General features: G+C 38.8%; 1 protein-coding gene across 3 annotated transcripts; it reads left to right on the plus strand.

The window, feature by feature from the left end:
* The first annotated feature begins 31,208 nt into the window (after nucleotides 1-31,208).
* mctp2 (multiple C2 domains, transmembrane 2) lies at nucleotides 31,209-120,041 on the plus strand. 3 transcript variants are annotated; one of them, XM_031899237.1, is made up of 25 exons: nucleotides 31,209-31,475; nucleotides 46,166-46,230; nucleotides 58,589-59,114; nucleotides 63,157-63,219; nucleotides 65,792-65,897; nucleotides 75,780-75,922; nucleotides 76,132-76,208; nucleotides 76,805-76,916; nucleotides 77,679-77,714; nucleotides 78,402-78,470; nucleotides 84,174-84,338; nucleotides 85,018-85,148; nucleotides 86,909-87,095; nucleotides 87,271-87,364; nucleotides 91,505-91,607; nucleotides 92,624-92,726; nucleotides 95,219-95,320; nucleotides 95,435-95,509; nucleotides 95,601-95,720; nucleotides 105,747-105,866; nucleotides 106,863-106,904; nucleotides 111,156-111,265; nucleotides 114,918-115,027; nucleotides 115,544-115,641; nucleotides 117,952-120,041. In XM_031899237.1, the coding sequence occupies exons 3-25, from the start codon at nucleotides 58,644-58,646 to the stop codon at nucleotides 118,012-118,014; spliced, it is 2,700 nt and encodes an 899-aa protein (XP_031755097.1). In that variant the 5' UTR covers nucleotides 31,209-31,475; nucleotides 46,166-46,230; nucleotides 58,589-58,643; the 3' UTR covers nucleotides 118,015-120,041. The 3 variants fall into 3 exon arrangements, with proteins under 3 accessions (XP_031755097.1, XP_031755096.1, XP_002933357.1); XM_031899236.1 differs by lacking the exon at nucleotides 46,166-46,230 and having other exon boundaries at nucleotides 31,210-31,475; XM_002933311.5 differs by lacking the exons at nucleotides 46,166-46,230; nucleotides 78,402-78,470 and having other exon boundaries at nucleotides 31,212-31,475.
* The last annotated feature ends 24,138 nt before the right edge of the window (nucleotides 120,042-144,179 follow it).

Consider the following 144,179-nt stretch of genomic DNA (forward strand, 5'->3'; position numbering starts at 1 on the left):
AAGGTAAGTAAAAAGAAGAGTGAGAAATCAATTCAGTTCTTGTCTATTGGGTCACCACCCCTTACCAAAGGTGGTATATATAGTCAATAATCATACATTTTAAAACGGCTAGTGTAGGATTTACTTGGAAGGGTTGAACCTGATGGACTCTTTTTTCAACCCTATGTAACTATGTAACTATATGTATACACAAAAGAAGAAAATAAATCCTCTGTTTCTTTTGATAGAGCAGCATTTCTGTAAGCGTTTATGGCTGTATTTACATAGACCTTTCTGATAAAACTTACTTAGTTTTTACCTTTCCTTCTCCTTTAAAGGGGGACCTGGCATGTGCCCTCAGCTGTGCAAGTACACGCTCTGACCCCACCTGGCCCCCTGATCAGCTACTACAAGTAAAGCAAGAGGTGGGTAAGTGGCAAATTTCAGTGCACTGGTATGGGGACTACCACCAACAGATGCCCACACTTTCTACAAATACTATATCTACTTGCTTTCTTCTTATTGTTTACTACAGGGGCCTTTCTTTTGGTCTGGGACTAGTTGGTGTGCCTGAGTATACCTTGTATACTGCTCATAAGCTGAACATGCCCTTCCCAAAGTAACATTGCCATCCTTAGGCCTGAACTCATGGACCTCGGTGCCACAGCATTGACTGCAATGTACTAATTTGTGTCCCTGAATTTTACAGCAAGGACTTTTGAAAAACATTTTGGCCGTAATGGGTCACATACGTACTTAGGTACATAGCTGTCTAGCTTGTGTAGAAAGACAATGTTTTGGTGCTTAGAGATAACTGCCAGAAAACCGTCACTGGTTCTCACTATGGGTAGGAAGCCCAGTGCCCCCACTAAGCTATAGAACCCAGGGGGCTAGTAAATTAATAAAAATGCTTCCTGAAATGGGCACTTGGTATCACCAAATACAGTAATAAAACTATTTTAATTGTTTGTCAATTCACAAGTGCTCTGATTTTCATTATTATCAAAATAGCCAATTATTGCTCTCATTGGCACCTCCAGGAACTTTTTTTCATGATTGTGTTGCTCTCCAAAAAGTTTTCCATTTGAATGTGGCTCACATGTGTAAAAGGTTGGGGATCCCTGATATAGACTATGGCAGTGTTCCCCAACCAGTGGCTCATGAGCAACATGTTGCTTGCCAACACCTTGAATGTTGCTCTCTGTGGCCTCAAAGTAGGTGCTTATTTTTTAATTTCTGGTAAGATGGCAAGTTCTGGTTGCATAAAAACCAAGTAGTATGCCAAACAGAGCCTTCTGTAGGCTGCCAGTCCACATAGGGGCTATTAAGTGGCCAATGATAGCTCTTATTGCTACCCCGAGGAACCTTTTTCATGTTTGTGTTGGTCCCCAACACTTTTTCCATTTAAATGTGGCTCACGGGTATAAATGGTGGGAGATCACTATGGTGTTATGGCTCTAATCTTTGATTTACACAGGAGCCATTACTACGCACACCGTCTGCACTGAAGGTTAGACAAACCAGCTTGCTTCCACTGAGTAAAGGAACAGTCATATAAATTACCTTGGAAAGTCTGCACTTTCATAATATTTAGGGTAGGAATAGAGAGTTTCTATGCTTTTCAGGGGCAGAGTAAGCACATGGGGTGATTCGACTGTTACTTCGGGAAAGGGGGGGTTAAATCTGGGTTACTTCAAATAATTCCAGGGTAGTTGACTTGTCTGTTATTGATAATTATATAAGTATGTAGAATTTTTAATTTTGGCAAAGAAGAGTGAGACATATAATGGGTCCCCAAGCTGTTTAGGATGAATCTTCTGTAATACAGTAAAAGAAGTACTTATAGTAGAAAAATGCAATTCCCAAAAAGCAGAATAATGAAATGTAAACCAATCTGTAGGTGGAATGGCTGATCCCCAAACTTTAATTTGGCTCCCCAGATCAAAAGGTTGAGAAACATGAGGCAAGACCAAAATGGTTTGACCTGATTTTGGCAGCGGCTATGCAGAAAATGTCTTTTGGGTAACTGTCATCTACTGCATCATTTGATTTGACAGAAATGATTTCTAAAAGCAGTGAGACATTTTCACATGCCCACAAAACAATATTGGAAACATCTGTTTGAATCTCACACTGTGCACATTGCTAATTAGCAATCAAAGTGAATTCCCAGGAGTTTTTACTGAAACAGTGGCCATGCATATAAAATGGCACATAAACTCAGTCAAGGTATGCATGGACACAAGCAAGATACTAAGTGAACATAGGTGGAAGAATGGTCAAAACACAACACAACATGTTTCAAGCAAAGCTCTTTTTTAAGTGATACAGAATGCAAAACCACATATGTCTTTTAACACAATACCCCAAGTTGCTGTGATTGGACAAGGCAACTGCTGGAGGAAAATTTGATAGCCGAGTCAAATCAGTTCATTTCAGTAGGCACTTTAACAGTATTCAAGTTATACTTAGTGATCCTTAGTGTACATTGACCAAAAGATATCCTTTGTTTGCAATTTTTCTGTACTAATATTAGCAGACAAATCTTTAATTTGTAGAAATCAGGGCTCATTTACAAAAATACTGTTCACAAAGACCACTGTTTTTAATTTCAAACACAGTTCAACTGCCTCCAGTGTAAGGGGGGAGAAGCAGCCAAAAGCCATAGATTTAAAGTTCTGCCTAAGGCTGCAACCTGGATGGTAAAACACTGTTTAAGGGCGGAGCCGGTAAGTCTCCCCCATTCCCCAGTGCCTGTTCCCATAAGGCTGATGCCAGACGTGGCGTTTTGACGCTGTGTATTTTCTCCGCCTAAAAACGCCGCACAACCCACACAGCCCCAGACTATGGCGTTTTTCAGCCTAGTACTGGTGATGTAGCAAAGTCCGTTTCCCATGGTGCTAATAGTGCAAAATAGTAAAAAACGCAGCGTATTTCCACAAGGTCTGGCAGCTGCCTTTGTGTATACATAGGAATAGGTTGCTGTGCAAATAACGGCGTATTTCGGCAAACGCATGAAAAGTCTGTGGTAACGCGTTTTCTAGCATATTTACGCATAGTGTGTTTTCCATCAAGACTGTTTAAGTTATTTCTATGGATGATGATATCATGCGTTTTCTCAGCCGCCGAGAGAATTAGAAAATACGCAGAGTAAAAACGCCATGTCTGGCATCAGCCTAACACATTGTTACCTCCGATCTACCCCATACTTTGATATTAACAATGCACACCCCTGAGATTCTTATCAGCACTTTAAAGACCCTTAGAGACCTACACCTAGGTGCCCATCTGACTGCACTATGCACCTAGTGCAGAATTTCAAGATGCCACGAGACCTGAGGAAGAAAGACCTGTTTTGCTCCCTGCCCTATCTCCAGCCTTCTGCAAGTGTTCGGCACATGGGTTTCTATCCCTCTCTAGTAATGTACCTTTAATTGCAAGCAGCCATCGAATACTTACTGAGCTAAAACTTAATCATAACATTTTTCACCAAAAAGGAATATGATATATCAAATTTGTCTGCCGTGAGGCCTAAAAATATATTATAGGTTAGAGTATCAGTGCAGCTGCAAACCTGCTAGGAACACTTTTGACTGGCTAAGTCACTTAAAACTACTTAGGACCACTTCTAAATCTGGCCCCATTCCACATGAGCAATTTGAAATATTCAATTTGTAATTAGTTTTAGACCCGCAACTGTGATTGCTGTGTATACACTGTGCTATGGATGTAGATTAACTCATTTTGCTAAGTGACCAGAACTTTGAATAGAGTGCTATATATTTTTAGTGTAAGCATTCCTTCATGCTAGTTATATGCTTCATATCAAATGAAACCACATCTGCTGATATAGATGGAAATGTACTTGCCTTTTTTACAGGACAAACACTTGAATTTACCATGTGAACTTTGTATATAAACTGTGAGGCTTTGCATGTTAACCTCATACCTCATAACAAGGCATATAATACATTCGCCAAGTATACGAACAGAGAGCAGATAAGGTCATACATTCTGCTTCTGCACTGGAAAGTTCAAATCCCTCTTGCCCATACAATCCTGATCTTAAAGGTTTTCTTTCTCTAAAACTAAACATGAGTTATGGCTGAACAGAACCAGGCTGTATTTGGGCAGGTAGGTCTGGCATTATAGAATTTGACCTCTGCAGGCTTCGTACTAAAAAAAATACAGATAGGGCATCTTTCTGCTACTACACTGAACTTTCCATTTGTAAAGCTGCAGCCCAATTTTATAGTTATTTCCAGAGGAATATTTTTTTATGATAGCATTCACAGAGAAGACTTCATTATACCATAAATTGAAGGTCAAACAAATAACATAAATAAAACCAGCTATGGCACCTTAACTCACCAGAGATTAATGAAAAATCCCTATCTCATTCCAAAACATAAATTAACTACACCTTGAATCAAACAACTACTGTATGGAAGATATCCATCCTTTACATGCAGTTGGATTCATATGTTTCCCTAGATCAAACCTCTATTTTAAAGGAGAAGTAAAGGTAAAAACTAAGTATGTTTTATCAGAACGGTCTATGTAAATACAGCCATAAGCACTCACAGAAAGGCTGCACTGAGTCCTCTATCAATAGAAACACAGGATTTCTTGTCTTCTTTTGTGAAAACATGTTCTTCGGTATCAGACTTCGGTATCAGACCTCTATTTTATGCGAGATGTACAGCCTTTGTTTTCAAATTTTCCTTCCGCTAATCCATCCTTTTTTTCCTACTTTGATACCTTTTGGTTTTTCTCCTCTCTACTTACCTTACCTATTATAAACCAAGCATTTCCTCCTGGCTGAGTTCCACACAGGCTGAAGAAGAAACCCGTCTGATCTTTCATTCACACTGGTTCTGGCTGGATGCTTTATAACTTCTGGTGGTCGAACCTGTGAAATTGTCTCCAAACCCTAACTTTCTCTGGGTACTGATCTTTTCCCAGATGTGCACTGGGGCTCCCAGCCAATCATGATGTCACAGGCAAAACAAGGGGAAGGGTTCTCTGATTCTCTATATAACCTTATACTGAATGCAAGTAACATGGCCTTTGCATAATTCAGAGATTTCTAGATAATAGATCCCATACCTGATCAACTGAGTGCATATATGTATAGTAATTGATCCACCTAAATAGAATACCCTATAGACTAAAGCTCACTTAACAGTTTAAAGCACCCGGGAGTGTTGCTCTGTTTGCTCTGAGAGACTATGTTTTTATCGTATAGCTTTTTTTTTATCTTTCTGTTCAGGCCTTCTCTTATTCATATTCTACATTGGCATCTAAACCACTACTTGGTCACTAGGTAAATTTAACCCTAGTAACATGACAGTTGCTTACTGTAATTTAAAACTTGAGAGCTGCTCAACTAGTTAATTCAAAAACACCAAAAAAGACCAAGCGCAAATTTGTATCACAAAGTAATGGGGAGATATTTTAACTATTTAAGTAAAATGATTCCCTTATTTAAGACTTTTTTTTTTTTTTTTTTTTTGCTTTGAGTAAAACTTCCATGTATGGTTTGGGAATAAAACCTCTGTAAAAATAATTGGTAACACTTCCATAATAGCACCACAAGATGGCATTTCTTTCTTTTAACATCCCAGACATGCATCATTCACTATGGCTAGTAGCACTGTGCCTCTGCATAATGTTAGAGTTATGGTACATATACTATACAATGTTGATAAGTTTCAGTACAAAATAAGATAAAGGCCAAAAAAGTCACACATACTTTATGTGATTAGAATGCAAATATTTTATAAAATGGGTAAATACTGAGAATGTATGAAATGAATGGTCAATAGCTTGTCATTAGTGGATCCAGGTGCTAGCAGTATACAAAGAAATATGCTACTTATGTCTATCAGTCTCTGTTCCAGTTGAGCTTGATATATGATATATATCACATTTACACACACCCCTGGGCCAGTTTTATTAGTTATCCTGCCTATAATTTGCTATGTCTCTAGGCAGAAGTGCAAGAGCATGATCCTTAGTACACAGACCTGCCCTGTCCTATGGTAACCCTACAGGGCCCTGCTGCAACCTACAAATGCCATAGAATAACATGCAAGTTAGGGAGCAGGAGTGGGGGTGCCTATATGTCTCCCCACTCCTTCCACTCATTAATACAACATTTGGACCCTAGCAACCAGATTGCTGCTGAAGTTCCAAACTGCTGAACAAAAAGCTACATCATTTAAAAACAACAAATAATTAAAAGTGAAGACCAATTGCAATTTGTCTCAGAATATCACTCTCTACATAGCTAAATGTTAAATAATTAATAGTTATTTATTAATAATGAGTTATTTTACGTTGTTGGCTAATTCTGTGCAAAGCACCGACAAGAGCATTTGTCATTAAATTATTGTAAAAAATTGTTTAGTGACAGTAGTAACTTTTACAGGACCAATTGTAAAATGTTTTTAGAGCCAGGTAGATGATTAAAGCTGAAAGAGACACAGAATTTACATAGTTACATAGTTACATAGTTACATAGGGTTGAAAAAAGACCTGTGTCCATCAAGTTCAACCCATCCAAGTAAATCCAGCACATCTAACCCACACCTACCAATCTATACACTCACATACATAAACTATAAATACAACCACTAGTACTAACTGTAGATATTAGTATCACAATAGCCTTGGATATTCTGATTGATCAAGAACTCATCCAGGCCCCTCTTAAAGGCATTAACAGAATCTGCCATTACCACATCACTAGGAAGGGCATTCCATTAACCTCACTGCCCTCACCGTGAAAAACCACCTACGCTGCTTCAAATGGAAACTCCTTTCCTCTAATCTAAAGGGGTGACCTCTGGTGCGTTGATTGTTTTTATGGGAAAAAAGAACATCCCCCAACTGCCTATAATCCCCTCTAATGTACTTGTACAGAGTAATCATGTCCCCTCGCAAGCGCCTCTTTTCCAGAGAAAACAACCCCAACCTCGACAGTCTAACCTCATAGTTTAAATCTTCCATCCCCTTAACCAGTTTAGTTGCACGTCTCTGCACTCTCTCCAGCTCATTAATATCCTTCTTAAGGACTGGAGCCCAAAACTGCACTGCATACTCAAGGTGAGGCCTTACCAGGGACCTATAAAGGGGCAAAATTATGTTCTCATCCCTTGAGTCAATGCCCTTTTTTATACAAGACAGCACTTTATTTGCTTTAGTAGCCACAGAATGACACTGCCTGGAATTAGACAACTTGTTATCAACAAAAACCCCTAGATCCTTCTCCATTAAGGATACCCCCAACACACTACCATTCAGTAGATAGTTTGCGTTTATATTATTTCTACCAAAGTGCATAACTTTGCACTTATCAACATTGAACCTCATTTTCCAGTTTGCTGCCCAGTTATCTAATTTTGTCAAATCGCTCTGCAAAGCGGCAGCATCCTGCATGGAACTTATAGTTTTGCACAATTTAGTGTCATCAGCAAAAATAGAAACAATACTGTCTATGCCCACCTCCAGGTCATTAATAAACAAGTTAAACAGCAAAGGACCAAGGACTGACCCCTGCGGTACTCCACTAACCACACTGGTCCAATTAGAAAATGTTCCATTTACAACCACTCTTTGTACTCTATCCTTCAGCCAGTTCTCTATCCAATTACAAATATTATGTTCTAGGCCAATATTCCTTAATTTGATCATTAACCTTTTGGTAAATTAATGCCGCATTTCATCATCAGTAGCAATGAAGGACAACATTAGACATCCCATTAGAAAGTCTGCTTAGCTGGTGCCCCAGCCACCCGTGTCCCCTACCCCCCCAGGGGCCCCCCTAACCCCCCCCGCAGGGCCCTCACCCTCCCTGAACGCATATAAATTGAACGCATCAGGAGAGGAACAGTCAGTAGGGGGAGCGCCGGCAAGGGTCGGACTGGGCCGCCAGGGCCCCCCAGGGCCGGGGCCCGCCAGGATTTTTCCGGGCCCAGTCCGACCCTGCAGCCACACATAAAATGTGCTCACAGACTGAGCAATGGGGACGTGATGCACAGAAATTTTCAGCACATCCCATCCCCAGTGCTCCGTATGCGAGCTACAAGAATGCGCATGCGCGATCGCGTGGGCGCCCAAAAATGAAATCCGCCCATGATCAGGCCTGCCATCTTTACTTTCTCTCCTTAGGAATCAGAACCTTATAATGTGTTGGTCATTAATCAGTCACTATATTTAAAGATTTAAAGGGATAACATGTGTAACACTTGTTTGGCTAGGATATGGCAAAACCCAGGCTAGTAATTGGTATAGAGCATGTGTCACATGCGACACTTAATACTTAGGAGTGGGCCTCCACTAAGTGGGAGATTTACTATGGAGTGAGGGTTTAGTTAAACTACAACTAGCTGAGGTAGTGTGGTGCAATAGATAGAAATGGACGCCAGAGGATTCTTATGGTAAACTATAATACAGGTTTATTGTCCAAGACAAGATAGAATAGTGCAAGCAGGGTATTATACTCACAGACACAGCAGATATAGATGGTCACAGTGGAGAATAGCAGTTGTGACCTTTATAGCCCAACATTGATGGATGTGTAGTGTTTTAGCTGAGAACCCGAGATGAATGCCCTTACTGGAATGGATTCCTTCCAGCCATCTATGGTTCAGGGGCAAAGTACTACCTGAATCCTGCGTCTTAACTGGTCCCTTCAGCAAGGCAAACAGAGCCGGGGTAGGCTAAACCTTTAACAACTCCTTTGATGGGGCTAATGGCTGCCCTTTCTAGCTAGACTGACTGTGCTCACCTCTCCTAGAGGGTGCTATTAAATAGAGCTGCTGTGCTTACTTGTTCTCGTTCACGGGGCCCTGTCCCCAACTTTCACTAGGGTATGAGGTCCCCTAGGGTACAAAATGGCTTCTGGGCCTATGTCCGGTCCAGGCTCAGTTGGAGCACTGCCCAGGACACAGCATGCAGCCAAAAGAGGAAGACACTCCCTCCTGCCAGACACTATATCAGTCTGCAGGGGGAGTGTACAACCTGACTAAACCTATTAGGGATAGTGTTTCAACTGTAACCTGAGTATAGAGGGCTCTGCCCAATAACAGTACAGATATGAAAGATAGGGATATGAAGCCATAGGGCACTTAACCCTATGGATCCCTACACATGTATTTAAATTACATCTCAATATCATATTAAAAGTTTGAACAGTAAAGTTTGCCCTCTACTGTTCACTTCAGATATTGTGCAAATTTCTCATTACACCCTCATTTGCTCTTTTATTGTTATTCTTTTTCTACAGTCTCAAAAGTTCCTTATTGCCTGTGTATATCCTATATGGTAAAGTCACTGGGTTTTTGGTGCAATAGAGAATTAAAAGGAAATTAGTCAGGAGATTATAATCCACCTTACTGCATAATTGCTGCGCTACTAGGGGTTCATATTTAAATAACATTAGTTAGTAGCATCAGGAAGAGTTCACTATATTTTCTGTAGTTTCCAGGGCTGGAACTAGGTGTAGGCAGATGAGGCACGTGCCTAGGGTGTAACAGTGGGCAAGGGATGCTGGGCACGTACCTCTTGTGCCTGCCCCAGCCAGGAGCATGTTCCCCACACCGCCTCTCCTCACCATGTGATCCCCCACCACCATGTCACTACTTGTACCTGCTCATTAGCGCGTGGGGAGGTGGCCAAGGCAGGCGGCTGTCTTGGCTCACCTCTGGTAGTTGTAAGAATATCTAGGACAGCAAATACATATTCACCCCAAATCTTATCCTAATTAACCTTCAAGCTGGGATTTCTGGTGCATCTACAAGAGCAAATATTTATTGTCCCCAATTTTCACTATAATCAAACAATTACATTTATATAATATTTAACAATTAACTTGTCATCAATTATCTTGTAACCTCCAATAGCCACTAAATGCTGAAAACAATTACAACCAAGAGTTGCCTGCCTGTTGTCATTCCTAGAGGTGCTGCTTTTCTCTGTAACTTACGCCCCTTCAACCGGACCCTTTCCATCACTTTGGCCCCAGGTCTAACCCCTGTTACCAGGGTCGGACTGGGGGGTGCAGGGCCCACCGGGGCTCCCGCCCCAGGGGCCCTGCAGGTGCACCAGCCGCGTCCCCTAACCCCCCCAGGGGCCCCCCTAACCCCCCCGAAGGGGAGGAACAGTCAAAGGTCAGACTGGGCCGCTGGGGCCCACCAGGGCCGGGGCCCACCGGGATTTTTCCCGGTGTCCCGGCGGCCCAGTCCGACCCTGCCTGTTACGCCCCCTACCACTTCAAACCCCATCCCTTCATACCCCAGGGAAGCCCCTCCCGCAGCAACTCCATTACCCCCTTGCTTTGGAGAGGGTGGGTGGCAGCTGTTCTGGGTAAAACTGAACACCCCTTCACTTCCTTCCTCCTTCACTACCTAACCCCTGGTGTCTATAGCAACCCAACAAACTACAACACCCATAATTCCTAACGTAAAACTTCTCCAGTTCCCTTTTAGCCCTGTCATGGCTCTGTCGTTCCTGAGTTCTTGGCTCACTCCCCATGGGCATTTTGGAAACTGATACCAGAAACAACATGCATGTGAGGCCAGCAGGGGCCAGCACACAACACTTTATATACCAAGTACTGGCACTGTACTGCAGGGTATGGAAAACCGGCAGATTGTTGCAGAGCCTTAAAGTATTTCACTGACATCTAAAGGCTACAAATATGCAGGATGTTTGGTAAATTGAATTCCAGTTTGAAATGAATGTATAAATGTAGTTTCATATTTGAACCACCATAGAGTTTTTTTTTATGTTCACAGTAAAGCAAACACAGATGGGAATAAGTGCTTGGGATACACCTCAGTACAAGTGCCAAGAATGCATTAATTCACATGTTCAGAGCCACAGCGCCGAGTAGCCTACAGTCTAAAGCTGGCCATACATGTTAAGATTTTTAAAAGATCTTTTTGTTATTGTAGGACCAAGCTTATCCTGAAACGATTGTTTAAAAGTATGATATCAACAAAAATGACTTGAATTTCAAGCATTATAATCTAGTTGAAGCTAGGAAAACTACCTGCTGGGTCCTGCAAACAATTGGTGAATAAGCAAATGTAATCGTAAATGTAAATGTAGTCGGACTGGCCCACCACAATACCAGGGAAACTCCTGGTGGCCCCAGGTGTGAGTGGGCCCTCCTGCTCACCCAACCATTTTCCTTGTATGCCTTTACCATGGTCATTTCTCATTTCTATATGAGAACAAAGAAAATAAATAAAAGGAAGAATAAATAATAATATGTATGGGGAAGTGATTAAGAGAATTAATAATGCAAGTGAACAGAGAAGGAAAAATTGCTTGGCGACTGGGCCCACAGTCTCTGGTGGGCCCCTGGCAACCCAGTCCGACACTGAATGTAATTGTTGACAGCGAAAATTATAACATCTACCCGATTAATTTTCTGACTGATGTCGGATGAAAGATCGCTATGATTGTTCATATTGTTGATCTTTTATTCTGCAAAAAGGAGGATCTGAGGATGATTGCACAGGTAAATAAGGAATGGAGGTAGCACTGTCTGTGGGGGATTAGAACATATAGTGGGATTCAGTGAAAAGGTGTGATTCAGTGAAAGTTAAATTCTCTTTCTAGAGAGGTAGGATCCTGGGAAATTTTCAGAATTGTTTGGATACATTTAGATTTTTTTCATCTATCTTGCACTTGAATCTACAGTAAAACATTGGAAGAGTCAATGTTCATCGTGGTCCAAGAGGAAAAGCAAGATAAGTGGGACATGACAGAAATAGAACAAAAGAGAGAAGGAAGTACGAGAGAAATCAAGAGGGTAATTTGAAATGAACATCAAGATGCTGCTCAGTAGTTTTGTTCCTTATAGTAATGGTTTATGCCAAACACATGTTTTACTTGTCTATTTATATATTAATCAAAACACCACAATTCAGATCTCAGTGTATTTCCTCAATTAAACTCAATGTATTTATTTATTTTTAAAACATCCATCATACCAGTTATAAAGCTTTTTAAAATGTCAGCTATCAGTCATATATTACCTGCCCTGTCTCTATGTCCCAAGCAAAAAGGTGCAGCAGGCAGTTACCGTTACTGATATGGGACCCCTTATCCAGAAACCCATTATCCAGAAAGTTCCAGATAATGGGAAGGTCATCCCCCACAGACTTCATTTTAATCAAATAATTCTAGTTTTAAAAACTAAGGTATAATTAATCCATATTGAGGCAAAACAATCCCATTGGGTTTAATGTTTAAATGATTTTTAGTAGACAAAGTATGGAGATCCAAATTACAGAAAGGTCCTTATCCAGAAAACCCCAAGTTCCGAGCATTCTGGATTCTGGTACTAGCAGTAAGCAACATAACTTCCACTGTAGTTCTCACTTATAAACTAAAGCAGTGGCCCTATGGGAGTAATATCACACCAAGCTAATAAGGCAAGCCCCAAACCCACATGTATGTGATAGCCTTTGAAAAGAATAACCACCAGTTCTTACTGTAACAAGGGGTTTACCTTGACATGGAAAGGGGGCTAAGTGACGTTATGATCATCAGTTTGTAAGCCAGAAGTTTATGCATTCTCCAGGCAAAGGATGCAAATTGGTCAATCTTTTTTTTTAAACTTGTAAAGAAGAAGATCTATGAAAAATGTAAGAAGACTTCAGTTTTTGTTTACATAAATACTAAAGGGGGATACAGAAACAGTAGTATAAAAACAATGTTTGAAGTGCCAATAAAAACTACTGTATTCTGTTACAGAATGAAAGGTTCAGGTATATGCACCATGATTCTGCATAGAAAACCCAAAGAAACCATTGTTCCTCATGTTGAGCAGTCTCCTTTTTTATGCCTTGAAGCTATATGGGTCAGGTCGGTGGCACTCCTGTTACAATTTATATTGGAATTTTAAATCATTTTGCAGGAATGGAGGCCAAATTTCCATGTGGTTGTTGCACCCCCAAACTAGTCCCTTTAACAGTGGTCTTATGTAGTGATGAGCGAATCTGTTCCGTTTCGCTTCGCCGGAAAATTCGCGAATCTTTGAAAAGATCCGCGAAACGGCGAAAAATTCGCGAAACGGCGAAAATGTCGTGCGACAAAAAAAATTGTCGCCCGCGGCTATTATTTTGTCGCGCGGCTCTTGTTTCGTCGCGCGCGGCTCTTGTTTCGTCGCGCGGCTCTTGTTTCGTCGCCCGCGGCTCTTGTTTCGTCGCGCGGCTCTTGATTCGTCGCCCGCGGCTCTTGTTTCGTCGCCCACAGCTATTATTTTGTCGCACGGCTATTGTTTCGTCGCGCGCAGCTCTTGTTTCATCGCGCGGCTCTTGTTTCGTCGCGCGCTATTGTTTTGTCGCCCGCGGCTATTGTTTTGTCGCCGGCGACAATTTTTGGACGTGCGGCGAATTTTTCCGCGGCAAAATTTTTCATCCATTTCGCGAAACAATCCGCCAATGGCGAAACGCGGAAATTCGCCGCGAATCCATGCCTGGCGAAACTTTTCGCCCATCACTAGTCTTATGTGTTAAAAATTTGCATTGGTAAAGTTCTCGCCTTTATATACAACTACAGTAGTGGAAGGATCGGCTTGAAATCAGGAAACACTTTTCCCAAAAAATGTCACCAAGCAGGGAGGTGCCAGTCTATAAAAATAAAGGGTAAATATTTAGGACTTCTATATAGGCTTTATGTTGATATGGTAGGGAGGCTTGGAAATTTTATTATCCTAATGCTGTAATTAAGCCCCCTGTTTTTGAAAATATATGCATTTGCAGTGAAAAAAATTTGGGGCTGAACAAATGTTCAGTCTCCTTTTTAAGAACAAAACAATAGCAATTGAGGCTTTGCAATCATAAAGATGGATCTTTATGATGTTCTTATGAAATTCTTGTTTAGAATGTGCTTAACCACAACAAGCTAGCATTGCAGCTTTGCCAACAGTAGTTTCAACATGATAGTCCCACACCTTGTGTCTCAACCCTTTCTCCTTGTAGATTGTAAGCTCTTTTGGGCAGGGCTCTCTTCACCTCTTGTATCGGTTATTGATTGCTTTATATGTTACTCTGTATGTCCAATGTATGAAACCCACCTATTGTACAGCGCTGCGGAATATGTTGGCGCTTTATAAATAAATGTTAACAATAATAATAATAGCTCCATAGGCATGCTAAAAAATCTCAGAGGGAGATGTTTACCTGCGGCTGCTAAAGAGATATGAGCAGATATCACAGAAGTTGGAATACAAGGGTGCTGTACTATAGTTGCATTGTAGGTACTGTACTATATATCCACAAAGACAGAGCTGTATAACTGCTGATGTAAAACAGAAGTGTACATCTTATGTCACAGAAAGACCTTAATACTCCAAAAAGTATGATCTGTTTAAGTCTAACCCTGTGCCTATTATAATTCACAAGTAGTGACAATGACATACTTAAGTAAATATGGTTGGTTAAATTGGGTCATGGGGGCAAAACTTATTTTTATAATGATCATGCTAACAGTGAGTTTTTGTGTATGTTTGTATGTGTGTGTGTGTGGGGGGGGGGCAGTTCTAATTTACAGATATGTGTCTTGGCCATCCCAGCCACACAAACACTTCAAAATATCTTAATCTGTTCATCTAGCAACACTTGGCAGTATCACTGGAGTCATCAGCAGCCTCATCCCCTGTATTGGGTAGGCAAAAAATAGGGGTCTAGACATACAAATATGTAAATGCTGGTGAGTGATCATTTTTGTGTTTGCTGTTATTTAGTAACATTTACAGACATTTTTATAAGTATAATTGCATTCTTGCACAATCTTGATGTTTGATGCATAGGAGTCTGACTCAGTTGAAAACAAAAAACAGTCCACTTTAAAAAGTCAATTACATTTCTGCTGCCCAGACCCAGACAAAAATAAGTTGTCAAGTGACATCCTGGTTGCGTGCTTTGTAATGAGATGTTTGTTCCTGCAACACATTAGATATCAGCCAAGTTCTCAGCCGCAGTCTCCTTTGTAGCAAGTTGCCAGGTACCTCCTATAAGATCACTGGGGGAATGTCTCCCAAACAGGTGATCCATATCTGAAGCTGGAATGGTTTAAACTGAATCAACCCTGCACAATATTATGACAACTGGACTCTGTGTGATTAAGGAAATGAGCTAGAAATGGTAACACTGATTTAAATATAGCAAATAACAATCAGGATACACAAATAGAAAAAATGTTCTTTCATTCGGCTAGCCATCCTGGGGGAAAAACATTGTCCTCAGAACTAATGGTTTCATTGCCTGGAAGCCTATTAACAATTACTACTTAGAAGACGGTATCATCAAAATATAAATGGTTTGTCATTGAATAACATATTATTATTATTATTATTATTAGGAAAAGGATCATCCAAAAAAAATTATAATTTTCTATAAACTGATACACATTGGTCTAAAAAAATTCTTCCATTTGAGATTTTATCTCAATCTTACCCCCTTCCCAAAAGAAGCACTTAGCACTTGGATGACATTATTATTGTCTTTTGTCCTTACAGCCAACTCAGTTGCCCACATTAGAGTGGGGGGGAAAAAATATAACTTTATTCTTACTTTATTATTATTTACTTTATTATTTACACTCTGAAGTTTTCTCTGGGGGGTTCTTAGAACACAGTTCTTTACTGGGAAAGGAATGGCTGCTTGTGAACTTAGGAGAGGTCAGACATGGTTGTTGGATAACAGTATGATAACCAAAGGCATGCTTGGAAGCACTGTGAAACCACTAGTAAATATTAAAGTATTTGTAAATAAGTTTGAGTCATTAGTCGGAAGCTATGGGGTGCAATGGGACAGATTTAAAATCGGTCTAGATCCTCTTAAAATAACTGCTGTGGCCACTGATGCTGAAATAATTTGTTTTCTGAACAAAGTCTGTTTGTACAAAAAACAAAGGTACATACATATATCTTCCTTGAACAAAGCCTGAATCCAAATTTTAGCTCTGGCACTGGACTATTTGAATAAGCCTGAAAGTTCCTTTTATGCCACACCTTACACAGCAATTACAGCAATGTTTAAAAGGGAAACCTTTTCTTACATAAAGTGCAGTATATTATTATTATTATTATTATTAATACTAATACTATTAAGTTCACACTTTCCTTCGGCTCATAGAGAAGTATTAGAATAGTTTGGAGATGTTTGATTACAGTAAATGCTTAAGTAATTAAAAACATCAGTTTTATAAAGAGTGGCCAACACTCAAAAAACAGTTGTGTATGAAGCAGAGAAAACCAGATGTATGAATCCCAGCAATACTTGGATTTGTAGATCATATGTACATAATAATAAGGGTCTAAAATGTACAGATTCACGTAAATCATATAAAAGGGACTGCTCTGATTGCATAAAGAATATTTTCCCCTCTGAGGCAAATTAGAGAGGCTTTAGAAGGGTTTTTTGCCTTCCTCTGAAAGGCAACTTTCATTGAAGTAAAAGAGGTTAAATTCAATCAACATGTTTCTTTTTCAATCTAAATTATTATGCTACTATGTTCAAATAATTGCTTTTTACCACAGGGCAAATGGTGCTGGTTTTTTAGGGGTGAATTTTTAGCTCTGAAAGAAATTTGTAATATAGCCGAGATCCTGAGCATTAACCAAAGCAAGTACTGAGTGATGTTTCATTTACCCAAAATTATACATGTAAAGTGACAAACAGTTCAATATGGGATTGATAGATTGAAAGAAGACTAAAGAAGGTCATGAATGATGTGTTAACCAACAAGAAACAAAAATGGAACCATGCAGATAGTTTGTCTTTTCCAGAACATGACAAAAGATGTTGACAAATTTGACGCACCCACAACTTTTTTCCCTCATTTGCCATTCATGTGAATCCATGTGTGGTGAAAAATTTCGCTTGAGCTTATGAAAAATCATGCCATTTTAGTGTTTTTCCTGGCATTCCAGCTAGATGCCTGATTGTGCAGCACTGAAGCATGACAAACTAGAGGCTGCAATAATGTGTTAGCATTCCAGGCTATGGTCTCACCAAAAGGTCCCAATATAACAACCATGGAGTTTCTTACCAGGCCTTACTACAGCTGATCAAAATTGACTAGTATGCAAACGGTTAAATAACTACCACATTTCAGACAGAAATCCGAATCAGCAGAGAAATTATTGGAATTCTACTGCAGTAGCAATGATTTCCCCCCACACAGTGGGGACATGTATATTCCAACTATTGCTGCTTTCTATAGTACAGTCAGGCAGGTGAAACAGCTATATAGTAATATAAACATACTCTATGCAAGGCTAACCATAACACAATCAGTTGCAATATCACTGAGGACTGCTTCTTTGTGTGCTCACCACAGAGCAACAACTCCAGGAAACATGCCGATCAATGACGTTTCTGCATCTTGCAGAACTGCATTTATGGGAGATGCATTTACATGAGCATGAAATTTGTCTCTGAAGCCCCGTATTAAACTTGTGGGAGCCAATGGATAGTGAATAGAGAAGCTGCCTAAATCTCTGCGGAAAGCAGAGCATGTTGGTGTAGATTTCGCCCCATGGAGGCAATCGGCAGGAACAAGAAATGGTACACAGCAAGAGAGCCAAACAAGGATGAAAAGTGATTATGACCGCACCTTCCTTTGAGCAAATACCACAATATCTCAGACATTCAGCCCATGTTAAGCCCAATCCAGTTCCGCAGGTTTATGCAAAGAATTTTTTTTTTTTAAGACACGTCAGCCAGTGCTGTAAAGCAAAAGTGACTCTGGTAAGTGCATATACACTGCCAAACATGAAATATTAGAGCCAAATACTAAAGAGAAGAAAAGAACAGGACCCCCATTAGGGACCTACAACCCAAACAGGGTTTATAAATATACAAAAATCTTTATTAATTCCTCTGCATAGAATGTATATATTAGATAAAAACACATCAATCATTAGTCAGACATCAAGCAGGGTCTTGTGTCCCAGCTCCAGTTCCATCTACTCACAAAGTATAGTCGCTGAGCATCAAAAAAAACATACATTAATAGTGGCTAGTGTTAGAAAACAATTTTTTTTTATGTTCGTAACGTAGAGCAAGTGTAACCTCAAAATCAAAAAAAATAAATGAAAACATATACCACAAGACCCATATCCAAGCTGAAATAAAACTGGAGCTTAAATAAACTGATCAGGCTAGATAGAAACCCTCAGCAAGTGTCACCATAATCATTGATAAGTGAATTAATAGAGTCCATCAAAAACAGCTAGCTAAATGCGCATTTCACCCGTTGCATAGGCACAATTATACTTGCAGTGCCCCTGAGGGAGTCTGTGAAATATCCCACAATGGACTGTATGGGAAATGTCAGTATAGAAGCTCATACATCTACCTGTTCTATGTTTCATTTGGTTGTGCCTCAGATACAATACTCAATAATCAGAAATAAGCTTTAACATTTTTATGCTCTGTAATGGCACCTACTACAGTGCCACACAAGTATATGTTTGCCATTAGATTTTTTTTAGCTTACTTTAATTTTATATTACATTACTGTAAGTTGAACAGGTTTTAGCTTATCTAAATGAATCAGACTGACTTGCACTGTCTGACACTACCATCACAGTGTAAACAGGTCTGTTAACCTGTTGGGTTTCAGAATATTTCCAAAACAAAAGGGAAGTTCCACTTAAAACTATATAGGGACATTGCTGGGAAACATTCCAATTCCCCAAACATTCAGCGTTGTTCTTCTAAGGAAAGTGTCACAGATTTCCAGATGTCCAGTATTGTTCTGGTTTTACTGTATTTAACAGAAATTTCTATTTCCTATAATGTACTGTAGTGTTCATTTACAAATACTCTGATTTTTTTTTCCGATTTGGATTTCTTAGCACTATATTTTTTTATATTTACTATGCCAAAAAAAGGGATAAAAAATACAATTCGCCAGCTAAAACTTTATTTTTTAAAAATAAAAAAAAGAAACAATTTGAGCCTGCTGACAGAAGGGCAGAAATCCAAATAACAGGCACTGGACTAGGCAGGCAGGGCCAGGGCAAGAGTTAATACATACAAAACAGTGGGCATCCAGAGTAGGGTATCAATTTTTGTTTTGAATATGGCTCTATTTTAAGCAGGGATGCAGGGAAAATGACAGCACAAGATAGAATATAAGTATAGTATCTGAGCCAAACACACCCTGACAATTGCCATTCACAGCAGTCCAGTGGTTACATTCATTACACTCAAGCCATCAAACAAGGATGTACTTTTCACCAGTATGGGGCTTAGGTGATGCGGTTCTTTTATCTAAGTATGGCACAAGCAACCTTTTCCCTTCCTCTAGTAAGCAAGTTAATAAATACTGTAACTGATTGTTTGCAGATTTGTAAGTTGACTACACAGTACCACAAAAATCCATATAACTCCCAAGTTGCTCCAGATGTCTTGTGCATTTTGGCCTTGTTTGCAGGCTTTCCACCCATGACTGTACCATGCACCCTTTGTGTCAGAGGGAACAATAAGTGGTGTCCTGCTCCAGAAATATAAAATGAGCATTATATTACTTATATACAAATGTCCTACTTTGACTTCTTAACTGCAAGAGTCTTCTAAAAAGCTTACTGTGGTACTCTCATTGGCCTAACTTACTGCCCCAGCAATCTATCCAGGGCTCATATGTCATTTTCAAAATGGGGATTTAAGTAAATCTCAAAGCAATTTTTTTGCAACCTGTTAAATTGTTCTTAATGGCATAAAGAAACAAAATCGTTAGTTATAATCAGTCTTTTTGGTCTTGGGAATCCAAAACTGTCCTATATACTGTAGGTTAAATAAAACTGTGAAATCTCTGACAATTCTTATTGGAAAAACACAACTGAGGTTTATCAACCAATATACTATGTTTCTCCATAAGGAAGGAAAGCTTTGTAGGTAAGTATTAAATACAGTATATACTGTACATCAACTTTTTTCCCATTTATTTTCATGTTGTTTTTTCCTTTTCACAGACTAGTGGAAATTTCCATCTCTGATTTTTTATAGACACAAAACTGACATCATATACATTGATATACAAGCTTTGAAAACCAGTGATGACGTCCTGGGTTCTATTCCAGCTAGCTGCAAGGGTTTATATGGTTCATTTACTTATTACACCCAACTTGCGCTTGGCCATAGTCAGTTAAGTATTTGTGTGCAGTGCTGTTCATGACACATTATAGATGTGTATTCATAATGTGCCCACATATTCTGCAGAACTGTACGATAGGTAGGTCTACATACATAGTACTGGCTGATACAAGAGGAAAAGAGTGCCCTGCTCATTACATAGTTACATAGTTAGTTACATAGTTACATAGGGTTGAAAAAAGACCAGTGTCCATCAAGTTCAACCCATCCAAGTAAACCCAGCACACCCAACCCACACCTACCAATCTATACACTCACATACATAAACTATAAATACAACCACTAGTACTAACTGTAGATATTAGTATCACAATAGCCTTGGATATTCTGATTGATCAAGAACTCATCCAGGCCCCTCTTAAAGGCATTAACAGAATCTGCCATTACCACATCACTAGGAAGGGCATTCCATAACCTCACTGCCCTCACCGTGAAAAACCACCTACGCTGCTTCAAATGGAAGCTCCTTTCCTCTAATCTAAAGGGGTGACATTAGAGCTTACGATCTAAAACTCTCCCAATTCACATTGTACACAAGTACAGTGTATTTTTATTAGCCCCAATAATATGTAGACAAAGGATGGTAATACACAACAATACAGGCTAGGGGACTGAAATTCAAGACTACTACCATCCTCACCCCTACAGTTCATGATAATTAACTCAAATATGAAATATGAAATTGTGGCAGTTGAGAATTTTTACTTAGGGGCACATTTGCTAAAACTCTAACATTTCTCATTTTCTTATTTTTAAAATGTGTATAAACTTATTTCTACTAACGTCTGACATTTACTTAAAAGTCCAAACTGAAATGTCTGTGTGGGGGATAAAGTTGCAAAACTGTGATTCTTTTTGAATTGCCTCACCAAAGCCTCTACTTTTTCAAATTTTTGCACAAAAATCGAAAACCTCTAAAGTTTCAAAGCAAAAGAATTATCCTCCAGGAAAGAGAAGGGACATCTGTCATTGACTTCTAAATGACCACGGCAAGTTTTAGTTGGCGAATTGTCGGATTCAGATTTTTAGCCATTTTGGCTCATAGTAAATCTCGAAAAATGTTAGACTTTTATTTCTGCGACCATTTGCAAATGGCCCCCATAATGTTAGAACATATGCTTTAGTGTGTTCATAACAGGGCTTGCTGTTATTGAACATACCATACATAGATTGGTAATTATAGGTTTGTGTGTGCTGGGTTTACTTGGAAGGGTTGAACTTGATGGACTCTGGTCTTTTTTCAACCCTATGTAACTATGTAACTATACCCTAATTCAATGCTGGAAAAACACAACTGAGGTTTATCAGCCAATATAATATGCTTCTCCATAAGGAAGGAAAGCTTTGTAACTTTGTATTTAAGTACTAAATATATACATCAACTTTTTTCCCCTTTATTTTCATGTTGTTTTTTCCTATTCACAGACTAGTGGAAATTTCCATCTCTGCCTAAGATGTTAAGGAGATGTCAGACAAGCATTGTGGTTTGAATCTACTGTTGTGACTCATATGTCACATGACATCCTTGATTATCATCCAGTTCCGAGCAACGTGTTTGAGCAAAGATCTTATATGTTATAATGAGTGGCAGAGGTACCTGGCACGGGCTATAAATGTGATGTTTTTAGATAATAGAATATTTTAAGAAGCACTCTGCATTACCAAACATTTATGCAGTTGAATAGTTCTCTAATAATATGGAAAGCTGCAATATCACTGGTAAGATACTCAGCCTGTGCTCAACACTGCCCAGGAAACCAGTACGGTCTGCAGGAAAATGAACCACATAAGCTCTGCCCCTTCAAAACTCCTATTTACATGTTTTGTGCTTTGTCAGAATACATTGTGTGTGTAGCCGTGCTCTGATTCTATGGGATAGCCAATTATCTTTCATTTTGTACCCTTCTGGCTTTTGAGTCAATCAATGTACACCACTTATCAAAGAAAAACAAAAAAGGGCCATTTAGTATGTCTGCAGAATGATCTTTTATCGACATAAAACTGACATCTTGTACATTGATATACAAACTTTGAAAATCAGTGATGAGGTCCTGGGTTCTATTCCAGCCAGCTGCAAGGAATTTATAAGGGCAATTTACTTGGCCCCCCAATTGCACCCCACTTGTGCTTGGCCATCGTCAGTTAAGTATTTGTGTGTGCAGTGCTGTTCATGACATCCTAGAAAGGGCATTGCACACACAAAATAAAAGTCTATACACTGAATTTTCAATGCATTTATATTACTAAGTAGGCAACCATTAGTGTACTTCTCTGTGAGTGATAGCTATATAATCACTATGACTGTTGCCTATAATAATTCTTCTCAATTACCAGCTCCACAGAGAGCAAGAGATTACAAGGAGCAATCATGCCCTTACACAAGCTCTGCTCCATGTGATACAATAAAGGCATTTAAGACATACAAGAAAAATGTAGCAGGTACAGCAAAGCCTTAAGCTTGTGAATTTCTTCTATTATTTCTTCTATTATTATTCCTTATATTCTCAACTTATATTTGTAATTAGCCAATGTCTATATGGAAGGTGAGGTTTATTAGCACTGTTGTGCTAAGTTCTAAGCTGTGTTCTGCTTAGCCCTGAGATTATTGTTCATCACTTTTCAAAATCAAAATGAAATATGTTGCCATGTAACCAAATAGAATAAAGGTGAGAGTTTTATGATAATAATGAAATTGTGAGGTTTGTGGATCTAGGACAATGGAAGCAGCTTAATAGTGCGATGCTGACAATGTACAAAGCTGACTGCTAAAGTTAAGGTCAGATATCATCAATGACCTTATGCTGTCAGACTTCCCATAAGTGTCGGGAAGAATAGACATTTATATCATGCAGACAGGATAAACACAGTAGTCACTTTGACTCAATTACATTTCCAGACTGAAGCTTTCTCCATCGCAGGAACTCACTATGCTTCTATCCTGCTCCTATATTGTTTGCACGTTACAGAAACTGTGGTATTTTTGGGTCATTAATGCTAAACCCAGTTATTTATATATGGTCATATTTCATGGTTGGCTTTTTATAATGTTGACGAGACCTCAGAGCTCAACACCTTACAAGGGGGTTGTTATAACCATATGAAATTTGCATTTTGCCACTGACTCTTACTTACTAATTACTGACTATTATGGTTAGTGACCCCCCATAGGAAAGCTGGAAAAAAGGGAAAAAGAAAGGCAAACAATTCAAACACTATAAACAATACACTGAACTGATGCTGAGAGCAGAACATTCAACAAAAAATAATAAAAGTTCTCTTAAAGGTTAACTACCATTTATTATGTGTCCTAGTTTGTTTCTCAAACAGGACACATAATAAAAATATATTATGAAAGGGTGCACTTAAATTTCTTATTTTTTCCAACACTGCATCGGGGGAATAAAAAGTCTAGCAACCCTAAGCAACCACTCATATATTTGCTTTCATACAAGTGAACAGTAAATTATACTTATTTTTGATTGGCTTGTTAAGGAAACTAGACCTACAGCTAACTTTGCGCTGTTTATTACATTACACCCTTTACTAATGAACTACTAATAAATCTTATTCATACTTAAGTGATTTAAGATTTCAGCAAAGTTCTGCTTTATGCATTTACAAAAAAATGCCCATAGTCTGGTTGATTCTTTAGGCGTAAGTATGCTAAGGCATCCCAGAAATACCATTTTCCATTGTTCTCAATAAATACTATGCCACAGATGCCATGACCTTTTGCTTCCACTATGTAATATGCAGTGGTTTAAAGTATTTATTGCCCTCACAGTATAATATGCTATAGATTCAAGTAGGTATTTATTTATTTTTGTAAAATAAGTCTGTATCCATTTCTCCCATTGTGCAATGTTCTCTATATGCCATGGTATATTAATATATCATACTGTTTTTATTATGTACAATATCATAGGATTTATGATATACAATATTGTACACTTTAAGGTGGGCATAGTTTTAAAAACTGTGAGCATGGTCAGTTTTGGTGGTATGCATCGTGATTACTCCTACTTCTGTGTTTCATAAGTAAAGGAACCCTGCAGAAAAAATGTAAAATAAAGAAGTGTTTAATTTCCAGAGTAATATTTTATATAGATAGATAGGTAGATAATTCATTGGACATTTTAGACCCAGCTTGAAGATGGCATATTTTTAGTGGCAAATAGACTCTCTCTCTAAATTGTTGTACAGGTATAGGATCCAGAATGCTTGGGACCTGCGGTTTTCTGGATAAGGGATCTTTTGGTAGTTTGGATCTCTATCATTAAATGATTTGGATCTCCATCATAAATGATTTTATCATGCCTGATAAAATCATTTAAACATGAAATAGACATAACAGGATTGTTTTGCCAAGACATGGATTCATGCATCCAGATAAGTGGTTTCAGGATAAGGCTTAAAAAATTAAAAAAATACAGATACATTTAAAAAGCCAACTACCTCCCCCAAATATACAATTTTAGTCATGGTGCTAAACTGCAGTTGTAGAATGTCGTGGATTTTAACTGACTGTTTTGTAAGTTGGTTACACAACATGCAGTGTTCAGGAAATTCCTAGTCATTTGAAGCTTTCTAAAACAGGATATAACCTATTATAAACAGTCAGTAATTACTGTTACCCTTAGTAAGTGAAGTGATTACTTGACTACTGGTAAAACACAATATATGATATCTAGAAAAAAGATCCATTGTTGTTTAGTCTGGCTAAACTATCATAGTTTAAAGGCAAAGACACATAGGGCAATAAGTTGCCACGACTTTTGCAACTAATTGGCACGCCCCAAATGGCATCTTCGCCTTGAGAACTACAGCTAATGAGAGTAAAATTTATTCCTCGGGGGTAAGGAGTACAGTTATTCCTCAGGGGAATAAAGTAAATTATGACTTGGGATTATAGAGTAAGTTATTTCTTAGGAGTATGGAGTAAGTTATTCCTTGAAGGTATGGAGTAAGTTATTATTCAGAAGGATGGAGTAAGTTATTCCTCAGGAGGATGTTGAAACCAGCTCATATATAAAATAAAGCATGTCTGTGTTTTTTCAGCTCTTATTTGATGGTGGGATTACACTCCAGGTAATTTGTGCAATTACATAAAACTGGAAACTCCCTTTAAAGGAGAAGGAAAGGTAAAAACTAAGTAAGCTTTATCAGAAAGGTCTATGTAAATACAGTCATAAGCACTCTCAGCTCTATCAAAACAAACACAGGATTAATTGTCTCCTTTTTTGTAAACATGTTCTTAGGGTATCTGACTTCCTCTCTCAGAAAAATACTTAATTCCTGGGGCCAGAGTCTGCACAGTTCTCTCCTCTTTACCTTCTCCTGTTCCCCCTCCCATAAAAATTCATAAAACTCACTCCCCCCACAATTAAGAATGTGGACAATCTTTATAGATTACATTTTTGTCTAACTATATTGAAAACATTTTTTGTTTTGAGTGCCATCTGTCTATTTTACACAGTTTTGTTTTTACACTGAACTGTTTCTTTAAAGGACATGTCAACCCCAAAAATAAGTTTTTGCTTAATAAAAGAAAACATAATTTTAAGCAACGTTCCAATGTGAATTTATTGAAAAATGTTAGTGTTTTAAAAGTTATTTATAAATATAATTGCTATTGAAAGCAGCATTTGCTGAACTCTTGGTTGTTACTTTTTAAACAATGTTGCAAAGGTCAGTCTCCTCCAGCAAGACAGGTCTGTCAGTCTGCTGCCTTGTGTTACACTGTTTCAAATTCCAGAGCCACCAGGGCAGAGAATAGATAAGGACATACAAACACTGCTTTTAGAAGCAGTTATATATTCAAATAGTCAAAAACCATTGCAAATTTGTAATGAATGTGTATTGCAAAGTTGCTTAGAATTTTTTCTTTTCTTAGGCCAAAAATAATATTGTGTGGTGACTTTTCCTTTAATATCGGTTAACTACTAATACATGAAACATAAGCAAATACCCTGCCGTCCGTCAGTAGCTAACATGTGTAGAGCACCCAACTGTTTGACTCAGCATACAAGTAGTAACTGAGTTACATGTTGGGGCATTGCAGGCATATTGATATTTATTATTTTGCAGCCATGTGAGAAGGAAATGCAATCTACTGTATGCCTGTCAGCACTAATTAGTGACAAAGTCACACTAAACCACATAGTAAATTGCATGGGAACATTGTTTAGCTTAGTCACTGTTACAGGTCCCACAAAATGCCATGCCTAGAAATTACACAGCTACTGTATGTCCCTGGCATTAGGCATTATGTATTAGTTTTTAAACCACAAAATATTATATCTTTTAATCACATTTTATTATGGTAGCTGATCAGATCACCTATACTGGAAAGCCTGGACTGAATGCTGTGCATGGTTCTTGTGACATTAGGCAAGTCATCCAAGCTACCCAACTCCTCTGGTGACATAAATTAGACATTTGGAACAATTTAGATGTACTAATATTTACATTTGATGGTGTAAAAATGTAGAGGTATATTTTTATTTACAAATACATTATCTTTATATGAAACTATACCCCCAGAATGAATACTTAAAGGAGAATGCATGTCAAAATTTAAAAAGCATACTGCCCAATAGTCCTCCTATTGTTTAGTAAAAACGCCACACTTTTGGCTCACCTAATCAAATATTTACTCAGTCACACTTACTTCACATTTTCTAGAACAGGCAGCCATCTCTAAAAAGGTATTCTCCCTTCCTTTCCCTCCTTGCTGCATACTGCACATGTGTTTCATTCCCTCCCCCCCTCCCCTCTGCCAGATCCGCTTCTGATTGGCTGGTGGGCATGTGTAGCTCAGAACAGGAGAGAGGATCATGTTACACACATGCGCATTGCTACTGAAGGTTACTGCCGTTGGAAGGGGAGAGAGATTTCAGTGATGTCACTGTAGTCTTCACACTGCTGTAGGCTGCCAGCACCATATCTCAGAGAAGCAAGCAGGGATCTGGGAATTTAGATATGCAGTAAGTACTTAAAAAGAATGCCTTTAGATTACTTTTAATTTATATTAACCTTTCCTTGTCCTTTAACCAACCTTTCCTTGTTTTTATTATGTTAACTGACCTATTAAAGTATTTACTGATATATATTTCATATATTTCACCCTTTTACGTCCTTTCCCTTGAGCCACCATTTAGTAATGGTCTGTGTGCTCCCTCAGAGATCACATGACCAGAAATAATGCAGCTCTACCTGTAACAGGAAGTAGCGTGGGAGTAAAAGGCAGAACTCTGTCTATTCATTGGCTGATTGGGCCTAGCATGTATGTGTGCCTTGGCTTGTTTGTGTGCACTGTGAATCCTATGATCCCAGCCCTTAGTACTTAAAATGGCAATTTTCTATTTAGGATAACCCAATAGCACATGCTACTATAAAAGTATATTTTTATTAAATGGTTTATTTGTATGAAGCAGGGTTTTACATATGAGCTTGTTTATGCAATATATTTCTATAGGGACCTACATTTTTGGGGGGATATAGCTTTGCCACCATACCAGTAGAGTCAATAGATGGGGCCTGCATTGAGTAACTACTGGGTGGCAGATCTATATGAGCAGAAGACACCTCTGTGCAACCTATGGAAAGGGACACCTATGACAAGTGCAAAGTGCAAGAACATACAACTGATACCTGCAGCCTGCTCAGATGATGAGGCCTACTTGGATGAATTTCACACAACTGGTGTTCCCTGAGCAGGTTGTATCCATGGAGACAACCATCCAACTTGTACCAGTGGTGTTATTAATTAATGCTCACTCACTCACTTTGTACTGGAATTTGCAAGTAATTCAAGAAAAGCAGGTGGTAACTTAAAAGGGTTGCTTACTTGTAGTATTTTATAGAATGCCCTATTCCCAGCAGTTTTGCAATCGGTTTTCATTATTTTTTTTTTTTAAAGGGGGTGCACAATTGCAGAAAATATTTAATGAAATATATTGCACTATTATTGTTCATAATCAATGAGTTATCAATAAGAGCTCCTTGTGTCTCCTCCCCCTTATTGTGTAAGATGACCTGTATCTGCCATTTCCAGACAATGGTGTGGTATCAGCACAGAGGGGGTTGCCATGAGAGTCAAAGATCCTTGGTCTGGTTCTATTTCTAACACAATAATCCCTAATGATCCTGCATTTTCTGAGCTTATCAATTTTTTAGGCATTTATTATACAACTTTATACTGTACATATGGCCCTAAGTTTTCAACAAGAACCTATTATTATTATTATTTTTATAGCCAAAACATATTACAGTAATTTACAGTGGAAGTTCATTTATTCACATGGTAGTTTCTCTTGGCACCAGTTAACCTACCATTATGTTTTTGTAGTGTGGGATGAAACCAAAGCATCCAGAGGAAACCCACAGAAAGACAAGAATAAACATGTACAGAGGAACTAATCCCAGGAACCCAGAGCTGCTAGGCAGCATACTGTCTTCTTGCCTGAGACCACAGCCTCAAATGGTGGCTTACCTATCTGCAATTTTTAGGGAGAAGGCCATTGGAGGTTGGTCACTGCAAGGTGGGGGGGGAATGTAAACTTTGCCTAGGGCCCACACATGCCTTAAATCAGCCCAGGTAGAGTACATGCAATATAGTTCACTCTCCCTTCACGTAAGTGCAAAAAGTTTCATAACATACAACTAAGTACAGTACCAGGGTCGGACTGGGAAAAATCCCGGTGGGCCCCAGCTCTAGTGGGCCCCGGCGGCCCAGACCCGTCCCTTACCTGCGCTCCCCCTGCCCGACCGCTCCTCCCCTGACTGTACACGCTTGGGGAAGGACGTCGGTTGGGGGGCCCTGCAAGGGGGGTTGGGGGGGGGCGGTGGGCCCTTCACCCCCCAGTCCGACCCAGTAGAGTACCCATTCTTGAGCTAACATTTTAAGAAACTTACTTAAAAACTTTTAAGGAGGCACAGCCATACAAATGTTTTGCATGCTGTGCATCCAGCACAAAGAATTCAACTGACCTTGCATCCTTTTTTCTCCATTAGTAACTTAGTGTAGCAAGATATTTTTACACCTATGTATAATATTTTCATGTAAACCCCTGGCTGTGCTGTGCATCTGAAACTTTTAAAATAGCTTGTACATTTTACTATGCAACCCCTTTTCCTTTCCTAAAACAAGCTCTAGAAATTGTTTGGGTCATCAAGCTTGCCAGGACCCCCCTGGAAACTTCAGTCTTGACTTTATTTGCAGGAAGAGAGATGTCTGTTCTCCATCCCATAATCTCATAAAAAAACATCTGGATTAATATGGACATTAAAAAAGCAGGGAACATCTTCAGGACTACCTTAAATATTTTACGATGGGAGAGAGTCTAAGCATGCTTAAAAAAGAATGGCTTAATTAGCCCAGAGTGAACTAAAATGTTTTAAATATCTCTCAAATTTGCTGGTTTCCGAAATGCTAAATTAATGTGTTTAATTGTGTTTTTTTCTGGCATTCTGCGTAGAATGCTTTAAAGGCCATAAAGTTCATAGGCATCAGTGACAGAGTTACATGGGCAGATTATAGGCATCCACTAATATATAGCTAGGAGTGCCTTGAATCTGGATCATCTGTGCATTAGATGGGAAAGGCTGCTTCTGTAACACAGGAAATTAACATCTTTATGTCTCCATAGTTTTCCTCCAAGCCAAGAATTCTGATGGTATTTCTAATAAATGTGGGTGCCCGCTTAGCGAATAAGCCCATGGGGCTCGTTATACAGCAATAGCGCGACACTCTGTACATTATGGGGCCTATTTGTTATGCTGTGTAAAATTAATTTCGCTGAAAAAATGTAGTGTAAAAAGCTGTGTAAAATAAATTGAGAAGTTTGTCATCTGAACGTTTTTTTCTGGCTGATTTTAGCTGCCGATACCTGTCCTTTAGACCGATTCTGCAGCTTATCTGCTGTACAGCATTGGACTGGGCCGCTGGGGTACCGGAAAAAAACCCGGCAGCCCAAATCCAACCCCCCCATGGCGCTCCCGCGATCTGCCGGTCTTCCTCCCCCGACGTGCCGCAGGTAAGTTTCATCATTTATTAGAACTCAGGGGAGGGGGTCAGAGGGTGTTTGGTGCCTGTGTGTGTGGGGGGGGGGTGCAGGGGCCCCTGAGGCAGAAGCCCCGGTGGGCCCTGCACCCCGCAGTCCGATCCTGCCTGTGTATGGGCACTAAAGCTGACCACACACGCAGGCCCGGATTTGTGGAGAGGCCACAAAGGCCCGGGCCTAGGGCGGCAAAAGTTTAGGGGCGGCATGCCGCCCCGCCGCAATTAATTTTTTAAATTTTGCTCCTATACGGAGCAATGGGGACTTCTCCCCACTGCTCCGTATGGGAGATGAAATGTATGCGCATGCGCAGCTGACGCGGAGGGAGGGTTCGCGCATGCGCTCGCTGTGTGGGGGGGGGGTTGGCGATTCACGCATGCGCACAGGGGGAGGCGGGGGGGCGGCCTCGGGGCGCCCGCATCACAAATCCGGCACTGCACACACGTGGCGATAGATCGTTCCAACCCTCCACTGACGTTCAGGGCTGAATCGTCAGATATGAAGGTAGAAACAATAGGATTTCTACCTCCTTCTGCCGATTTAACCCTGAACATAGGTTTGGCTTGGGCACCTTCAATGGCGCCCGATCAAAATCTTTTAACCTGCCCGATTGGCAAGTCGTCCAGTATCTGCAGCTTTCTGCGATATAGGTCGCCTCGCTGAGTTGCCATACACGCACGAGGTTTCGTACGATATTATTGGTGCATGTATGGCCAGCTTAATGATGGGCCTCCCCTACAGATATCGCAAGTGAATGGTGATATCTGGTCATTTATAAGCACTGGGCAAATGTGCACCTGGGCAGTAACCCATGGCAACCAACCATATGTTTGCTTTTATTATTGAATTTGCTGCCTGCTGAAAAAAAGTTAATGACTGATTGGTTGCTATGGGTTACTGCCCAAGTGCACACTTGCTCGGTGCGTATGGCTTTGGCAGGAACATCAATCAGGACACTGGGTAGGGCTGACAGGGCAGAGCTTACTGACTAGAACTGCAGCAGCTCCGAGTTATTCAGACACCTGTACACAGTGAACAGATTAAGGAGAAATGCCGGCCTCCTCCTCTCTCAGTCACTGAAAGTTGCGAGGGATGGGGGAGGAGCCTAGGAGGAAGGAGGAAGAGATGACGGATCGCTGCTTAATGAACACTGCTCCTGCCTGCCCTGTGTGTGCTTGTGCCGATGCTGCTCCGTGCCCCTGGGCTTCTGACTGCAGCTGCTGTGAGCCGTGAGGAGCTGGAACAGGTGAAATACGTTCAAGGGGAAAGTTTGCAGTTTGTCACTACAGACCCAGCGGGCCCCCTGATTATGTGGGCCCTGGGCAAATGCCCTCTTATCAGAGCAGCCCTGGTGCTGGCGATAAATGGGTGCCCTCTGCATGGGTTATGGTTAGAGCCCTAGTGCGTCTGCACAGCGCTCCTTTCTGTGTCCAACTTGTATAGTAATACTTGCAGGAACTGAAGTTTAGCCTACTTCTTAGTGTTTTATTTGTGTTGTTCTAATGGAGTACGAGTGTCTGGAGCTGCTACTACCTGATTCTAAACCCCACGCTTCTTCATGGTACATCTTGCTGTATTGTGTTGCAACATTAGCAGCTGAACTGTCACTTCCTGAAGAGACAATAAGCAACTGCGATCTGACTAAGAGAGATGTATTTAGGTAGGATAGATGCTATTGCATGGATACTGGGAAAGAACTGTGGCTGTGGGATAGCAGGTATAGCAGGGAGAGATGGTGCCTATAGTAGCAGTGGGGGGATAATAGCCTCTGGGAAGGGACTGTGGCTGTGGGATAGCAGGTATAGTAGGGAGAGATGGTGCCTATAGTAGCAGTGGGATAATAGCCTCTGGGAAGGGACTGTGGCTGTGGGATAGCAGGTATAGTAGGGAGAGATAGTGCCTATAGTAGCAGTGGGATAATAGCCTCTGGGAAGGGACTGGGGCTGTGGGATAGCAGGTATAGTAGGGAGAGATGGTGCCTATAGTAGCAGTGGGATAATAGCCTCTGGGAAGGGACTGGGGCTGTGGGATAGCAGGTATAGTAGGGAGAGATAGTGCCTATAGTAGCAGTGGGATAATAGCCTCTGGGAAGGGACTGTGGCTGTGGGATAGCAGGTATAGTAGGGAGAGATGGTGCCTATAGTAGCAGTGGGGGGATAATAGCCTCTGGGAAGGGATTGTGGCTGTGGGATAGCAGGTATAGTAGGGAGAGATGGTGCCTATAGTAGCAGTGGGATAATAGCCTCTGGGAAGGGACTGTGGCTGTGGGATAGTAGGGAGAGATGGTGCCTATAGTAGCAGTGGGGATAATAGCCTCTGGGAAGGGACTGTGGCTGTGGGATAGCAGGTATAGTAGGGATAGATGGTGCCTATAGTAACAGTGGGGGGATAATAGCCTCTGGGAAGGGACTGTGGCTGTGGGATAGCAGGTATAGTAGGGAGAGATGGTGCCTATAGTAGCAGTGGGGGGATAATAGCCTCTGGGAAAGGGACTGTGGCTGTGGGATAGCAGGTATAGTAGGGAGAGATGGTGCCTATAGTAGCAGTGGGGGGATAATAGTCTCTGGGAAGGGACTGGGGCTGTGGGATAGCAGGTATAGTAGGGAGAGATGGTGCCTATAGTAGCAGTGGGGGGATAATAGCCTCTGGGAAGGGACTGTGGCTGTGGGATAGCAGGTATAGTAGGGAGAGATGGTGCCTATAGTAGCAATGGGGATAATAGCCTCTGGGAAGGGACTGTGGACCAATACTGAATGTATAAGTTTTCAACGGCTGTTATTATTTGTACTGCAGATTATTTTTCTGCATAATGTAAATATTAAAGTTTGAAAATATTTTAATGCCTTTATTTGGCTATAATGTTTAAAACATCCCAATAAAAATGATTGAAACTTGGGAAGGGACTGTGGCTGTGGGATAGCAGGTATAGTAGGGAGAGATGGTGCCTATAGTAGCAGTGGGGGGATAATAGCATCTGGGAAGGGACTGTGGCTGTGGGATAGCAGGTATAGTAGGGAGAGATGGTGCTTATAGTAGCAGTGTGATAATAGCCTCTGGGATGGGACTGTGGCTGTGGGATAGCAAATATAATAGGTAGAGATGGTGCCTATAGTAGCAGTGGGATAATAGCCTCTGGGATGGGACTGTGGCTGTGGGATAGCAAGTATAATAGGGAGAGATGGTGCCTATAGTAGCTGTGGGATGTAAAGGTGTCTGGGGTTGTAGCTGTGGATTAAATCATATAAAGAGTAAGCTAGAGTAGTTTTGCCCAGAATGTATCCCTTTTATTGTTGTTAGAAAAATTGTGTCTCTAACAAAATCCAGTCCAACCTTGTAGGCTTAATAAAGGAAGGATTTTATTCAAGCTATGCAAGATATAACTGTAACAGACAGACACAGAGTTCTGAGATGCTGCAACAAAGCAGTGAGAGGTTTGAGAGAGAAATTCTTTCCTCCCCCAGTATTGGTAATTCAATACCTTTCTCTTCCTGTGGTGAAATCTTCCTCTCTTAGTTTATATGTGAGCTCTGGATGTTCAAATCTTCTAGATGGTAGTATTGTTTATTTGAATATTTTACCACCCGTAATAAGCCAACACTGTGAGTTTTGACCGTGGTCCTACCACCATCTGTTTAAGTAGACTGTACTTACTGGTTTGAATGCCAACTATAAAGCACTTTGTGTGTGGTGCACTCGGTGTATGTGGCATGTGAATGCATATTCTGTTACAAAATATAAGACCAATCCGTTACATCAGATATTCTTAACTTATATGTCAGGAACCCAAAATGGGTCCCCATGATTCAGTTAAGTTTTTAAACAAAGCACACACTTGCCTATGTACTGTTAAGAAAGCCTGCCTCACCTCTTACAGTGTAATATACATATATTAGTGTTGGCAGAAGCCTGCAGATTAGAAACTCCTGTGGTGAGCCATATGGATCATATGCATGCATGCATTTGTAATCATCTGTTCTTTTTTTTTTTATTGTTTATAATGTGCACATATTTAAATGGCTTCTGTTGCTAATGTTAGTAGTGTTTCTCTGGATTGTTATTCACTATTACAGGTATTATTAGGCTGCCTATTGTACTTTGGGTTGCCACCTCACTCCTTGTAAAATGACATACAAATACATATAAAATATTCATGGCGCTTGGCAACAAAATAACCGTTTAAGTCTGCAATATGGCTTTATGATATTTGATTATAGCCATGCACCATATGTGTCTGTTATTAAAGGGCTAAGGTAGCAGTTGTTATGTTGTTATCCTTTTCCCTCTATACAGTACCTAGCTTTGCACGCACGCAAACTCCTTCATCTTCATTTGTGAGTGTGGTTATAATTGTAAAATTTCTGAAAAATACCTGCCCTGTAAAATCCACTAATTACACTCCAAATTACTAGATAGAGACTTGGAGTAAAGGCTCAGCATTTGCTGTCAACAAATCTGCTCCATGCTTGCATGGTAGCTTATAGGCTACAGAACAATGGCCTGCCCAACCAATATCTGGCCAGGGATAAAAGGGCACATCCACAATGCCCGAAGCAAGTGCAAAACAAGGCTGTAATCACTTTGCCAATCGCGTGGGGCTTTGTGAAAAATGGCCACAGGCCTCTGCGCTCTGTATTGGAGCATAGAAAAGTATGCACTGGACATAGAATCAAGTGCAGCCTGCATTCTAAAGGGGGAGGCACATAGGCATCCTCACCTCCTGCCCCTGAATTGCTTGTCATTTGCAACTGCAAGTTAAGGAGCAGAAAGAGGTGCAGCACACACTGGGCCCTGTACTTACCCATAGGCTGACGGTTATAAAAGGGCTGGGCTGCATGGACAGACACTGCTCTCTGCAATGAGTAACAACCCCAGGGGGCGCAAGTGCTTTTAACTACTGTAAATTCAGCCTACCTTGTGCCTGCACCAAATCAATGGAATATGTTCAGGTGCAGGCACATGTAGCCATTATCCAACAAAAAAACGCGAGACTTATTATACATATTTTTGGCCGATATCTGCTACATGTACCTGCAACCGAGCATATACCATTCATTCGGGTGCAGGCAGAGGTAGGTGCATTTTTGAGTGTATTTTTAAGTGTGTGGACCCTTGTTATAATGTGATCATCAGCCTGATGGCTTACTATCTGATCAACCCAATTTTGCTTACCGCTACATTTTGTTAACAACAGAACAGCTTTTGTATGCCACCTGTAAATAGGCATCTGACAGTAGTGCAATACCGACACATAGATTGTGGGAGTTGTAGTGCAAGAGTTTGTTGGTGAGATCTGTGGTCTATCTATACTGTTGGTTCTCTCATATGTGATAAAAAAAAAAAAGAGTGCAAAGTAGTCTACACCATAGATAAATGGGTTACCAAGCATGGTGAAATGCACAATGTAATTTGTTGTATACTGCATATAATTACTGACTGTTTTAGCAGTGCTCTGTATGTACATCACTCTCTAATGCTTTATTCCAGCATTGCTCCAGGAAATATTTACAGCGTCCCCACTGGAAACGTGTATTGAGATTAAGTAAATAAAGGTGGCTTGCAGCTATGACTTTGCCTGCTATATAAATATTTGAATACAGATTTCTATTGTAAACCACTTGAATTTGTTTTTGCTGTTAAACACAACCCTCAGAAATGCTAGATTTGCCTTTTAATCCGAAAAATTGGATTTGTCATGTAATAGACAAATGAGGTTAAAAAAGGCTTTCATTTTGGTGTTTATGCCGAGGATCAGTGTTTCATTCAGATATGGGAAACTGCTAGTGTTTGGCGTGTGCTTCTTTCTTTACATAGTGATGAAGGATAGTTTAACAGCTGGTTTATTGTTGTAGCTGTCTGACAACAAAATGGTTAATGCATATGTACATGTTCTTGTGAACGTGATTATAATAGAGAATGGAGGATGCTAAACACCTGGCATTTTTTAGCTAGTTTGTTGAGATGCTGTGGCTGCTGGGAGATGTAGTTCTCTGTAGTTTAACAATTGTGTTCTGTTCGTTTTGAGAGAGACGCACAAAGCAAGGGAGCCAAAGCTTTGCTTAGCTACTGTACATTCATATGCATTTAGCCGTGCTTTACTTTGTGTAATCTGAGGGAGAGGTATATTATAAATTCAAGAGGTCAGTTTATACTAGTCTCTACCATTAAATATCATTAAATAATCTTAAAGAGCTAAAATGCAGAAGCCTTTGTTGCTTTGCTTGAATCATTAAGCAAGGAAAGGGATTATTATAATAAACCTAGATTAAAATCAGCCGGTGCAAGCTTATCTCTAGATTGCGGGCAGGGACTCTTTAGCCTTTGCAGCATTCTGAACTAGTATGTGCTGTGTCTGTATGCTCTGTTCTTTACTGCCTGTGCATGCTCTGTCCTAACAGTAATGTTGGACATCTAGGGACAGTATCAGATTTGATATTACAAGGCCAGAATCAGAAAAACAAATTATGCTTTGTTTAAAGAATCTTCATCGTTGCTCCTTTGCTTTTACTTTTTAGGGCAAGGAATTCTTAACCTATAGGATGCAGCTTAAAATGCTCCTGAATAATGTTTAGAACCTTCATTGTCTTCTTGAATGCAGTCTTTTTACTTTTTATATTCCTCAACAATAATTCAAACATGGTTTTAAACACTAGTTTCTAATTCGCAGATGACTTTTATTTACTGTAGAACAGAAAAGGAACATAGGTAAAATGCTGCACCTAAATACCTAATTTACTGTACCGGCAGAGAGGCTCAGCATCCCTATACAGGGGTGCTGCTGCTGTGAGGCTAGTTGAGAAACTCACCTCAGGCAAAAATCTTCTTTGGGTAACTCCAAGAGCCGCAGTTCCAATTTTCAAATCTAAATTTCAGCTCTTCTAGCGCAGAGAGCACTACTGTGCTTTATCTACTAGCCCGGATTTGTAGTGAGGCCACAAAGGCCCAGGCCTAGGGCGGCACAAATTTAGGGGCATCATGCTGCCCAGCCGCACCTAAACTTTGCTCACAAACGAAGCACTGCGGACAGAATGTGCAGAAAACTTCAGGGCATCCTGTTCCCAGTGCTCCATATGTGATAATGGGTGGGGGCGGCCTCTGGGCCCCGAAATTATAAATCCGGCATTTTCTACTAGTGATGTGGCCCCTCTTAACCTGCTCTGACAAAAATAAACTGGGTGAGGTGGCAAAAAATTGACCAACATAAAATGAGCTTTGCCTGATATTGAAGCTGATACTACAAAACAGATTATTCAATTCTAGGCCCTCTACTATTCATGTTCTGGTCTGTCATTTAAACCAGGGTAATTTAAGATTAACTACTTGTTCAGATTTTAGGCTTTCAACGAATGTTAGGATATTGGTACTATGCAACAATCTAAAACTATCATTCAGGCTGAAATTGTAAGATAAAGCCCTGGAAATAACAAATTGGAGGAAGTTCTGAACATGAAATAGTTGGCAGACACCAATCGTACAAAAGTTACTTCCATTGTAGGTCCCCCAAGGATATTGTCAGATGCACAATACATGCACAGATTTTAACATTATCCAACCAAAATATTCTAACCTGTCCGATCGACTAAACTACTGATTACCTTGGTACGAAAATTATCGGGGCAATAATTCAGAGCTGATAATTGTACAAAACTATGTTTTGTGTGATTATATCAGTGTGTGTATGGCCAGTTTAAGACCCTACCATAATCTGTAGCTCCCTTTCCCCTACTCTTTCAGCAGCACTTATTCTTTGCTGTTCTGGTCTCCAGAAACAACTACATACATAGAAGCAATGTACCTTTAATCTAATTCACTGCACAGGAGATGAGTAGTGTGTCACAGACAGAGCAAGGGAGTGGAGATTATGTTTTAAATGGAAAACATTTAAAATGTATTCTATTAAGGTAAAACCTTAAACAATGATACAAGTCCATCCTGCACAGTTTTTAACAATCACCCAGCATCTTCTTGATGCGTGAAAGGCCTTGTGGGTAGAACCAACTGTGATGGAACCTGAGGTGAAGAGTGTGAATATCGTGGGATGGTGATAATGCTTGCTAGCTGTTACTTATATGCATATGTGTATAGCATGCAGGAAAGGGTTTCGTTTTCATTTTACATTAGGTTCCACACAATCTCACAGTTTCACAGTTATTCTATTGCACTCATTTCCTCCTGAGACATTTTCCTGTGCTTAGTGGAACAGCAAGCTTCCCTAGGAATAATAGGGGGCACAAAACTCTGGTACAAGGTGGTCATAACCCATACCCCACCAGCTCCATACATGTGTGGATTAAGGTTGTGTTCAATGGGAGAGTAAATGGAGACTCTTCTACCATTTTGTTGCTTTTTAGAATCGTTTAAGCACTCATGAACTGTTGAGTAAGATTAGCTTTTTATGTCACTGATGTATGCAAGTGTTTGTAGCTGTTCTGCTTGTGTGTGTGCTTTCCATGTGCATAGGCTGTGCATGGTTGTTTGCCTGTGTTCATAGATATCCCACTGAACTTAAATGAGTTTGTGGAAGAAGCTGGCAGTGACAACAGTGTAGGCGGTTACATCAGGGACAGGTTTATATTTTTCAATTTGATAAACTGCAAACAACTGTCCATCCCCCTTCCCACACTACCCTTCACATTGCATTCCCCTGGTACTTCTTTGTAAAGAAGATGCAGCAGAAACTTGTTGTGGCCCCAAATAATTTCCCGTCTTAAGACCCGGAAAATTGTGCCTTCCCACTGGTTCAGACCTGGATAACATATAGGTCACATCAAGCAACTGAGATATAAATACAAGCATTGTATTCAATTTTAGTCACTGGGAAGGTTATAGCAGCACAGTCTGCTTTAGAGCCCATGGGCAAGATATGGGGATAGCTAGCATTAATCTGCAAACTTGCACAAGTCTTTGGCAATACAATTTCTACAGCTTCAAATAAGGTTGGTGTGCTGTTAGTTCTTACTTTCAACCCTTCCACATCCTGACAGATTCCTAAAACCAAAGCCGAACATGCTACATTTGGGAATTCTTATACTTTTTTTTCCTGCTTCTTTTGAACAGCTTTGTATTTCCTAAGAAGTGCACGGGAAATAATCTGCCGCCTGGGCAGTTCCACGTCTCTAATTAGCTAAGCTCCACCAGACCTTTAAACTAAACATTGAATAAGCAAACATTTGAACTTTCCTGACATGCCTTCAATTCCTGGTTGAACGCTGATATGTTCAGGCTAATTTGTATTTTGGCTGTCCAGAGGCTTTTGCAAATATAGCTCTCACCAAGATTGGTAAAGTCCCAGACTGTTGAAGGGCCTTTCTGCTATCTCTGGAAGTTGCAGAAATGTAGTAATTAGTATTGATTATATTCTGTGATAATTTTATCCACTGATACCTTACACCAGCACCAGTGGTTTCCATTTATAGGGGTCTATTATCCTTTATACCACATGTTTGAGTGGGGTAATTAATGATGCAAAATAATAGAAGCAAATAGATAAATTGGGGTGGGTAAAGTTTTTAATAGATCTTTCGTAGGGGCTGCATGTACACTAAAGATTTCTAGGTAGCCATCCTCTAGTTTGCAAGACATTAAATTGATTGACTTCTATTTATCAGAACAGCAGAGTTCAAAACTCCCCTGTGTAATTAGTTTAATGGATGAGGGTCTTTTAACTTGTTCAGAGGTGTATTATATTTCTGGTAACTTACACTTTGTACAGGGAATACCTGTGCTTGATACATTTTGGGGTATCTCTCTGTGCTGTGGGCTATGAGCAAAACTTATGGGCACATCATTTCAAACCCCTCATTCTGCCAGCTCATTTTCCTCTTATAATCAGGGAATAATGAAGGCATAGGCAAGACTGAGACTGCAAACTAAAAAACTGAAATTTAGAAGGCAAGGGCATCCTCCTATTTGTGACTGTAAATTACCCTCCTACTTAGATTGTAAGCTCTATGAGGCAGGGACCTCCATCATTTTGTCTCGTTGACCCTTAGCCCTGTATGCAACTGTACGTTGTATTTATTATCATATTTTGTATTTACTATTGTAATGACCCCATTTGTGTATTCATTTATTGTTCTGTTGTACAGCGCTGTGTACATAAGTAGCACTATTTAAATAACAATATACATACATTCATGCTAGCGCCATAAAAAACTCTTGAAAGGCCACATCTGTCCCACAGTTGGGTCCCTGTTGGGTGACCCATTTTATAAGAACTTATAAAATAGAATTCTTGAACTTTGTCGAATCATAAAGTTACTTATCCCGTGAGTACTCATCCCAGTGACATTTTGAGAGCAGAATTTCCATTGTTAATCCAAATATAACATTGTATGCTTTCAGGAAAATCACTAATAGACATGTGTTACCCAACAGGAACCCCCCTGTATTTTTATATTTATTGTAATGCAGTATGTATTCCTTCCCAGTCCGTCTGCTTGGAAATTCCTGACGCGCCGCGCTACTGAATGTTGTGCACAATGATTCTCTAAGTTTTTCCAAAGGGAAATGACACAGTTTTGCTATAGTAGTGAGCAGTGGCACTGTCCTAACGTGCAACTGACTAAACATCAGCGTGATCCATGAACTATAAAATCTTTCATAGTGGATATTTATAGTAAATATCTTAAAATGAATTTCTTCTTAAATACACACTTTTTAGAATTTGGGTCACATTTTCAAGACAACAAATGATTTCTGTGTACCCCATAGGAACTAATACAGGTATAGGACCCATTATCCAGAATGCTCGGGACCAAGGATATTCCGGATAAGGGGTCTTTCCGTAATTTGGATCTCCATACCTTAGGTCTACTAAAAAATGTATAAAACATTAATTAAATCCACTAGGATTGTTTTGCATCCAATAAGGATTATTTATATCTTAGTTGGGATTAATTACAAGGTACTGTTTTATTATTACAGAGAAAAAGCAAATCAGTTTTAAAATTCAAAATTATTTGATTAAAATGGAGTCTATGGGAGGCGGGCTTTCTGTAATTCGGAGCTTTCTGGATAATGGGTTTCCGGATAAGGGATCCCATACCTGTACTTGCAAAGATACAGGACAGAGCATAGCACGCCTCTCCAATACTTCCCATGGTCTTCTGCCCATGGTTACATTTTATCTGTAAATTGGGGAGTTTCTATGCCTATTTGAGGCAAATGACAGATGAAAGCTTCTTTCTGCCAAACTGATTATTCCAACCAGATATGATTGTGGTGGCTCATTGTTTAACGGATAAAGGCTCATTTATGACTACAAGCGCAATGCACTAAGTGCAATTTCTAAAGCAAATTGCTATAATGTTGTTCTTTTCCTATAGAATTCCAGCATTTCCAGCTGCCCCGATTGTAAAATGAATGCAGTTGTGCATATGCATAGTAGCATATCAGATTTTGGATGGTACTTCAAGTGGTTGGTGTTAAAATGATGTTTGTGTGTGTTTCTTTTGGTGCAAGTCTGCTGTGTTCTATTGATGCAACCCTCTGTTTATTTAATGTCTCTTACGTGTACCTCAGTCTCACTGATGGGGAAAAGAACCCTAATGTGTTGCCACCTTCTTCCTTGGCCTTCTCCTCTTTTTTTCTCAGTTCCGAAGGCCCTCTAGGATAGGATATGTTTTCTATTCTAAAGAGAACAATGTCAACACTTATCTTATGTTTTACTGTAGCTTGTGGATCTTATACCACCTTCTTCTCTGCTGGGCTGCCCAGGTTTCTGTCCCTGTACTATTTCAGTATGGATACTGGTTCATATTCTCTCCAAAAAGCTGCCTTCTAGAGACATACCTGCTACTTGCAAATTGGGAAATGTGGTAGAGGACTTCCTTTATTTACAAACTGATTTATATAGAAAAACATCTATAAAACATGTCCCTGGATTTTCTCCTTTCTTTCAGAGGTAGGATTGTATGATTAAAGGCAAGGCAGAACCATGAAGCAGATTTAGAAATACCTTTGTATGGAAAGGAAATATCTATGCAGTGAGTATTCTGAAGGGTCTCCCAAGCTGCTTCCCATTGCTTATTGTACCTGCCATGTGTGCCAAGGGGTGATTTGGTACAATGGAGGTGATATACTGGCATTAAAAGCTGGTGTTAGTGGCCTAGCCTAGTAGCATAAGCCTCATCCTCCTTCCAGCAAGGAAAGCCCTTCAACAGGAATATATGTATAAATAAATCCACTCATAATTAGACAAATAAATAGGGTAAAGGTAATAGAAATGAAAACTAGGGATAAATCATAGTGAGAAAAAATTCTCTCGATTGCATTATATACTTCCCATTTCAGCACACATTTTGTACTAAAGCTTTTATTAATGTTTCTAAATGATTTGAAGGTTCCTCTTAAATAAACCGCAAAAGGATCTTGCCAACTTCCTCATATTTTTCTGGTCTTGTTTTTCTTCCATGGCTGCTTTGTTGTCTTGCAAATGTTGGCCTATGTGACTTCTTGATGTGTTCTTAACGCAGCAGAGATATAATTTTGAGGGTCAGATTAGAAGAGGCAGTGGTGGTCTCTTTCTGTTATATACACTGGTGGCAAATACACTGTTTGTGCCATAGCCCAAATAAGGGGAGTACTTTGTAGTTTGTAACACACTGTAATCAAACATGAGAGGGTATAGTGCTGTTTACTGCCACCAAAGATGATTTTAATTTGCAATAAGTGGGCTGCTGTCCTTGGGGAGCACCTAATTTACCTGAGCAGTATTTCTCTGTATGAAGATATTGAAGGTTTCAGTGTTTCTCGATCAAATGAAAAAGAGCTGCGGGAGAAGGTTTTCATCTGGGCCAAATGCACCGGGAAGAGAAACATTATGTGTGCCATAGTCCTAATGGGTTTCCAATGAAAGTGGGCGTACCAGCTGTCGAGGACTGCTCTCTCTATCACATAATGTATGAAAGGGCATAATGACAGAAGATCCCTGATTTAGTGAATGTTAAAGGGGTGGGTCACCTTTAAGTAAACTTTTAGTATGTTATGGATTGGCCAATTCTTAGCAACTTATCAATTAGTCTTCATTATTTATTTTCTTATAGTTTATCTATTTGCCTTCTCCTACTTCTTTGCAGCTTTCAAACGGGGGTCGCTGACCCCGGCAGCCATTAAACTCTTGCTCTGTGAGGCTACAGTTTTATTATTGTTATTACTTTTTATTACCTTCTTCTATTCAGGTCCTCTTCTATTCATATATCAGCTTCTAATGCAAACTCATCCCTGCTTGCTAAGGTAATTTGGACCCAAGCAACCTGAAAGCTGCTGAAACTCCAAACTCAAGATATGCATAACAAAAAGTGAAATAACAAAAAAAAACCAAACAAACCCCAAAAAAAACAAATGAAGACCAATTGCAAATTGTCTCAGAATATTAATCTGTATATCATATTAACATTTAACTCAATGGTTAACAACAATTTTTATTTAAAGGCTTCCTGGTACAACCATCCTTGTTAGTGCATTTAGGCCATCACAATTCCTTGTCTAAACCTGCTGTCATACGTGTTGCAATATCCTCCTTCCTTTTCTAGCCTGGCTCTCTGTCCTCAAGTGACAGCTTTAACTCTAATCTGCAATTGGAGCATTTCCCACTGCAGAAAAGGAAGTTGTTCTCTTTTATCTTCCAGTAAATGAATATTGTGTGGGAAATATGCAAGGCAATATAAGCCTAGGCATCAGTTACAGAGGCCAGAATTCATACTCATTCTATTACTCAATCTGTGGGCCAACTACATTGCTTAATACTCCATGCTTGCCTCCAGGTACTTGTGTTTTGTGTTTTTGCCCTAGCTTTCCTGTAAGCATCCTTTCCCAGATTTCTCTTACATTTACCATGTGAAACTATAATAAACAAATTGTAATACAACATTAATAGCAATGCTAAACCTAGGGGGTCATGTATTCTGCTCCTGACACAAGTGTGTGAAAGGCTAATCTTAAGCTGCAGGCATACCTTCAGTTCTCTCAATAGTGCCCTTAAGTCTCCGCATACTTCACCTGTTCAGAAGATCAGAAGCCAAACAGGAAAAAAAAAAACGCTGAGCAGGGTAGAGAAGATTCCCATAATGCAACGCTCCTACCCAGACTTGGCGACTTGGCACTGTAGGCGGCGCATGCGCACACAGCAGGAGCGTCTGGTTGCCATGGCAGACAGGAGAGCGAGAAGCGAGTGTAGGAGGATGAGTGACAGGTGAGCGGTGAACTCTGCAAAACTCGGGGGGGTTTGTGGCAGGTGAGCAGTGAACGGGGGGGGGGTGGCGGCGGCTATACAAAACTCTGGAAAACTCGGGGGGGTTTGTGGCAGGTGCGGGGAGCGGTGGAGGGTTTGTGGCAGGAGCGGGGAGGGGGGGTTTGTGAGCAAGTGCGGGGATCGGAGGGGGGCTGCCTTGTGCTTTTCAGCAATAGCCCATACAGACATGCTGGACAAGATGGCGGCGCCGTTCACTGAAACAAGTATGTAGGTTCTAGTATGTGTATCTCTGTAAATCTTTCATTAGGCAAGCCAGAAATATAGTGTTTTTACACAGCAATAGTAGTACTATTTAATAGTGTGCTTAATAGATTTTGACTTTCCTTGTCCTTTAATGCTCATCCACTTTGGATGTGTGCAAAGAGCAGTGGTAGTGAAAGGAAGGCAACCTTATCATTAACACTTGCCAAAGGGTAGGAGGTAAGTACAGGGCACCTGTGTGCCTGCTTGCACTCCCATGTTAGTCAAAGGCTGATGGCTATTCTGACAAAGGGCAAGGTGCAAAAGATTGCATTAGATCTTATGACATATAGATGAAGGAGGTAACATTGGGTCAATTGCTGGCAGTTCATGCCCTAAAAGCCTCCCATAGCTTGAGGGCAACTGTCTGTCTCTGACTGTAATTTGTTTACTGAGGTTTGACAGAATTCAGCAATGCCACCATCAGAAACCCAGTTTTTCCAAAGACCTCTGTACATGTACACATATAGACTTGGGGTCCCATCATTCTAATGGAAGCAGTGTAAAGAGTTGCAACTTGTGTTCAAGGGCTACTTACCCAAAACAACCAGTTAGGTATTTGTCTTCAAGCAGAGATCCAGTTAATTCTGCCGGCTGGCTAGTTATATATTTCTGGACCTGGTGCAACTTTTATTTTTTATTACATTACTCCAGTTTTGTTAAAGGAATCTAAAGTCAAAATTGAATTGGCGCACACTTACTCAGAAGGCTTCTCTGAGAATGTTTGCAACCCTAAGGTTAACTGAAGGCAGGCGATGACTGACAGCCTGACTCTCAAAGAGAGCAGCTAAGCCGAATGCCTGGTATTAGCAGTCTGACAATCACAACAAATAGTTATGCGTATAAATTGCAGAAGTCCTTTATATCAATTTATATAAGTTTATATACATTTTCTTTTTTGGGATTAGATTCCCTTTAAAGGAGAAGGAAAGGTGCAATTAAAGGTAAAGTAATCGCTTACCTTATATCCTGGGCTGGTGCTCCTGTGAGGAGAAAACCGCACCAGCCCGGGGTAGCTGCGAGACAGCAATCCTTTTCCTTCTTCTGTCTTTGCACTGCTTGCGTGTGTGCACTACAGTGAAAAGCCGAACTCTAACAAAAAAGTCAGCATTTTCACCCTTCTGCACTGTGGGTTCCCACCAGCCCTGGGTATAAGGTAAGCGATTACAATCACTAGGGGGTGCCTAACATTTTGGCACCCCCCAGTAATTGTATTTTAAGTATTTTTAGCTGTTTACACCAGTCTTTATGTATGTTGTATTTATAAACGCTGTTTCATCTTGCATTCATCCTGGCCTGTTCTACAGACTTTCTTGTTTATGCAGTTAATTAAGATCAGATTTTGTGCCTTTAAACAATGCTTTTTATTGTTCCTTTTTATGGTGCCACACTGTTACTTACTGTAGCAGCGAGTTACACGTCAGCAATATCCTTTATTTCCATAGTGTTCTTTGGACATGCTTTCTGGAGTACTGTAGAGTAGAGGCCTCCCTCCCCTGATGCCCCGCAGGTAAGTTTCATATAGGAGCGCTCGGTGGAAGGGGGTCGGAGGGTGTTGGGGGGGGGGGGGTGAAGGCGGCAGGGGCCATTGGGGGGTGCAGGGCCCACCGGGGCTTCTGCCTCAGGGGCCGACCCTGGCTGTTGTTATATATAGCAAGTGCATATACCCTTATTAACTTCCTGTTCTCCATGTTGGGGGAAAACCTGATTTGTTTAATTAGTAGGGCTTTTAAAATTATATGCTGTAAGTTGTAGTCTACAAAAACTGTCATTTTGCAGAGTTTATAGGCCATTCCATTTAGGCCAAACTATTAATGCAATCAAGTTTTTTCATAATCTCTTATAGTGTATTGTGCAAGCTAAACATGTATTGTAATGTTCCCACATGCTCTCTCCTGTGTAGTGTAATGATTTGTATGGGCATGATTAATTCTTCTGTAATTCAGTTGCTCATAAGTCGGGCATGTGAAGGCCAGTAGTCGGTTAATTATTTTACACTGGAAGATTTTCAATAGGTTTATTTCTGTTAAATGCAATCATCCCCAAATTATTTTACCTTTCCTTTGACCTTTCCTTACTCAAAACATAGACTGGCAGGTTAACTGAGGAGGAGGTAGAATTTGGTCTTAGTGCAAAGCTGCTGACTGTGCATGGTAATCAGCTTTACTGCATTAGCCTACAACTTCTAAAGGAAATAGCACTCTGTAGTCTTTGCCTCTGACCAGACCTGATAGGCAGTGCCTTGTAGCAAGACTTATTCACTTATAACAAATTCTACACTGAAATTATGTTCTCTGTGGTATTATTTGAAAGCACTAAAATTTAAACTTTTATATTTTTAATGTAAAGGACAGTGAAAAAAAATCTAATGGGGGTGCCACTCCCCATTGATAATTCTGGACCTCAGCTCCCCACTGTGCAAAGTGTGAAGCTGCTGCTTTATTTCATTTTATTGGTCAGGTGTAAGTGCAATACAGAACTTGGTTATTTTTGTACCATGCATAAGCACATGTTCATTTTTGGCACATAGGATCCCTGTGAAAAAGAAGGTTTATCGACACATGTCCTGTGAGTTTCTGAGCAGCCTATGCAGTATGTTAGGCTACCCCTTCCCCCCATTGTTTGGTAAGATTTCTCCCCAGGATGGTGCTCCTCTTAGGAAAAAATGCTCTGACCTGGGGGAAAATCTAACACTGTGCCACTTTGCCGTTTTGCTTATCATTCCCAGACAGAGATAAATTACACTCTCACAGTAGAGTAAAATCAGGAAGTTTTACTACACACTGCACATGCAAGCCCAAGGTGAGCGTGAATGGGAGGTAAGCTTGTATTGCCCCATAAGGTAGTTGCATACAAAATTAAATGTGATGAAAACTATTTTTTAAAGCCATGCCCCATTAAAGGGTATTCTAAATTTCAGTATCCTGAAACAGAAATATAATAAAGAACAAAATGCCAGTGTAGGATAATAGTAAAATAAGTGAACTGTTCAGTGGTCTACATTGTATGTTAGTATATATTGTTCCACCCTTATACTGTTTGTAAGCTCAGCTCTTCCTGCTGTAATGTAAATACACTTGCGTGTTAAGCACTGTATGACACAAGCAATTCCTTTCCATTAGCTATACCAAAAAATCCACTTGAAATGACTCACGTTTAAATGTTTAAATAGCTAATGTGTGTATGAACCTTACTGTGTATTCTACTTGATCTTTGTGGCTTAGCTGGCATGCAGCAATACTCACCAGTTCTATGTTTTATAAGTTAATGTGTCTTCTGTGTAAATACCTGTAGACTTTTATATGGGGTTTCCGTCTGAACCGTCTGTGAACCGTCTGTGGGTAACAATGCACTCTCTCGTCTGCCTCCCCTTGAGAGTGAGATGCATACCTGGCTAAAACAAAGCAAAGTCTGATGAAGTGGGTTAACAGCAAAACAAAATATATATATATATATAATATATCAAATTATCCGCACTCTCTTTAAACATCAAAATTCTTACTCACATGGTTGGGTGCCGCATATGGTTGTATTTAGATATCTCTCACCGAAAGTATTGGGCACCTATTTTCACATGCTAGGGTACACAGGTATTTAGATGTGATGTGATGCACTATTGTTTTTTTATCCTTGAGAAAGGTCCTAACAAGGACCGAAACGTTGGTTTTAACAATATATCTACAATAAAAAAATTTTGATGAAACATTGAAGGGTGTGCTGGCCACAGATGATTATTATATATATATATATATATATATATATATATATATATATATATACAGAAAAGAACAGAGCACACCCTAATAGTAATCAAATGCCCCAGGTGCTTGCAAAAACCATGTATATAGCAAGACAATGAGCCGCACACGCAGGGACTTTTTTAGAAAACAAAAAATTTCTTTAATGAAAACGATCCAACGTTTCGAGCACCAACTGTGCTCTTCCTCAGGGACAAACCTGAGGAAGAGCACAGTTGGTGCTCGAAACGTTGGATCGTTTTCATTAAAGAAATTTTTTGTTTTCTAAAAAAGTCCCTGCGTGTGCGGCTCATTGTCTTGCTATATATATATATATATATATAAAACAATCCAACTTGCGGTGCACTCAGTTTAAGTACAAAAGTATGGGTGCGTATTAAACTCCATTCACAGCGAGTCCTTCCATGTATACACAAATCTTCCAACCGAGTCGCACTCCAAATTCGTTAAAAAGAATCTTTTATTTGCACATATTTAAAAAGTTCCATATGGAATCATCCAACAGGGTAAATATGAATAGTAGTCAGACATACCACTTACGCGCAACGTTTCGGGAAACTTTGTACCCCCTTTCTCAAGCGCAACAGCGTGGCCATCTTACATATTTCAAAGCACATCAACTTGCCGTTCCATACTTAAGGAGAAGACGGAAGTGACGTAACGAGTCACCATGGAGACCAAACACATCAAAGCGTTCAGCCTACATGGAAGTCGATACACCAGTCCATCAGAAATGCTTATACATTAGCAAAATTAGTATAGAGTTTTTCTTAGTGACATATATATCATAAGGGAAAGGGCTTGGCAGTGTATATATATATATATATATATATATATATATATATATATATATATATATATATATATATATAGCAACCTCGATATTAGAAAAAGCTTGGAAAATAGCAAAACATCGTGCATAATTAACTAGGCAAAAAAGTCAAGTCAAAATTACAAAAACAGATGTAAATCAAAATCCCTATTTAACCCCTTAGGGGCAAGTGTATTCAGTCGATGTATCCATTCAACCTCGGTTCTTTTTAGAATAGAAACACGATCACCACCTCGTCTAGGAGGAGGGATATATTGTATAACACGAAATCTTAGATCTTCTGATGTATGTCCCATCTCAAGACAATGTCGAGAGACGGGCAAAGTAGTGTTACCTGTATTAACAGTTGATCTATGTTGGGAAAACCTATCCCGAACCTTTTGGGTGGTTTCACCAACATAGATCAAATCACATGGACACACTAACATGTACACTACAAAGTTAGTGTCACAAGTGTTGTGGTTACGGATTTTATAAACTTTCCCCGTAACAGGGTTCGTAAAATTGGTACCTACCAATACAAAACGACATTGAGCACAGCCTTTACATTTATACATGCCTTCTTTTGGCGGACCAAGAAAGGTGAACCTTTTTGGAGCAGGAGGGACCTCGGCACATACCAACTTACTGTCTATAGTACCCCCCCGACGAAAGGACATCATAGGTGGTTGTTGAAATGTTGAAATAGAAGGGTATGACTCTCTCAATAGATGCCAATGTTTATTCAAAACTGTCTGTATCTGATGGCTATGTGCATGATACTGTGAGACAAAAGTCACACGTTGTCCCACCCGATTCTTTTCATTTTGCTTGGGCCACTATAGTTTGACACTTTAGACAAACCTTCTTGTAGTACTTTTTTAGGGTAACCCCGGTCACCTAATTTCTTTTCCATTTTGTTTAGATCATCGTTCACAGTATCCTCATCATTTGCTATTCTGCACACCCGAGTAAATTGGCTAATAAGAACAGATTTTTTAACTGATGAGGGATGAAAACTATCATATCTAAGTAGTTGATTACGGTCAGTAGTCACCCCTTAACTTGATATATACACTTAAATTTATATATATATATATATATATATATATATATACATATACAGACACACATATGCAATACAATATCAAATCCTTATTTAATGCTGTATCACTATGAAATTAAAGCTCACAAATGAATTATCAAGGGAATGCTGATCTATTATAATTACAAGAACCCGGAGAGTACGCTTATTTGCAGTGAAACAGTGTAGATTTATTGAGACATCTTTTTTAGCACTACATGTTTCGGCTAAACAGCCTTCCTCAGGTGCAGGAATGCTGATCTACTTTATTCATAAACAGAACCTTTTGATTATGCACCTTGAATTATAAGTGGATTAAGTGCAGGCCCCTTGGAAATATAAATATATATTTGTGTGTGTGTGTGTCTGCGCTCACTGCTAAATTGTGCTAACCATACTATTCAGTGGCAGTTGTCTTCAATGCTGTTTTCCTAATACTTGCCCTTTAACCTATTGGTTGACTAGGGGACACATAGTTCCTAAGCGGTGGCAGAGACCTAATTTTCTACATTGTTTTATGAAATGCAATTTGGCTCTTAAAGTTACCACTTGTGCCTATTTGCCACCCCTGCCAAGCATCTAACTTTGCATTGTGGCAAAACCTAGAAGTCAGGCATCTGATTAAACCAGAAGAGAAATTATGTTTACACTTCTTTAAGAAAAAGGGCAACAAATTTGCTTCAGTAGCTTAACATAGTAACATAGTAAGTTGGGTTGAAAAAAGACATACGTCCATCAAGTTCAACCATAATGCCTATATATAACCTGCCTAACTACTAGTTGATCCAGAGGAAGGCAAAAAACCCCATCTGAAGCCTCTCTAATTTGCCGCAGAGGGGAAAAAATTCCTTCCTGACTCCAAGATGGCAATCGGACCAGTCCCTGAATCAACTAGTACTAAGAGCTATCTCCCATAACCCTGTATTCCCTCACTTGCTAAGAATCCATCCAGCCCCTTCTTAAAGTTATATAATGTATCAGCCAGCACGACTGATTCGGGGAGGGAATTCCAGAACTTCACAGCTCTCACTGTAAAAAATCCTTTCCGAATGTTTAAATGGAACCTCCCTTCTTCTAAATGAAGTGGGTGCTCTCGTGTCCGTTGGAAGGACCTACTGGTAAATAAAACATTAGAAAGGTTATTATATGATCCCTTTATATATTTATACATAGTTATCATGTCACCTCTTAAGCGCCTCTTCTCCAGTGTAAACAGACCCAACTTGGCCAGTCTTTCTTCATAACTGAGACTTTCCATACCCTTTACCAGCTTAGTTGCCCTTCTCTGGACCCTCTCTAACTCAATAATGTCCCGTTTGAGCACTGGAGACCAGAACTGAACAGCATATTCTAGATGGGCCCGTGAATCTATACCCCTTTTAATACAGCTCAAAACCTTGTTTGTCCTTGCAGCTGCTGCCTGGCATTGCTTGCTACAGCCAAGTTTATTATCTACAAGGACTCCAAGGTCCTTCTCCATTATGGATTTGCCTAGTGCAGTCCCATTAAGGGTATACGGGGCTTGCATATTTTTACATCCCAGGTGAATGACCTTACATTTATCCACATTAAATCTCATCTGCCACTTAGCTGCCCAGATTACCAGTTGGTCAAGATCCTGCTGCAGGGATGTCACATCCTGGATAGAATTGACTGGTCTGCAGAGTTTTGTGTCATCTGCAAACACTGATACATTACTCATAATACCCTCCCCTAAGTCATTTATGAACAAATTAAACAAAAGTGGACCCAGTACAGAACCCTGAGGGACCCCACTAAGCGTTACTGAATTACGCAGATTTGTACATCTGCCATGTCGGTTTCAGCAAAGGCAATAGGCACGCCATCCCTCCAGGCAGTTACTTGTTTGCAGTCATTTAAATGATCTGTGTGTCATGTATTAACTTCAAACTAGTTTTTAATTTTTGAGAGCGGTAAGAAAACAAGTTGGCTCTGGTGAATCTTCCTACATTATATAGTTGTGGTTTAAAATGAGGGTTTTAGTCCACAGTGACTAAGCATCATCATAGCATCAGGATTATGGTTTTTTGTGTCCTTTTTAACGACACATGGAGGATATTTGAGACATTTATATCAACTGGGGATAGAGTGAGGGTTCCGATGATAGCTGTGTTTATGGACCATGAAAATATCAGCTAGATTCAGGGACAAATTTATCATAGGTTGAACTGGGGAATCCAGCAGTAAAATGTATCGATATTAGATGAACTAGCTGAAAAGGGTCTCGGTAACAACTGAAAATTTCCACTATGACATAAACTTAACCTGTGTAAACAATATGAAGTATACAACCCCTGGTAAAATTAAACTGTTAACCAGTTAAGCAAGTGGACAGGTTCCCCCAGCAAACCATGTTTTGCGAATATCCTTTGGATGGAATCTAATGGGCTAAATTGCTTGATTTGAAGGTCTCATGGACATATCCTAGTCAGCCTGTGCATGGACGCATAAAGCCAGGTATGAGCAGCCTGTTTAGGGTGGAGACGGTTTTGTGCTTTTCTTATTATGCTGACTTCAGTTTTTCCCTTGCAAAACAAATACAAAGATTAGAAGTATATTGATCTGTGTCATAGTGTATAGTCACACAGTAGATTAGATTAAAAAAGGCCCATGTCCACCAAGTACAACATTTTATAAAAACTCCCCATCTGAATGCATCTCCAATTGGCCTTGGTGTCTTAGTAAATTAAGGATAGTGTTCTATACTACCTATATAGTTGGTAATTTTAGGGAGAAACTCAATGCTTCTGACATTCTCTCTTCACAGATGATACAGATGGCTGATTAAAGGTATCCCTGGAAATATTCAGTTGCTGCTGCTCTGCATCTAGTCTGAATAAAAGGCTGTCCCTGGTGAATCCATTACTGTCATTAAGAAAACAGTTTGTAACTAGAATATAATTTGACAGGTGCATTGTTAGAACATACTAAAACCAATAAGCAAGGGCAAATTTAGTTTAATGTAATACTTATTTAATGCAATTTGATATATACCCGCAGGCCCTAAGCTCCCAAAAGGTAGATTTTTAGACACATTACTCACAGCAAAGCTGGGATAGTTTCACTTCTTGCCATAAGTGGCCAAGATCTCAGTCGATTAACCTGACATCAGAGTATGCACTGTGGTTTAAGATGCTTGTTTAATAAGGATGCCAGAAAGTTTAGATTTACAGGAAGGCCTTCTCCATAAGATATTAAGTAAATAATTCTAATTTTTAAAAATAAGTTTCTTTTTTCTATGTAAAATTAAAACAGTACCTTGTAATAGACCCCTTACTAACATGATTAATCCTTATTGTAGGTAAAACAATCCTTTTGGGTTAATTTAATGGTCAAATTATATTTTAGTAGACTTAAGGTATTTATATCCAAATTATGGAAAGATAACTTATACAGAAACCCCCAGGTCCCAAGAATGTATAACAGATTCATTATCTGTACAATGCTGAGAAAGTTCCTTTAGATTGCAATTTCTTGTTTTTGCTAGGCCTTTACGAATTCTAATAACCTCTCCAGTGTATTGAGTGCTTTCCATATTCATTTTAGAATGATAAAGGCTTCAATAGTATTTTTTATGGTGTATTCAGTGGGACTTATATCTTCCTTACATATATTTATCTGTAAGCCTAAACAAACTTTGGCCCTGAAAAAAAACTGTAACAACTGTGACACAACTAACAGTTAATTAGACTGGCTGGGCAGGGTGCAAAGTGCAGTAAATGAATAAAAAGATCCTTGTTTATTGTATTTTGCCTCATGCTAGATGCCCAAGCTAGGGAGTGCCAGTGGGTGCAAGGATAAATGGATCACTGTTCTTACCCCCTACCTGTGGCTGGTGTGAAGTGTAGGGCTCTGTTGTGCCCATATCTCTGCATCCTGCGTCAGCAATGCAAGTGTTCTCTAACTGACCACTAAAGGGGTGTAATTTTGCTTTTGGAGCTGTAACAAATTAACACTCTGTGGCCACAGCAATTCTCCTTTAGATTTACAGATGCATATCATTTTGTAGCTGTAACTACACACATGAAACAAAAATCTTATGAAGTATAGAGGGCAAATAAAGCTTGACAAAGGTTTAGGCTACAGATTGTGTTTATGAGGATGGCTGTTACATTCCCAGGCAAGTACAGCAGTCCCTTTTATAAAGATGTAGTTTCTGCCTTATGTTTATCAGGGATTGTGCTTTAATATATAAAGCAGAATCCAGCTGTGATCAAAAGTACATGGCTGTACTAAAACATCCTACAATTACAATGGGCATTCAGAATGATCAAAAATTACGTATGAGGGTTGCAGATATGACTCAATTTTAGTTCACAGCCATTCTTGCCGATTCTTACTTTCTCCCTTTAAGAAATGTTTTTCAATGTTTCTCACTGACTTTAAAATGTTGGAACATGTTTATCTCCTCTGCCCCAGCTATTTCATTACAGATTGCTCTGCAGAGCCTGAGAGAGGATATGGTTGGCAGCTTGGCACTGGCAGCGCTGTTAATCACCCGTGGCTGCTTTTAGTTATATTAATACAGTGTGCTGTGTGCCCTAGAGATGGAGCAATGGAGAAAAATCTGTTTTTTGTTTTCGGAGCTGGCAAAATCACAGCATTTTCCTGCAGGAGAATGTTTTGAGAAATCCTGCCCAGTTGGCACTGAAATTGCTTTGTTCATTTGTTTCTGGTATTAATCTCTCAATTTAAACTGAGTTAAAAAAAGGTGGGAGGGAAAAGAATGGCATTTAATTTCCTGCATTCTCTAAGAAAAAAAAGCAATCTTGGCTTTTGGCTTCTCCTGAATTATATGTGTTACACAATGCCCTTGGTGGTGTTCGTGCTGTGGGGCTTGTGCGGGGTCTACACAGCATCTACATTCACTGTACTGTTCTTTATAGTACTGCTAGCCAGACCAGCACTTAGTAAACCATCAGGGACAGGGCATCTTCTCTAGAATAAGGACACATGGGTAATTTCCTGGCAGCCATCAAAAAGGAACATGATGGTTTTAGTGAGTAAGTAGGTCAGTTTGACTTTCTTTTATATAGGGTTTTTTTGGGGGGGAGGGGCTTGTGGTTGATTTGATGGTTAAAAAGGTGACCTACAATGGCTGACTGTTTTATTCCAGTGCAAGCCAAAACTGGCCTTTTTGATGTTACAGCATACCCCTTATTTAACATCAGATCAACGAATAATGTTGTGGTGATATTTTTTGCATCAAATTGAATCTGAAAGAAAAGCCTTATTCTATTTCCTAATTCTGATAAGCTGATTATAGCAGTATACTGAAAGGCCCTCTGTATAAACTAACCCCTCCCTTCCCCTCCAGTTGAAACCTTTTTTTGGCATTGAAATGATCTCATTTAACAGAGCTCATTACAACAGAGAGCGATTATAAGCATACTGATTATTTGTTTCAGCCTCTTTAAATTGCAGCTGACTTTCCCTTAATGTAAGGGATAGTAAAATCTGATCTGTAAACTACACAAAAGATTTGCCTCTGACATGAAAGGTAACTGGGCATGCTGTGTCAACATCTAAAAGATAGTGGTCGTTTTTTTTATCACAGTTATGCTTGATTGCAGTCAGTTATATGAAAAATCCCATTCATTAATGGTCCTTGCACTTGAGTAAAGTTGTGCTCGGCGCTGCTGACTCCTGGTCGTGCAGTTTTGCCTTATAATACAGGAGAATCATGGAGCTGACGCCACCTCCGAACCAGGTGTTAGCTCCACTAATCACTGTTTCTAAAGTTTTGCATCCCTTTAAAACACATTGACTGTCAGACATAGAGGTGTGGGAACAAGAAGCCATCTGATAAGATTTTACAAAAAGCAATCAGATTTTTCACATCCTACAAGGCCCCGTGTCGTTGCATGAGAAAATTTTGTGGGCCAGATAAGTCTTTGGGGCTGCCTTCTCTTATGTAGTTGTGCCCTTTATGTTATTATTGCTCAGAGCTGGCTCAGTCCCAGGTGTTTCGCAGAGATCAACTGTTCCACTAATCATTCAGCCTGTTCTATTGCTACGCTTACTGAACACACACAAATCTCCTATCAGGCATTTGGTTATGGAATATTAGTATTGGAATATCGCTGCTTTTGTTTTGGACATGCTAAATATTAAGTGAATCATGACATAATTATTCAAATCAAAAATATATGTGGTAATTAACAAACTTTTTGCCACAAAAAGTAAGGTTAAGTACTAGAGCTTATGAGATTAACTGTCTCTATTCCTGGAACTGGAGGCAGCAGAGATCTGGGTTGCTTGTGGGTGCAAGGCTGACCTCGCATGACAGATAGCCATTGCATCTGTGTGTCTGCAGCAACACTTATATTCTGTGGTTAAACATAATGTGAGCTTGGTTCTACATTCATTAGTCAACAGCACATAAACACTCTTTGTCACTTTGCATAAATGTATGAAAACTTGACTATTTGAAAGAGAGGTTTTAACCTATTATACTTTTTGAGTTACGATTGTACATACACACTTACATGCCCCCCCCACAAACACTCCCTGAGCTTCTTTCCACAGGTCTGTCATCACTACACTTTCTGAAATGTATCAAATACATCTACATTGTCTTTATTTGCTTTAAATGAGTTGTTCACCTTTAAATTAACATTTAGTATCTTGTAGAGAGTTCTGTTCTGAAACATTTTGCAATTGGTCTTCATTTTGTAACATTTGTGTTTTTTGGAGCAACTCTCCAAAAAACGATAAAGAAAATAAAAAATGAACACCAACTGAAATGAATTACCCTTTAATGCCCTTATTCCCACGTAATAAAAGGCAGTAAGTTTGCCCAGGAGCAGTAACCCATAACAACCAATAAGGTGTTTGCTTTTAAATAGGTGACCAGTAAATTCTACTTGTTGATTGGTTGTTATGGGTTACTGCTCCTGGGCAAACTTACTGCCTTTTATTACATAACCACCATAAAGCTGAATAGTTATTATAGAGTTAATTATTATTATTATATATAATGGATGTATTGTGAATGCATTTTTCTACTGTCTGAATTTCATCGTCATCATCATCATTATAGTCTCTGCATAAAAGGGAACTTGTACATTGCAGGTTTTGTAATGAAAATTGGCTTTTTCTATTAATATGTGACAGAGTATCCCAAATTGAAACATTTGGCTTGTATGAGGCACCATGCTGAAGCACAAACCAAGTGTACCCATACACACTAGGGCACATCCCATCAGCCAGTGAATGGACAGAGGCTTGTTGTTAAACCCTGTAAAAGTTAGAACCTGCTTAGTGCTGTTGAATGTTCTGTGAGGGGGCACAGAGACTTAAGAAAATAGTACCTTGAGGTAACAACTAAATTAAAAGATGTAGAAGAATAAATTATATGTTGGTTATGTTTTCTTTCAGAACATATAGATTCCTTTCAACTAATGGTGGCCATACTTTCCAATATTTATTGGGGCATTTTTGACAAATTCCACTGCTTTTACTAGCCATCTGGACATGTATGGCACCGTAATAGTAGGGGGTAGCAGTATAGACAAACCATCCTTTAGTCATATTAACGGTTTTTCTACTGATGCCCCTTCTTGCCAGATGGATTAGACATTGGCAAATAAAAAAGATTATTCCCCCATATGAAAAGAAGGCACTAAGTTTTTCCATGTGCAGTAATCCATTGCAGTCATTGAGGCATTTGTTTTTAAAAAGGTGACCAGTAAAGTTGATTGGTTGCAACAGTTGATAAGAACTGTAGCAAACTTTGCACCTTATATTGCATAACAATGTTGTTTCTGTTAGATCTGCCACAGCCCAGGGGGTAAGATGATTGTTTTATCTGCAGTTCTCCTTATATGTCTTATATAACAGTCAGGGAAGGAATTAGCAAACACATGTAGTAAAATAGGAGTCGTTTACAATGCACCATGCAGTCTGCAATGGACCTTTTTTTGCACTTTGCACATTTCGTGGTTTGGGAGTGCTCTATCCAAGAGGGGCAGACAAGGGGAGAAACGTAGGCATCCACACTGCCCACCACCTAATTTTTACATCATTCAGACGCAAGTTAGGGAACATCAGGGCCCTGCCCTTAATGCCTGTCCTATGGGTTTTTGAGCCATAGCTTGGTGCAGAGACCAACAGCTTCAGGGCTCTTGCCCTGGGGATTAAAAAAATACCCCTAGTATCTGGGTTTAAACAGTATTTAATTTCTTTATTATAGGTAAAAGTTAAAGAACACGTGGGCAAAGAGGTGAGGTCATTACAGTTCTCCAGCCATGGAAGTGGATAAACATTCTGTGTGGGATTCCCTAAAAGAAAAGACTCGTCCTTTAATTCAGAACTTGTCAATAAGAAAAAGCAAGAAAAGCTCAGTCAAAGTAGATATCAGCAAAAGGCGAAAACTGGGTCATCGGATGAGTCTGTCTGTGCCTAATATGAAGGAAATTGGATGTACAGCGCAAGAAGAGAATGATTTTATAGAAACTCAGGTGTCTGCCTGCTCAGTCTCCAACCGCCATTCATCACCTATGCTCTTTCACAGCAGACAAAGGGAATATGTTAAACAATCCAAAGAAACCAGCACTTGGGTTCAAGAGGACAGCGTACATATGGAAATTATAGTGACTGAGTATGATGATGTGGACTGTTCACCATCGGGACCCAAGAAGGACACCTGTGAGGATAATATATTGGACTTGCTGCAGAAGGAATGCTTAGGTGATGATCCATCTGATCAAAAGCCTGAGGTTTGTTGTACAGTTTAATGTGAAGGGGCTCGAAATCTGATGCTGTCAATTCCAGTCTGTTAATTTTTATTTCCTAGCTTCTTTGTATGATTTTAACATACAACAGATTTTAAAAAGAAGCTAGGCAATAAAAATGAAGAGACTGGACTACTAACAAGGTTTTTAGCATTTGTGTATACAGCGATCGATAAGAAAGGGGGATATGGTGTTTTTATTTTCTGAACCGAGAGAGAATTTTATAAGTACAGGTATGGGATCCCTTATCCGGAAACCCGTTATCCAGAAAGCTCCAAATTACTGAAAGTCCGTCTCCCATAGACTACATTTTAATGAAATAATTCAGAATTTTAAAACTGATTTTTCTCTGTAATAATAAAACAGTACCTGTACTTGATCCCAACTAAGATATAATTACCCCTTATTGGGGGCAGAACCTCCCTATTGGGTTTAATTAATGTTTTATTGATTTTTTTGTAGACTTTAGGTATGGAGATCCAAATTACGGAAAGACCCCTTATCCGGAATACCCTTGGTCCCGAGCAGTCTGGATAATGGGTCCTATACCTGTACTATAAACTTAATAGTTCAAAGGGTGAAAAGGCCAAAAAGTGTTAGCTGCTTAGTCCTTTTCTTCCTCTAGGTTCTCTAGTTTATACTGCTGATAATTTTCTACTTATAGAAATAGGATACCATGAGAGCATGCACTGGTTGCAGGCCTCACATATAAAATAGCGATCTGCTAGTTCAGTTGAAAATGACCAAACTGGGAAGTTTGGTTGGTCGGTATCTGGTTAGTTTTGGACTATGTTTTACAGAATTTTGGGGGATTTATAAATCTTACTGATGCCTGACTGCCTTTTAATGGGACAATAACACCATAAAATGAAAATGTTTCAAAGTAATTAAATAATATGTACTGATTCCCTGCTCTAGTGAATGTTGTATGTTTGCCTCGGAAACACTACTGTGGTTTATATATACAAAGCTGCTGTGTAGCCATGAGGGTAAATCTGTTCAGCATTCCTCAAGGTGCGAGTGCTTGTTAAGTGAGTTTAAGGGGGTGCACTTGTTTCTCCTGTTGCTCTAGCACTTGTGCCCCAAGAAGGTAAATGGCACCTAGTGGGTAATTAGACAAGGTTAAACCCAGAGGCTGAGCCAGTAGAAATTTCACTAAATTTTGGAGTAAATGAGGCATTTAAAAAATAAATAAATAATTTAAAGTTTAGTGGGTAATACAATACAGTGCAAGGGAGTTGTAGTTTGTTTAGACGCATTCTCCCACTGCCAGACATGCAGATTGTGTTAGGGTAAAGACACACAGAGCTATTTGTCATGGCTACCAAACCCCAGAAAATACCTTTCCATAGACAATACTGAGAATTGCCTCTGCAAAAACACACGTAGAGACAATTATCACTGAATGATCAGCATTGTCTATTTTTGTAGCCATGGCAAGAAGCTGCTACTAGTAGCTCTGTGTGTCTTCACCCTTAGTGAGCTCGGCTTTGTGGCACTGCAGTCTGTAGGAATTATCAAGCTGGGTACAAATGCTTCTCATCCTGTAACGAAGGCACGGTGCTGGTTGGCCTCAAAAGCAATTACAATCTGTCATCCTTGCAAAGACAAAATGCCTTCTGTAAACACCCAGAGTAGGAAACCAGAGCTTGCTGCTCCCCCCACATAGACGTGCATGCTTCTAATGAGAAATTACATTTCTGTGGGTGAGACCAGCAGACCAGGAAGTTTTGGTTAAGAAATAACATCTAGCAGGATGTGCATTGTCTGAAATCACATGCCTCGGGATTGTTGGGTTTGACTGAATGTATAGCAGTTGTGCACAAACTTATAAAGCCTAGTTGGTTTCATATGAATGTATGAAAAGGCAGAGCAAGCCTGGAGGTTTGATCAGATGATTAGTGACAGTGCCAAGATGAATATAATTATACTGAACTGCCTTTTGCAGTCACCCTCCAGGTGTACAGATTTGTAAGTACTAAGACATGTCCTCTGTAGTTGAAGTGATCTTTTAATGTCAGGCACAAGTTCCAAGTGTAGTATATAATTATAAAATTATATAGCCTTACTGGAGTGAGTTGGGCACCCTTGTACTAGTTGCTCCAATTTGGTGCAAGTGACAGAAAGCAGCTTAAGGTAGTGCTGTGCTTCTTGCCTGCTCTAAGCAGGTTCTGGAAAGCCTTGCACCCCATGAAGATTACATTCAAGGAAGTGGTACACTAAAGGTTGCCATGGTCCTGAATATTGGGCAAATAAACCTGGAAGGATTTATTTTTGTTTGCTTACCCTTTTCACAAGGGTGTAAAACTTCCCCTGTGTGGTTTATTTTCTGTCATCTAGAGAATGTTCTTCATGTGCTATGAAGTAGGTATGTTATTTTGCCTATGGTCTCATTTTTAGAGAAAAAATGGGGTTATGCGTGTTTCATAACAAGTCAACAAGCGCTGCATGTAGAATTGGTCTTGAAGTTATCAGTTCTAGGCTCCTTGTCACTCCAGTAATATATAACACCTTTTGTTTTCTTACTTTAGTTGTACTGGTATCTGTTATCCTATGTTTGGGGTGCTTGTGCCCTGGGGTTTTCCAGATCTAGTCCTGTGGGCTTTTCTAACCTACACTATAGATATGTGGCTGATTTTTACTAAGATATCAGGTGGGCAAACCTCATACAAGGGCCAATAACTGACTCAGTCTGGAGACACAGAGTTAGTAACCAGTGTATGGTCATGAATTATAATGCACAGCTTGGGCCTTTACTGCACCGAATGCTGAGATAATTTGTTACAGGAGGGATGAGTATGTATGATATGGTTGGTGAAAGGAATGGGGTTCATCAACTCTTTTTAAAGACAGGGGATTCTGTAGGGACTGTCATCCTATCACTGATCAAATTAATCGTAGACTGTAATAATAACGGTGGGCTGTAGAGACCATTTCATCTCTTTGATCACCCAGTTTATGGATTAAGTGGTAAATATATACAGAATATGCCTATTGTGCAAAAGTTGGTTGCACCATGCTGTCACATGTTTTATATGTATCCCAGGCTCCTTCTTCAAACAACATATACCATTTAGGTTAAGAGGATGTTATAAAAGATCGGGAATGTATTATCCCCAAACCCAAAACTCAAAATGTATTTAGCTTTCTATTTTGTAGAATGCGGTTTCCTTCTCTGCCCCAGCTTCTCCAAGAGTGCAATGGTACAGAACTGTGTGACTGATACATTTGGTCTTCACCGGTGTTGTGGTATAGTGGGTAGCATATTGCCAACTTGGCTGCTTAACTCACACCATGAATGTGGGAAAGAGCAGGCAAATGGTTCCTGCTGACAAATATTTGAACCCCTGTTCACCCTGGCTTGATAGATACCCACACACAGAGTTACATAGAGAGACTCTGGATTTTACAGGATTCACAGGACTGATTTATAAGATAATGTAATTGCTTACGTGATTTCTGACCCTACAGATAAATCTAGTCTCCTAGGCAGCATGGAGGTGCAGTAGTTAGCATTATTTCCTTGCAGAGCTGGGTTTCCAGGTATGATTCCAGCCAAGGCATTATCTACAGTTTGCATACTCTTCCCATGCTTTTTCTCCCACACCCCAAAATAAGGCAGTTTGGTTCCTTATAAAATTGACCATAATTTGTGAATGTGTTTGTGACCTTAGATTTCAAACTGCACTTTGGGACTGATATAAGTGATGTATAATCAATGTAAAGCACTGCAAAATATGTCCACAATATAGAAAGAAGGAATAATAATCATAATATGCAGCCGTGGGTAATTTCATTTGTGTGTTATAGTCAATGGTAAATACAGTGCGGAAGTCTCTGCCGAGAGTGAGCAGCTTGTGGAATATGGCTGCAGTGCCCACTGCCAAGCTGTCTCAGCATTTGTTAAATTATGTTAGGAGATTCTCATGTAGAATAAATATAGCAGATCAGTTTATCTGTTCGTGTGAGGACATGCCAGTTAAGAAGAATTCAAAGAAATTCCTCTAATTTTACTTTTTTATTGCAGGAACGTTCAGGGAGCATTGATCTGAATTCCTCATTGGCATCCCAGCTTTCCGCCGAGCTAAGTGTAAGAATGGATATTTATGTGTGCATCTCCATGCTATACCTAATGATTGAACTTTCATAAAACTGCCTTTAAAGGGACACAGGGGCCAACATTTAGTTGCCTGTTTTAGAATTATTAAAGGGGAACTTAAATCAAAAAAATAATTGATGTAAACTTACTCAAGGTGCTTCTCTGAGCGCTTTCGCAATTTACATTCAGTTTCTGAGATATCATTCTTAAATGCTTATAGCAGGCTTTTAGCTTAACTGAGGGTCTGCAATAATAACTTACAATAAAGTAAGTATGTAAACTGGTGGGCTTATGCCTGCCTAGAAGTGTAAAAATATGTGCAAATATCTCAAAAAGTACTTAAAGGGGTTGTTCCCCTTTAGGTTAACTTTTATGAATTTTAGATTTTAGAATTTTTAGAATTTTTATTTTTGAGCTATTTGCCTTACTCTTCTGACTCTCTTTCAGCTTTCAAATGGGGGTCACTGACCCTGGCAGCCAAAAACGATTGCTCTGTGAGGCTACAATTGTATTGTTATTGTTACTTTTTAATACTTATCTTTCTATTTAGACCCTCCTGTATTTATATTTCTCTATTTCAAACAACTGGCTGGTTGCTAGGTTAAACTGTACCATAGCAACCAGTTTGCTGCTGAAATTCCAAACTGGAGAGCTGCTGAACAAAAAAATTAAATAACTCCAAAACCAATTGCAAATTGTCTCAGAATAGCAGTCTCTGTATCATACTAAAAGTTCATTTTAACATAGAAAATAAATGTGGTCAAAGGACCACCCTGAATAAATTTATACCGATTCATTTTTTGATCCCCATTATTCTAAAGTTAAACCATGTCAGACTGTGCTTGGCTTGGTATATAATAGTCATATGTATATTCCAGTGTTGTGTAAATTTAGCAGTCTCATTAGAGGTGCTAACTGAGGTAGCCATCATGCTAAAAGGCATAACATAAACAATATAATGCCAAGAAGCCCTACCAATCCAGCAATGGTGCTGAATGTGCAACCTTTAGAATGGGATCTCTGAAAATGCTTTATGGTAGTCCCCCCTTCATCAATTTCCTTTGCAAAGTGAACAAAGACCTGATTATTTAAATGGGTGTTTATTCACATAGCTCTACCTACGTGGATTCATATGGGATTAATTAATACATTGGACAAATGTATATTTCAATTTCCAAGTTTATATTAAAGCCTACATAATACCTCGATTGAAATAGTGCCTAGCATGTTCAGGTCCCTGCTCTCTGTGTAATATAGTAAAGTCTTTAATCATTGTGCTGAAAAGAAACCAAATTATATAAAATTGATAAACCTCGTTGTTACAAAAAGGCACAATCCTAATGGAGACCTACATAACTTCTCACCTCGATTAACCTATGGGTAACAATGTATTCCGTTTCTCTGCTCTCACATTATCTCCCACTGCAGTAGGGTCTTGTTTGTATCTCCAGCTCATGACCTGTAACTGAAGGCAGCTCAACCGTTTACTTACCCATTATTTTCAAATGTAACATTTACCTGTGTTAATGTCACAGTTATCAGTATCCCTTTTATATTGTCCAGTGCAAATTGTCGTTGCTCTTTTAGTTTTTCCAAGATAACTTTTACCACCCGGTCATTTTAACAAGTATCACACCCTTATACTATTGCAGGTAGCACAATCCTTTAGTTTTATAATATACTCCTTAGATGTTAAATGCAATGCTAAATGATCGCTGATATGAAAAGTTGTCTAAAAAGTGTCACTTGTAGAAGAGTGGGCAGGGTTTTGATAAGATGAGTATGACTGGGGTGGGTGAGTGCATGATCATGCATCGTGGGGTTTTTTTTTTCTATTGGGCACCATTCTACTTGTTGGCAGGGTGAGCCCTGATAACTATGGGACCCTGTGATTGCTGATGGCAGTGCTGTCTGGAGGGCTGGCTGTTGCCTGTTGCCCATCCTCTCCCTTCAAATTATGAATAAAGTGTAATACCTTAGCCCCCAATCCTTTGAAACTAACTGCATAGCAGGTCAGCTGGTTAAAGGCAGTTGATTTACTTGTAAGTAGGGAACATAGCAACATCACTGCAGAATATGTCAGTGCTATATAAATAAAGAATAAAAATAACAGCAGCAACTAATATACCGCTACAAGCACATTTACTGCCATAATGTTTGCAAGCATCTGCTTGGGTCCTGTAGGTAATTAAATATGGTGCAAACATTGCAGCTGTTATTAAATTGCACCCATATAGTGGAATATAATAATATGTTGAACTTTAACTTCAGGCAGATGTAAATAAAGTGCTATGTGCAATTAAAATAGTGAACAAGCTTTATTGCATTATTTTATTTAAATTTGCTCCTTTTTTTCTGAATACGAATTTTATGACACTCCTCTTTGAATGTTGTGCATGTATCTATTTGTGACTGATCATCACATGATTCAGATTTACTGCTCTGACTGTTGGTCCTTTAAAACTCCTGATAGAAAAGAAGGGGTGGAGCAGCCGTATTGCTTTGTTATGCACAAAACCATATTATAATTATTAACTGATTGGTCATTTCACCTTCTATGCAGGGTCTTGAAAACTATGAAAGCCTCAGCACTCTGCCCAGTCTTCTGTCTTATCTCTTGACCATCCACCTGAAAGAAGGACGGAATTTAGTAATCAGAGATCGCTCAGGTAACATTTGACTTTCTGCTCCTGCCTTTTTTTGCTAAGGAAGAGTTTTATTAGCTTTTAATAAACAGCATTCATTTTAGAGTGTAGCAATATGTTCTTTATCACTCTGGCATTTAAACTATTCAGGATGTATCTGCACCTGTTGGGTTTACTGGGTGCATAGCCAAGAACAAAATGTAAGTTAAACAGCTGGAGGGCACTGAACTAGCTGCCACTTTCCATCAGTCTATAGGGATATGGTTGGAACATAAAGGGCTTTGAATTCTGCAACACATTGCCAATGCCATGTTCCTGCTGCAATAAATGATATACAGTATGCAGTGTATGAACCAGATGAGACAATTGAGTTATATTTTTATATGTTATGCAGGATAAAATATCATTAAAGGGAGTGTCCTCCCAAAACCTTGGCAGTGGAATTCTAAGCAATTTTCCAGTTTACATTAATTCAAAAATTGCTTATCTGCAGCAACTGCATTTACATATAACTTGCATGTTCTGTCTGTTTTTAATGTTTTGCACCATACTGCTGGTTCTGACTCCTAAAACAGTCCAGCAGAAGCCAGCTGATTAACAGACCTCGAGGAGAACTTCTGCTACATTGTTTCAAGAGTCAGGGCTGAGTGCAAGGGACAAAAAGGGAAAAAAAGTTTCTTCTATTATGTTACTTCTATTATGTGGAGGCATAAACCTTTCTGCAAGATAAAGGGTAACTCTTGGTAATTTGGGGGAAATAGAAAAAGAAGCCATGCTGCTCAGTAATCGTTTAATTTTTTTGTAGTTTAAGTCAGCATTAACAATTTCTCCTTTTCTATATTCTTCAATAATTATCATTGCAGTGACAAATCAGTGTTGTATGTTTATAGTGATTGGGAGCCTGTGTAAAAGGAGACCCTGATGCTGCCAACAGCTTGATTCTTTTATTATTCCCATGTCTGTATGTGCTGTGTCTACTAACTAGCCCAGAGATGGACATTGGACAATGCTGTAGTTTGGGAAAAAATGGGAATTGAATGATGTTGGGAAATGTCTCCATCTTGTGGAGGCTGATGGTTTTGCAACAACCATACTTTTTAAAAGCACAAAAAAGATACTAACGAATTAATGTGTGCCGTGAGAGTGCACTATACTGTTCATTGAAGTTATCCTGTTTCCAGCCCCCTTTCTCTTCCTGTTATCCTTTGAATATATGTTCCATCAACTACTAACTAGGTATTGTCCTGCTTCATGCACACACAGTTTATTATATACATACATACATACATACATACATACATACATACATACAGGATCCTGCGTTAAAAAAATTATCTAAAAAAATTATCTTTGTATGTTATAAGCCACCCAGTATAAATGAGGAGAATGAAGCCCAGCTACTATTACAAATGGAGGAGGCCTTACAGCTAGGTTAGGTTCTTATTATGGGGGACTTTTAACAGACCTTAACTGGAGTAATGGGGTGGCCAAGTCAGATAAAACAAGCAGGTTTGAAAATTTACCAAGTGACAACTTATTATTTCAAGTAGTTCCAGAACCATTTAGGAATGATCCTCATTTGGACCTGGTGATAACTAATAATAGCAAACACATCTCTAGCATTTGAGTGGATGAGCTCTTAGAGAATAGTGATCATAACATGGCTGTGCTGCAGAGACAATTCTAAAAGACTAAAACACAAAACTTTAGGCATGCAAACTCACTCCTGGTCACTCAGGAGGAAATTTAAAAGAGACTTCAATATGTAAAAGGTAAACAAAGGTCTGGGACCATATGGTATTCATCCCAGGGTGCTAAACAAGCTTAGCTCTGTGATTGTCAAACCTCTTCTCTTAATTATCCAGGTTTCATTAAGGTGTTGTATGGTGCCGAGAGACTGGCAAATTGCTAATATGGTACTATTATTCAAAAAGGATCCTGTTTTCAGCCTGAAAACTATAGGCTTGTTAGTCTGACATCAGTGGTAGGAAAGCTTTTGGAAGGGGTAATAAGGGATAGGATACTTGAATAGATTGCAAATCACAATACTGTGAATTTGTCAAGATCTGTTATGCATAGAATAATGTGTGCCCAGACTAATTTAATTGTCTTTTATGAGGAGGAGAGCAGGAACTTTGATTCTGGGACGGCAGTAGATGTCATCTACTTAGACTTTGCAAAGCATTTAATACAGTGCCACACAGAAGGTTAGTGATAAAATTGAAAAAAGAATATTGACCTGGAACATAATATTTGTGTTTGTATAGAGAACTGGCTGAAGGATACATTAAAGAGTGGTTATTAGTGGAGTACAGCAGGGGTCTTGTTTATTTAATTTATTAATGACATAGAAAACATTGAAAGTACTGTTTTTGTTTTGCATATGATACAAAATTGTACAAAACTATATGTTCCATACAGGATGCTGCCGCTTTCCCATAAAAATGATTAGCGCACCAGAGGACACCACTTTAGATTAGAGGAACGGAACTTTCATTTGACACAGTATTATTATTTTTATTTTTTTTACGGTGAGGGCAATGAGTTTGTGCAATGCCCTTCCTAGTGATGTTGTGATGGCAGATTATATTAATAAGATGCACAGCCTTCCTGAATACATTTCTCCTCTCTTGATAGCATTTATACTTCCTACAAACATAAACATATTAATAAGTGTGTTTGGAGTATTTCTGCATGAACAGGATACATTGCCTTTCATTCTTGGAGCGTTCGTATTGAACGCTCCCTGTTGCAATATGCACTGGGATTACTGTTATAAAAGCTATTATTGTAGAATCTCATATACTTTAAGAGGTAGTGGGTCACCACCTCACCCATTTGATGTTCCTGTTTGTGTTCCTTGTCTTTAAGACATGAGTACAGCAGAGAAAACAAACTTAGGTTCTTTTTTTATTTGGATTGGGTAGGAAGTCCAGGTGAGTAAAAATAAGGGTTTTGGGTCCTGGATCTTAGTCCATATTGGACACACTCAGAACTCATGTTCATAGGGATATAACTTTTTACTTTTAAATCCAGAGGAAATGTCTTAAAGGTCAGAATGTACGTATTTATATATATTATTTGGACACATTTACCAAGACACCAGAGCAGTAGCCCCCACCATCATTTGTCTTACCATTGTTCACCCTGCAGCTGGCTGAACAAAGCTTACCCTAGGTGGCTTGCTATGGGTTACTGCTACTTGATCTAGCCGACAACTGCCTTGTCAGCAACCTAACCTGCTGGGAACCATGAAACCAGACATGCTGTTACCACAGACCAAAATTGGCGTCATAAGATGGCAAGGGAAGCGAAAAACAATGAGCGAAGGAGTGAAATTATCTTCTATTGAGACCTGCAACCCATTGGACCACCAATGCACACCCAAACATCCACAAATCCTACAGCAACCCACAAAATACCTGCTCTTTGTTGTGGGCAATCCACAGGTTCCCGACCAATTACAGTGTGGAGCAGCACTTTTAATGATATACAGTAAATCAATTGTCTCAGTCCAGGAGTGCAATACTAATGGATAGATGGGGGATAAAGATTATGACTGAGAAAAGTCATGTTGAACTCTTTATTGGGGGAAATCTACTCATTACTGTGTGTTCCTACACACTAATTCTCTCTCTGACTGGGTAGGGCACAGGTGCATTGTGCATTCCTATAGAAGGAGCTAAACAGGTGTTTTTTTTTTTTTGTGCCAACTTAATATCTCCTTCCGATGCCCAGCACCCAAGGCAAGGTGCAATACAGGGAATTTTGTGCTTAAAAAGGAAACCTTCTAAAACTGGTTAAACCTTTCCAGTAAGGCAAATGCAAACACAGTTTTGGAAAGCACATTGTTTGCATTGAAATCTTGGCTGTGTAAAGGAATAGAAATGTAAAGTTCACAACATTTATTATAATTCAGTTTTATGTTCACAAATCTTTCTGGCACTCAGTTGCAAATATACAAATGACATATTATCATAATATCTAATGCCTTATCTTTCTCACTGTACTACTTAATCCTTTTAGGCTGTGGCCTCATGTGTTTAACTGTCATTAGGAAGTTTCCTAATACCTCAAGGTTAAGGCCTATGGCACACTGGCATTTTTTCTCTTACCCAGCTCTGGTGACAAAAGGCAGCATTCCATGTGTGTCCACTATGCAAGGTTTCATTCACTGCTATCAGAATTGATCTCAGGTGGACAGGGGCCTTTTTTCTGCTTCTGCCATCAAGGAGGCAGACACCTTCTGACCACCCTATCCCTGTCACAGACCTACACACAGGTGGTCAAGTGACCGCTGAGCCATTCATGGGAAAACTTTGAAGGTGGCATTGCCAGCTCACTAGCTGTAGATGCAATGCCATCATTCATATGTGAAAGGAACATTTTACTATTATGGCATTTTTTTTTAACAAAAAGATTATTGTGGACCTTTTCTCCTATTAATAACAATGTGTTCCTATAATTTTTCATAGAAACAAGCTGTTATCACTTTAAGCAGGGAAAGATTGTCTTGCCAGGTTACCAGGGAATGTGGTCAGCCCCGTCTGCCCATTGTATTTCCCATCAGCTGTTTAATTTCCATCATAGAACCATGTCACACTGGTACTATTTGGCACCCTTTATGATGTTTAGAGCAGCTCCTAACAAAGCTAAAAAGGGACAAAAATGTAGTAATCGCACAAACAAAATTGCTTTTAATGGTGAGAGAGTAACCTACAATTTTAAGTGTCTCTACAATAACTGTCACATCTCCCATGGCTACTTACCCACATCTGCTTGTCATAACAATTGGGACTTTGATTAGTCCATGGTGTGAGTCTCAAATCCTCTGTACTTTGGTCACTGCTGGGCTTGCTGGTTTTGCTATCATCAATACATCTGAATAATGCTGGGATGGTTTGTTGACTTGTTATAAACTAAAATGAATGTTATGCATTGTGCAGCAGATGGATCAATAGGGTGTCTTTCCTTTGTACATTCAATAAGCATAAATGGGTCCCCACCCATTGAAAACAAAAGAATATTTTTCATTAATGGACGCATGGGAGTCCTCTCCATATTATACTGTAAAATAATACAGTTGCCTATTCTGCATGTAGAGATTGTGCACACACTTTTTGCAAGCATTGATTTTAATGTAGATTTTATAGTAATGTACATATAAATAACAGGCCCTACAACATGGGTCCCGTTTCCTGGCCATTTTGTATTTTACACACTTTTTTTGGCTAATGGCAAAAAAGGCTAAATCTTCCTCCTGGAAAATGTTCTAATATTCAATGTCTAGCTCTTGTTTGGCCTAATTTATCATCTTCACCAAATTTATGCCCACTGAATTTGGTGGCCGTCAGTTAACCATATAGCACTGCATTACCCTTAATTCCAAACTGGGTTGTTGTTGTTGAGCTACAATTCCTACTATAGTTTAGCAGAATATGTAGAAGACTGCAGTTCTGAATCCCTATACACTATCTTAAAGGTAAAGGGGGTGTGGCTATGTGTGCCAGATGCTTCAGTCTTTTTTGCTATTAATATTTTTGCTCTGCGTTACCAGTTCTAGCTTTTTTTCCTGTATAGATTGCGAGATTAGTACCTAAATGCGTCTTTCTCCATGTCTCTCTACCTTATTAGTAAAATACATTGTTCTCCTCTGGCCTAAGAGGAGTACCAAGCATTTATTTATTTTTACACTGCAGTTCCTACTGTAGTTTGTTGAAATAAATAAAGGCCTGGTGTTTAAACAGCCCTGTCTAATCCCTTTTTTGAAAATCTGCTAATCTATAGGGGTCAGTTTCTAAACTTCCAGGGCTTATTTATTTAATTATGGTGCCTCACTTGCTGGTGGGGCTGGGTACTTTATATTTAAACTTTCATGTTTGAATATGCAAATTCACACAGGCAGTCATTTTCAACCCTCTGTGAAATAGTTTCTAATTGATTTTAATTTAGTATCTAAAAAATGAGCATGAATTATTAGCTTATTATTCCAGCAAATTCACAGCAAGGACACTTTTGCGCAGTACTGAATCCCCTTTGCTTCTCTGCAGATCAAAAAGCACCATCGCCATTAATATGGCCTTATCCACCCATCTGCTTCAGCTCTCTGTTAGAGTGGATTCCGCAGGGGGTAATGAAGTGATGAAGAACTGAGACATTCATTTCATAGTGGAACTAAATGAATTGGGCTTATCGCTGCATGAGAACTTTGATGTTCTGCATTGTGCTGTGCCGTAATTCTAATCCATTACTGCTGTGTAACAGGAAAGAGTTGAGGATGATGCTCTCACACTGTTTGCTAAGGGCCTATTATTGACCCTTCTAATAAACTCTTCAGCTAGGGAATCTGAGATACACTCGTACTACTCCTACACAACTTTCTTGCCAATTTGCAGAAGAGAGATGATGATTATGATGGATACTGGCACAAAAGAAGAGAAAAAAGTTAGATTTTATTAATGTAATGAACATGAGTCACAAAACTACAGGATGATTTTGAGGGCAGGTTTCAATGGTTTTTTTTTTGCTACCTAGCTGCTTCTGTATGCTTAAAACTTTCTAGGGGTTACTTACTGCATTAGCCACCAATCCCTAACTGAAATTGAATTGTACGTTCCACTTTACACCCTGCCTTCTAGTTAGTAGATGACTCCAATGTGTAGCATTTCTAACCTCATTTTGTTTAAGCCGGAGGGGATCATTGAGTGTTGAGACTTCCGCGACTTTGGCAAATCGCGGAGCCACGTATGCCATCCCACGGGAGATTTACATTCTAGCCGGTGGGATGGCATTTCGGGGTGATTAGTCGCCCACGACAAGGGAGATTTGTCGCACGGCCATTAATCTCCCTGTGTGTCACAGCCCTCAGTCCTTGTCCCAATGTTATTTGTCAACCTGCCTGATTGATAATCAGGACTAAAATGGCTCACATATCAGTCGGGTAGACTCGTTAAAGGGGCCACGTACACAGGCCAATAACATGTCGACTTGGTCCGGAAGAACCAAACCAGCAGCATTTATCTGCCCATATATGGCCTCCCGTAAACGAATATATAAAGGCTCTCCTTTACCTAGGTGCATCTCTTACCTTTAAAGCAACCCATAGCAGTCATTCATTCGGACTTTACTTTATAAATTGTCTCTCTACACCAGTGATTCCCAACCAGTGGCTTGTGAGCAACATGTTGCTTCCTAACCCTGTTGGTTGTTGCTCTCAGTGCCCCCAAACCAGGTAGTTATTTTTGAATTCCTGAATTGGTGGCAAGTTTTGGTTGAATAAAAACAAGATTTACTACTGGGGTAAAGTTGCACATCAGTTACTAAGGGAACAACAGGTTACTAAGGCCAGCAGATTAAATATCAGTCTATGAGAGCTATTGAGATATGACACTATTCTCCCATGGAAATGTCTTGGTTTGTTGATATTTGTGAAAGGTGTTAACATGTTAATCGAGGCGTTGCCATCCTTAAACATTCCATTCTCATTATTTCAGCAAAGAATAAAGGCGATGATTCAGCTGTAAATAGAATTGACATTTACCTTGTTCTCTTAAGTTTATGTGTTGGCATAAAATATGTCAAAGAAATGCGCCTTGAACTATAAAAGAGATGCCAGAAGCCTTCTGCCTAGGAAACAAGCAATCTCTGTGTATGATCCTTCTGAAATGCACTACATGCTCCTTTACATAACAGGGCTGGGTTGCCTTTACTGACAGGCTGAGTTCCCCTGGTCACTAGACCTCTGCTTGTGCTTTTTGTAGTGCTGCACCCTAAAAGCACAACCTAACCGTTGTGTCTCTGCTTGCATATTCCATAGAGTGATATTTCAAGGCTATTGTTAAAGGTAATGAATATCAATGAGAACAAGTCTGAAGTGACAGATATAGGCATATAATTATATGTGAAGTTTTATTGTGAAATATAGGATAAAGACATAAAATGAATTTGAGATATGATTTATGCTTAACCTGACTCTTAAAAAAGCAAACTTCTTTTTTAACAAATCTGGTGGCTTGTGCCCCTTTCCCTGCTGAACTGTACCAAAGACCACCCATCTGCCTTGGTAGAAAACTCTCAAAAACAGGGAGCCCATTGTTTATGGCCGTGGTGCCTAGGATGGTAACAGCCGTGGAATCCGCTTGCCAATGGTATCAAAAGGTTTAAGAAGGAAGTGCATTTTCCACTTGTAAAGAATCATTTACAGCAATAAATGGAAAATGTCTGTTTGAATTGGTGTGCCAGTCATTCCTATCCGGTTAAAGTAAACATTTGCAGTTGGAAGCAGAAGACTTGATTTTCTTGCATTGTAATTACTTATCTGCCCTCATACAGGGAGATAAATTATATACATTGTGTATACCAGCACCTCTACCCATTCATTCTTGCAGCCACTGAGAACTTTAGATAATACAGACTTGTAGTTTGGGGCTGAAAACTCTACAAAATGAAATTTAAAGGAACAACCAGCACAGTGGTTGGCAGTAAGAACTTCTCCCTTGCAGAAATATTCTTGCACTCCATTCATTTTAAAGGGCAAGGGTAGTGTATATCAGTGGAGGGGAGGGTACCAATTTCTTAGGGATGTTTCAGTGATTACAGTCGCTAACATTGGACCCTGGATGATTCTCTTTTACACTGGATAATGCACTAGCCTGAAGTATAGTCCTGTGGGAATGATGCCGATGTATTATTAATAATAATATAGTCATGACAGTGCCACACCACCATCTTTTTCAAGTTCTTTTTGTCACTTTTAGGAGCAAGTGCATACACACTACAGTAAAATCCATCATACTGCCCATGCAAATGGTCTTTACCACAGCAATGAACTGAGAACGTACAGAAGTTGTTTGGTGACGCTGGCAGGATAGTGCACTCAGCCAGTGTATTTTTAAATCACTGATGGGGAACTTGGTTGATATAAAAATAGTGTTTAGGGTTGTCTGTGTATATCTTTTTGTGTACAGATACCATTTAGCTATTTCATGGTTTTTCTTACACATCTGATTATGTGCAGCTAGCCAGTTAGTTAAGATGTTACAGTTGCTGACAGTAAGACAGTATGCCGATAAGCAAGAGCTCTGTGTGTTCCTTCACAATTATTTTCCCAAACAATTAGCTCCGTGCTAACCTGACACTTTTACTCATTCTTGCTTTGTGTACCACTGCCACCTCTTCCATTAAATTCCAGACGTTTAATATTTTCTTTCAAGCTACTGCCGCCATTCAGCCGTCAAACAGTGTGAACATTATGTAGCTGTCAAGATGCCTGGGGATTACCCAGCATGCACCGCCTGTGAGAAAGTGACACCATGGAGGCCTACTTTTGAGATGTTTATTTTCAGAGTAAGCTGACAGGCATGAAGCCATGATCCCAGAGTGGCCATCTCATTTAATTAAAGGACTTTTTTTTTATTTGAGGTATTTTTTTTCCACTGTTGGAATGATTGCAAAAGCTGGGCTCTCATAAAAAAAATAAAAATAAAATGTGTGTTTCATTTTTGGAACACAAATCTTTTTCTACTTTGATTAATAAACTAATTCCGAGCATAATTAATATTTTACTGAAACAAGACAAAATTTAATTTCTTAGACAGTTGAGCCTGCATTGGGATTGTGCGTTCCTTGACTGTTTCGGAGGCTTAGAGCATGTGTTTTTGTACATATTAGAAACCCATTGCCAGCAGGGCTCTCTGCTCCTCCTGTGCAGATCAGTATTAATGATGTTATATGTCTGTGTGTGCCTGCCAGGCATTGTACAGTACTGCAAATATTCTCTCCTATTGCGGTCTTCTATCCACTTTGCTTTTTTCATGCTTACAGATCTAAATTGGCATCCTGGGTGCAAAAAGTGACATTTTCTTACAATGTACTATAAGTTATATTTTCCTTTTATTTATTTTTTAGGTACCAGTGACCCATATGTCAAGTTTAAACTCAATAAGAAGACCTTGTACAAAAGCAAGGTCATCTACAAGAATCTGAATCCAGTTTGGGATGAGACTTTTGTGTTACCAATCCAAAGCCTTGACCAAAAACTACACATCAAGGTTAATGTTTGTTCTTTTAGGTTAAGTGAATGCCTTAAATTTCTGAAGGACAGCCTTGTATAAATATGTTCTATGCTAATGAATTGTTTCTATATCGTATATTGAAGGTCTATATGACCTCATGATTATGGACAGTCTATACGACATGGGCAACTTACTGAGATGCGGCCATCATTCATCACTGACAAAGTTTATTCCATTTCATGCAGGTGTATGACCGAGACTTGACAACAGATGATTTCATGGGATCTGCTTTTCTAGAGCTTCAAGACCTTGAACTTAACAAGTATGATCAAATAATTTTAATTAAAGATCCTTATCTATAATGGCTATTTGTGTACTTAGAGTAAATAGTGGTATTGTATGAGCAGTATAGCCTTTGTGCTATGCCTTAACAAATAAATTTAAACCTTACAATAATGTCCACAAATAACTTTATTATGTGGTAAAAAAAAAAAGTTTCCACTTGGTTTATTACTATATTCTGCTGTGAGAGAACAGGTCTGGCTCCTCTACCATATCCCACTCTTGTCTGGTTTACCAGTACACTAGAAATGAGTAGAACTGAAGCAGAGTTTGCTTCTGTTACATCACCCCCTTAATTTTTTAAGCTATTGTGATAAAACTAAAATAATATGGGGTCCTAAGCGAGATGATTTAGCTATTCTATTGCATATTTATTGAGCATTATTGATTAGGCTTGGAACGCTCATGATTGCTCTGGGTGCCCAATGTATCTTGTAGTGTAAGCTTTGGCTTGAGTATAAAGCCAGTTAAATACAGGGGGGTGGAAAACTTGGTGGAAACATAGTAAGATAAATGGTAACTGACAATGAAGTCTCCTTAAACACAGCTAATTTTGCCGCATTTTCTTCCTTGTAGAACTACAGAAAAAGTATTCCATTTAGAAGATCCAAATAGCTTGGAGGAAGACATGGGCATAATTATGGCAGATGTTAGCCTTTCTATCAGGAGGAGAGACCCCAAAGACACTGTGAGTGCCTTTACCTAACTGTTAGTAATATTTCTATATCACAGACTCATTCAGCTGCCTTTTTATTTCCAACTTGGTTAGGATAAGTTTGGGTCAACTGAACATGCAAAATGGCTGGAAAAGACTACTTGGAATTATCTACTTGATGTGATTGTTTGTGATTTAGTGCCAATCAAGAATTTTAAAAGTCTGTTCGCACATCAGTAATTGCTGTCTGGTGGTTCTGTTCAGATGGTTTATTGCATGTCCCCTCTGAAATCAAGTGGTTTTGTGTAGTCGTAGAGTCCTGGGAGAAAACCATCATCCTGTCCTAGTTGCATGAACTAAATTAGAGCTCCACTATTGTCACTTGGTTAGGGCTATTCTATGCATCTGCTTTATTGTTCTACGTTTTACTGGATGACCTGCTCGGGACCTGTTATTTCCCGGATAAGGGGTCTTTTGTAATTTGGATCTCCATAACTTAAGTCTACTAAAAATTATTTAAACATTCAATAAAACCACTATGATTGTTTTGCCTCCAATAAGGATTAATTTTATCTTAGTTGAGATTAAGTACAAGGTTCTGTTTTATTTTTACAGAGAAAAAGGAAATTTTATTTACAAATTAGAATTATATGCTTATAATGGAGTCTATAGGAGATAGTCTTCCTATAATTTAGAACTTTCTAAATAATGGGTTTAACAAATTCCATACCCGAATTCAGTGCATGCAGTTACTTGGTTTTAAATTGTAATCTGTATTTTTCATCCTTTTTACAGGGAAGATCCTCACGGAGGAGGCTTGGTGCTTCTAAGGTAATTTCATATATGTGCCTTATTAAAGTGATAATGTCATAGAAAGAAATGTAATGAGCCTTTTAGCAGACCGGGGCCATTAAAATCTTTTGGAAAGCCACATCTAGGCCATAGGCTTCCAGCTGGACAGCCCTACTCTAATGTACATAGTGTTGCTGAACATCTGAATGGTGGGTAAGCAGAAAATGGTTAGCTAGCCACAGATATATGCATTTCTGCATACTATTATACATTGCCTATATGCGCACTTTGGATAGATACTGGGAACAGGATTCTGCTCTTAATCAATTTAATATTAATACTGGATCTTCAATAAACAGACATCTGGGCTGCATACCAACAACTTTTGCACTGATTACGACTAATTTTAACATAAATCCTTTAGTATTCTGCCGAATCTGAGCTTTTCAGTGCGACGTTATTGTGTGTTAAAGATCACGCTATTCTGTGGGATGGGGGTTATTAAAGGACATGTTTTGTTTTTTTCTTTCTAATAAAAGAAAACATAATTCTAAGCAACTTTCCAATATGAATTTATTAAAAAATGTTAGTGCTTTAAAAGTTATTTGTAAATAATGCAAAGTTGCTTAGAATTTTGTTTTATTTTATTAGGCAAACAATTCTATTCAGGGTTGACTTGTCCTTTAAATGTTAATAAGGAAATTGTATTTTTGGGTCTTTATTTAGACAGATCTTTACAGGAGGAATAGATTATGGTTCGAATGCAGAAATAGTACTTTTTCTTCATCCCTAACAGTAAGTACCCCCCCAGTGCAGTGCCCGTTCTTGTATGTACATATAATAAAAACAAAATTAACTTACAGTTCTCCTTTTGGTTCTGGTACTGCTTGGTTCAGTGTAGTAAAACCGTATGAAGTCACTTTCCTGTATATTATAGCTGAGATGTAGAAAAAATATCAACCTTTGTCTCCTCAGTCTGCTCTCTAGGGTCCAAATTAAGCAAAAAGCCTGTCTCTTCATATCGCTGCTTGTCTTGTGTCTCTTGCATCCTGAAAGCTGTTAATAACCAAGATAAGACTGCACATCATGCTGGCAGCTCATTTAGTTCCCAGGGCTCTGGCTAGCATCTTTCCATCCCTCTAATAAAATCCAAGGGAGGCCCAGGGAGTGACTTTAGGTAAAGGAAAGGAGTGAAGGCATTTTCTGCAACAGTTGATTTACTGCTTAGCAGTTTACATTTACTTTTCTTATCATGTAATTAATCAGCATAATATAAATTGGCAGAGATCAAGGAACCCTATTTATGCTCATATTTACATTTATTCATATCATTTGGAGCAGCCATGAATACTCTCATGACATAATCTTATCCAAAACACCAAGTGCCCTCCTTTCCAGGGAAAGGGTGCAATGTTACCAGGACATAACTCTTAAGTCTCACATGGGAGTGCAGTTATTTTAAGATAAAACTTCCAAAGCATGTCAGTGGATGGGTAAATGTAGCTGAGGGACTGCAGATTTAACATCCCTTTTACAGATATATATAAGTAATTATTCACTGAACATGTACATGGTCATATTTTGTAAAGATTATGGCCCGCACAGTTCCATGACCAGTTGGGGCTGCTTATCAAGTTACCCAACATGTAATTATGCCAATTTGCCAGCAGAGGGGAGCAGAGCACAGTTTCTGCCAACTGGAACGCGCAGCTCTTCCCTGCAGCGTTTGGTTCACAGTATGAGAATGTCTGGTGCTTTAGCTCAGTATGGAATTTCCCATAATGCTGTATAAAAACCTAACAAGCAGTTGTATGCACTAGTTTATTGATTCTGCTACTGCACTAAAACAGCAGTAGATCAATAAGCATCTTTAGTTAGGAAACCCTGGTCTGTAGAAGACTGCCGGCAGTTAGGAAAACAGCGAGCGGAAAAATGTGAGCATGGGGAATACTGGTTTGTATGAGAGAGCAGAGAGAGGCTGCGGCAATACAGTTGGAGAAATGAGTTATATAGACTGGGTAAAGTTGTCACTGAGTAGATTTTTTAAGCATGGCCCAGTATTTTTATTTACTTAATGGTTGTGATAATCATTGAAAGATTTAAGGATTTTTTCCAGTTGAACTGTTAAGGATAGGGACACATCTTTTTAATGGGGGCCACAATACCACAAAGTTACCCTATGACAATTGCCTAAAAATGCTAAAATATGCCTGTCAGCCTGCACTGGTGCATATTCAGAAAACATCCTATCAGGCAATTTTCATATAGGAAAATTGGAGGCTTTTTTTGTCATTTTGTCTGGTAGACCAAAAAAAGTATGTTGTGCAAAAATACCCAGAATAAACCAGTGTGCCTTTGCCGTTAATCTGTAATACGGGTAAGGCATCTATGTTGTGGAATGTTTAGAACCAGGAATTTACTTTATTTCAGTCACCAGGCATAAAATCAATTGAAATGCAACTGGATTTAAACATAAAAAATAAATGCTATTTAGTTAATATGTTTCATGAGTTAGCTCTTGATAACGGGTTTTTGGATGATAGATCCCAAACCTGTGTTAAAAGAGGTGTATGATGAATGCTTACTGCAAAACACTGTGTAGTATTTTGGCACTTAATAAATAAAGGAAAAGAATAATACTGTAAGCCAGGATGATGTGTGGCTCCCAGCGAAAAGCTGTTAGGGGACTGCTGTAGTTTAGTGGAACAGCTGGCACGCCACAGGTTGAGGAACACCTGCTGTACATTGTGCAGTACCCTGATGTTATGATATCTCTTATATTTGTGAAATCTTTAGGGCATTGATAAACCCCTTTCATCAACTGGAAGGGTGATTTGATCTCCTTTCTGATTATTTTAGATTAATGCTGCTTTGAGTGTTGTTCATTTAACAAAATAAAGTGTTCACCAACATTTCTGATGGCTGGGAATAAAGGAATAGAAGTATGCACATTATTTTTAGTGGTGTCTTGCGCTGTGTATGGTTAAATTGTCCAGTAAGCTATAGTTTTAGGAAAAAATGTGGCAAAAATTGGTATCTGGTGTTTGTTTGGGAAATTACCCAGCAGTTACGCAGAGGTTAGGATGAACATCAGTTTAGGCATGTCTGTGTTGAACATTTAAATGTTCAAAGTACGACAGCAAAAGATAAAGCCTTTGATGGGAAGTGGATATTTCCCAGGGACATTACAAGCTATAATCCAGATGTTATAGTGTAATGCAATGAGTGTCCGTGGATAGATACAGAGCGCAGCCAAGTACAGCCTGCTGCAGTTTCTACCCCTCGACTCCCATGCTGTTCTGCCATATGGAAGTCATCTCCAGTCCCCTTTTAATAGTCATATTTGGATTCCGTTTTAACAAGGCTCGTACAGCTAAGTGAGGCTGCTTTGTGGACAACTTAGATAGAAGCAATTCCAAGATAAACATTCAGCCTAAAATTAGGACATACCAAGCTGCAGCATTATTTCAGGGCATATTTCATGGAAAAGCTGCCATTTTCATTCAGCAGCTGCCAGACTGCTGGATGTGCCTTTGATCCCTAGTGGACAATACTCCCAATCATATAAAAGAGATGGAGGAGTGCAGGTTTATAGAAAAGAAAGATGCTCTGACTGGAAGCAGATTTATGGTCGTAGAAATAAGGTTCTCCATCAGTTTCAGGCTGAAATAAAATCCCAGTTCCTCTTTACTGGAATTTTGTTTTCTACCACCCTATCTTTGGCAAAGCACCTCAACGTAGGAGAAGCAGATAAGCAGATCAGTCAAATGCGATATGAATATCCAGCATTTATACACTTGCAAATAGTAACAAAATAATAGCAATTTATACCAAAACTATACTTTCCTATTAGGTAAGAATCCCGGAAAGTAGTGCCAGCCTGTCTCCCATTGACTTATATTAAAATCATGCCGCATTATACAGTGGAGGAAATAATTATTTGACCCCTCACTGATTTTGTAAGTTTGTCCAATGACAAAGAAATGAAAAGTCTCAGAACAGTATCATTTCAATGGTAGGTTTATTTTAACAGTGGCAGATAGCACATCAAAAGGAAAATGGAAAAAATAACTTTAAATAAAAGATAGCAACTGATTTGCATTTCATTGAGTGAAATAAGTTTTTGAACCCTCTAACAAAAAAAGACTTAATACTTAGTGGAAAACCCCTTGTTTGCAAGCACAGAGGTCAAACGTTTCTTGTAATTGATGAGCAAGTTTGCGCACATTTTAGGAGGAATGTTGGTCCACTCCTCTTTGCAGATCATCTCTAAATCCCTAAGGTTTCTGTCTCTGTGCAACTCTGAGCTTGAGCTCCCTCCATAGGTTTTCTATTGGATTAAGGTCCGGAGACTGACTAGGCCACTCCATGACCTTAATGTGCTTCTTCTTGAGCCACTCCTTTGTTGCCTTTGCTGTATGTTTTGGGTCATTGTCGTGCTGGAACACCCATCCACGAACCATTTTCAGTTTCCTGGCAGAGGGAAGGAGGTTGTCATTCAGGATTTCACGATACATGGCTCCGTCCATTTTCCCGTTAATGCAAATGAGTTGTCCTGTGCCCTTAGCAGAAAAACACCCCCAAAGCAAAATGTTTCCACCCCCATGCTTGACGGTGGGGACGGTGTTTTGGGGGTCATAGGCAGCATTTTTCTTCCTCCAAACACAGCGAGTTGAGTTAATGCCAAAGAGCTCTATTTTGGTTTCATCAGACCACAGCACCTTCTCCCAGTCACTCACAGAATCATTCAGGTGTTCATTGGCAAACTTCAGACGGGCCTGCACATGTGCCTTCTTGAGCAGGGGGACCTTGCGAGCCCTGCAGGATTTTAATCCATTGCGGTGTAATGTGTTTCCAATGGTTTTATTGGTGACTATGGTCCCTGCTAATTTGAGGTCATTAACTAACTCCTCCCGTGTAGTTCTAGGATGCTTTTTCACCTTTCTCAGAATCATTGACACCCCACGAGGTGAGATCTTGCGTGGAGCCCCAGAGCGAGGTCGATTGATGGTCATTTTGTGCTCCTTCCATTTTCAAACAATCGCACCAACAGTTGTCACCTTCTCTCCCAGCTTCTTGCTAATGGTTTTGTAGCCCATTCCAGCCTTGTGCAGGTCTACAATTTTGTCTCTGACATCCTTGGACAGCTCTTTGGTCTTTCCCATGTTGGAGAGTTTGGAGTCTGCTTGATTGATTGATTCTGTGGACAGGTGTCTTTTATACAGGTGACTAGTTAAGACAGGTGTCCTTAATGAGGTTGACTAATTGAGTAGAAGTGTCTAACCACTCTGTGGGAGCCAGAACTCTTAATGGTTGGTAGGGGTTCAAAAACTTATTTCACTCAATGAAATGCAAATCAGTTACTATCTTTTATTTAAAGTTATTTTTTCGATTTTCCTTTTGATGTGCTATCTGCCACTGTTAAAATAAACCTACCATTGAAATGATACTGTTCTGAGACTTTTCATTTCTTTGTCATTGGACAAACTTACAAAATCAGTGAGGGGTCAAATAATTATTTCCTCCACTGTATTTAAATTGATAAAAAAGCTTTGCGTTTTTGGTCTTTTAGGCAAGAAACTTGGGTTGTTCACCTTTAAATTAAAGTATGTTGTTTAGAGTTCTATTCTTAAACAATTTGCAGTTGGTCTTATGTTTTTAATTTTTGTGGCTTTTTAATTATTTAGCTATATTCAGCAAATATCCAGCTTGGAATTTTAGCAGCTACGTCGTAGCTGGGGTCCAAATTACCCTCAAATTACACCATCAGGCAGTGATTCAGATGGGTCTATACAGAGAGATAAGTAATAAAAAGTAACAATAACAATAGAATTGTAGCCTCAAAAAGCAGTAGTTTTTCTTTTGCTAGGGTTAGTGACCCCATTTTAAAGAGGAAAGCAAATAATTCAAAAAACAATAAAAAATAAAGACCAATTGAAAAGTTGCTCAGAACTGGCCTGAGTGACACTCTGAAGGACTTGGCAATTTCTGTTTTCAGCAAACAAATATGACCGCTTTAGAGCTTTTCCTCATTCAGTACAAGTGTTTCTGTCATTCAACAAATGCATCTGGCATAAGGGCAGCAACTAAGCACTCTAAAAAGATGTGTTGTGGGGCCTGATAATTGTTACAGTTCATCCTGGCTCCTTTATTATCAGCCTTATTAAGGTATAGGTTTTGTAAACAGTTGTACTTATGTCTATAAATTCATTTCAAGTTGAATAATTGTCCCTTGCAAAGGGGAAGGTAGATGTAGATAGGGGTAACATATTAGTTGAGACATGTCTATATTATTTGATGTTGCCTATAAAGCACAAATGAAAGTAACGTGAAGTGAACATCTGTCCTACACGCCAATGCCTTTTCTCCACTGAAATGCAAGTAGTATTATGTGCACAAATTATGTTGACTTATTTGTGGAAATAAATTGGGTTGTCTCCTTTAGTAGTCCTATTGTGATATATAACCAAATGACAAATATTGGGTTTATGATTACAGACAACCTCTTTGCAAGGTGTGCCTGTAGCAGAATCACTTCGGAAGAACCAGCTGTGGAACGGAACAGTGAGCATTACTTTGCTGGAGGGGCGAAACCTTTCCGAAGGGCTCACATTGGATTCTTTTGTGAGGTTTAAGCTTGGAGACCAAAAGTACAGAAGCAAGGTACATTGTTTATATTCTGTTTTGGCTTTGTGAATTGAGTATTTAAGCTGAACCATGCTGCCAGGGATAACTGGAGCTGATGTGGCTGCCCACTGTGTTTCATGCAGCACACTGATGAACTGGCACAGATTCATAGGAGTAAATGCAATGCCAGTAGCTAATTTTAGTTACTTTGGTACTGAGGTCTTTGCATTTGGCAGCTGTAAAGGAAACATCTACGGCCAGCTGCAGTCCAACACCAGACTTTCCTGATCAGATATAAAGTAGTTTGGGGAGACTGTTGGTTTAGACCCAAAGGCAGCCAACTTTGGCATGGAATGGCAGAGATGTCGGTCAAGGGTAACCCTATGGCCTTCTTTATTTTTTAATATAAAAGGTTTTCATCTTATGGGTGTGTAGAGAACCCATGACTAACAATTGACCCCTCTTTATAAGCCGAAAGATACTAAAGCCATTGCATTTTTAAACAGATTATCACTTTCTATTAATGTGAGCATTCCCTTTATATCTGGTTTTTAAGGAGATATGCATTCTCTCTTGCTCCCTTTGCAGAAAATTCTATTGCGTGGCAGATTTCATGTTATGAGTCTCCCTGCAGTGTACGGCAGCTGTTAAACTGATGCTGTAATCTGTGAATAACAAGTGCTTTTAAACACATGTTAACTGACTCTTTTTCTAGACTCTGTGTAAGAGTGCAAACCCACAGTGGAGGGAGCACTTTGATTTCCACTACTTCTCTGACAAGATGGGCATTTTGGATATTGAAGTGTGGGGGAAAGATAACCGAAAACATGAAGAATTGGTGGGGATGTAAGTACCTCTTGTTAACTCTAGTCAGCACATTAAGACAATATATAATGTTATACTGTAAAAAACTGGGTTGCAGGACAAGATACCTGATATATGTGGTCTTCAGAAAGCCCCCGACCATCACATTATCATTTAGACGGTCAAATGCTTGCTTGTTTTTACTAAGCTAAAAATATAAAATAAAATATCCCTTTTAATATCATTACAAAACCAATACACCTAAATATAAGTAAATACTTTAAGTGCTATATTTATTTTCATTCTTTATTGAGAAAAAGGCACTTAGCGTTGCAATATATGTGTACCTAATTAAAGTGATACTGACACATTAAGATGAAAATTCATAGTAAAGGATGATGACAATCATCTTCCTGTACAAATCTGCCCCAAGCCCCCCCCACCCAGCCCAGTGTTACCTTTAGTCCCTTTAGTCTGGAGTACCACTATAAATAGTACTCCAGCCCACTGTAAGTGATGCAATCGGTCCTGCTTTTCCAGTACTTGAGCCATGTTGGAGTTTCAGCAGCTGGGCTGGAAGCTTCTTGTTGAATGTTTCATACAAAAAGTAGTACAAAAAGTGCCCATTCTTTCATAGTGATACTGACACATTCCTATCAAAAATTGGTATATGTATGGGTATGTTCCAACTTGTTCCAGTATGTGAAACACGTAATGCACAATTTTGGGGGGATACCATTTTGTCCTGTGTCCACTAATCTAGCCATTCTGCAACCCATTTTGCACATTTATTTATAGGGTACTGTATGTTGTATACGATATGTTGTGCAGGATTGGATATACTTCTCCTTTGCCTTTCTACCACTTTATACTTCTATGATTCTGCCATGATCTGTCTGCAGTGACATAAAAACTGAAAGGAAAACAAGTAAGCTGACTTTCCAATGTGCATTTTAAACTCTTTATAGACTGGGGAATTTTCTCTTTTTAGTGATTTGACATAATGTTTTGGCCAGCTTATTTTAGTTTTGAACTATTTAGAATATATGAAGAAAACTGCAATGTTATTCTCAAAGAGAATAGAACATGTATTGTGTCAGGTATAAAGATGGCCAAATTGATATGATGTCTTTTAGGGTCAGTTGGTCTAATGGTTGTGTCCCTTTTTTGTGCTTGGTTTTATGACTTGGAGCTCGGCTCAAAGGTTCAGACTGTGAATTAAAATAGACCCTGGCATAAATTACACAATGACTGAAACAGGCCCAATAAACAGTGACTGTCTATGGCTGGGGTCCCCAACCTTTCTTACTTGTGAGCCACAGTCATATGTTAAAAGACTTGGAAAACAACACAAGCGTCATAAAAGTTCATGGAGGTGCCAAATAAGGGCTAAGATTGGCTATTAGGTAGCCTCTATGCACACTGTCAGCTTACAGGAGGCTTTATTTGGTAGTAAACCTTGTTTTTATTCAACCAAAACTTGCCACCAAGTCAGGAATTCAAAAATACACAACATCCAAGGGGTTGGTGAGCAACATGTTACTCACGAGCCACTGATTGGGGATTACAGGTCTATGGCATATTACAACAGCCCCTCTGGCATTCTACATAATCTACAGATTGCGAGTCTGGGCCTGGTTCAAAGTGCTGATTTGGGGACACTTTTACACACCTATGTATGGGATCTTTGTGGCTGGTCAAGCAGTTTCTAATTAGACTGTTCCAGCGGTGTGCCCATTCAGTAGGTATTGTTCAAGAAAAAGTATTGTTAAGGTGTTCTATTTACAGTGTTATTCATTCAGGTGTAAAGTGGATATTGCTGGGTTACCTCTCCAGCTGAACAATCGATTGGTGCTGCCTTTGGAGAATAACCAAGGATCAATACATATGATGGTAGCTCTTACACCCTGTGATGGAGTCTCCATTTCTGATCTGTGTGTCTGTCCCTTGGTAGATCCAGCTGAAAGGATGCAGATAAATAAAAGATATGTAAGTATGCTAGTGTGTCACACACATCAGCTAAAATGGACTGTCAATGTCTGCCAACAAGTAATATAGGCTTCAATAATCCTTCAATTTAGCAACCAACTGTGCATTTGCTTTCATCCTTTAACGGCACTAGATCAGTCAAATCTAACACTTTTTTTGTGTCTTTCCCTTCCAGAATGTAAAAAGCTCCTTCCAGAATCTAAAAGATATTGGCTTTTTGCAAGTTAAAGTACTCAAAGCAGAAGACCTTTTGGCAGCTGATTTTTCAGGTACTGCAAATTTCATCTGTGCAACGCATAATGCCATTGTGTAACTAGTATAAATAAATCTAAAGCAACTGGACTTCAACTGAAGCTGCTCCGATGAGTAGTGAAACGTCTTCAATAATTACTTAAAAAGTCCAGTTGCTTTAGATTTATTTATACTAGTTACACAATGGCATTATCTATTTAGTTTTATTTATACAGGTATGGTATCAATTATCTGGAAACCCGTTATCCAGAAAACTCCAAGTTACGGAAAGCCCGTCTCCCATGGATTCCATTTTAATCAAATAATTCAGATTTTTAAAATTGATTTCCTTTTTCTCTCTAATAATAAAACAGTACCTTGTACTTGATCCCAACTAAGGTATAATTACTCCTTATTGGAGGCAAAAGAATCCTATTAGGTTTAATTAATGTTTTATAGTTTTTTTAGTAGTCTTAAGGTATGAAGATCCAAATTATGGAAAGACCCCTTATCTGGAATACCCTTGGTCCCGAGCATTCTGGATAATGGGTCCTATACCTGTACTAGATATACCATGACCTGGATGAATGAAAATTAACCTTTGAAGAGCAACTACTTTCCCAATGCATAAAGGTGGCTGTACACGTAGCAATTACGATCTTTCCTGTGACCATTGGTCGCAGGAAAGATTGTTTGTTTCCCCCATAGTTTGTTTCAGGGCTAAATTGCTAAATACGGAGGTAGAAACAATAGGACTTCTACCTTCACCTGCTGATTCAGCCCTAAATGCAAATTTTGCTCAGGCGCCTTCAGTGATGCCCGATCAAAATCTTTTAACCTGCCCGCAGCCTTTGCGATATCTGTCGTTTTGTTGTTCCACGATACACGCGCCAAATATCGTATGAAACGAGGTTTAGCAACAAAATGTTTTATATGGGGTGCTGATTTTATATCTAATAAACACATTATCTCCATTAAAAATGATACACCTTTGACTGTTGCAGAATAGTCCTTTTTTTGTGTGACTATTGAAAGGAAATAGTACTTTTTCTTGGATGTTACACTTTCCTATATTTATATATATATATATATATATATATATATATATATATCAGTCCAAAAGAGTTTCAGCACACCAAACATATAAATGCAAATTACCTAGGTGCTACCTCCGTGTATCCAATTATCCACAAATCCAGAAGTATAAGGTGCACACCAGGATTTTAAATATAAAACATGACTGTCATGTTTTATATTTAAAATCCTGGTGTGCACCTTATACTTCTGGATTTGTATATATATATATATATATAATATATATATATATATATATATATATATATATATATATATATATATATATCAGTCCAAAAGAGTTTCAGCACACCAAACATATAAATGCAAATTACCTAGGTGCTACCTCCGTGTATCCAATTATCCACAAATCCAGAAGTATAAGGTGCACACCAGGATTTTAAATATAAAACATGACTGTCATGTTTTATATTTAAAATCCTGGTGTGCACCTTATACTTCTGGATTTGTATATATATATATATATAAAGCTGTAGATTTCTGGGCCTGATGTGGGTGTTTATAGGAATGGAAAGAAGCTCTGTGCACATCCACGTTTATTTGCTAAATTTGAATCTGACTCACCATCCCCATAACAAAAAGCACACGGAAGTTCATTTGAAACCACTGTGTGATGGTAGAGATAATCGTTTTGTAGATGTGAAATGACTTTTCTGCCTCGTTGGCTAGTTTTTATACATGCGCATGTTATTCTCACAGATTGCGTTTGCTCACTGACCAAAAACTGTGTTCAGAACACAAAATTACTGGGTGGGATTTTGTTCCTGTACTCCATTCTGCATTATAAGTAGCTTCTTTGTGGTTGTTAAAGATTTTAAGGCCAACAGGGACAACAGTGTAATGAATTTTGCTGTCTATATAAGGGGGTTAATGGCTTGGTGTATTTTTTTTTTTATTTTTTTTTTTATAAGCTTGAATGCGTTTTTACCTAATGAATGTTTTAATTACATTGGTAAATTCATGAAAATGCACAACTAAAAAGCAATAGAGTTACTAGTTGGGCCTGTTTGCCTATTGGAGCTTATAAAGAGGTCAAAACAATTTCCATGTTAAACAAAGAACATAACGCATTCTAGAAATCATATGTTGGCAGCTTCATGTGTGATATTAACCCTTTAACATCTTCATACAAAGTTTGTATAAACATGGTTGTGTGACTAAGGGGTGAATGATAATTTCAGTGGTTCTTTTATCCAGAGGAGAGTTTGTGGGTTTCTGTAGTTAGCTTATCTGACTTTTTAGTTGGGTAGAGGGCTTCATCAGTCATCACCCTAAATGAAGGACTCTTTTGTCGAAACTCAATCAATGTAGAGGGAGCACAACTCACACTTAAGGCTATATTTATTAACATTGGAGAAAAACATTACTGGGGATGTAGCCCATAGCAACCAATCAGATTTTGCTTTTGTTTTCTAACTTGTAGGTGACCATTCAAGAGGAAACGTCGATGTTAATAAATACAGCCCACTTGGAACCAGTTATTGGTTTGAATTCAAGAGTGTAAAGATATAGAGGTCAGGAGATAAGAAAGGCATTTGGTTGAAAACATTGCCCAAAAAATAAACCTAAAAACGTTACTTGACCTGGAAAAGCATGGTCATGTTTAGAGGGTAAATGACTGTGTGGTAACAGGATTGATTCTTGATCATACCACTGTGGCCAAAATTGGCCCCATACAGATATAGGTCTTCTTGTGATCCTAACTAGTTATAAGTGGCCATCATTGTCCAATTCTCCTTTTGCATTTGGATCACTTACCTCTGCTCCAGTCATACCACAGTTAGTCCAAAATCCCTCTTGTGACTACCTGTAAGATACCCACATTTTCTGCAGCACACAGTATATGTAATAAAAGGCACTAAATTTGCCCAGCAGCAGTAACCAATAAGATGTTTGCATTTAACCATTTGACCAGTATATGCTATCTGCTGATTGGTTGCTATGGGTTACTGCTCCTGGGCCAACTTAGTGCCTTTTATTACATAACCTCATATGGGTGTTATTTTTTGTGGCAACTTTTTCCCACGCAAAGTACATTGGGGGCTATGGGCAACTGGTCATAGACTTTGTGAGCAAAGGAGTCAATACAATACCATAAAAATCAGAACTTGAGCACAGGGATAGGAGAACAAAACATATTTAGTTCTACAAGTGCTACTTTCTAAAAGTTATCAAAGAGTTTGCGCTTTTAATCAGGATATGAGAGCATTAATAATAACAGAGCCTAAATCACTGACTATTTATCTAGAAAACTTCAGGTTCCAACCGTGGTGGACAATAGATGTCTAAAATGTTAGATTATGTTATTGTTCTCATTCATTTCACAAGCTTTACAAGTCAGAGAACAAAAAAAGTAAGTTACTGAGATGTTAACCTCTAAAGACACAGGTGGATTAGCTGGACAACAAAGGAAAATCAATATCACAGCTGGAGTCAGCAGAAAGCACAGCCTTCATAAATGTATCCGAGGCCATGAAGTGCTCATCTCATGCAGAGAGCCAGCTATTTATACTTCTATCACCCTAAACCACTAATAGGTCAAAGAAAGTAAACGTTAGCCAACTTATTTAAGGAGGGCTTTTCTACAAACTAAGTATTGAGATGAGTTATATCTTAGTTGGGATCAAGTACAAGGTACTGTTTTATTATAAAGAAAATGGGAATCGGTTTTAAAAATTAGAATTTGAATGCTTAAAGTGGAATCTATGGGAGATGGCCTTCCCATATTTCAGAGCTTTCTGGATAACGGGTTTATAGATCACAGAACCTATACCTGTATAGATTTTCTCTCTACTCCGTGTAGCCTTTACCTTACCAACACTTTTTTTTCTGGATGCAGGGTTGCAAATGTGCCACCTGTTGAAGTGCTGGCATAATGGAAGAACATTATGCAGAAGGGCTAGGAACAGCGCAGAGAACAAATAGATATAATGTGTCATTTTGCAAAGATTTTTTATAGCAGTGGGGGATCTCTCAGCTAAACTCTCCACGCAATTTTTATAATATTTTTATTCATGCTCATTATTTAAAGAATATTCAGTGAGTGTCAGTAAATTTTATATCTATTCTCTTTTTGTTCTCAGGGAAAAGTGATCCTTTTTGCGTCCTGGAGGTGGGAAATGATAGGCTTCAGACTCATACAGTATATAAAAATCTCAACCCAGAATGGAACAAAGTATTCACTTTGTAAGTACATTTGATCTCTGCCATATAAATGTTACTATTGAACATAAAGGAACATAAATGTTTCCTATTGCACTCAATATTGAGTGCTGCAACTCTTAACTTAATTTAGATTACACTGACCCCCCCCCCCGAATCTGCACAACTCCGCCCATTTTCTTCTGCACTGGCCCTCTTGGAATTCATGGCCCTGCATTGTCCTTATGTAAATCCACCACTCTCCTCTGCTCAGTAACTACTGTTTTAAATTCAAACTGCTAATATGTTGAAAAGTAGAAAGAAAAGTGCATGTATTTGTTTTTTGGATTTAAACCCTGTAAAAAAGAAGATCGGATTAAATTAAAGTTTGACAGAGGCAATTAGCATTTTGCAGGTTCTGGTTTCAAAAAATATTTACAGTGTTTGATGGATACTTCTCTGCTTAGCTTTAGTACACCCTTATTTCTTCCACTCTCTATGTATGCTACTTAGTGCCAAAACTACATTAATTTATTTTAATGTTGATTGAGACTTTAGGGAAATGATTCAACCCCCAAACACAGGCATATGTAAAAATGTTTTTCTGTTACATTAGGTTAGCTACATATACATAGTCCATGGTGTTTAGTGGTTTAGCACGTTTCCAGTTTGGTATTTCAGCAGCTATTGGTTGATAGGATCATATTTACCCTAGCAACCTTGCTGTTGTTTGAATGAAAGGACCTGCATAGGTAAGTAATAAAAAGTAATGATAACAATAACATTGTAGCCTCAAAGAGCTATTTAAAAAATAAATATTAAAAACCAATTGCAAAGTTGCTAGGAACAGGGCATTCTATAACATACTAAAGTGAATTTGAAGGTGAACAACTCCTTTTAGAAACTGTGTGTGACAGGGCTGACCTGTAAATTACTAAACATGAATTAGACCATGTATAATTTTTGTCTCTAGGTGGATTGAGTAATGGATTGGAGAAAAAAAAATTAACTTTTTCGTTTTTGAAAAGTTTATGTTTAATTTTCCCCTTTCTCATTTTCAGCCCCATTAAAGATATCCATGATGTTTTGGATGTTACTGTCTTTGATGAAGATGGGGATAAGCCGCCTGATTTTCTGGGAAAAGTAGCAATTCCATTGTTATCTGTAAGTTGAAAGCTCAAATCTATTCTTTATTTCTGTATTTCTCTGTGAGATCAGGCTCCCAGCCAGTAGCACCCTGCGTAAGGGCAATTAAATGGATATAACTGTAATATCTACAGTCACCTAACCTGCATTTGTGTTATCTTTGATGGGGAAATAAGAAAAGAGGCCTGGTGATAATGAATGAGAAATATATGTAATATGCAATTGGTCCCCAGTTTTTATACCAGTAATGTAACCTAGTCTTCTCCCTCTCTGAGTATATGTAGCTCAGTATTTTTGGTGTTGGTACCAATAATAGACCCACATGTGCGGAAAAAGGTCCTTACGGGACCACTGAGTGCTTCCTCAGAGCTGTTTTCCCTTCAACCCCAAAATAAGAATGACCAACGGCGATCCTGGGGCTGCTGCCGCCCCCTTTCTCCTGCTCCGCACTTACAATTTTATCATTGGATCGGGTACAGAAGGGGCCACATCGCTAGTGCAGAGAGCTGCCCCTGGTAACTCACCACTTCCTACTGCCTGAGGCAAGTTTCTCACCTTGCCTCATAGCAGGATTGGCCCTGCTGATAACCAGTTCCTTCTGAAATGCCTTTATGCTTGGGAATATAATGCAAGTGCTACTGAGATTCTCTCCTGCTGATATTACACAATACCAGTGTATTTTTGTTCCTCTATTTATGTTGTAGCATTCAGCGCATTCTGTAGTATTGTAAACAGTTGCTAAACAATGTAACACTTCTGTATACACAACATACTTCTGTTCCCCTGTCTTTCTTCTTCATTTCCCTGGCCACCCTGCTCTCCAAATCTCTCCGCACCAGACTTTTCCCTGTGGGGCTTTAAGAGTGAGCTTTACGAGAACTGCCCTGGATCTGTCGACACGCTAGAAGAGACATCGCTGCAGCTATCAGCACAATCAATCAGCATAAAACTTGCTGTTAGCAGTAGCAAACAGGGGACTGCTGTTGTGTTAGGCATACATGAACTCCAAGGGTAATGGCCTTTGTGGCACAGACAACTTTTGGTCCTGCTTCCTGACTTACTAAAACACCCTATTTACCTTAATGGCAAGAGGCTAAAAGCCATTTGTGTAGCCATCCTTGTTTTTAAGCAACAATTTCTTGACCAACACTTGCACAATTGAACCTCAAGCGGAGTTACTATTGCATGTATGTGCCCAATATGTTGGCGTTTAAGCCGATTGTCAACCATAAAAATCTAGGCCCTAGCCCTTGGGTATGATAACTCCATTAAAAAGTGCACTCTTTGGCCACCTTATAAATAAGCTCCTCTGTGTTTTTAGGAAATATGGATATTTTAACTACCTCAATATGGTATGGAATGCCCTGTTGTTATAGACGTCTCTAACAGTTGGCTTAGTACGTATAACTTAATCTTGATGTGCAACAGATACCCTACCCGGGATTGGCTCAGTTAAAATCAACAGATTGCGAGTGCCAATGATTTCATCTTTTCAGCAACAGATTATATAGATGCCCAGCATTCCAACTGAGTTCTGAGCACAAATGGTGCAGGCTGGGCGCAGTGTTACTGTCGGCTCTGGGTATTGCACAGTCGATAAGTTTCATCAGGCACCTGATGTTTACAGATAGACTCTTCCCGTCTTGCTCTTGTGATTTTTTTTTCTCTTTTTTTTGATCCCTGTTAATGTCTCCCAGAGCCCTCGTATTCCTGATGTTATTGGAAGAGAGAGAGGTCTGAGCAGATGCTCCGAAACATCACTGTTTTGTACCAAATGTTCCACGGGCTCATTTGTACGAACTGTCGGACTCTCACAGATTGTTATGAGCTTGTGGATAGTCTCTTTATCTACACCTACACCAAGGGAAGGCCTCACGACTGGAGGGTTATTTGGCAAAGCCAGTCACAATGTTTTTAATTCTTTCCAGCTAAATTGCCTTTTTTATGTGCTAGGAACACACAGTCCCAGTACAAACCGCTCCTCACCTCCTAAATGAGTCAAGCCCACAGCAGACCTGTGTTGAAATTGTAAAGTGAGAGGCCACAGGGAGAATTAGAGTAATTTCCAAACACAGCTGTATGTGGGGTTTAATATATTGATGCCATCCACTTGCGTCCATACACACTCCTACCACGCAGAGACGCAATACCCAGAGTGTTAGTCCAGTTACTTTGGTTGTGACTTATCGGACACAACTTGCCATGGCGCTTAAATTCTGGGGTGGCATTTTTGCATTAAGGGAAAAATAAATAATTATTTCTGTCAGATGATTGCTCTTTGCTCACTGCACTGAAATTGTAATTGACCCTTCTTGTGTCCAGTACCTTACCGGTCTGCGGGGTACTGTAAATTTTTTGTGTTTAATTATATAATTAATATATATATATAAATTGGTATAATATCTCTCTCTGTGCCTACTGGCCACCTGGATATTGTGGAAGCTCTAGTTTGCAGCCGTTGCAGATTATTGTTTCATACAATTATTGTTTCATATTTTCTTCTCTTACAGGTAAAACCTGGGCAGCAGGTAGCTTATTCACTAAAAAATAAAGATTTGGGCAGCGCATCGAAGGGAGTCCTACATTTAGAAATTGATTTAATTTTCAACCCGGTAAGCTTTCTGCTATCAACAAGCATGCATTCTAAATGTTTCATGTGCATTGTCCTGTGTCTCTGCAGCTTTAATGATAAATGCATGTATTTATTTTCATTTACTACATCAAAGGTGAGAGCAAGTATTAGGACGTTTATTCCCCGAGAAAAGCGCTTTGTTGAAGAGAACCCCAAGTTTTCCAAAAAGGTTTGGCTCACGATACAACATATTATTAGTGTGATTAAAAATTAGTATTATTATTAACAACTATAAGAGTAATCCAGTTTTCCTTCTCTAGATCTTATCACGAAATATTTACCGTGTCAAAAAAATCACCTTGGCAATCTGGAATACAGTCCAGTTCATCAAGAGCTGCTTTCAGTGGGAGTCCAAAAAGAAAAGTTTAATCGCTTTCCTGGTAAGTCCCCTCTTTTATAATAGTGCATGAATGGACAGCTAGCTTACATGGGAATGGCCACTGCTGGGGTATAGAGTCCCTGCCTGTTTGGCAGCTGAAAGGGGCACTAAGGCTCTCCAGTCCAAGAAGCCTTTTGTATCTAAAAGAATCTACTGTTTATTTGTTATTTGTTTTCATTATAATGTGTGCAGTATATATTGTACTGCCCTACTGCTCATCTTTCAGCAGTTTTATTTACTGTAAGGCTGCAAGCTGAGCCTTTTTTTCAGCAACATTCATGTTGTTTCCCCTAAATGACTGTCACTAGTAATTAAATAAGAGAGCAATTATCACTTGTTAGCTTCCACCCCGCAAGCTATAGTTCTGTTGTTGTGATGAATAAAGGTAACAGAAGCCTAAGTACATAATTTCTGGTTGGAAAGGTCATACTATTGTTAGCTGACACTTTGGACACAACACAAGGTTATTGTGACTCTTGCTATCATTTAGACCCAAGCACCTCCTCTTGTGCTTCGCATAACTGGGAAAATTCATTTACTGATAATACAAATTGGTGCATGTTGAATGAATGGTGATGCTCACTAGGCTAGGTGTCTTCAACTTCTGGTTAATCTTACTAGCTACCAGCATCCTTCAACAGCCAGACACAAATTATCTTTGCTGAAAGCTTTGCAGAGGTCTAGGCCAACTATAATAATAGTCAATGTGGAAGGGATATAATACAGGTATGGAATCCATGATCTGGAAACTCTCTATCAAGAAAGCTCCAAATTACAGGAATAGACTTCATAATAAGCAAATTATTCTAATTTTTAAAAATGATTTCGTTTGTCCAGTAATAATAAAATAGTAGCTTGTACTTGATCCCAACTAAGATATAATGAATACTTATTGGCGGCAAAACAATCCTATTGGGTTTAAAAAATGTTTAAAGTATTTTTTATTAGATTTAAGGTATGGAGGGCCAAATTACGAAAAGACCCCTTATCCGGAAAACCCTAGGTCCCGAGCACATATATATATATATATATATATATATATATACATATATATATATATACATACATACATACATACATACATACATACATACATACATACACACACACACACACACACACACACACACACACACACACACACACACACACACACACACACACACTTACTTAGATACAGATCAGAAGCTAGGAACTGGTTAAAGCATTGCACTTGTATTTCAGTGCTGTGTTCCTAAGCTTTATTTTCATTTGTTCCTAAGCTGTCATTTTTATTAGTCTCCCTGGCTGATCCTTGTGGGCTCTCGTCGGGTGGTGTGCATTCTCCATTGTCAGCCTGAACTTGGCAAGCCGCAGGGCTTTTTTATGGCCGTATGACGTGGGCGTTCTCCGTGCAGAAGCCTGTAATTATACCCACCACAGGTGACAGTTACAAGTGCAGCTCGGTGATAATTTTAGCCGCCTGATCTGATGTTCATAAAGAGAAGCCCTTGTTGTGGTTTAGTGAGTGTTCCCACTCTGGTGTCAGGCTGCTTTTCCGTCTCATTACATGGTCCTGCTGCAGTTCTTTAGCTGTCGTCGGATATCTGGCAGCCTGATCTGACAAGTAGTGGGTGTCAGCGGTCAGTGTGACCTCAATGCAGGCCCTATGTATACACAGACAAACAGCGGGTGCACAAGGGTTCCTAATTTGTAGTTTCTTCACTAAAAGTGGGAATAGCTGGAGGAGGGCTAGAGGGCTTCAATAATAAAAAACATCAGGGTAGGCAGAGAATAGCAAAGGACAGACAAAAAGATGCTCATTTTAATATCAATTACATTTTATTATTATTATTAACATTTATTTATAAAGCGCCAACATATTCCGCAGCGCTGTACAATTCCTAAAAACTTTATGAATAACTGAAAATTTGTAGTTTATAAATTGAAAAGCTTTTTAGAACTACATTTTTTGTGTCAGGCCTTCCTGCTGTTGTTAGATACAACTTCCAGAACCAATTGCTTAATTATCATCCCCATTAACCATAAAGGGAATTTGTGATAGTGGATTTTAGAATGTAGTCCCTGATGGCAGTGTGTGGCGTGGATGACTGCAAAGAAGCAGGTATTGTAGGGGGGATCCTGCGCTGCACCTGTGTTTTTACTCCAGGACAGGGTTTTGCAGCTCAGGGCCAGAATTTCTGGATATTATATGGGGTTATATCTTTTTTGCTTGCTTATTCTACATATTACAAATATACAGTCTATTACCATGTAAATAACGTTTATATATAACAACAAGTTAGTTATCTCATAGGTAAGACAAAATTTACTGTGAGCCGTAATATGGATTTTTTTATATTTTAATACAAAGTACTCTTGGAGTCATATATAAAGGGTCCATATACAAGTGCTAGAGCACTAAGGGCTGCAAAGTTGTGTCCCTTAGTGCTCTTTTAATAAGCACTTGCATCCAGGGAACTAGCTGAAAATCAGTACAGAGTATGGTGCTTGCGGGAGAAAAACAGGTCCTTACCACCAGAGGGCAGGTGTTAAGTACAAGGCTCTTTGGAGTTCAATACGGGTAGGGGGTGGGATGCAGGTTACCTGTGTATAGCGGTGTAATTGCTGTCCATTTTAGGATGCCTAGTAGGTGTCTGGGAACCTAAAGCTGGCCATACACACATCAAAACCTAGTTTTGTACGATATACGGTGCTTGTATGGTGGATCGGCAAGACGACCAATATCACAAAAGCTTTGGATCAGTCATCTCATTGATCAGGCGGGACAAAGAATTTTTCTTGCACCTGAGCAAAATCTGCGTTTAGAGCTGAATCGTCGGGTTGAGGTAGAATCCCAATTGTTTCTATCACCATATCTGACGATTCAGCTCTGAACATCAGTGGAGCAAACAAACTATCTTTCCTGCGACCAATGGTTGCAGGAAAGATCGTAATTGTAAGGTGTATGGCCACATCTAATAATACTTTTTAAGGGCCTTTAAGCCCTGTTCTAAAACAAAACACAAGAAAGATTATGTGTTATTATGGGCAAAGTTGTCCATCTAACTTAGTAGTGGACCACTTAGACCAGGTTTGGTCTTGGTGTATTTAGTTGGTCCTGTTACCTGTATAATTCTACTATTACTTATTTACTGACCCATATTTATTATTTAATCATCCTATCATTTTACTATCCTAGATTTTGCAGTGCATGGACATTCATTCTGGGAAAACATTATTTATCTGTATTTTCACCATTTAACTCTAGATAAATATACTTTTAACTCCACATAAAATAATGTATCCTGGCTACCAGAACATACATGGAATGGATGTGCAGTTAGATAAAGCCATGTACCCAAGGCTGCAGTTGCAGTGCCCTCTATAAAGATTCCTCTAGGTGGCGCCAAAATCCCATGAATGGCCACGAGTGAATTCCCGGTCTTTGTTTTTAACATCTTCCTTTTTTCATTTTAACTGACTTCATGGAATTGTTTGCCTGATGGGTAACACAGAAACAGTATTAACTGTTGGATCACAAGAAGAGTTCTGTGTTCTTTTCCATGTACCTCAACTATGTACCCAGTGTCATTAGTTTATGGGCTAATACACACAGGTACAACATTTGTATAATGCTTTTTGAATGCATTGCAAATCCATACAAAATAATGCAATGCAAACTAAACTGAGCAATTCGAACATTTTTCAAGAGGTTTCACTCCCATGCATTGAGTATTCCAAACTCAGCATGCACATGTATGAAGTGTTATTAAGCATGTTCTGAAGGTAGCCATACGCACATGGTACACACTTACATTTCTCTGTGTCCACTCATCTTCCCATCATAGATACTACTGACAGGAACATTTTTCATTTGCAGGGAGGAGCATTTAAAGATATTTTCCATGGCTATAAACTAAAACACCCTGTAAAAAGCAGATAGAATTATGACAGGCTGTGGCATCCAAGACAATATTATTGACTTCCGTCTGTGCTAGTAGCACACCCCAGTAGCTATAACAGTTTAAGGTGGCAAAAAAAAGCAAAATAACAGTTAAACTTTTATATCAATGTTGGCTGACCTGCAGCCATTTAATTGTTGATCAAAGTAGTATGGTGTATATGAAAGTATATGAGAATCCTTGCAGTGACCTATTTGTAGTTGACAGATGGCGGTTATGTAATAAAGGGTGCAATCCTCAAAAGCAACCAATCAGCACTTGCCATTTACTTGTCACTTAAAAGTTAACATCTGATTGGTTGCTATGGGTAACTAGCATAGTTTATACCTAGTGTGTGTCCTACAGATACATGATGTAAGGGAATAATTTAAGTAGTTGACAATACAGTAAGATACAGTTTTACAATACAGTAAGTTACAGTGTATAGTATCAGAGCAGAATGCAGGACACTGCTTTGCTCATATCTCAGATACTGTGTTGCCATCCAGCTGTTATTTAACTGGTGTAGCTGGTAAAATATTAGCTAAAGCTAAATTTGGCCTAGTTATGCACCAATCCAGCCCATTTCCACTCCTATGACAGCCAGCTTCCCACCATGCCTTACGCTTTTTATCTGCCACCTTTTTATCACAGCTTGGATATTTTTTGGGGGAAGGGAGCAACCCACAAACTCTTAGGCTGGGTCACAAGAATAAGGTTGCTATACTATAGGTTAGATGAGGGCTGGGGAGCCTCCTTTAACCCTTAGGGATAAAGTGTATCCTAGATTCTGTTTGGGATTTGGCTAAAGCCCAGCTCTTTTACAAAACTTTTAGGATATATTCAGCCAAATATTTTCTGAATGGTACAGTATTCAGCCTTGTGGAAAAATTTCAGACTCAAAACATCCTTAGCTGCAGTGCTGAACTATTACTCCCATTATCACTTCCAGGTGAAGAAGTAGAAGGAATAAGAAAACCTTTACCATTGTCACCATAATCTCTTTCCATAATAATGCCATATACCATTGGATTCTGCTGTGCCGTTTAGCAGCTTGTAGGAAAAACACGTAAATATTTATTAAAATTTATAGTCTACACCAGTGCTGTCCAACTTCTCTGGTACCAAGGGCTGGAATTTTTCTGGCCTACATGGTGGAGAGCCGATAATAGAAGCCAGTTTTACCACTCCCCTTTTTTTTTAACTACACCCATGTTATCACAAGAGCTTTTAAGACCATACCCACATTAATGGTGGTAGTGCTGCAAAATCCCAAATGATAGGGATATCACCCTTCTTTTCCTACAGTCTGTATGAGGTGTGAACAGATGAACAATGTGGGGGCTTATAGTCTGATCCTGAAGTGTGAACAATGCAGGGACTAAAAGGTGTGAACAGGAACAGGGGATTACATGTTTAAACAATACAGGGGATTACAGCCTGAATCTGAGGTACTGAATCTCAGTGCTGATACCATTTAAATCTTACACAGGGCCACACAGGAAGGTTTTGCACACGACAGTGGTTATATTTTTACCTGTTGTTTATCTCATGTTTGTATCTCTGACATGTAATTTGATAAAGTTGATGCCCCAGGTCTGTGTCCTATTGATATGTATTGATATGTAACTAATGCTTTGCTTCTTGATTGTTTGTTACAAACCCAAAATATAATTTCTTGCCTAATAAAAGCAAGCATAATTCTAAGACACTTTGCAATATACATTCATTACAAATTTGGAAAGTTTTTTTTACGTATTACTTATTTGTATAAGTGCTATGTCTGTCCTTTCTATTCTCTGCCCTGGTGGTGCGAACTCTTGAAACAATGTAACACAAGGCGGGAGATTGACAGACCTGACTTGCTGGAGGACACTGACCTTTGCAACATTGTTTAAAAAGTAACAACCAGGAGTTCAGAAACTATATAGGTGAAAATCCATTCCAACCTTTAAGCTATTTCTAGATATGCAAGGCCTGACCAAATATATGTAGTTCCAGTTTCCCTGAGAAGTTTAGACAAACTTTTGTTATTTGTGTCTAATAGAGTCTTCTGTTACCATGAGATAATGGTAGGATATTTTGCATGTCCTAATCTATTCTGTGGTAGTCAAAATTATTAATATATTTTAAAAGAATACTGTCATGGAAAAACATTTTTTTTTTCAAAACACAGTTAATAGAGCTTCTCCAGCAGAATACTACATTGAAATCCATGTTTTAAAAGCACAAACAGAATTTTTTTTTATATTTAATTTTGAAATTTCACATGGGACTAGCCATATTCTTCATTTCCCAGGGTGCCACAGCAATGTGACCTGTGCTCCAATAAATTCAGTCACACTTTACTGCTACACTGCAAGTTGAAGTCATATCAACCCCCTCCATAGACCGACTTTTTCTGTTTTGGGGAGCCTTCAGTTTGTAATATCTCCCCAGCCTTGTGCCTTTATTGGTTAATTTTACTGCCTGTCAAGAGAGCTGTGCTCTGATTGGAGAAACCACAAAAAGAAAGTTACAATCAGGGCACAGCTGATTACAATAGAACCGGGCTTGCATGAATACAACAAGATTTGCCCAATGTTAAAGGTCCCAGAGCAGTGAAGAAACCTTTTTTTTTGTAAGGTGCAAAGCAGGTATTGTCCCTAACCTTATTGAAGCCTATGCCCCTAGCCCCCCCCCCCCTCCAGCAGCAGAACAATGAGAAAGGGAGCAAGATAGCAGCTCTCAGTAGATATAAGAATAGCACTCAATAGTAAGAAATCCAAGTCCGGCTTGGGACTCCAGTTACATGGGAGTAGGAGAAACAATAAGTTACCTGAAAGCAGTTCTAATGTGTAGCGCTGACTCCTTCTGAAAGCTCAGACTCAGGCACAATGCACTGAGATGGCACCTACACACCAATATTACAACTGAAAAAATATCATTGTTGCTCCGAGAATAAAATTTTGAATGGTAGAGTGAATTTTATGTGCTATGTAATCAGTGTAATTTAGAAATAAAAAGTACACCATACACACCATGACAGTAACCCTTTAAGTAATGATTTCAACTTTTCCTTCCTAATTAGTTTACACTTCCTTAAATAAGAAGGAAAGGTAAAAACGAATTAAGCTTTATCAGAAAGGTCTATGTAAATACAGCCATAAGCAGTTACAGTAATGCTGCACTGAGTCCTCTATCAAAAGAAACACAGGATTTCTTGTCTCCTTTTTTGTAAACATGTTCTTTGGGTATCAGACTTCCTCTCTCAGAAAAATCATTCATTCCCGGGGCCAGAGTCTGTGCAGTTCTCCCCTCTCTCCCCTACCTGCAAGGGCTAAAGCTGCAGCAGGAAGCTTCTTAAAATGGCAGCTGCTATCTTAAACAAACAGAAAAAGCTTCTAGGGTTCTTTACTCAGGTATGGTAATGCTTTCTGCAGAATAAATATAGCATTCTAGTTGGTACTAATGTGACGAATCTATTGGCAGAAAAATGCCACTTTATCGGTCTTTCTACTGAAGGTACCTTAAAGTGATGACATAATGGGAACTTTTCATCTTGGCATCACAGTGATATGATGACAGTACTTGTAGCTGGTTCTTTGTTTTTATTCATGTGAATAGGATGAACAGCCATCCAACATTTTTAAAGTTTAAATTCTGTTCCTTTTTCAAATTCTTTCCTTGGGTTTGTGTGTGACTTTCGTATTCTTAAAAGTGATGCCAGGGATTTATGGTCTCTCTTTCCTAGACCAGCAATCAAAATTAAAAGTGAAATCCAATGTAACAGCAATACCTGACATTTACCATGTACAACATCCCTTTAAAAGGTCAAGATAGTGTTACAGCTTTCAAACATTTCATTCTTCAGCCATGTGTTCTGTTGTTCTGCTATGCTTAATGTACCCTTTCCCTGCTAAGAAAAATGTACTGTGGATTGTTCTGAGGCAACAAAAATAATTTCAAAATATCATCTTGTGCTTTTGAAACCATTCACCTGCTGTTATGTATCATTTGTAGGATTAGGGTTTTAGCTTTTTATGGAGAATTCTGAGAATATTGTTTGTGGGATGGAGTGATATGGCAGAAAAAGCTTTCATTCTACTATAGACAAAGTGATCTCCATTATGTGTCTAAGTTCATTTTGGGGACCTCCTCAGCCAAACTGTACTTCTATGTCTGACATGGTTACCAGGCTTTTAAGAAATATGATAAATGTTCCCTTTGATAACTTTTGTGTGATATGCCACACTGAATTGTCTAGTCCAGTGATCCCCAAACAGTGTCTCGCAAGCAGCATGTAGCTCCCCAACCCCTTGAATGTTGCTTCCAGTGGCCTCCAGTGCTTATTTTTGAATTCCTGGCTTGGAGGCAAGTTTTGGTTGCACAAAAACCAGGTGTACTGCCAAATAGAGCCTTCTGTAGGCTGCCAGTAGCAAATAGTCAATATAGTCAGTAGTCAATAACAGTCCACATTTGGTACCCCCAGGAACCATGTCCATGCTTATATTGCTCCCCAACTCTTTTTACATTTGAATGTGGCTCACAAGTAAACACAGTTGGGGACAACCGGGCTAGGCAGTTTAAAGAGATATTTTCTATTCTATATTTTTATTTCTCAGTTTCCATCTGATTTTTTTTTACTTCCCTTTGGTGGGGCAGAGAAGTTCTTGCTGCTCACTAAACCAGTTGCTCTTGATTTCAACTGCATCCCTGCACCAGAGCATTCTGCTACATTAGAATGTATTCAAGTGCTGAATGATCCATATTCACAGTGTAAAAAGTTGGAATATATTAGAGCAATGTAGTGCTGTCTCTGTAATAGGCTGTGTTTCATCTGAATATAAAAATTAAAAATTCAAACAAAAATCTGGCCCACATGAAGAGTAAGCCCTTTGGGCATATGGTTCATTATGCATGTTCGTTTAATTACTAAAACACTTGGGATATTTTCTCAGTTGCCCTTGCTTTCAACTTACAAAGTTGGAACTATTTCCTAGCACAGAATATGTTGAACAGGCTTGCGTAATAAGACTTGCCGGTCTTTCATTAAATGGAAACGATCTTCTGTAAAAATTTAGAGCTAACAACCAAATGGTAAGGATGCAGAATTATATGATTGCTGCATTTTGTTCTGTTCTTCCCCAACTAGCTTGATAAAACAGTTACCTAGGGGGTATCTTATCTCCTCTGTGAGTAGAAAAGTTACACTATGACTAGCTGTGTAAAAGATACAGATGATAAGTTTAGATATGTCCTTTATATAAGTAAGATACAGTTTCATTTAGCTTACAGATTAAACCAAAAGTAGGAGGGTGTAGACTGCCCTCAGAGCAATCCTCTTCTGTTTATGCTGCCCCACTGGTGCTCTTTGCTTTCTCCAAGTGTCTAAAATAATTTCCACTGTGCTATTAGCATCTAAGCATACCAATTGGCATCTCACCGTCTATAATAATATGATATAAATCATATTTATATATTATCATATTTAATATAGAGTGTTTGTGGGCACTATAGACTATGTTGTACAGAGATGCTGAAATTCTCCATGGTCCATTTGTTTTCAAAGTTGCAAACTGATTGGCTGTTCACACCAAATTAATGTTGATTTTGGTGTGAAGCTGGAATTTGCTATAAGTCTCCCGAGGGATAAACCAGCAAAATGGCACACAACGCAGAATATAGATAGCTGAATTTCCATCAGCAATCACACAATAGGCATAAAAAACTTGCTCCAGCAGTAGGAATCCAAATCTCTATGATTTGCTGATCTCTGCTACATTCAAACACTTTTTTTTGAGTGAGGCATAGGTGGTAAAGAGATACGCGATAAGTGTATTTTGATTTAATAAAAGGAGACAGTTGGAGCAAAGGTTCCCAGTGGTTCACCTGCTGTATTTTCTTCTTTAGTTTGGAAATCAGGAAAACAGAAACTTTGTAAGAATGCACAATAATAAAATGAAAGAGATGGGAGTATTTAGGAACACCGTGATGCAATCTTGTCATCTTCTGAATAACTTTACCCTCCTCCCCCCCACCTACACCCTGAGAACTGCATTAACACTGAGTCTCCTCTCTCACAAACAATAATTTGTGTTTTACCATTGTTTTATTCTCTGTAGGTGTTTTTGTTAACCATTTGGCACCTGGAGCTTTACATGGTTCCCCTGTTCCTGCTGCTCCTCTTTGCTTACAACTTCACCATGATCACAACTGGGAAGGTCAGCACTCAGGACAACCTGGTAAGTTAAGCCCAGTATTGATTTTGTTTTTTTTGTTACCCTGTACATTCTGCACTGCAGCAGTAGGGTTCATACGCTTTGCCTGCTGGAGACACAGACTTGATTAAGTCGCTCCCAAAGCAACACTCTAATTATCTTATAAAACATGTCCCTCGACAGAAGTGTCTCCTTAAGGGATTTATATAATTGTTCACCTCTAATCCCTTTTTAGCTGGAGGAGCCCTGAGGATTTTTTTTTTGTTAGAACCATGCAACCAGTATGTTTCACATATAGACAAGCAAGCTAGTATAGATTTGTTTAACCACTGCACTCCCACAACGTTAAAAGCAGTACAGAGCCATGTTATTTACCACCCAACTAGGGAGTGCTAGGAGGTAATAACAAGCCTTTTTTTCATTTATGGTTCTGTGACTTCCTAAAGCAACATAGCATTAAGCAGGGACTTGTATAAACTCATCATAATTTAATTATTTATTTGGAATTTTTGGACTTTTTTTGATGTCCGCATCTCTTTGAGATGCAGGGGACAGTTAATGAACAAGATCATTAGTTTTGTTTCCCCTTAATACACCCGACAGGGCAAACCTTAAATCGTTGGCATGAAACAGATAAGGTTCACTAAGGACACATGCAGGACCCATTCTGTAGTTTCACCACATTTATCTATTGAATTTGTCATTGTGCAGGGGTGAGCTTGGGGCATGGTTTATGTGACATAAAGCGCACATTCAGATTTTTAGGGCATGGAGTCGTAATGCCCTTTCTAATCTGCCACTGCGATGTTCCTAACCCTTGCCTGACAGCCCTGGCACCTGCCACAGGCAGAGTATTTCCCTTATGTATGAATGGCAGGGGGCCACAGGCAGGGAATGGCATTTTCACCTCCCACAATTTTTTTTTTTTTTAAAGCATTAAGCTGGTGAAATAAATCATTGTCCCATAAACTTTTTTAATATACATGTTTTACAAATTAATCTGCTTTCATTGCCTTTTAGGAAGGAATGGACATTGGTGATGATGATGAAGATGATGAAAAAGTAAGTCAGCGTCACTTGTTTGTTATATTTTGTTGCTCACAAAGGCTACCATTATTACAGCAAAGAAGTTTTCTGAATTAACTAAATAAATATAACTTTAGCCAGGTACCTTGGAGAAACATGGAAAGGAATGCATGACTTTGTATCAGCAAGCATTGAGAGATCTGCGAGACTGTACCATAAGTAAATTGATTCAGCACACAAGCAAGGTCGGACTGGGGCCCCCGCGGGCCCCCACTGCCCGCTTACCCCCCAGCAGCACCTTCCCCCACTGCGCGTGTGCCTTATACTTTCTTTTGCTGCAGGCATGGGCAGGCAGGGATCAGGTCTGGGTCGGCAGAACCCAAGAGGGCCAGGGCCTACCAGTTTTTTTTCCTGGAGTCCTGCAGGCCCAGTCCAACCCTGCATATAAAGAATAAGCAAATGACATGCTGCCGATACATGTCAAGAAATTATTGTAGAAGGTTGATTTGGTTAAAATTTTAGTTGTTTGGGTTTTACATTTCTATAAGGATCAAATTAGTGATAACTGACCATTGAATTCACATCCTATATTAAATCAGAGTTTGTTCTCTTATCCTGCTGCAGTGTGCTTTGTACCTAAGCTAGAATAGTTTTTTTCCGGTATATAAATTACCCACAATTTTACCTGCCCAAATTTCCCTGCTGATTCTTGCAGAAGTATTACAACACAATAGGGGGACTATGGAAAGTGAGTAACACTGGGGAAAGACAAAGCAAGATCTCTTTATACATTCAGCTATTAATATAACAATTGTAACTGTAAGAAAAGGCAAAAGCAAAAAATTAAGGTATGCGATTTGTTTAAATAGAAAGTATGGGCCAGTGGAATAATTATTGTTTGCGCGTATTCCTTTTCTGACGGATTAGTTTGATTTGGCTAAGGCCTGAGACTTTGCCAGAAACACTGGTTTAGTTTTAAAAGTTAAATATATATATATATGTATTTAGATTGCTACCCCCGAAGGTTTGTGTTGATAATTTGTAGCTTCCTTGCACATACTCCTGCAGACAACAGTGGCTCTGAAACCTCTAGAACAGTTAAGTGGAGGTTCACTTGGGAAAAGTCTTTGTGAAATTAATGGTAATAATAGAGTTTATTTTATTAATGGTTTTCTCAAGCGAATGTGTGGATGCCAAGCATAGCATAACTTCTGGGAATTTGAACATTCCCTCTGAAAGATAAATCCCTTACTCTCAAGTAGCCATAGCAATCATTTACATTTCCTTTATGCTCCCCCTCTATAGGAAATTGCATCTCCTATAAACTGTGGGAAAATTGTCACACTGCCATTAACATTTTCTAACTACAACGTGCAGCATCCTCTCAATGCCAGAAATGGCTTCTGGGAGCTGTAGTTTATGATAGCTCAGGGATTCTCAGCCTGGAAGTGTGGAAAATAGTATTAAGACAAGGGCATACATCAATCTATTCTATACCATTATTTTGGTGGCAAAGCTGACTGTTTTAATAAATAATATTGAGAGTAAAGGTATAAGAAACCATGGAAAAGGTAAATGGCATCTACAGCATTGTTTGCAATCTATAATTAAAGTACAGGTGTGGGACCCATTATACACCCGTCATCCAAAAGGCTCAGAATTACTGGAAGGCAGATAATTATAACGATAAACATTTATTTCTCTGTAATAATAATAAAACAGTAGCTTGTACTTGATCCCAACTAAGATATAATTAATCCTTACTGGCTGCAAAACAATCCTATTGGGTTTATTTAATGTATAACTGATCACCCTACTGAAGGTATGGCGATCCAAATTATGTAAAGATCCATTATATGTCAAACTCCAAGTCCTGAACATTCCAGATTATAGATCCCATACCTGTACTTTAATTAGCACACCCCAGTTAAGTCAGCTAAGTCTTACAGTAATGACCTACTAATTTTCCCTTTATAGTTTGCAAGCCCCACTTTTTTAATGGCTGAAGTGAACACTGTAATCCCCCTTCTATGTTATCCCTCCTAAGGGGGTTAAAATCCCTGTACGGGTGTCACGGGTTCACTCCTTTCTGCACTGTACAAAGAACAGCAGGAAACAGAGAAAGATAAAAGTGCACTTATTTGACGATTTTTCCCCAGTTGAAGCTGTCCATTATTTGAGTTTTTCTTTCAAGCATTGAGGGTTCAGATGATATCATGTCAAACTTAAAAGAAGCCTCTGTGGTTGTCCGGGGTGTGATGGGATAATGACATCACAGGGCCCTTTCCTGCAGGGGCTGCAACCGGAGAGGGTAACATTCAAACTTCTCATTTTGACATCTGGTCCTGGAAACATTATGCAAAACTGATCTTCTGGATGCTAATTAATTCTGAAGATTCCTTAAGGAACAGACTGCCTTGTGTGTTGCTTTTTTCTGTTCTTTTGCCGCTGACTTGCGTTTATTTGCAGATGCACAGTTTTCCTTTTTGCCCTTACAGCACCCACTTTACACGTGGCTTCAGAACATTTTTAAATAACTCTCAATCTCTTTCACTGGGTCTTGGATTAGAAATACCTCAAATCATATGGGCAGTCCTGTTTATAAAGAAGTGATTTGAACTACAGCATTCTCATTTTAGCATCTGCGAGCATTTATGTTTAGTTGTTGAATATGAGTGCCTTGACAACAACTACTTTACATTATGGATAGTCTTCCTACACAGGGATGCTTTTATTATAAATAAAAAGGCAAGGCAAGTTTAAGTCATTGGGGATGCCAGGTTGTTAGAAACCCATTTCCCGCTAGTGACTTGCTTACTTTGTATGGCAGGCCCATGCTTTCCTTCATTGGCCAGGGCTATGGCAGGATGGGCAGCCATCATCTTCCCAGGAATTCTCTGTTCCAGGTCAGGCTTGGCGCATGTGCAGGCCAGAAATCTTTGGAAAAGTTTGGGCTTGGTGGCCGCTCTCCCTGACATGTACCCAGGTGCTCCATTGCTTTAAAGGTGTTGTTCACCTTTTAACTAACTTTTAGCAAAACAAGCTTTATTTAAGGTTTATTTAATATTTTAGCAGACTTAAGTTATGGAGATCCAAATTACAGAAAGATCTATTATCTGAAAAACACCAGGTCCCGAGCATTCTGGATAACCGGTCCCATACCTGTATCTATATTATATATGTTTCTTCACTATATTATTTTGTTTATAGTTGTACACTGTATATATGTAAATAATAAGGATTTATTAATGTAATGTGTGGAGTCTATGCTGCTTGTAGTTGAGATGAAGCATTGACGCTTTGTATTATATTTCTATATTGATTTTTTTACCATTGAATGAAAGCAAAAATATGTGTCTGGTATTGCACTGCTGCCAGGCACCAGTATCAATTTCTTACACCGAAGTGGCTGCACCAACACAAAATTCATTTCTGCGCTTGTGCACGGAGAAAATAAACTTCCAAGCGATTGCCATTATGTTCTTCTTCTTCCAACTGAATCACAGTAACTTTTTCCCCCAGCAGCTTGCTAGTTGCAGCAGAAGTAATGTTGTGGCTGTTAAACTGTGTTATCACCACATTTCTTAGTTCAATCTGAAATGTGTAAATAAAGACAGCATGGTGTCTGTGCTGCTGCCAGATGATCTCTCTCTCTGTATGCTGGAGCAGGAGTAGACTTGTCCTGGGGCTTAAACCTTTGCTAGTTATTTCATACAGACTTTATTAAAGGGACATTATCATATGGGGTACGTGGAGTGTTTTTGGGAATCTATTTTGCACCCTTAAGGGCATATGTGTTTTTAACTGCATTTATGCACTGTAGAGTTTTTTGATTGAAGCACCTTGCTCAGGCTTAAAAAAACAAAAAAAAAATTTGGGGGGGGGGGAGCGGTCTGTGAACTTTTCTGTTTGTAGCGAGCAGCTTCATTTCTGGAACCATGACTAAATACTGTACATTCCGCTGGTCATTAGCAAACAGTGTGTGTTCTATTGGCTCTTTTCTTTATCCGCTTGAGGTCATTGCTGCCAACTGAGTATTTTTTTACTCAGTTTTTACCACAAAAAATCACATGTCTTTTTGTGCTTGGGTTGCTCACATTTTCCATCCAAGGTGTTTTGATTAGCGTTTAGCGTTACTGGATGCAGCAATGACATTTCAAGCCCAAGTAACGGTAGCTGTTGTAGCAGGTAGCCACAATCAAAGCACCCCAAGTACCGTATATCCAGATCATTTATAGTACTTATTTCCTTAATTTAAATTAACATTTTTTCTATCTTTCATCTTAGGAATCTGAAAGAAAGAGCATCAGAGACAGAATTCAGATGATACAAGACATTGTTATAACGGTTCAGAATGTCTTGGAAGAACTCGCTTGCTTTGGTGAACGGATTAAAAAGTATGTGATTGGGGCATCTTTCTCAACCTTAATTCCTCATACTTGTCCCAGATTTATTTACCTGAGGTGCTGGTCTGTGGGGGCTTTAAAAGGGCATTATACTGATTAGTTCTGAAGATTTTTTTTAATAACAAACAGCCTGGTAAAAGATACCAACACAACCCCTTTAGATTGGTAGCTTATTAGGCAATATATGGGGGCTTCCCAATGGCCAGACTGAATGATATCTGGCCACAAATCAGCCAAATTCTATTTTACAGAAATCACCACTAAATCTACACCTTTTCAATTACTTACTTGTTGCCCAGTATAAAGGGTTGGCACCCTCCCAAAAGGCCAGAATAGAAGAAGCTACTGGCACAATAGAGCTTCTGCGAGCAGAGAAACCCCTGATAATTTATTGAGTGACAAAGGGGCATGCCCCCGAAATGTTGCAGTGCACTTAAAAAATTAGCAGGGGTTTCCCCGCTCCCAGAAGCTCTGTTGTGCCAGGACTACTTCTTTTTTGCAGAAAATCCCACTGGAGGAGGATCACATTCACAAGTAGGTATTTTTAATCTGCTCAATCAATCTCTGGCTGATTTTTGGCTCCCATTATGATTTGCTCATTACCGCTAAGCAAGGAAATGTCAGGTGACAAAATGTCCAGCATTGCCCTGTGTGCCTTTAACCTTAACCTACAAGATTTTATTTTCTATAGTTGTGACCTTCCAGGCCACCTCCATTTAGCTGGCTGAGAATAAGAGGCTCCACTTACCAACCCAGCCAGCTACTCCTGCGCTTTTTGCTCCAGTTTTTGTTTCCTTGATAACTGCTCTTAAAAGCAATTACCAGGAACATTGTTTAATTTGCATGTAGACATTTTAATCACTTTTAAATGGTGTGTAATTATGTCAGGGTCACTTAAAAAATTGTAAAATGAATACAGAAAAGCCGCAGAATTGTTTTTTTACATACTGTGTATTGCCTTAGGTCCCTATTACACACAGTAAGGTTAATATCATCAATATTTAGTTACCCTCCTGTATGTTTTTGGAACATGGGCGGAAACACACACAGACAAGTCAACATATACATTACCAACTGCTGCAAGACTGACCACTGCGCACATACAGGTTTGGGATCTGATATCTAGAAAGCTCAAAATTACGGGAAGGCCATCTGCCATAGACTCCATTTTTAAAATGTATTTACTTTTTCTCTGTAATAAAACAAAAAAAAAAACCAGTACCTTGTACTTGATCCTAACTGATATATAATTAATCCTTATTGGGGGGAAAACAATTCTGTTGGGTTTATTTAATCTTTAAATAATTTCTTAACAGACTTAAGGTGTGGAGATTCAAATGATGGTAAAACCTCTTATCCAGAATGCTCGGGACCTGGGGTATTCCAGATAAGGGGTTTTTCCGTAATTTGGATCTCCATACCTTAAGTCTGCTAGAAAATCATTAAAACATTAATTAAACCCAATAGGATTGTTTTGCATCCAATAAGGATTAATTATATCTTAGTTGGGATCAATTACAAGGTACTGTTTTATTATTACAGAGAAAAAGGGAATCAGTTTTAAAATTCTGAATTATTTGATTAAAATGAAGTCTATGGGAGACGGGCTTTCTGTAATTTGGAGCTTTCTGGATAACGGATCCCATTCCTGTACTATAAATCCAAACACCTGATCTTTACCCTGGTTGGTTCTAAATTCCGTCTTTGACTTTAAGTAAAAAAAAAAAAAAAAATTATTCCAATATTTTTTTATGGACACATTTAATTCAAAGAATTCACAGACTTAGAATGCCCATTCTTGTAAAATGATTATTATTATGTATTTTTATTATTGCATTAGTTTACTGGTATTGGTATAAAACCGCTTTTGCCTTTGACACCTCTTTTCTACTTGAGGTTATTCTTGCCTTGGAGTTATGCCTTTTAATTGTCAGTGCATTTTCCTCTAAGAGGTTTTAAAGTCATTCAAGGAAAAAATACCATCCAACCTTTCTAAACTCCCCAGGAGCCTGACTAAACTCCCTCCTGATTACACTCTGCCGCGTCTCATGTTCAGCGCACATCTCGGCCAGGCAGCTATTTCCAGTAAAGCATTGTACCAAAGGGCTTAAAATTAGAATTCAGCTAGCAGGCAGAAAGAAGAATACAGAACACTTAAATGGTTGTACAACTTAGAGCATCAACCTTCGGTCACTAGAGATGTTCCCCTGCTGATCAGCCAGTGTGTCGGTTTTCAGTGTTTATGTGTATGTCTGTGTGCGCTTTTAAATCTGCAGTGAAACAAAGAAAGTTTTACAGTGTCTGGTTCTTGATAAGAATCACACCCAGAAGCTGTTCCTTATACAGAATCATCTGAAAATGCATTAGATTAGATGCATGTTTTAACCTTGAGTACGAATCCTGTGTATCTGACGAGCAAACCACTATCCTGTGTATGTGACTAGCAAGGGGCCACAGATTAAATGGGCGAATTAGTGTAATTGACAGTGTGCTTCTGTGATTAGGACACAAATGTATGGCCTTGTTTACCATCGTTTTCTGACGGTTTGTTGTAAAATGACACAGAAATGTTTACGATAGAGATTCAGCACTGAGTGAATGCATGTACATAACGTCGGCATCAATTAAATAACAATTCCAAATAAGACATTCTATAATGCTGTATGTGTGTTGGGTGGTGACGGGGGGAGGCGTCACCTTTTCCATCAGATGGAACGGTTGGAATTCTCAGCCACATGAACACATGGGAATGCTGCATCATTTAAAAGGATACTCATATAATAGAATAACACATTTTAAAAGACAATACAACATTCCAATATCTATTCACTCAATATTTTCTGTGACTTTAATGTTACCTGTAAATTTAGTTTATTGAAAACTGTATCCTATTCCCCTCACATCTCACCATGCCTACATCTACTACATCTAGCCAAAACCCCAATTCTCCAAATACCTATAAAGAAGTAGGCAAAGCATTGTGGGAATTGGAGTCTCTCACATTGCCTTGGACAAATAGCTTGCAAATATGCAGCTAAACAAGTGTGGATTTTGAAAAATTCTGATAGTCTGTAAAGTGGTGGTTCGCCTTTACGTTAACTGTAAGTATGTTATAGAATGTCCAATTCCTAGTAATTTTGCAATGGGTCGTTATCATTAATTACATATAGTTTATTTTACAGAGCCTTCCTCTTTTAAATCTTTTCAGCTTACAAATGGGGTCACTGACCCCAGCAGCCAAGAATTATTGCTGTGTGAAGCTGCAATTTATTGTATTTATATGTATTACTTTTTATTCCTTATCTTTCTAGTCTAGTCATTCTATTCACATTCCAGTCTCTCATTCAAACCACTGCCTGGTTGCTAGGGTAAAAAAGACTGAAGCAACCAGATAGCTGCTGAACAAAAAGCTAAATAATTGTAAACCACAAATATATTAAAAAAAAAAATTGCAGATTCTCAAAAAATCAATATTTATTTCATACTAAAGTTAGTTTAAAGGTGAACAACCCCCTAACCAGCAGCAATGGCAGTCATGATATTAATCTCCTTATTTTATCAGTAGTATGGGATCCTTTGCTTGCTGCCATTTAAATGTAGTCTTTTGAGCAGAATCTTATGCCTCTCTGTATTATTCCTGCAGCACTTTTAACTGGAGTGTTCCGTTCCTGTCACTACTTGCCTGCTGTATTTTGATGATTGCCACAGTGCTCCTGTACTTTGTGCCATTAAGGTACATTGTTCTAATCTGGGGTAAGTGATAATCCAGAGTGGTATTTTATAACCAGAAGGTATGTCTTTCCCCTGTGCTAAATGTAGAATGGGAAGCAGAGACGGCCCTACCTATCGGATTGTAGTTACACTGCTAATAATACTTGCACACACAAAGGAAGGTGCTATGAGTGATGATTATAACATTCAATTTCCATATGAGCTAGTATATACTCTACAGTAAAGCATTTGTATGTTTGAAGTCATTAACATATGAAAGAGAAAATATATTTTGCATAGATGAAATCTGCATATGCTCATTAAACAAAACATAATTAATTTCATAATTAACAGAGCCGTTCAGAAGTTAATTTGGCAAAATAGAAACCATGAAGATCATTCTAAAGGTTTTGCCAAGGTTTACAGATCACTGCAAATCTCCATGCAGATCAACCCAAAGAGCGCTAAATCTTGCCTAATGCAGTCTGTTAGACAAAACTGTGTCTAAAACATCTTACCTTCTTCTTACATTCTTTTTTTTCTTGTTTCTTTTTGTAGGCATCAATAAATTTACGAAGAAGCTGCGTAATCCCTATGCCTTAGACAACAATGAGTTCCTAGATTTCCTCTCCAGGGTGCCATCTGATGTCCAAAAGGCAAGTTGCATTTCCACAATCAGAGTATAGTAACAATCCAGATCTATGAACCTATCTTTCTTATACAGACCCAGTTCCACTACCACTTTCAGTTCCTAGTATGATCAGCAAAGCCCATCTGAAAAAAGTTACACATGGCAAGAAGGAAATCCAGTTCATCCTTAGCAAAATGTTAAATAAAAGGAACTGTAACAAAATAAGGAAACGTTATATTAGTTAGTTAACACAAAGGTTTAGTTTGTTTATGTTGCTCCAAACCCAACTTTCTGTTGTCTCCACTATGACAGACACACGCATGTGATGTGCGAGTTAGAATGTTGGGCATGCCCTTTGCCATCATTTTGGATAACTTCTAACCCACAGCTTTTGTAGATCTATCTTTAAATTTTAAAAAGTTCAAAGATATATGTAAAAGTGTTTGATGGTCCCATATGCTATGCCCTAGACCAGTGCTGTCCAACTGGCGGCCCGCGGGCCGCATGCGGCCCGCGACCCCCCTCTGTGTGGCCCCCCACCTGTCTGGCTGCTTTGATGGCTTACCTTTGAGTAAGCATTAAATGGTATCAGTACTGAGATTAACTGGCCCCCTGCATGGTTCTCACCTCAGATTCAGGCTGTAATCCCTCTGTATTGTTTAAAAATGTAATCCCCTGTGTTTTTCACACCTTTTAATCTCTGCATTGTTCACCCCCTGCAGTGTTCACACCTCAGGCTCAGACTGTAATCACTCCCATTGTTCACTTCTTCACACCTCAGACATAGGTACTGTAGGCAGAGTATGGCACACACAGGAAGGGTAGGGCAGGCAGAGTATGGCACACACAGGAAGGGTAGGGCAGGCAGAGTATGGCACACACAGGCAGGGTAGGGCAGGCAGAGTATGGCACACACAGTCAGGGTAGGGCAGGCAGAGTATGGCACAGACAGGCAGAGTATGGCACACAGAGGCAGCATAGGGAAGGCAGAGTATGGCACACACAGGCAGGGTAGGACAGGCAGAGTATGGCACACACAGGCAGGGTAGGACAGGCAGAGTATGGCACACACAGACAGCATAGGACAGGCAGAATGCTGCCTGTGTTTGCCATACTCTGCTTGCCCTATGCTGCTTGTGGGAGGTGAACCTGGCAGGGGTTTGTTGTGGGAGTTTGTTAGCAGTTGGAAATAGCCATTAAATGGTCCCTAAGGTGTGTAATTATGTACTGGGGGTTGCTCTGCTATCCACAGGGGAGGAGGAGGCATATGGAATTTAAGGGTATGTCTTAATATGACATAATTCTTTCACATATGAATGATGGTTGATATCCCCACAGTAAGAACCAAGCATTTGGGATTTTGCTGTGCTACCACCATTGTGATAAAATAGGTGTGGTTTGAAGTGGGTGTGGTTTTAAAAAAGGGAGTGGTCAAAACTGGCTTCCATTAGCGGCCCTCCACCATGTATGCTAGAGAAATTCCGGCCCTCGGCACCGTAGAAGTTGGACAGCACTGCCCTAGACCATTGGCAAATGGGGAGCCGTTTCAGAAGGTTAATGTTGTAAAGGCAAACACATGAATAACAGTAGATCAGTACATTTGCTACCATGAAAAAAATAAGAATTTTGTGCAGACATAACATAGGTTATGCGCTGTAGACATGAAACTCATAAGGCAGTTTTTTGTATGATGTATATTCACATTGTAACAGCTTTACTGACTGGTCCAGAATGTGTGTTCATTTTTCTACATTACTTTCTACGTCATGTTGTGGAGCTCTACAGAATTACTTAAGACATGTTTTTGAATTACTTTTACTGTACCCCCCAAAAATTGTCCTGTACTTTGCCCAGTCTTGCTTCTGGTTTGGTTGTGATTACTGCAAATCAATTATCATTTTAGGACAATTAAAAAAAATCATTTTAAGCATATACTTTGACATATTATTTGTGCTCGAAAGCAGAAGGTTATTGCATTTGTGCAATATGCGTTTTTTTCCCTGTAACCTCCTGGGGATTATTAAACCACGTAAGACTGTGTTATACCTTTAAGGTGATAAAAATAGACCTGTGTACCTGCAAAAATCATCTTGTAACCCCAGTGTCTCATTAGAAAAGAAATACATTTAATATTTGCACATCAAGAAACAAAGGGAGACTTCTCAAATCCTTTTTGCAATTAATTCTCTGCGTTCTTTTGTTTAACTTTAGAAAATGATTCATTACCTTGAGTATTCCTTGGTTTCCCTGGGTCTCTCCTTGGGGAGCCATTAACTCAGTCTATAGCAAGCTAGAGTTACTTAATAGCAAACATCATGTCTGTTTATTTTTACAGGTGCAGTATGCTGAATTAAAACCTTGCAGTAACCAAGGTGCCCTCAGGAAGAAACGGAGTTGATTGTAGAGAAGATGACAAGCATTGAGATTTATTTAAAAAAAAACAAAAAACTTTTCATTTTTGTAGAATCAACACTAATTCCTAATCTTAAACTTGGACTTTTTGGAGAAAAAAAAAGCCATATCTAGCAATGAATGGGGAACTGTCGTTGAACCTTTTCTATTCGACAGACCTGAGTCCACCAAGGTTTTTCATTGGTAGACTCCAGTTTCAGCTCAAGCACCTTGAATGGAGTTTCCCCAGAATACAGTAGTAAGGAGAATAGGGGAACAAATGAAAGCACCGTGGTGAGATGTGATGTGTTTTATGTTTTGTAACAACGTCTTTTTTTTTGTATTTATTTTTGTAAAGGGAAGGCCGACGACTGCACCAGCCAGATGCAACATTATTGCCTTAAGTGTCAAGTGCTGAGCACAAATATCTGATGCTGCCCACCGTGTTTTTTTTTTTGTTTTTTTTAAATCCACAATGCACCAGTACTTCCCAGAATTCCAACATAATTGTGGGCACCTATAAAACATTTGTGTCTGCATTGCTAGACCTGTTACATGGGCATTTTCATTTTCAATTGCATTATTGAGGTACCTCAGGTTTGGTGCAGCAATGAGGTGCAAATCAGTTGCATGCGTAGGTGTAACGCACTAAGCAAGGCCTGGAGGTAGCGTCTCTTCAAGGAAGATGTTAAATCCGGGGCTCCCATGCATCACAGAGCCCTGAACATTGCACCTTTCACCTTATTTTGAAAAAAGGAAGCGACCAGCAAATCAGTTTTACTGGATCAACACCAATATTTTTGTAAAAAGAATATTGAGCAATGCACCTTGAATTTGTAGGTTTTGTCTTTTAGTCTAATTGGTAGAAAAATGCAGCAGTGTATGATGTGCTGGTTACATGTTTGGTGACTTGGTAGTATAACCAAACAAACAGAAATGCCACTTTCCTGTGATGTGCAAAATACTCCCTAAAAGGACACTGCCACCTGCAGGATTGGAGTGAATGGTTTAATAATTAATATTCTCCGCTGTTTGTATACAGAATTAATGCATTTGCACCTTAATCAAGGCCAAGTTGTATATATAGCAATATATTGTAACATAAAGGGGGGTGTATGTTTATATATGTGTATAAGATTAATTTCCTTGGAGGTTACCACAGACACTACAAGTATGTATTATGCCAAAGATGCAGTTACATTGTGGGACTAGAAGCCATAACTTTGTTCTCTTTGTATCTATACATAAAAGCACAGTATACATTCTAATGAAGACATAACCCTGTTTCTAAAGGTTTGGTTTTTAGCAAGGTTTTTAGTGATATCTTGGAAATTTGAGTACTGTTAAATCTTCACTAAATGCCAAAGATTTTAATATTTTTGTAATACAAAAATGAACCTTTTTTTATAAAAATATTTATCTCAAGTGTGTGGCAAAAACAGTGCTGTTATTTGGCCATAGTACAGGCCAGACATAGTGTGGAGAAATATTAGGAGCTAGGACTCCCAACAGCATTTACAGAAGCCATTTAGCAGTGAATAAACTGCTTCTGATTATTACATTTGAACAGTAGGTCCTGTCTAAAAATGTGTTCATTCTGTGCCATTGTGTGTGCAATAGGGATAAGATTCGTAGTTCTGGGGCCATAGATTTATCTACACAAACCAAACAATTAAAAGAAAAGTAGTTAATTTTTTTAACTAATGTAAATTAAAAAATTTAGAGCAAATTTGATGTTTTTTTCCCAGTGGGAAAAAAAAGATGAAAATCTGCTTTTGTGAATTTAAACCACATTACTTCCCGGGTTGTACAGTTTGTACCACCTGGGGGAAAAAATATTAATGATATACGTGTCAGTCTTTAAGAGAATGTGATTATTAACTGTAAAGATAAAACAAAAAAAATGCTATAAATTTTAAATGTATAGTTTTGTCATTAGTAAGACCTGTATTTTTGTACCAAATAAAGATATTTTTATTGTAAAGGAGAATTTATATGCAGTGAAAGCAACACAGTAAAACCTTTATTACAAGGAAAACTTTGTCTGATTACTCATTGCCCTCACTTCTCAATTACTAGCTGTATTATTGTTACATCTATTACATTCTTGGAATTGGTATTTTTGATGTTGTAAGTAGTGTAAATCTTTCATTTTATTATACCTTTTAATTGCTTGTCTCCGCTGCATATGTAGCAGCAGTTCAGTTCGAAACCAGTTGAGGCCTCGAGTTATTGAGCAATGCTCAGCTACAGCCCTAATGTGCTCCAAACAGTGGCTTTCTCTGGTAAGAAAAACAGATGGAAAAAAAATCATTTTGACATTTGACTTGGATGAACTAACATGACCCGCAATGTCACTCCATTTAAATGGATGAATATCGCACCTTTTCAATGAAAGCTATGGTACTGTATGCCATAGTGGGCATCATTTATTTATGAGAACTAGAGAGCACCACTTTTGGGACATCTACAGAGAATGTCTCGGCAGCTGCAATATCTGCTTGCATACATGTATCATCCACTAAATATGTTTTGGGTATTTATTTGGGTAGATTTTCCTTAAAGAAGGAAAAAAGAATGTATTTTGATTACACATATTAATATATACACTAAATTCTACTGCAACCTCCATCTTTATGTTACCATGACACAAGGCAGCTCATCATTTTCAATTCCCGAATCAGTTGCAAGTATTAGCCTGACTATGGACAAAAGCCTCTGTGTAAAAGTAGTTTCATGATTAACTGAAATGCTGCCGAAGGTTGGTAGACTCTCTCTGCAGTTTGCAAACGTTATTATAGCTCCCATATGTAGGGGAGGCAGCTGCAGTGTCATTGCCAACCACACTATATCCTAGGAGGCTAATCAAATTGACATCCCAAGAACACAGCGTTATAATATGTATAACTTATGCCAAGCAAATATTGGTTTAACCTGTCAGTGGATATTGCAAGCAATGTTTGTACATTTGACACTATTGTGGATTTTTATGACTGGAATGATAAATGCACTTGCCATAATTAACAGCATCTGATAGGGGATGACCTTGATATGGGCATTGTAAGTACTGTCTCTGTTTTTGCCGATGATACTTAATTGTACAAAACTACAAGTTCAGTGCAGGATGTTGAGGCTTTGTAGAGAGAGAGATTTGAATAACATGGAGACCTGAGCAGCATAATGGTAAATAAGATTTAACTGTTCTTATCCTAACAGAACCTCATTTCCAGTTCCACTAAATGTTGGGGTGCCGCTAGGATCTGTACTTGGTCTGTTGTTCTCCCTGCACATTATGTGGGAGATCTCATTCACTCATTTAGCTTTATATATCATCTATATGCTGATGATATCCAAATAGATAGATCTATGAACCCCTTTATTTAGTCAATTTATTGCCGCCTTGCAATCTTCAACTGGATGAACCAACTTCACCTCAAACCGAACCTAAAAAACTGATCATCTTTCAAATTAAGCCTGTACCTACTATCTCCTTTACTATATCATGTTGCCTGGTGGGATCCATATTAACACAGCTGTCAAAACCTGTCACTTTTTCTTACACAGTATCGCCAAAATCTTCATTTAAAAAAGCAACAGCTAAATCCTCATGCATGCTCTCATCCTATCCCAACTAGACTACTGTAACCTGCTATTAACTGGGCCTCCCTAACTCTCTTCCTGCTTGCATCTCTTCTGCTGTCTCATCTTTCACTGCTGCCTTGAATCTCTCTGCTCAGATTACAGCAGGGAGGGAAGGGGGAGAGGGGAGCAAACTGCGCAGGCTTGTATCGTACCCTGAAAGATTTGAGCTGAGAATAGGAAGTCTGACACAGAATCCCATGTGTACAAAATAGAAGAAAGGGAATGCAGTGTTTCCTTTCACAGAGAACTCAGAGCAGCAGTACTGTAAGAGTTTATGGCTCTATTCAGACCTTTCTGATAAAGCTTACTTCGTTTTTATTTTTCCTTCTCCATTAAATAATCATTTGGCATAAGCAGTGCTTCATCTGTGCATTCAGAAAGTGTATGGGGAGATTTAGGTCTGGCAGTACCTGAATGGCAAAAGCTTAAATCAAATGGCAACCCTTAAGATAGGTTGATCTCTTAATTTAAAGAACAACAAAAAATTGCACGGAATTCCAACCAGAGCCACGAAATGTGGGGCATATTTATTATGTTGTGTAAAAAAAAACGGCGAGAAAATTTGCCACACATCGCCAGGCTTTGCTGTGTAAAAAACTGTGTAAAATTTTTTACGTGTTTTTTCTTCCTCCTGAACTTACGGTGTTCGGAAGGCAATTTTCTCAGTTTATTTTACACAGCTTTTTACCCCATTTTTTAGGCAAATTCATTTTACACAGCATAATAAATATGCCCCTAACTATTCCTTCTGTTCTAATTTTCCATATAACACAAAACATCAGCCCCTTATTAGCTACTCTTCCAAATGTAAGAGATCTGATAAACATAGACAACTTTTGTAGAAAGTCGATGCTAGACTTCAGCATTTATCACTGCCAGTTTTGTTGTGCATATTTTTTGGTATTCCCCGTGCATTGGTAACAGTGATTGCCATCTAATTAAATCATTGCTCATCACAATTGCCTCTCTTTATGCTGAGATAAGCATCCAAAGTCTGCAACCACTTCCCCCTTGATCAATAACCATGTTCCCTCTAGGATTACAGAGTCCGCGGCTGAGTGGGCCTCTAGAATTAATTAGGGAAGCCTTCCCTCTATTTTTTATTTTCAGTACAGATATAAATTCTTATCTCTTTGATGCATTTGCTCTTTAAAAAAGAACAAATTATGTTTAACAGCAGCACATATCCTATGAGAAAGATGCCACTAGATCCAGGGGTATGAGAAGTTTAGTTCTAATTTAAGAGGTATCTGCTTACCATAGTCTTAGTCGCCCAACATCTATATTTAAATGAAACCAACTCTATCACATGTTTAAAAAAGGTAGCTTCACTGGGGAAAGTACTGATGTGAATAATGTATATTCTCTGTAGAACACTTTTTAACATGCCAGTGCAATATAAATAATAACACACATGAAACCCTATAATAATTGACAACTGGAATTGTGGTGGTGGTTGGTCGATGAAGCCTCTCAGAGAAGACTGTTTACTTTCATGTTTATAGGGTGCAGTCCCTACAGACTTCTGGTTTTCTGTACATGCAAATGAAGATTTGAAAATATGTTCTTTTTGAAATATTAAGTTTTTAAAAATATGTTAAATAAATGTTATACGGTTAAATATGAGATCTATGGCAGTGATCAGGTTTGGACTGGGCTTTAAAATAGGCACTGGCATTCCATATAAGTCCCACCCCCAAGCCCAATAAATTGTGACTGTTGGCATCTTATAGCAGCCCCTCTGGTATTTGCCAGGATGCACAGATTGCCAGTCCGGGCCTGACTGTGATGACCAGGGGCCCTACTGCCATAAGGCAAGCTGAGAAACTCACCTCAGGTGGCAGCACCCTCTGCAAGTTACCAGGGATGGCAAAAAAGCCACTCCAAGTAACTTTGAGAGTCAAATTTTTATTTTTCAAACTAGAAATTCAGCTATTTTGATACTTCCCCCCTAGACCCCCTCCAGTGCTGTTAAAGTAATCACAAAAGCTGCCTCAGGCGGCATTATGGCACAAAGTGCTGCTGGTGATGACCTAACAGGTGACCTCCAAGCTACTCTTTTTCATTAAAATATATTATACTGTACTTTATTGCTATGTCACCAGCATAGTATATGAAACTAATTTGATGGGCTATATGTGCAGCAGCTGAAGTCCAAAGATGCCTATTGGTGATCAATGTGGGAGAGGGCTAATAGTGATTGTCAAAAGAGAAAACAATAGGAGAAAGTGTAGGAAGATGAAAAAGCATGGAGAGTATAAAAAGGTGTTGACATTTTATTTACCTATTCTTTATTCAGTAAATGGGTCACAAGACTTCAGATGTGAGCCTGAAGATAATGATCAAAAAGGAACTGTCTTAAAAATTATTACTTTACCTTAACCAAGGCAGCTTCATAAGAAAAGGGGGGCCCAATGGGCTGATATTTAAGGAGTGGTATCTCTAAATACTATCAACACACCAATATGAATACACACCATATGAAAACAAGGGGAAATACAAATAAAGTTTTATGCCAGTAAATTACCAGAAATAAAATGCAATTAATTTAATAGAACTGACAATATATACTGGAGGCACTACAGTCAGCCTAGTAAAGATATGGGGACCTGTTATCCACAATTGGGAGCTGAGGTTTTATGGATAAGGAGTCCTTCCATAATTTGGACCTCAATACCTTGAAATCACCTGAAAAATCATTTTAAACAGAAATTAAACCCAATAGGATTGTTTTGCCTCCAGTAATGATTCATTATATCTTAGTTGGGATCAAGTACACGGTACTGTTTTATTATTACAGAGTAAGGGAAATGTGAATTATTTGATTAAAATAAAGTCTATGGGAGATGGCCTTCCCGTAATAATCTCGTGTGAGTTTCACTTCAAACTTTTTGATGGTCATATTTATAGATGCACAAACCGATAACTCGGATCTCTCTGTACTTTTACTGGAAGAAAAATATACAACACTGCAAATGCTAGTAGCACTATATATATATATATATAAAGTTAAACATAGACATACTACAGACAGTGCCAGATTTCACTATTGGGCGCCCATAGGCCGGTCCTCTTCTCCACTCCCCTACCAACAAACCCCCCCCCCCGATCATCAGGTTTATTTAGCTCACATACGGAGCACTGGGGATGGGACATCCCATTCCCTGTGCTCCGTATGGGAGTAAAATTTACACGCAGGCCTTTGTGGCCTCCCTACAAATGCAGGCCTGACTACAGAGTGTATAGGCAGAGATACTTAGCCTTTGGACCCCCAGATTCTAAAGAACTAAAATTCCCAGCCTCGCACCAGTAGTTGAGATTGGGACAGATAAGAAAATAAGAAATCTTATTGTCTGTTTTAAAACTCTGGGTAATCTGGGTAAAACATGATATAAAAATGTAATTGTAAGATACACTTTCCTTTCAGCAAAAGGACTGCTATTTATCTGGCCAAAACAGTTTCCAAGTTCTCAACATTCACGCTTAAAGCTTCAGAGAAGTCCTACATCTGTCAGATGTACCTAGGTGTGACAATCTCCCCTGAGAACGTCAAAGTGGCAACAGAAAAATAAGGAAAACCCATTATAAAACAGTTGTCCAAAAATGTAAGCAACAGCACAGGGGAGAGATCGATGCGGTGTGAAGGTTAAATCTATTCTCACACTGTGTTCTTTCTGCAGTTTAATGGCGTTTTAATGTGTCTGTCACCATACACCCTTCATATCACGCAGGTAGAGCATTTTCAAACCAGTAAGAACCTGGACGTTACATGCTTCACGGTAGCGTTTGATTTTCTGACTGCCAGAATACTTTTCTTCTTCCTAAATGCCAGATTCTAATTTTACAGGTTCCAGATATTGTTAATGTAATTATTTAACCCCATGTTCTGCCCAAATATTGAATAGCTCAAAACATAACCACAGTAAGCATTCCTTTAAGCATAGGACGCCTGTGGGTCAGGTGCTGCACACTGACGGAAACATAATGAAAACAAATAACCTTTACCAAACCATCACAATTGTCATATTAATAATGGAGGAGGTCACTGCATAGTTAATGATTGTATATTGTTAGGTATAATTATATAAATACAACTTTCCTCGTGACAGCTTGCAATGTGTCTCTACTGTACTGGGGCCTGATTCTCAGGAAATCTATTCTTACTGGATTTTCATCTGATATGAACTCCCAAGGCTCTCTGCCAGTATTACTATCTGGTACTTGTTGGAAAGAGATAAGAAGACCCAATATATTCAGCGCTGCATTACAAGCATTCCAGGCAACTCTGGACTTTATGACAGAAGACAGAAAAAAAAAACGCTATTGATGTTATCAAGAAAAGCAAATCCCCAAACAATTGGAACCTGCATAAACGGAGATGTCTTTATATCTCCTGAACAATGTTTCACGGTCTCTCTTACCTTCACAGCACAAAGGAGCGAGACATAAATATAGTTACAGACATATACATGTTAACTGCAATTAAACTGTAGCAGAGTACATCTAGTGCTGCTGGGGTTATAGATATTTGGTTGCAGCTCCCCAAGAATAGTAAACTTGCAGGAACCATTAACCTAATCTCTGGTGCAGTAACTTCCAACAAATAACAAAGTGCAAATGTGCAACCACCTATAAAACACCCTTTGTGAAACAATACGTCTAGAGGCTATTTGATTATTGTTATGTTTATTGCTGTGACTTTGAAATAAAAATTGTCAAAAAAAAAAAAAAACAGTTGAGGTGGCATCTATAATGGCAAGTTCAACTACTCACCAGAGGCAGAGTTTCCAGGAGCCAAATATAATCAAACCAAGTTGGGGCATTTTAATCTTCATATTAATCTCAACATATGTTTTAGCAGAGGCAGTTCTCTTTATTGTCTATTGCAGGCTATTTGTTGCCATTTAGTAACTGTGAAAAAGTAGCTGCAACTAGTAGCCCCGTGTGTCTGCACCCGTAGCGGTTTAATTATATCTAACTCCTTTCTAAAACTGTTGTTGTTCAACATGTTGCACCAGTGCATCACTGCAACATTTGAGATCCCTCCACAACCACTTTCCAAGCAAAAGCAACATGATAGTAACTAGAGGCTGTCTGGATCCATCAGTAACAATAAGAAATGTGTGTATGAAAGAGTAGTTTGATGTGTTTCTGAAGAAACAGTGGAATATCTAACTGTTTTTCTAACTGTTTTTGCTAAAGTTGGAAATAAGATTGTAAGAAATTCATCTGCGTATCACACTTAATCCTCATTAGTTATTTAAAATGCTATGCCAAACCATTTACCTGCTATTCTTATTGAAATAGCTTGCATAAAACATAACTAGGCCCTTGCTTCATTTTTGTTGCATTGTTCTCTCAGGAACCCAAACACAATGCTTCTAGAGGCATCCAGTGTTCCAGTAGCTGCCTGAACATGTTCCATTGCTATCAATTTGCAGATACAAGATTTGGTATGAAAACACAGTTAGTGGCCTCTTTTATTTCTCACACTGGAAATATCCTTCTGAGTTAAAGTAAAGAATTCCAGATTGTCAATAGATTTACCTTGAGCGAGAAATAGTGAAGGCTCTGAATTCAGCAAATAAAGTGCTTGGTCTTTCATTGAGATGTACAAGCAACGATTGTAAGCAACATGTTATGGTTTGATCCACACATTGTAGACTGCAATGCTAGTGTTGTTACAATGGGACACATTAAGCTATGCATATAGCCATTCATGCAAGTATGCGGTTATGGTGCAGAATATTTTCCTTTTTCACTTCCCATGTGTCTGAGACCTATACACACCAGTTCACACAGTTTAAAGCTTAGGCCTTGTGTCTTGTGGTGGCTAAGGCTTTGTTAAAGTCATGAGTTTAGAGCCCCCCTGCTGTATGTCTTTCATCTATTCACATGTGAGTACCATCTGTCTGTAGAAATATTCTAGTGTCAAGGTTCAAGAATTGTCTTTTTATTGATAATACTTCTTCCACATTGGAGTCAACCTGCAGTTGTCTTCTTTGCTATCGGGGAGAATCACATCTATGTATACTGACACACAGTTGCTATGCATTTCTAATTTAACCAAAAGCAAGAAAAATGAAAATCTTCTTGCTTTGGATAAAGCAATGCATATGTGTTTCTTCAGAAGTTGTCTAATTGGATAATATTAGGCTCAGATAAAGGTTGTTTTATTGTTTAACATTATTTTATAACTTAGTTTGTCCAAATGCTCATCAGTTTGGAATTTCTGCAGCTATCTGCTTGATAGCAACCAGGCAGTGGTTTTATTGAGAGACTGGAATATGAAAAGGAGAGGGTCTGAATAGAAAGATAAGGAATAAAAATGGCTCACAGAACACTAGTTTCTTTGGCTGCTTGGGTCAGTGACCCCCATTTGAAAGGGGAAAGATGTAGAAGAGGAAGGCAAATGAAACTTTATAAAATACATAATAAAGACCAATAGCAAGGTTGCTAGGAATAGGACATTCTTTAACATGCTAAACGTTAAGGTGAACAACCCTTCTAAAATGGCTCTGCTTCTCGTGAATGCAAGCCACCAATGTTCTGCTGGAGACATATTCTGATGTTACTTTCTGCCGGCAGACTCCAACGTAGAAGAAGAATTAATAGAGAAAAATCATCGAATGCATTTATGCAGCAGATTTATGGATCCCTGTCATCATATTACTCATCTTCTTTTCACCAAAGCAAGCACAAGAAACACAACCGACCGACTGTGCAAAACATTTGCAGTTTATGATTTCAAACGTCATGTTCAAGTTGCTGTCTTGCAGACAATAGTTTGTTTTCTTCTGCTTCCTAACAAGCATCTGGAATTAATGTTTCCTGTCATTTTCAATAATGTGACAGCGAAATCCCATATTTAATGCAATGGCATTTAGCATGCCACAATATTTGAGTTATTTTACATTCGTCCTGCTGCTGTCCTGTTATTACAGCTGTTATGAAGTTCTGACAAAAGGGCACATTTCTTCCTCTGTTTCTCCATAATTGCTTTTTACCGTATCTCTGAATCGTAACCATGGTGATGCGCAACAGTCATCACAAGAACCTTTGTTGTTTCCCTTGTGTGAATGAAAAACAAAGTGGCAGAAATATCTTGTAAATTCAAAAAGGAACAAAGATACAAATCCTACATTCTTCGTGGAAGTGGGAAAAAAATGTAAGAATCGTTTTTTTTTTTTCTTTTTTAAATGCTCATTAATGGAGAGAGAGACAAATTCATTCTGATCAATTTTATTTCTGTGGGGCCAAAGGGGAGCAAGAGAAAACTGGAACTGTAGTCGCTGACCTTGGGAAAAAAAGGTCCTGTTGTTATCACAAAAACTGGCGAAAGAAAAGGCTCAGTCATTCCCATCTTGGTTTGTGCTGCGTACAAGATTCCTATTGTAAGGATGCTGAATAAGGGGCACCATTATTACATTAAAATCATGTAAATTATTGCTGGGAGATAGAAGTTCTCACTTGATATAAAATATTGTGTTTTAAAAGATTTGTCTTTCATTAAACAACTCAATTTCCAAAAAAGCTTGAGAAATAGATGCAAAGGTAGACAGTGTTAGTAGAGGTACTAGCTACATTCTCCATACAGTATGAACCACACACAAATACCCACACATCTTACTGCATTACTGATGTATTTTAGGCTGATGTACTCTTTCAATTTTTAAACAAATTTAAAATGTTGGAATTAATAAGAACCTAGTATTTGTTATACAGAGGGGCAGATTTACTAATCCATGAACGGACCGAAAGTGTCCGAACGCATTTTTTCATAATGATCGGTATTTTTGCGACGAAAAAGTCGCAAAATTTTCGTTTCCAATCTGATTTTTTCCCATTCGGGATTCGGATTCGTGGATTAGTAAATGTGCCCCCTAGTATTGAGCTTTAGAACTATCCAGCTGAAAAAGACATTATTACCCTGATAATAAGGGGGTCATATACTAAGGCTAATAAAATGCACTCTGTTCACCATTTACTATGCTCAGCGTAAGACTGGGGCACCAGGAAAAAACCCAGTGGGCCCCAGCGGCCCAGACCCGATCCCCCCTAGGGGGCTCCCGCAGGTAAACACATTTAGACGCGCTCAGGGGTCGGAGGTCGGAGGGTGTTGGGGGCTCCCTTGGGGGGGGGCTTTGTGGATGCAGTGGGGACATTGGGGGTGTGCAGGGCCCCTGAAGCAGAAGCCCCGGTGAGCCCTGCACCCTCCAATCTAACCCTGATTATGCTTTTAAACCACAAAAAAACACTAATACAAATCTTGGCCAATTAGAAGCTGCAGCATTCATATAGAAGCCAATGGGAGCTGTCCTATACTAATTGTAACAATCTTTGTTTAATTCAGGGTTTTAGAGGTTTTCAGGGTTTTCTTAATTTTGTAAGTCCTTGAAGATTTGTAGGAAACCTTAAAAAAATGTGTGTTTTTCATGTTCTTTTTATTTTTGTTCTGCATTTTTAATTCGGATTTTTAAATAAATAATTAGACATTATTTATTTGTCTTTATTGTAATACTTTATATTTATCTATTATTATCTTAATAACCCGGTTTGTATTAATGTATTATACTGTACAGTGCTGCGTACATAAGTAGCGCTTTATAAATAAAGATATACATACAGTACATACATTTGTGAGTTTTAGTGAGAGTGGGTACATTTGTTGTTTCAAAAACCTCTAAAACCACGAAAATCAGAATGTTGATAAATGTGCGGGGAATGTAATTTAGGCTGCTAACGGCAAAAATGTTTACAATGCGAATAAATATTCAGATTGCGAACTATTTCGCCTTTGTGTGAGTGTAATATACATTTTGTGAAAGTAGGATAGTGATTGCTAATTTTTTTAGCTTGTGCCGGTGTGCACTAAATGTAATAAAACTTCTTAATGAAAAAGTCGTTATTTTCACGCTAACAATTATGCCATCTTCAAGCATGTCTTAAAGCAATTAAAATTCACAATGCAATAATAGTCTTATGAAAAATATTACATTGTGATATGCTAAATTTTATGCTTATTTGTGTGCAATTTTTTCCATTTACGAATTTTATTACATTCCCCCATACAAATGCTAATTAATCTGCAGGCTAAGTTAAACTATTGATAATATATGGTTATTTGTGTAGAGAATGAACCAAGAGGTTTAATTCCCATGGTGTTAAGGAGGTCCCTTTTTCTGTAACCTATGACCTGTGGGAAGGAGGTTTCCCAATCCGCCCAATGCTACCGTTACCCATTCCTGTTACCCAGTCCTTGTTTATGTAAGGAGAGGGATCACAAGGTTTTGTTTCTTTCAGGTGGAGGTACTGGGGATTCTGAAGCAAAAGGCTCCAGTAAAAGGCTGCAAACCATAAAAAGGATACCATTAGCAAGGTAGCTCTTGTCATAGCACACTCATAAAATAAGTTAGACAAGGCAGGTTTATGTAGGTACCACAGTCAGAAATGTACTATCTTTGAGTCTCAGAAAGGCTTCAATTAATAAATTTCAGTGGGAAGTTGCTGATGGTGAGACCATCACTCACATTCTTCTATTTCCTACAGACGATGGTGGATGAGTTCCAGTGAAACAGCTTATTCTATTCTGTACCACTAAGAACTCAATTTTCTCCATATAGTTGTATTCAGAAGAGTACTTTTCTTTGATTATTGGTGCTCAACAAATGACCTCTATGGTTAACAACAACCGGTGGCTAAGCTTTTCTTTATGGAAAAAACAAGTGTCCATTGCTATACATCAATTTCCAAAACCCTTCCTCCAACACATCTGCTAATGGCCCAACTGAGAAAGGGAGTCGCAGTGTTAAATCACTCTACCATCCTACAGCTGGAGTTAGAGGGGTTTCATGTGAAGCCTACTTTCAAGTCACAACAGCATCATGTATATGCGAGTTCTAGCAATCAAATGATATAGATAATTAATATTAGGTGTCTGTGAATCCATAACATCAACAAAAGATGCTAAATGCCAAACTGAATGTAACCTCATTTTCATATTCAGAATTGTGGAAAACTGAAAATCATTCATCACTTGTGAACAAAACATTGTGGTGTCCAGAGCTTTAAAACGTTCGACTTTTAGGGACAGATTTATCAACCTTTTGATTTTTGTGGTTTTAGAGGTTTCTTTAAACCACAAATAAACTCATTTTCACTAAAGCCACAAATGTATAGTCATTTTTTAAAAGATCAAATATATAAAAAGCATGAATGAATTAAAATGTGGAACAAAAACAAAAAGAACATGAAAACCACAATATTTTCATGGTTTTTATGTTTTTCCACAAATCTTTGTGGACTTACAAATGAAAAAAATGAAAAACTGCTAATTAAATAGAGATAGTAACAATTTACCTGGGACAACTCTCATTGACTTCTACATGACCTCAACAGCTTTTAGGTGGCAAGGTCTTGTATTAGTTTTTTTCTAGGTTTTTACGCTAAAGAAACATGAAAAAATTGTATTTTTTACACAAAAAAATGAGTTTTAATGCAAAAAAGAATTGTAAAAAAAAAAAAAGAAATACAAACATTAGTAAATGCAAGGGTTACCCCGTAAGGGTTCAGATTTAGTTTAGCAGAATGATTAGGACTTGGCTATATTTGAATCCTGGAAAAAGAACTATAATTTAGCAGAATCTCTAATCAAATTCTGGATTCAGTACATTGCGAACTGATTGATTATCTATTAATCATACGAAAACACAATTTTCCCAGTTAAAACATAGTGATTAGATTTCCAGTATCTCTGTCTAAACTGCACTGAGTGTTAACAAAACTCTCCCAACTTTGGTCTCCTCCTTTCCATCCCAGATACACTGAGTTCCCACATGATTGCTCTTGGCTCGGAGTGTGGAAGCTCAAGTGGAACGAGTTGCTTGTCTTAGTTCCAATGTGTTGAGCAGATAATGTTCTCTTCCCTCAGGGAATGACAAACATGTCACCGTGTCCTTTAAAGAGCATTACATACAGCAGCTTCAACTATCTTTAATAAACATTTTGCCAATCACCGTGTTCAGTTTAATGTAACATATATACAAAATATATAAAGTACAGGTAGAGTGCAAACATCTAAATTAAAAATTAAATGTAGACGACCTAAGGAAACATTAAAAGCTGAGGACAAATGCTTAAATTATTTATTATCATTACCAAATTATTACAGGATATTACTCGGAAACCCATTATTTGAAGGCTCTGAAATACAATGGTATTTCCCATAGTGTGCTTTTTGTAAAATACATTTATAAAGTTTTCAATAATTTGCTTTATCTCTGAATTACTAAACCAACACATTGTACTTAATGTTAAATAATATATATATGCATACAATATATATTGGGGATATGTCTCAAAGTCTCCAGCTGTTAACTGCTAAGAACTGTTATCCCTGTTAGTTCTAGAAAGAACAGAGCCTGTATTTGTATTATGTATTTGTAATGTATTTCTAACTGTGAAGATGCATCACATTTCCACATCCTGCCTGGAATTGCATATCAGTGCTCACTGTTTTTCAACACGATCAGTGCAAATATGGTTTCAAGCTTGATTTGCCCTTTTGTTCTTCCCTTCTCGCTTCTGATCCAACCACTTCCCTTCTGCTGTCTCCCTACTTCTCTTAAGAACAACCATCAATACTCTGGTGGAGTAATGTAACTCATAAGGAGGTTTTGCAGTCATTGCATGGCTGATAGGTGACGCCCATCCGTGAGTGGCGCATGTGTAGCACGCCAGCGAGTCTACCGGTGAGTGCTCCTGTGTATATTTTTATTGCATGGCTTAACCCGGTTTTAAGCATGGAAGGTACGGTATATAACAAAGCAAACGTGCATTGTGCCTTCACACAAAAATAAACAAGATTATTAAAAAGTAATACATGAGTTTAGAGAAAAGGGAGCTGGGGGTAAACCAAGAGAAGTTATAATTAAGTTGGCCATTACAAACATTTTAGAAGAAAAAGTGAGGTCCCACCATCAATGAGGCCTACAGGGACAATCCCTGGTATCCTGGCAGGGCAGTCTCATATTGAGCTGATGACAAATGGAAGGCAGTTTCCTGAATGCCAGGAACAAGGAAAGCTAATGGATTTCAACTGACTAACATTTGTTATTAAACATAGTATCTTGAAAATTCAAATTATAATCCACAAAATCTACTGATGGATATGCTTAAAGTGATTGTAATTGCTTAATTCTTTGTGCCAGATACACCTGTATATGGAATAGAACACCAGGTTTGCAGATTTATGCTTCTGATATTTACTCACACTCCACAAAACAAATGTTTCCCTTTGAAAGAAAGAACTTTCAGCTCAGTGGCTTATATCTATTGCTAGGGAAAGCTAGTCAAAACAATGCTTACATTAAGAACATGGAATGAGCGATATGTTTACTTAAAAGTGTCACAGATGTTGACAGACTGATATTATTTGCTCCTAATATATATATATATATATATATATATATATATATATATATATATATATAGTTTGCCATACACCAAACATACAGTGGATTAAGATATAGTAAAAGTGCTGTACCATTTGCAGTAGACTTAAGGTATGGAGATCCAATTTATGTAAGGATTGGTAAAGACCTTCCATTTAAAAACACCAGTCATTTTGAATGGTAGCATTATTTACTCCTATAGATGCTGCTGGAAGCCAAGCAGGATGGTGACATTGAGTTGAGTTTTGAGGGGGAAAATTTAACTACTGTCCTAGATCAGAATTATAGCAGAATGTGTTACTGTATCTGTAACACTGGGATGAGCTATGAGGGATCCTGACCAAATGTGGGGCTTTAAAGAGGAGCTTCAACTGAAAAAGTCAGAAAACCACTGCCTTAGTGAGTCTGAATTTGCTAGTGGCACTTGTGCGATCATTACTGAAGTGAATGCTTATAAAGTTGCCACTAAAGTACTTAGATAAACCTTTCCGTTTGAGCTATTTATATCAATTGATGTCATTTGGTTATTGTCTCAACTCAGTTCCTAAGGGCTTCATAATATGGAATAACTGCACTGCAACCACCATCAGAGTTCCATGAGATGCACCAGGTGACAGCTGAGATTCCCTAGATTTCACCTGAAGTACAAGGTGTTGTTATAATAACAATTGTGTGAACTTCCATGTTGCTTGCCTTGTGTGAGAAATTTTCAGTGAACTTCAAAACATCATCATCCTTTGTGGTTCGACTGTGCTGCTTTAGAGAAGACTACAGGGAATTCAAGAAACCAATACAGCAGCTCTGTCTAACATGTACCACTGGAAAAAAGCAGATAATTCATTTTTAGAGCACTGTAAGCTAGGAAAACACATGATAGATAAGGTCTGTTTATGGATAAGAATATTCCTTTACATGGGGAAGCCAGTTCAGGTATAGGATCCATAGAGTCCATTTTAAGCAAATTGTTCACGTTTTCAAAAATGATGTCTTTTCTCTGTAGTCATAAAACAGTACCTTGTAAATTTGAGAAGAAATGAGGGGAAAAAGTGAACAATTGTCTCTAACAATTTTATTGATTTATTTATTTTCCCAGTTTATTAAAACATTCGAGTTTTTAGCCCTATTGAAAATGAATGGAACAATGTGATTGTCGCCAGCGCGCAGCGAGACAAAACTCGAGTGGGAATATTTTTCATAAATAACCTAGCATTCGAAAAGCAAAGTCACATGGGTTTTATTTTTCCGTGTCCGCTTTTTTTCATGAACTCGAATTTGATAAACCTGCCCCTATGTGTTAATGACATTAATAACAATTGTGATAATGAACCATTGTAACATAATTACATTAGTGGTCGGTATACATGGAAAATGTCATAATTCTGCATTAGTGATAAAGCAAAGTAGCTTGTGTATATGACAGAATAGAAAGAGCTTCAATCCCATGGAGAACAGCAGCTTATTTTCCTTCCCTAATAAATCTGTACAGTATCCTAATATAAGGCACCTTGAGTTGCTGAGTAAAGTGTGAAAGAGAAGCGGTATTAATGCAGCACCCGAGGGTCACCTGACTGCGTATGTATTTTAATGCACATGGAACATTGCTTTATGATGGGGTTCCTTTGATAGGAGACGCTTTAACTGTGATGCATTAATAATGACGGATAATGAGGCTCATTGTTCTATGGCTGTGTAAAAAAAATGTATGCTTTTACATTGCTTCAAGCCTATCACCGTTCCTAATAACTTTTTATTTTCAGTTCAACAAACTCCGCCATCTCTTCTGATTTAATTACAAGTGTTATTGTTATGTGAGGCATAGAATTTTCCCAGCAGGGTCACAGTGTAGAATTCACATCGCAAGGTTCTTTTATTTTGACTTTGTATGCAAATTTTCTTCACTGTTGTTTATTAAATTTCTGCTATAATTCATGCGTCTTCTTATGGATTTTTGACCTTGAGCAGAAAAGTCTGCTGTCGTTAAGAGGTTCGCCCATTAATCGAACAAAAACATTTTTTTCTTTTTCAAATTTGAGCCGGCGTTGTGTTGCACTTAGTTATACACAGCGGAGTGCAAATACCATGCGTGTTTATCTGAGTTTTTTTGCTGTGAAGGATAGCGCTCTTTATTCAATTATCCAAGTACATAGGCGTACTAATGTGAGACCTCTTGGCTCGTAAAAAGTCCTTGGAGTAGTTTGATGCTATTATTGCATAAATGGGTTTATGGCACAACAATGAAGTTTTAAAAGCCTGGTTCTGAAAGCCTCCATTCTGCAAAAATCACATGTGGTTGCTTTCTTAAGTTCCTTAGTTCTCCGTTCTCACAAGTCACAGTGGCTTTGTCAGTAGGAACTGGTGTCGTGCTGGATTCTCTTCTGCAACTTGAGTGGTAGAATATTCTGTGACACTGACATATTACTCCCTGGGCTCTTTGTATGGAAATCAGCAGTAATACACCTCCTACAATAATGTGCAAAATGTTTTTCTTTGCCCACCCTGATAATGACCCGATAACATCTACATAAAGAACAAATGTATTCATCATGATAAATGCATATCTTTCCATACAACTAAGATGTTTGTTAGAATAAAAGAGTGGCCTGTTCTAATTTATCTTTGGTATAGTGCCATTTAGATATGAGCTAATATACCCTTAGAAAGGAGAATTTTTGTAAATAAAAATTATTGATATGTTAAATAGCAGTTTAAGTGTTGGTTTTGCTGTGTATCTGCTAATTAACTGTCCCTCCCAACCTCTTCAAAACACATGCTGGAATATAAAGAGTATGTATGTATGTATATGTATGTCTTTATTTATAAAGCGCTACTTATGTACGCAGCGCTGTACAGTAGAATACATTAATACAAACAGGGGATTATTAAGCTAATAATAGATAAATACAAAGTATAACAATAAATACAGATAGATACAAGGTACAGTTGCAACAAGTTAAGAGTCAAAGACACAAGAGGATGGAGGTCCCTGCCCCGTAGAGCTTACAATCTATATGGGGGGGTAACTTACAGACACAAATAGGCAAATATAAGTGCTGTAGGTCACAGTGGGTGACAATATAATATAAGTGCTGGTTCCCAGATCAGGTGCTGGGTGAGTGCTCTAAAAGGTAGCCTTTAAATTTAGTTTTAAACAGACTGAGGGAGGATTCTCTCCGGAGGAAATCAGGGAGGGCATTTCAAATGGTGGGGGGCAGCAAGGCAGAAAGGTTTAAGGCGGGAAACAGCAGTAGTAGTGGGGGGCGCAACCAAACGATTGCTCTGCGAGGAACGAAGGAGTCGGCCAGGAACGTACGGAGACACAAGGGAAGAGATGTAGTGAGGAGCAGAGGAATGGAGGGCTTTGAAGGTTAAGAGAAGGAGTTTGTAAGATATTCTTTGTTTAATGGGAAGCCACGATAAAGACTTTAGCAGGGGAAGGGCCTGAACTCTCCTAGATGAGAGGAGGAGAATTCTGGCAGCAGTATTTAATATAGACTGTAGGGGGGAGAGATGGGAGTTAGGGAGGCCGGTTAGTAGCAGGTTACAGTAGTCAAGTCGGGATAGGATAAGAGCATGCATGAGCAGCCTAGCTGTTGCAGTAGAAAGAAAGGGACGGATTTTGGCAATATTGCGTAAGAAAAAGTGACAGGTTTTGACAGTGGTGTTAAATAGTGCAACAGTGGGTAAATTACTCTATGCAGAGAGGCCAGTGTTCAGTGTCAACGTTGCTGTCCTGTCCAGTTCTGGGTTCTATGATATTCTGATGCACCTACTGAGTTTGGTTATTAGTTGTGCGGATTTTGTTTTCTGCCAGCTTTATTGCACCAAATTTTGATCCGCTATATTGCTTATTAATGGAAAACTATATCTTCAGAATAAATACTTAAACAACAGATAGTTTATAGTATATTATATTAAGTGGCTTATTAAAGAATGTTACCAAACTAATATATATATATCAGTAAATATTGCCATTTTATTTTTTGCTTTGAGCCACCATTTTTTTGATGGGCTGTGTGCTCCCTCAGAGATCACCTGACAGGAAGACTTGGGTGCAAAAGACAGAACTTTGTACATTCATTGGCTGATGTTATCTAACATGTATGATGTGCACTCCCTCAGAGATCACCTGGGAGGAAATAATGCAGCTCTAACTGTAACAAGAAGTGTAGGAGTAAAAGGTGGAATGTTGTCCATTGGCAAATGTGACCTAACATGTATGTGCACCCTTGGTTTGTTCCTAGATCCCAGGGGGCGACCTTAGTACTTAAAATAGCAATTTTCTATTTAGGAGTACCCAATAGCACATACTACTTAAAAAGTACATGTTTATAAAAATGGTTTATTAAGATGACACAGTGTTTTAGATATCAGCTGGTTAATGCAATATATTTTTATAGAGACCTACATTGTTCAGGGGTATAGTTTCCCTTTATGGGGGTCCACAAGCTGCCAATATAATACAGTTCAAGTAACAAATCAACTGAATGAAGTATCGATGCATGTGGCTGCCATTAATACTCTAGTTTGCTAAATGTCGGCCTTTGTTGCCAAATTCCCTATACAAATTTGTGTTGAACTTTCTGTAGTGTTGCAATAATAAGTAATATGTTAATATATCCCTGCTATGGCATGTACTTACACCTGGCATTAAATAATGTTTCCCTCTTTTCCTCAGTCATGTAAAAATATATCAGCAGGAAAAAATGTTTAAATATAATACAATGAAAATAAAAAACAAAACAGAGCTTTGTGTCTCAGGGTCTAACTTTGTGCAAGAACCACCTGCCATGAAAGGATTAATCTGTCCATAAAATTGGGAGTGTGAGCCAACATTGCTCTGTTTCTGCTCCTACAGGCAGCTATTAGTGATGAGCGAATCTGTCCTGTCTCGCTTCGCCCGAAAATATGCATTTGTTGTGTGCGTCTTTTTTTTTATGCATGCGTCTTTTTTTGACCACACCTATTTTTACGCTACCTCACCTATTTTTGACGTGACGGCACCCATATTGACATTTTTTGATGCACAACAAATTTTTTCGCCGCTAATTTTTTACAGAACTTTTACAAATTCTACAATGGTGAAATGCGGAAATTCGCTGTGAATCCATACCTGGCGAAAAAATTGGCTCATCACTAGTAGCTATTAAAGAATCCAGCTCTCTTATATACACCCCAGAAATGTATTTTAAATTCCTAGCCTTAAATATCTGTGGGAAATGCACAAGGTTAAAGGAAAGAGTGATGAATAAAGTTCATGATTGGTCATGGTACATAATACCTTGCTTCTGTCACTCCTAGTATAATTAGAAAGAACCATAATGAGAGAGAATGTAAGAATACCAGCCAAGGCTGGGGCCAGTATTACAAATTTACAATGTACTTGCTGCTAAATTTGTAGTTCCAAAGGCCTCTCTTTGTACCCCCAAACCCTGCCTAAGCGGCTAATCTGAAGCTCAGCAGTCCCTTTTTGGCCCAGCCGGCCAGTAGTAAGAGCACATTCAGCAAAGTAAATAAAGACGTTTTGAAGGAAAGAAGCGCAGGCATGGTGTCATTGCAGCAATAAGAGCACACGATTCATAAACCTATCCCTGAAAGACAAAGGTCCAAGTGAGGATTGTATTTTCACAAGCCAGTCTTTTTGAGTCAGTACCTAGAAATTAGGTCACAGTCGCAGATTTATTTTTATAGTCTACTTTTAAATTGATGAATTTTGTGGAGATATCTTCTAAACAGACGGAGGTTGAAAGACTATGACTCCTGTGACCTGTATTGGTAAAGAATGTGGTCCAAGCAAGGCTGGTGTGTGCCTGTATCACTCACCCACTCTCTGAGCAGCTGGCACCCAATTAAGGGAGCTGTTCTGTTGGTATATTTGCAGTACATGACACATAAAACTGATCTTTTGCTGCAAAATCTAAACTGACACAAAAAAGAATCCCAAGAAATGCCTTAAATTGCCTGCCTGGTGATGTAGCCACTTGGACAAGAAAACAAGATGTATTTTATTTCAGAAAATAGTTGGGCTTGGTTCATCCTACTATACAATGTTTGTAATAAGACTAGAAAAGGCTATAAAATATATATTTATAACAGGATAAATGGTGGTGGAATAGCTGGGTTTCATTTTATTAGGCAAAAATAGCTCCATTACATTATTGGGTGATACCTTTGGAGTGGAAGCTATGTACTGAATGGCTATTTACAGCTTCTCAATGTAATATTACAATCATTTTCTATCTACTTGAGTTCAGAATGAGTTTAATTAGCAAGATTGTGTTAATCACTCTTTCCACATATTGTTTTCATTTTTGCCACATATTGTTTTCATTTTCAACACATCTATGCTTATTGTTATTTCTTGTACTTTCTAGTGCAGAACAATAAAGCTAAAACTAATTTTATCTTACAATTAAGATCTCGAGTCTTCAGAGCAATGAGCGTGAGAGAAAAAAAGTTGTTATTTAATTGACGTTTCCCAGTTAAACCCGCCTAAAAATGAACTCATCTATATCTGTAAGAGCCAGTGGTGTAACTGGGTCACACAGGGCCCCCCTGCAGAAAAATCTTTTGAGAGGGCCTGGTGTGACCAGTTCCTCCTCCCCTGCCCCCTCTCCCAGCAACGACTGCACCATTATATTTAAGGTAGGAGAGGGGCTGGGAAGTGGGAACTAAGGTACAGCAGAGCCCCGGGCTCTACTGTATATATAGCTATTTCACTGTACAGAGCACATAATATCTATTTAGGTTAGCCTGATCATGGGGGGAGGGGTTAGAAATGAAAAGAAAGCAAGCTTTATTAAAGGTAATTGTGTCCATACACACTCCTTGCTCTTGACAATTTTGTGCTATTGTGCCCTGCCAGTATATTTGCCAACTGAAGCAGGGTTCCCACTGTGGCCAATGTCAAAACCCACAGTAAAATGGAGACATTTTTTTGCTGAATGATTGAAATGATGCCTACTAAGTAAGAACATTTCCCCTCACTGCCCCAATTTCACTACAATCATGGGGGAAAATGCTGCATTTCCCTTATTTTGCAATAGTACTCCATCGGCTCTGCCCACCCAATTACAAGCTCCTTACCAGAAATGGGGTGTGGCCAACCTTATATACTCACTGGCGAAATGGAGCAAGCATACGCCATTGGAAGCCCTTCCCCAATTCAAACAAATTAGAAGGAGCTGCAAGTGAGAAAAGGCACTTTGCAAGCCATGTTTCTTTCTGCTGCCGCAATTCTTTGTGGGTCGTACACCTTATTTATGATGAGTGGTTTGCTGTTATCTGTTATGATTTACTAACATATATGCTTTCTTTTTATGTTGCTATATATAGGGAATTGTGCATCCCCTATTGTATAATATAAAGATATTAGGAGTCAATAATCATTTCCATGATCAAACATACTGACAAATGCTAATTATAAAGGATGAAATTATTAAGCACTGTTATAGGGATATATTTTTTGGGTTATTTATGGCCTTGCATATTTAACTCTCTCTCCCTCTCTCTCACTATAAATATATACTTATATACATACATACATACACACACACACAAACCTGTTGTTTATTTACCTTTAAGGAACGCTCTGAAAATATTCCAACTATAATAAGAAATAATTGTGATAAGAAGTCATTTAAATCTGCTGCTAATTGTATGTAGCCAGCAATGTTTTTAATGTCAAAGTATCTTCGACTAGGTATTAATTACAAGAGAGAGCTTAGCAACCAATTATGCCAGGAAATGCAGCCTGCGGTGCTCTATATAAGGAGATGTTGATTGATATGTAACAATTGAATGGTGGTTGTGAGATAATTCAATCTAATTATCATGATAAAAAGAAAAGAAAAGATCATCTGTTCTGTAAGGGATCATGGCAAGGTAAATAAGAACACTATAACTTGTTCTTAAAAGGGAATCCATTTGTATGTATTTTTTTCTACCTGTCAGAAAAATATATTTTAAATATAGATCATTATAGCATCATTTTTAATGAATATTTTGCACAATACAGTATATTTTGTTTTTTTACATGAATTACAATAAAAAAATGCAATCAGTAAAGGACATTTTATGCAAATACAAATAGGTTTAGTGGTTGCTGACAGACTGTACAGAATTTTTATCTTTGCTTCAAAATGTAAAATTAAGCAGCAGTGAATCAAAGAATAAAAGTTAAATAAGCACATAGATCCTTAAAGTTGCATGGAGTGCATAGGTTATTTATCAGTATTAGTTGTAGAACACCCTGTGTCCCACAGTACTGCAGAATGTGTTTACAAGGTTTTAGAACTGTAACGCATAATATAAAACATTAATAAAATACAGAGGGAATTTGAGAGACGACAATACAATCTGAAAGAAAAATGATAATAATAATAATTACACCAGTAGCCCACAAGCAGGAAGGCAGGGTGGTAGGGGTGTCCTTGAGGTCCCTCTGGTTCAGTGCACCGTAACAATTTTCACAGGCAGCTGTTCCTTGGGATGATAGAGATCTTTATTTCCAAAGCACACACCAGACATGAGGTGGCGGGTGATTATTGGATATGATACAGTTTGTACAATACTGTTTGGCCAAACAGGCCCTTGGTAAAGTGCTGACTGAGTGATCAGAACAGCAAAGCCAATAAACATCTTGGTAAAAGGGCCTAGAAATCAGAAATCCAGATGTTTGGCAATAAAACGTGATTACTTTGAGATAATGTTAGGGCTGCATAAAACTACCACAGTTATTTTCCCAGAATGCCACCTAGATGCTATCAAAAGGTCATGTGACACTAGCACTGGCAGCACAGTATAGTTATTACCAAAATGCATGACAGTTTGACGAGGTGTAAAAGGTTCAAATACTGATTACAAAGGCTACAAGAAAACTATACTTACTAAAAACACTAGGCTAGCTAGTTTTGTTTTGTTGTGGGCAAGTGAAAGCTGGAAGAATCTGTCTTCATTCCAGTAGCCAATATTCCAACATAGTGTTTTGAGAAACCTATTTAGATTCACTCAAATTTGCAACTGGAACAATCATAATCCTATTCCTAGATATCATTAATGTGATGACCTTTCCCACTAAAGGTAGCACAGTATGACATCCTCTCCACAGGGTACTTTGCTTCTGCAATACTCTCTTTATTGATGACCACTATAGAGATGATCTTTAACTCCATAAAGGAAGCATAAGATAACTTTGCCTTGATGGGACTGAACTGCAAGTAAGTAAGTGACTAGGCTGGCACCATCTGTCACATCCATCCCCAACACATTTATACAGTATCTTTTCTCACTTTTCCTCTAGAAATTGCAGGTTGGTTAAATGGTCAGTATACCCAATTTTTAATACAGGTGCAATAAATAAAATTGTGCTGAACACACTAAAAATCTAGGGTTTTTTTGTTATTTCTTAAACTAAACACAGAGAAACCTAGATACTCCATATTTGGTCCTTGCAAGGCAAGTCACAAACCCTCTTAGTAGTTATCTACATCCATATTAGAGTTTCTGTATAAGTTTTTGTTTATTTACTTGGCTGGAAATGGGGGCAAATGTTGCAGGTTCATAACTGGGAATAGCCTGTGGTAGGTAAGGTAATAGACCTCATTTACAAGAATGGAAAGGGAAAGCAATTGGTGCCTTGTTCTTTGCACTCAAGAATAGTCAGAGGCCTTTGAGTTAAAGTGGTGTTTGCCCCATAATTAAATTTTTGCCTGCATTCAGAAGTAGTGTATACATGAGCGGCAGGCAAGAGGAGGCATGTAGACATCAACCTAACCCATTCCTACCCATCCCCTAACTAGACATGCAATTTATGGAGCTTGAGTGAGCCAAGAGGGCAAACACCCCCTGTTCTTACTGCCTGCCCTGTGGCACGTAGTAAGGACATGGCTGCTTTCTGCACCTCTCACTGTATTTTTATTCTGGTGTGAGGTGCAGAGTGCAGTAATGTCCCTACTGGACATCTAATGTGAAAAGCCGGGGAAATGAGGCCCAGTATCTGACTGTGCTGACCAATAAAGGAAGAAAAATTCACTAAATCAGCTTCCTTAGGTTTGGTTGCTTTATATAATACACCCTAGGG

Source organism: Xenopus tropicalis, chromosome 3 (genome assembly GCF_000004195.4).
Source record: "Xenopus tropicalis strain Nigerian chromosome 3, UCB_Xtro_10.0, whole genome shotgun sequence".
Taxonomy (NCBI): Eukaryota; Metazoa; Chordata; class Amphibia; order Anura; family Pipidae; genus Xenopus; species Xenopus tropicalis.

Bases quoted from the DNA above. Each gene is read 5' to 3' on its own strand.
- mctp2 (XM_031899237.1), top strand. From the start codon at position 58,644: ATGGAAGTGGATAAACATTCTGTGTGGGATTCCCTAAAAGAAAAGACT. The intron at 65,898-75,779 runs GTAACATTTGAC...TTTATTTTTTAG, and splicing joins AGTAATCAGAGATCGCTCAG to GTACCAGTGACCCATATGTC. The intron at 75,923-76,131 runs GTTAATGTTTGT...CATTTCATGCAG, and splicing joins ACCAAAAACTACACATCAAG to GTGTATGACCGAGACTTGAC.